Below are 117,500 nucleotides of genomic sequence, written 5' to 3' on the forward strand. Positions count from 1 at the left end.
CAACAACGAGAACAACAAGAACAACGACAACAACAACAAAAAGAAGAACAGAACAAGAACAAGAAGAACAACAAGAACAAGAACAAGAAAAACAAGAAGAACAACAACGAGAAGAACAACAATAACAACAAGAAGAACGAAACAACAACAACAACAACAACAACAACAAGATGAACAACGAGAAGAGCATCAAGAAGAACAAGAACAGGATGAACAACAAGAAATAAACAAGAAAAGCAAGATGAACAACAAGATGAACAACAAGAAATACAAGCAGAAGAACAACAAGAAGAACAACAAGAACAAGATGAACAACAACAAGAACAACAAGAATTACAACAAGAAGAACAACAAGAAGAACAGCAAGAAGAACAAAAGAAAAACAAGAACAACAACAAGAACAACTAGAAAAACAACAAGAACAGGAAGAACAGCAAGAACAACAAAAAGAACAACAACAAGAAATACAAGAAATGCAAGAAATACAACAAGAACAACAAGTACAACAGGAACAAAAACAAAAGCAACAACGAGAACAAGATGAACAACCAGAAGAACAAAAAGAACAACAAAAAGAACAAGAACAACAAGAAATGAAAGAAATACAACAAGAACAAAAACAAAAGCAACAACGAGAACAAGATGAACAACCAGAAGAACAAAAAGAACAACAAAAAGAACAAGAACAACAAGAAATGAAAGAAATACAACAAGAACAAAAACAAAAGCAACAACGAGAACAAGATGAACAACAAGAAGAACAACAAGAACAGCAAAAAGAACAAGAAGAACAAGGAGAAGAAAAGACATGGTGCTTGCTGATGATGCAGCAGTCACGAACCACAAACCAACAGAAGCTCCATGCAGTTACCGATGCAGCGCTTCTCCTACGCTTGCAAAGACTTCGGACTGATCACTGGTGTGGAAAAAAAAAACAACCACCAACCAAACAAAATCCTTGGACAGAGTACAAAAGAACTACTGCTGACCACCACCCATGATGTCTGTGAACTCAATGTTGTCTGTCAGTTCGACGGGTGCAGTAGCCGAGTGGTTAAAGCGGAGGACTTTTCAATCCAAGGGTCCCGGGTTCGAATTTCGGTAACGGCGCGTGGTGGGTGGGTAAAGGGTGGAGACTTTTCCGATCTCCCACGTCAACATATGTGCAGACCTGCTTAGTGCCTGAACCCTCTTCGTGTATATACGGCAAGCAGAAAAACCAAATACGCATGTTAAAGATCCTGTAATCCATGTCAACGTTCGGTGAGTTATGGAAACAAGAACATACCGAGCATGCAGGCCCCCATAAACGGAGTATGGCTGCCTACATGACGGGGTAAAAAAAACCAAAAAAACCAATCAGTCATACTCGTAAAAGCCCACTTGTGTACACAAGAGTGAACGTGGGAGTTGCAGCCCACAAACGCAGAAGAAGAAGAAGACAGGGATACAGAAAAAACTACTGACCACCACCAGTTGATGACTGTGAACTCACTGTTGTCTCTCAGTTCACGCGACTTGGCACCACCAAAACCAGCAACCTCTCCTTCACCATTGAGATGAGGAAGGCAGCCACAGCCCTCGCTCGCAAGCCCCCCCACGTGACTCTGCTGTGAGGGGCAAACTCAACGAACTGACGTTGAAGACAAAGACGGCAGTGTGTCAAACGCCTGCGTCACCAACACACATGTTGGAGTCTCCTGTCGGACCGATGGATGAGTAGGCAGGCAGGCTTATCTGTCGGTGTGCGTCCTCATAATTATGGGAGATTGAAGGGCTAGCTCGTCGTTCCGACATTAGCCTGGTTGCCTGACCAGCACAGGTGACTTTTTTTTTTTTTTTTTTTTTTTTTTAGTGAGGAGGAGTTGTGCAGTCCCTTCCCCACTCTCTCGCCTAACGACTGCAGTATCACTGGACTGATAATAGAACATGTCTGACTGGAGACAGACAAACTCACATTATGAATCATATTAAAGGATTTATGATGTACTGCCATTAATGATTGGAGCCAAGACGATGATGATGGAGTCTCCCGTCGGACCGACGGATGAGTAGGCAGGCAGGCTTATCTGTCGGTGTGTGTCCTCATATGGGAGAAGAGGTCGATTCTTGTCGGACCAGCACAGGTGACCTTTTTTTTTTTTTTTTTTTTTTTTTAGTGAGGAGTTGTGCAGTCCCTTCCCCACTCTCTCGCCTACCGACGCTCACAGTCCCACAGGTGCATATACTGCCACGTGTAGGACGGCCTCGGCAGGTGCAGTTTTTTTTTCTTCGGAGCCCCGTCTCCTAGGAGGACTTCCAGCCAAGGATAAGACTAAGAGCTCCCCCTGCCCTTTTGTGTCACCAACACACTGTTGTGTGGCTGCAGCGAAACAAGGACGACTTATCCCCAGACAAGAGAGAAGATTCGGCGTCTATCACCTGAGAATCAACCCCCGTGTCATGGGCAGGCACATCCTGATAGGGCATGGCTCGATTCGCTCGGCTAATAACAATGATTGACGTTTTTGTTTTGTTTGTTTGTTTGTTGTTGTTTTCCTCAAGGCCTGACTAAGCGCGTTGGGTTACGCTGCTGGTCAGGCATCTTCTTGGCAGATGAGGTGTAGCGTATATGGATTTGTCCGAACGCAGTGACGCCTCCTTGAGCTACTGAAACCGAAACTGAAACTGACGTAGATGCTGTGATGGAATGTCATTTGTTCAATAATGTTACCTGCATTTACTATTACAGGTATTGATTTTGCTCTATTATCATCAATATCATTATCAGTGGTAGTATTCTATTGATTCTTGCTGGTTTGCTTCTGATTAGACAGATGTACCAGATTTTGCTTGGTATGTCATTGTTCCTTGTCTGTCAGATCTAAAAATGAAATGGACTCAAAAGTTTCACTTGTGATGGTTTATATATATATATATATATATATATATATATGCGTGTGTATGTATGCATGTGTGTGTGTGTGTATGTATGTATGTGTATGCATATATATATATATATATATATATATGTTTATATATATACATATATATATATATGTGTGTGTGTGTATGTGTGTGTGTGTGTGTGTGTGTGTGTGTGTGTGTGTGTGGTGTGTGGCTACTATGCCCCGACGATGACCAACCCTGATGACATCAAAGAAGCTTTCTACGAGGAGCTCAGCCGCACCGTTTCAGCGGTAGACAGAAAGGACAGGCTGATCATCCTTGGGGATTTCAATGCCCGCGTCGGCGTGGACTTCTCCTCATGGCCAAAAGTCCTAGGACAGCACGGCACCGGCAAGTGCAACTCCAACGGACTGCTTTTGCTCTCGCTCTGCATGCAGCATGGACTGACCATCACCAACACCCTCTTCCAACAAGCGGACAAGTACAAGAACACATGGATGCACCCCCGCTCCAAGCAATGGCACATGCTGGACTATGTGATTGTCCGGCAGAGGGACAGAGGTGATGTTTCCATTACACGCTGCATGAGAAGAGCAGTCTGTTGGTCGGACCATCGCCTGGTACACAGCAAGATGAACATCAGACTTGCACGCAAGCTCCAACCAGCCAGGCAGAAACCCCCTAGGAAGCTGAATATCCACCGCCTCCCTATCACCAAGGACGTGCTGCAGCAGCAAATCCAAGTAGCTCTCCAAGAAATTCCTGCATCGACTGATGTAGAAGAGGTATGGAGCACCTTTAGAGATGCTGTGTACACAGCAGCAGCTGACACACTCGGCTTTGCACAGAGGAGCCACAAAGACTGGTTTGACGAGAACGACTCTGGAATCTCCAAGCTCCTGAACATACGGCATCAGGATCACATTTATAAAGACTGCCAGAGGAAGGAGAACCAGTTCTTGCAAACCAAGCATCTCGTACAGAAGAGGCTCCGTGAGATGAAGAACACCTGATGGGAGAGAAATTCCGAAGAGCTTCAGTCCGCTGCTGATGCTCACGACATGAAGACCTTCCATGATGGTCTCCGAGCTGTGTATGGGCAGAGAGTCACAGGATCAACCCCTGTGTGAGCCTTGGACCAGACCACCCTCCTGACAGACAAGAAAGACATCCTTGCCCGCTGGGCAGAGCACTTCAACACCCTCATCAACAGGGACTCGTCCGTATCTGACGAGGTAATTGCAGCCCTCCCACAGCTACCAGTCAATGACTCGCCAGCTGCCCCTCTCACCAAGGCCGAGACCCAGAAGGCCCTGAAGCTGACAACGTCAGGAAAAGCCCCAGGAGCGGATGGAATCCAGGCTGACATCTACAAGTATGGAGGCGAGATGCTGACAGACAAGCTGACCGCCCTGTTCCAGTCTATCTGGGAGAGAGGGGAGGTCCCTCAGGATTTCAAGGATGCTTCTATCGTCCACATTTATAAACGGAAGGGAGACAAAACATCCTGCGATAACCACCGTGGAATCTCTGTCCTCTGCATCGCAGGCAAGATCTTCGCCCGCATCATACTGAACAGACTTGTTGACCATGTCTCCAACACAGTCATCCCTGAAGCACAGTGCGGCTTCCGCTCAGGCAGGGGAACATGTGACGTGGTGTTTGCCATACGCCAGATGCAAGAGAAGTGCCGTGAGCAGAACAAGGAGCTCCACATGGTCTTTGTAGACCTGACTAAGGCCTTTGACACGGTGAACCGCTGTGGTCTGTGGAAGATCCTCCTGAAGTTCGGCTGCCCAGAGAGCCTAATCCAGCTGATTGCGTCTTTCCACGATGGCATGCAGTCGAGAGTACAGGAAAATACTGACATGTCGGATCCGTTCCCTGTGGTAAATGAAGTGAAGCAGGGCTTCGTCTTGACACCCACACTTTTCTCCATTCTCTTCTCTGCCGTGTTGATTGACGCCTTCCAAGACTGTGACCGGGGCATCTACATTCAGTTTCGCACAGAGGGCAAACTTTTCAACTTGCGGCGACTCCACGCCAGGTCCAGGGTGTTTGAGGCACTGATGAGAGAGTTCCTCTTCGCTGATGACTGCGCGCTTGTTGCACACACCCATGAGGACATGCAGTTCATTATGGACAGGTTCTCAACCTCCTGCAGGCGCTTTGGACTCACCATCAGCCTCAGCAAGACCGAGTCCATGTACCAACCAGCTAGTTCACAGAACGCCAGTGCCTCCCCCCCCCCCCCCCGACTCCCCCACCTGCAATTAAGATCAATGACACAGAGATCAAGTCAGTCGACAAGTTTTGCTACCTGGGCAGCACCCTATGCAGCAACGGAGCCCTTGATGCAGAAGTGACGCTACGCATCGCCAAGGCCAGCTCCGCCTTTGGCAGACTCAACAACAGGCTGTGGAACAACAAAGGCATCAGGCTCAGCACTAAGATGAAAACCTACAGAGCTGTTGTGATGACCACCTTGTTGTGCTGCTGTGAAACATGGACGACGTATCGCCGTCACATTCAACAACTTGAGCAGTTTCACCAGAGATGCCTACGAAAGATCCTCGGCATAAAGTGGCAAGACAGGGTCTCCAACCTCCAGGTCCTAGAGAGGAGCGGCCTGCCCAGCATCGAAAGCCTGCTGATCCAGTGCCAACTACGCTGGACAGGACACGTTGTCCGCATGACAGACAGCAGGATCCCGAAGATGCTTTTGTATGGCCAGCTGAAGGAAGGTCACCGTGAACTTGGAAGACCCTGCAAGTGCTTCAAGGACACCTTGAAGACAAACCTCAAAGCCTGTGACATAGACATCGCTTCCTGGGAAACTGTTGCCCTTGACCGCTGTCGCTGGAGGATGCTGTGCTCTAGTGGCATAAAGACGTTTGAAAACAAGAGAACGCTGGCCATTAAGGAGAAGCGTGAGCGAAGGAAGCAGGGCTCAACTTCTGGAGACGTTTTCCCATGCAACACCTGTGGGAAGTGCTGCGCATCCAGAATCGGCCTCTTCTCCCATATGAGGACACACACCGACAGATAAGCCTGCCTGCCTACTCATCCGTCGGTCCGACGGGAGACTCCATACTATCATCATTTATGTTGTGTTTCATATAATTTGTATTCTGTTTCTGATTGTTATCTAAATCGTTTATGTTTAATTTTGGTGTAAAATACTATTGCAGTTATATAATATCCTCCATGCCCCAAAAGAGGTCAAAGGATTAAATATTCTTGGGGTGGAGGGGAGGGGAGGGGGCGGGGGGTATCGCAGCCGGCCGCACTTTGATAATAAAACAAATACACACTTGCACACAGAAAAAAAAGAAAAGAAAACCAGCTGCGCTCTGATGACATACTCTCTTCGGGAAAGAGTCAGCCTGAATTTCACACAAACTAATCTGGTGTGACGAAAAGTAACAGAATACTGAACAGCGTACTGAAACACGGCGACTGTGTTAACGGGAGACTGAAGAAGGATACCCCGACGTTCAAATCTCAAATGTCGCACCTTCGGTATAGAGTACGAAGAAGTGGCTTTCGCTCTTAAAAATCCTTTGATTACCCGGAGAAAAACTACAACAAAACAAAACAGCAACAACAACAACAACACCAAAAAAAACCAGAAGAAAGTGATGCTTCAATCCATAAATCTTTTTCTTTTCTTTTTTTTTCTTTTTTTTAAGATCAAAGTTGTTCAGGACTGAGGTCTTGGTGTTGTGAAGGTTTTCACTGTTTGAAGAGGGGGAGGGGGTGATGGAGTCATGAAAATTGCAACTTCAACGCCGTCTCCTGGAAGTTAGTTATCTGCCCTTGACGAGGCAAGCTTGTGGTTGTAGAACGTGGGAGCATCAGTCTCTCTGTCTTTGACGGGTGGAATAGCCGAGTGGTTAAAGCGTAGGACTTTCAATCTGAGGGTCCCGGGGTTCGAATCTCGGTGACGGCGCCTGGTGGGCAAAGAGTAGAGATTTTTCCAATCTCCCAGGTCAAAATAATGTGCAGATCTGCTTAGTGCCTGAACCCCCTTCGTGTGTATACGCACGCAGAAGATCAAATACGCACGTTAAAGATCCTGTAATCCATATCAGCGTTCGTTGGGTTATGGAAAAAAAAGAACATCACTAGCATGCACACCCCTGAAAACGAAGTATGGCTGCCTACATGGCGGGGTAAAAACGGCCATACACGTAAAAGCCCTCTCGTGTACATACGAATGAACGTGGGAGTTGCAGCCCATAAACAAAGAAGAACAAGAAGAAGAACAAGAACAAGGATAGCACCGAACATTCACAATGTTAAGTCTGCTTTTACTATTAGTTACCTTTTAAGTGGTTCCTGTTGTTGTGGTGTTGTCTGCTGGGATTATTGATTCTATGCATGGTTCGCTCTAAGTGACATTTAAAGCATTGTATGTCTTTTTTTTTTTATGTACACATGTTGAATGACTGTGATTTTCGAGTACGGTTCGTGTGTTTACACCACAAATGAATTGCTCTTGTTGAGATAATAGTATTCTGTAAGCTGCTCGAAGAAGTTTTGAGTGTACAATGTACAATGCGATGATTCTTCTTCATGATCTATGAATTTCCATTTGAATCCTTAGCCAGTGGGACAACAGCTTCGTTACCTCTGCTGTCGATCTGACCGGAAATCAACAGGAAATACAGCATGTCTCTCTCTCTCCCCCTCCTCCCTCCTCCTCCGTCTCCTCCTTCTCCTCTTCCTCCTCCTCCTCTTTCTCTCTTTTTCATCTTTATCCTCCTCCTCTTCCTCCTCCTCCTCTTTCTCTTTTTCATCTTTATCCTCCTCCACCTCATCTTTCTCTTTTTCATCTTTATCCTCCTCCTCCTCCTCCTCCTCTTTCTCTTTTTCATCTTTATCCTCCTCCTCCTCCTCCTCCTACTCCTCCTCCTCTTTCTCTTTTTCATCTTTTTCCTCCTCCTCTTCCTCTTTCTCTTTTTCATCTTTTTCCTCTTCCTCCTCCTTCTCTTTTTCATTTTTATCCTCCTCCTCCTCCTTCTCCTCTTTCTCTTCAATCTTTTTCCTCCTTCTCCTCCTCCTCTGGTCATTATATTCTCGGACTTCCTTTCACACACACACATACACACACGCACGCACGCACGTATACACACACACACGCACGAACGCACACACACACACGCACGCACGCACGCACGCACGCACACGCACAGCGGGAAAGAGACAGACAGACATACAAGTAGACAGGCAAACAGACAGACAGAGTCAGAAAGAAACCGAGAGAGACAGAAAAAAGAGACATAATTCAGAAAGATTTAATTTGCAGAGGCCTCTGGTCCTTAACATTTGCCTCGTTTAAAAAATATTGCCACCACAGCTAGTAAAAAAAAAAAAGTAATAATAAAAGATAAAAAAAAAAAAAAAAGTTAAGACATTTGATATAGTTGAAGAATAATGTATGCTAGTTGTGTCCGAATATGACCAGACAAAGACAACTGCTTTTCCGACTATCTGGAACAAGAATTCGATTACAGTGGAAAGTGTCTTGCAAAAGTTACAGCCCCCACTCCAATCAAAAAGGGTATTGTATCATGTTAAAAAAACAACAACAAAAGACCTGAGTTTCTTAACTCTCTCCATACGAACGGCGAAACAGACGACGTTAACAGCGTTTCACCCCAATTACCATCATCAAAATATTGCAAGCGGAAGGCTCTTATACTGAAGAGGTGAATGTTGACAAAGATACCACAATTCTGACGACGGAAGCTAAAGGTTGGGTCATTCAGACACCCACTGGACATCCGAGGGGTCTGTGTAGAGGAGAAGAGAGGACTGGCCGTACTGAGTGAGTTAATAATAATAATAATAATAATGGATACTTATATAGCACACTATCCAGAAATCTGCTCTAGGTGCTTTACAAAAACGCTTTTGATAACATAAAACATTATATCTATGTTACATACACACACCAAAATGTGACCACACACACACACACGCGCGCACGCGCACGCACGCACACACACACACACACACGCACACTGCATACATACATTTTAACATACATGTGTATCTAACAGCTACCCTAACACATACGCACACATAGGCAGGCACAAACTTACATAGACGCACGCACACACAATACACATTCATATACATGCATGTAGTTGTGGACCTGCCACAATTGAACTTATTGCTGAGGGAAAAGGTGAGTTTTGAGACGAGATTTAAAAGATGCGAGGGAATCAGAATGACGGAGGTTATCAGGGAGCTTGTTCCACGTCTTTGGCGATTGAAAAGAAAACGATCTGTGTCCATAGGTCTTACTTCTGACGTGAGGTATCCTGAGAAGTCGAGTATCAGAGGAAGAACGGAGCTGGCGAGACGGGGTATAGATATGGATGAGTTCAGAAAGATATTTGGGGCCAGATCCGTTGACTGCAGAAAAGGTCAGAGTGGATAGCTTATAGTCTATTCGATCAGAAACAGGCAACCAGTGGAGAGACTGAAGGAGAGGAGAAACATGGTCAAATTTAGAAGCTCTGCAAGTTCTTGAGCCTAGTGCTGACCTTCTTGATGATGGCACCTGTCTTTCGGTTTCCAGCTGAGCGTGTCGTTAAAGAGGACGCCGAGGTTTTCGTATGAATCTAAGCACACAGTCTCGGTTTCCCCAATACCAACAAGTCCAGTCTGTCAGGTGCACTATCCTTAAAGTTCGCCATCATGCATCTCCCTTTGTCTTAAGCTGTTTGAGTTAAGACATCCTAAGTTGATTGAATGTTTCTTCTTCTTCTTCTTCTTCTTCTTCTTCTTCTTCTTCTTCTTCTTCTACTACTTCATCATCATCATCATCATCATCTACAGACATATAGGCAGCCATTCTCCGTTTTCGGGGATGTTTGAGCTGTTTGAGTTAAGACATCCTAAGTTGATTGAATGTTTCTTCTTCTTCTTCTACTTCATCATCATCATCATCATCATCATCATATTCTTCTTCTTCTTCTTCTACTACTACTACTACTACTACTACTACTACTACTACTACTTCATCATCATCATCATCATCATCATCATCTTCTTCTTCTTCTTCTTCTTCGTTCGTGGGCTGTAACTCCCACGTTCATTCGTACGTACACGAGTGGGCTTTTATGTGTATGACCGTTTTCACCCCCGACATATAGGCAGCCATTCTCCGTTTTCGGGGATGTTTGAGCTATTTGAGTTTAGATATCCTAAGTTGATTGACTGTTTCTTCTTCTTCTTCTTCTTCTTCTTCTTCTACTACTACTACTACTACTACTTCTTCTTCTTCTTCTTCGTTCGTGGACTGTAACTCCCACGTTCACTCGTATGTACACGAGTGGGCTTTTATGTGTATGACCGTTTTTACCCCCGCTATGTGGGCAGCCATACTCCGTTTTCGGGGATCTTTGAACTATTTGAGTTTAGACATCCTAAGTTGATTAAATGTTACAAAAGTTATACTTTTAACAGCGTACTTCTTATTTTCAGTTTCATTCTGTTTCTGATATAACAACAATAATATTTGTATTTGTATTTCTTTTTATCACAGCAGACTTCTCTGTGTGAAATTCGGGCTGCTCTCTCCAGGGAGAGCGCGTCGCTACACTACAGCCCCACCCATTTTTTTCTTTTTCTTTTTTGTATTTTTTCCTGCGTGCAGTTTTCTTATTTGTTTTTCCTATCGAAGTGGATTTTTCTACAGAATTTTGCCAGGAACAACCCTTTTGTTGCCGTGGGTTCTTTTACGTGCGCTAAGTGCATGCTGCACACGGGACCTCGGTTTATCGTCTCATCCGAATCAGTGACTGTAGCAGAAACAGTGCCCGCAGCAGCTGCAGCAGAATCAGCAGCAACGGTAGTGGTGGTAGTGATGATGGCAGGTTCCGAGTATCACTGAGAAGAAAGTCATTGAGAAAGAATTGGGTGAAAATGTCACATACAAGGCACACTAATACATAAAGAAACCCGGCAGACATACGGATGCATTTGCAGAATATTAAAGCACGGAACAAATGTCCATCATTAGAAAACACCCACACAAAAGAAGCATGAATGGGACTATTCCTATCTCCTTTTTTTCTTTATCACACAATGTGTTCTTTTCTATTTGAATATTTCGCTTTGCTACCATCAATATTACTATCATTATTAGTATGATTAGTATGATTATTTTTATTTATGTTTTTTTGTTGTTGTTGTTGTTGTTTTCTTTTTCGGTCAATGAAGAAAGCCACGTGCAGAGCACAAAGGAAAAAAGTATTTTAAAGGAAAAGAAAAAAAGGGGACCCCCCCCCCCCCCACACACACACACACAAACACACACCGCCCCCGCCCCAACCCTCCCTCCCCCCCCCCCCCCCACCCCCAAAAAAAAAAAAAAAAAAAAAAAAAAACTCACAAAAAACACCAACGGTAACGATAATAACAAATAACTACATGTGATTTATCCGTATTGTCTCAAGAAATGTTTATTCATTTGCTTATTTATTTATGTATTTATTATAGTTTTACTATAGCGCATATTCTTGAAGCTGTATGCATTTTACAACATCATGTCATTGCCAACATTGTTGCATGTTTCCATGACACTTTTCATTTCTCTTTTCCTGTCCATTTGCAGGTAACCCTCTATAACGACCACAGCAGAAAAAAAAAGATGTTGATGAAGGAATGTAAGATTTGTGGAATAGATGGGTGAATGATGGGGAATTAAAAAATTGTTGAAAAAAAAAAAGAGAAGAGAGTTATTGGCGACAAGCACTCTGAGGCCTGTGCAGACCGATTTTTACAGAGCGACTGACACATCCTGGCACACAGACACACAGAACAAGGCTGGAAATCCTCCTTCTGCTCTTACTGTTATTACTGCTATTGCTACGGAGGACGGGATTGTAGCAACAGCGGTAGTGACAGTAACAGTAGTGGTAGTAAAAATAGTACCAGCTTTTCCTGCCATGCTTTAACTCACTCAGTACGGCCAGTCCTCTCTTCTCCTCTACACAGACCCCTCGGATGTCCAGTGGGTGTCTGAATGACCCAACCTTTAGCTTCCGTCGTCAGAATTGTGGTATTCTTTGTCAACATTCACCTCTTCAGTATAAGAGCCTTCCGCTTGCAATATTTTGATGATGGCAACTGGGGTGAAACGCTGTTAACGTCGTCTCTTTCGCCGTTCGTATGGAGAGAGTTAAATCAAAATGTCCATTTTGCTATTAAAAATAATAACAATAAAACAATAATAAATTTTAAAAGCAGAATCAGTTTCGTCTAATGAAATAATTTGTAATTCATTGTCTATCGCTCCACAGATTTTGCCGAGGGTTTTCCGACTTGTACGGGTGCATTTCTCGTAAACGCACGCAGATCAAAACGCACGCTAAGAACCGCACACTTCTATCCGTATCTGACCAGGCAAAACTTCTAGAAGAATGCACGTTTTTAGTCGTGCGCTTACCAACAAAGTAGAAAGACACGGATATCATAATTATAAAGTTCTCGTTGCCTGCTGAACTGAACTGAAATGAGTGGCAATGGTACGTGGTTTTTCATTCGGGAAAATTGCACTGTACTGAGCACAATCGTTTTTCTCCTCCGACTTTGATGGAGTTTGGAAAAGCTGTATGTGATTAACGACGCGACAATTGTGCTCTGTGTGTGTGTGTGTGTGTGTGTGTGTGTGTGTGTGTGTGTGTGTGTGTGTGTGCGTGTGTGTGTGTGTGTGTGCGTGTGTGTGTGTGTGTGTGTGTGTGTGTGTGTGTGGAAATGTGTAAACACACACGTTCACACGCATTGTGATTGTGCTTATACATGTGTGTGCGCGCGCGCGCGAGTGTGTGTGTGTGTGTGTGCGCGCGCGCCCGCGTGTATGTGATTGTGTGACTGCGTGCGTGCGTCCGCGTGTGTGCTTCCATTTGTGTGCGTGTGTGTGTGTGCGTCCATGTGTGTGTGTGTGTGTGTGTGTGTGTGTGTGTGTGTATTTAGCGCTGTCAGTACAGCAATGACTGAGGTTGTTGTTTTTTGTTTTCTTTTAAGGACACAACAATATCAATTGTTCAATTGTGCTTTGCAAACTCCAGGGCGTTTCTGCTTGGGACTCGTCGATAGCACACTGTAGCCGCGGAGATGTGTGCAATTTCTTTTTCTTTGGTTTTCTCTTTAGTGGTGACATTCTGTTTTCTGACAGTTATGTCAATTGTTGTGTAACGAGCAGATAAACTGAGATAAAAACAAAACAAAACAAAAAACAACAACAAAAAACAAAAAAAACTGGTCTGAAAGAAATGTTGGAGAATAAAACAAAACATTTACTCTTAAGAGAGAGAGAAAGAGAGAGAGAGAGAGAGAGAGAGAGAGAGAGAGAGAGAGAGAGAGAGAGAGAGAGAGAGAGAACATAAAAAGCCCCCTGACAATAGCAAGACCGAAAATAAACACATCCCATTCCACCCCACCCAACCCGTCCACCCACCGAAACCCAACCAAATAAACCCACAATGACTAACGAGAACATCACCACGTCCCTAGCACACACCTATTTCACTACCACCATACTTGTAACACGTGCCACAACCGCACTGACCGTGCTACAGACCCCAGGCGACATCAACGACAACAACGACAACGACGACGACGACGACGACGACGCATTCGCCCTCCTAGAGAAAGCGGTCTTCTGTTACGCCAACCCCATCATCTTCTGCATCGGAGTGCCAGCCAACGTGCTGAACTGCATTGTGTTCTTTAGACAGGGCCTCAAGGACCGCATGAACCTCTGCCTCTTCTGCCTGTCCCTGGTGGACCTGCTCTTCATCAGCTTCTTCACGCTGTCGGGCTCCCACTGCCTGGTGGGGCTGGTCTCGGGGCCAGGGATCGCCGCCTGGTGGAAGTGGTCTGTCCACAAGCACGTGATGGGGCTGTACCGGGGCTTCCTGCTCTGCTCCGGCTGCCTGACCATGATCATCTCCGTGGAGCGCTGCGTCTGCGTCTTCCTGCCTCTGAAGGCGGCCTCCCTGATGAGGACCCGCAGCATGGCTTTGCTGATCGGGGGAACCGTGGTGGTCATTCATCTCGTCTGTGCCGTTTTCCCTCTCAAGCTGGACGTGAGACTGGTGACCGATTCCCTGACCAACCTCAGCGAGTATCGGCTTGTGTCTTCAGCGATGTACGCTCGGAACGCAGCGTTGTTCGACGTGATTGAGCACGCTATTGTCATGAACGGCGTCCCTCTGATGTCCGTGGTGGTGGTGGGGGTGTGCACGTGCATCACCATCGTGCAGCTGAAGAGGGTGATCGTGTGGCGGAAGAACGCTTCCAGTGCTGTGTCAAGGGACGCCTCCACCTCCACCGCCACCAGCCAGCAGCTAGCGTTGGTGAAGATGTTGGTCATTGTCTGCTGCATCTTCGTCACCACCTCCTCGCCTTTCGTCCTCCTCTGCATCACCACTCTGGTCAGGCCCGAGTTCTTTCTCAACCGTCGTTTCGCCAGCATGTTCCTGGCCGTCCACGCTCTGCTTCTTGTGCTGGGGATGATCAACTCCTCCATCAACTTCTTTGTCTATCTTCTGCGCTCCTCCAGGTTTCGCCAAGAGCTCTGCGCGGTGACTGGTCTGGGAGAGTGCTTTGGGCAGAAGAAGAAGAAGGGAGTCAGGAATCTGACAGCTGGTTTCGTGACTGGTGATTCCTATGTTGCTGGTGGTGACGTGTCACGCTGAGCTGTGTTCTTCTTTTATCAGAAGGAAAAAAAAAATCCACGAACTTGATATCTTCCTAACCGATATTTCCTTAACGAGTATAGATGTAAACACACACACACACACACACACACACACACACACACACACACACACACACACACACGTTGAGTTGACCACTCGTGTTTGGCATACATTTGTGACATCCTTTACATCTTTGTTTCAGATTCCCTAGAATAAGTTGCAAATATAGATTGTTTTCCACAGATATTCTATTTTACTACCTTTTTTTCCCCACAAGAAAGTTTTATTTTCTTGTCTTGTTTTATTCCTATCCTTTGCTCTATCCTTCATGGTCTGAGTCTTCATGGAGTCTGTGGTAAAAAAAAAAAAAAAGCTTGTCTCTGATGGTCTGTACATCCCATGCATAGCACTCTCCTCTGTGTCTGATGGTCTGTACATCCCATGCATAGCACTCTCCTCTGTGTCTGACGGTCTGTACATCCTATGCATAGCACTGCACTGTGTCTCTGATGGTCTGTACATCCCATGCATAGCACTCTCTACTATGTCTGATGGCGAAACATCTGCTCCTTTTGCTGTCACAAATGGTGTCAAGCAAGGCTGCGTCCTGGCTCCAACGCTGTTCAGCCTCATGTTCTCTGCAATGCTTACTGATGCCTTCAGAGATGGCGATGTTGGAATCGGCCTAAAGTACCGAACAGATGGCAAGCTGTTTAACCTCAGAAGGCTTCAAGCAAAAACGAAGGTCATGACAGACATCATCAGAGACTTTTTGTTTGCTGATGATTGTGCCCTCAACGCTGGATCTGAAGCTGACATGCAACTCAGCGTCGACAAGTTTGCCACTGCCAGCAGGAACTTCGGCCTTACCATCAGCACGAGGAAAACTGAAGTTCTCCATCAGCCAGCCCCAGGGAAACCGTACGTTGAGCCCAACATCACAATCAACGGTCAGAGACTCAGTGCGGTGGAGCGGTTCACATACCTTGGCAGCACACTGTCACGAAATGCGACCATCAACGATGAAGTGAACGTCAGGATTGCTAGAGCAAGCGCAACTTTTGGTGGATTCAATGCAAATGTCTGGAACAGAAGAGGCATTAGTCTTGAGACCAAGCTAAAGGTCTACAGAGCAGTAGTTCTCCCCACACTACTGTACGGCTGCGAAACTTGGACAGTGTACCAACGGCATGCCAAGAAGCTGAACCACTTCCACACAACATGCCTCAGGAAGCTACTGAACATCAAGTGGCAAGACAGGACCCCAGACACAGAGGTGCTTGCAAAAGCTACCCTTCCCAGCATCTTCACCATCCTGATGCAGTCCCAGCTTCGCTGGGCTGGACACGTGGCGCGCATGCCAGACCATCGGCTGCCCAAAAGGCTCTTCTATGGCGAGCTGCAACAAGGGAAGAGATCACACGGAGGTCAGAAGAAGCGCTTCAGAGATACTCTGAAAGTCTCTCTGAAAGCGTTTGATATCAACCCTGACTCCTGGGAGGAATCTGCAGTGGACCGTGACAGATGGCGCGCTGCTGTGCAGAAAGGCGCCAGGTTGTGCGATGCCAACAGGACTGCTGCAGCTGTTGAGAAGAGGCAGGCCAGAAAGTCACGGGCAAACAAGCTCCCTGACAATGATATGCCTGTCTTTGTCTGCCCCAACTGTCAGCGAACATTTCGTGCGCAGATTGGACTATTCAGCCATCTGCGCACTCACAGATAGATTCATGAGCATCCTTCCCCCCACCCCACCACCGCCCTCCCCCCATCCCCCATCTGGATGACAACGATGGTCATCATCGATCTCGATGGACACACCACCACCATGTCTGATGGTCTGTACATCCCATGCATAGCACTCTCCACTGTGTCTAATGGTCTTTTTTTTTCTTTTGTATTTTTTCCTGTGTGCAGTTTTATTTGTTTTTCCTATCGAAGTGGATTTTTCTTCAGAATTTTGCCAGGAACAACCCTTTTGTTGCCGTGGGTTCTTTTACGTGCGCTAAGTGCATGCTGCACACGGGACGTCGATCGGTTTATCGTCTCATCCGAATGACTAGCGCCCAGACCACAACTCAAGGGCTAGTGGAGGACTGTCAAACCATACAAATGCTCAACCGCGTCAACAACAAAACTGTCTCACATCTTACACACACACACACACACACACACACACACACAAGACAAAAAACAAAAAAACAAACAAACAAAAACACCAAGACAAAGTTAACTATGTGTCCACGTGGCCCGGTCTTTAGTCAAACATGCTAACAAACCACTTCACCACAGCGGTTATTCGTTCTTTTTTTTCTTCTTTTTTTCTTTTTTCCAATTCCTTCTTCCTTCCGTCCTTTCGTCTGTTTGTTGTTTTCTTCTTCTTTCTTTCGTGTTCTCTTTTTGTCTGTCAATCTTTTTTTCTTTTCTTTCTTTCTCACTTTCTGGTAGTGAACGGCATGCAGCCTTTAGTATCTCCAGGCATGACCAGCGCTACAGACATCAGACGCAGCATGTATGGATCAGCCCTCACGCCTCAAAGAAACAGACCCGACTTGCTGAGGACAAACAACGAATAATAATTATCAGTGCAGGGCATTAATAATTGTATACAAGCAGTTTCTAGGGTGTTTTGAATTGCATGTGTCTTGGTTCCAATCACTGATGGCTGTACATTGGAAAGAGTGTTTTGATTTGCAAGTGTCTTGGCTACGACGGACCAGGCGAAGGAGGAGGAAACCTTTCCCAACGGCTGTGAAGGCGGAAGAGGATGACCAAAGGGAAGGAGGAGCTCTTATCCTTGGCTGGAAGTCCTCCTAGGACACGGAACTCCGAAGAAAAAACCTGCACCTGCCGAGGCCGTACTACACGTGGCAGTATCTCCACCTGTGGGACTGTGAGCATCGGTAGGCGAGAGAGTGGGGAAGGGACTACACAACTCTTCACTAAAAAAAAAAGAAGAAAAAAAATCACCTGTGCTGGTCAGGCAAGAATCGCCCTATTCTCCGACGGGCGCAATAGCCGAGTGGTTAAAGCGTTGGACTTTCAATCTGAGGGTCCCGGGTTCGAATCTCGGTAACGGCGCCAGGTGGGTAAAGGGTCACAGTGGAGATTTTTACGATCTCCCAGGTCAACATATGTGCAGACCTGCTAGTGCCTGAACCCCCTTCGTGTGTATATGCAAGCAGATCAAATACGCACGTTAAAGATCCTGTAATCCATGTCAGTGTACGGTGGGTTATGGAAACAAGAATATACCCAGCATGCACGCCCCCGAAAGCGGAGTATGGCTGCCTACATGGCGGGGTAAAAACGGTCATACACGTAAAAGCCCACTCGTGTGCATACGAGTGAACGTGGGAGTTGCAGCCCACGAACGCAGAAGAAGAAAGAAGAAGAAGACCTATTCTCCCATATGAGGACACACACCGACAGATAAGCCTGCCTGCCTACTCATCCGTCGGTCCGACGGGAGACTCCATCATCATCGTCTTGGCTCCAATCATTAATGGCGGTACATCATAAATCCTTTAATATGATTCATAATGTCTCCAGTCAGACATGTTCTATTATCAGTCCTATGATACTACAGTAATAACATTAGAGGTGTGTATTCAACAGGAGATAACTAATAGAATATTGCAAAGCTAACTGCGGGAAAGAGGCGACATTCCGCCATATTGGACTGCTCTTCTGGTACAGAAACAACATGATGTTTACACAAACAGTATAGTGAGAACAACAGACGATTGATTTATCACAGTGTGTATACTTTTCACGTTATCTTTTCATATAAGCTTTGTAGAAATGCATGTTTCATCATTATACGGGTGTCAGTTGAATGTCTTTCAAGCCACTTTTTACCATGGATATCCAATGTAAAAATAAGACAAGCTTTCGTTTGTTGTCGTCCCTCTTGTTTGTTTGCTTTTTAATTGGTTCAGTATTATTGCTGGTTAAACGGCTGCAACAGCCGAGTGGTTAAAGCGCTTAACTTTCAATCTAAGGGTCCCTGGTTCGAATCTCGTTTACGTCGCTAGTGTGTGAATAGTGGAGATTTTTTCCGATTTCCCAGATCAACATATGTCCAGACCTGTGAGTGCCTGAACCCCCTTTGTGTATATATGCATGCTGAAGATCAAATACGCATGTTAAAGATCCTGTAATCCATGTCAAGAGTTTGGTGGGTTATGGAAACAAGAACACACCCAGCATGCACCCCTCCCACCCACCCCCGACAACGGAATATGGCTGCCTACATGGAGATTGAATCAACAAAACAGTCGTACACGTCAAAATGTAACAAATCTGTATGTGTATATGTTTGCGTGACTGAATCCTGACTGAATGACAAAAGGAAACGAATGATGAGCGCCGATATGGCAGCCGTCAGTCGGCTCTACCCAGGTAGACAACCTGTTGTGCTAATGACTCAGTGTTTGTAAAGCGCTTAGAGCTTTGTCGCTGACTGAGGATTGATGTTATATAAGTATCCATATAATCACCATCCCATTCAACCCAGAAGAGCTTATAACCATGCCATACGGATGTGGGGGAAAAAAATCACTAAAAAGAACTGTTTTTCCTTAAAAAAATATAAATAAAATAAAATTACGTATGGACACATCCAGAAATACTGCAGAAATAAGGCCCTTTTCCTTGCTGTAGGTAAGAACATGAAAACTATTTCAACGAGTTGAATTTGGATGCAAAAGCAATGGGCAGGCACAGGGGTCAATGAGTTGAACATCTATTCATTAATTAATCTATTGTACTATTCATTCATTTCAATCACACAATTTATTTCGGAAATGTACCATACACTTGTTCACTTTGTTATGTCAGAGTCTCCATTCATATCAATCCCTTTGTCTCAGTGTTTGGCTGTCCCTACCTCTTTCCATCCATTGATCCATCTGATATCAAAGTGAAAAAACCTTCTCTTTTTGAGAAACAAAAGGACAAACCAACAAACAAATATGTGCACACAAAACACACACAGACACACACACAGATGGAGGGAGATCGAAACACACTCACTCTCACACACTTTGTTTCTGGAATTTATGCGTTGTGCACAAGTGACCATTCACAAACAACAGACATGACTACACACACCACACATGCTCTCATATATGCACGCACACACACACATTCTGAGTGGAAGTGCCTGTTTAATCTCAAAATGAAGAAAATCAATGAACAAAATTCAATGCAATACTACAGCTCATTATTCCATTCCACTCCAAAATGATGAGGGGGGAGGGGAAATATCTGAGAGAGAGAATACAACAAAACGAAAATGATTGTTGAATTAAAAGTGACCAGCACATTGCACAGAATATCTATCCACTGGCTGACTATGATGGATGGGTGATGATGGTGGGTGAATCATGAGAGACGATGGTCGAAACTTCCACAGCATGATATTCTAGGAGAGAGACCAGACAACAGAAAACACAAGTTTTGCATAAGACCAGCATTTTACAGCCCGGGGACGACACAATCTTTCTCAACTCAAATGTCAGAAACATGTCACTTCTCTCTGGAAATCACACGGAAAAATCGCAACAGCAGTAACAAAACATGTTGAGAAGTCTTGGTTTATTCACCGTTGTAAAAACAACTCCCTCGCATCCAGTTCATCCCTCCACATCTTCCTCCAGTTTACTAGGATTTGAACTGTGTGATTCATGCTTTGCATGGGATACAAAATTACCTCATGATATATGAAATACCTGCTCTAGAGAAATCAAAACAAAATCTGAAAAACAATTTGTTCCCATGATGACTGTTTAAATCACACGAAAAAGGAGAAAAAAAAATTGTGTTATATAAATATGAAATCAATATCAAAAGTATTTGTCCATATTTCCACAAACAAAATCCAATGGCTATCACAACTGGAGAAACACAATGTCTGACCTTTCCAGACAAAACTTAACCATGCCCATCTGGGCAACTTTCCAGAAAGATGCCAGCAGCCAAAACCTTTTCTCTCATCTTTCTAGCTCCTTCCAGACATCCCCCCATCCACACCATTTTCATTTCTCTTCTTTTAAAATATATTCTAAAATAGTAATTGGTGAACGGACTATTGGGGGGGGAAACTGCCAAAGCTAAAAGCAAACTCTTTCAGGAGAACTAAGCGTACAGCTACACAGAAGGTGAGTCAAGACTAAGGGCCAGAAGATCTGGAAAGGTGAAAATGTGCAGAACGGATCCTGTGTAACTGTGACCAACAATAAGAAATACGACAATGACAGGAGTTCAATGGGAACAGTAAGGGCATTTTCAGTAAGTTCATCCGCATGAAAAAAAGAAAAAAGAAAAAACCCATTTCCTTTTTGCCCCCTTTCCTTTGACAGAATAAACCCCATCAAACCAAACAAGTGACCTGGGCTTTTGTCATGCAAAACAAAAATGTCCATTTTCTTTTCCCTCTTCTCTTGAGACAGAATGTACCCTAATAGCAAAGAATCCACTAGGGGTTTCAACAAGCTAGCTTCAGGTCAGTGTCGAGGCAAAAGCAGTGTACTGTGAGTAATGTTAATATGGGAAGATAGGCCGGACGTTAGTTAACTAGACTTCAGGCCAAAAACAGCTAGGTCTGCAAGCTGTTACAATGCTTTGAAGATTCAGCAAAGCTAAAGAATATAACAATGGCACAGGGAAACGTGAGTGGAATGTTTCTCTATGATGTATGTGTTGGTCAGGATTTCCGTATATGATAAATCTCATTTCCATATGGTAAAACTCAAAATGTTAATGACCCATTAAATGTTCAGTTGACTCGCTTCTTTCCTACAAAGAAATGGTAAAAAAATGAAAATGCAAGCAAATGCTGTCTTCAATTCACCCTGAATTATGTGCTCTTGCTGGTAAGTAATTATAATTCTGAGGATCGCACTGCTTCAATCTGTGTGCTGATATCTGAGCACTGCCAGACAAATCTTATTCTTTTCACTTGCTTTTGAGGAAACATCTTTTCTTTCCACTTTGTTCATATTCAAAATAGTCCTCAGGTAAGTTTCGGTTTTTTTCCCTTCCTTTCTTTCAGCTGGCACTTTCATTTAACTGATTCATTTTTAATTGACCTTATCTAATCGCTTCTTTCCTCCCCCCCCCCCCCCCCCACACCCCCCCGGCCCACCTCACTCCCCTAACCCTCTGATTCAAACCTCTTGTGTACTGTGTTTGGCATGAAGAATTACATGATCTGTTAAACCTAACCAGATAAAAACACTCTAGCCGACACCAAACCTCTTAAATTGCTCCACAATGATATAAATATTCACGTGAATAAACATTTCAACTTTATACCTTCTTTAACTCATCCACTAAACTTAACAAGGTCCTGCAAAAAAAAAAAAGAAAAAAAAAAAAGAAAAAAAAAGAGAACATGTGCAAAGAAGAAAAGAATGTAACAATGACACATGTTGAACTGGAACACATCAGGAATGTACAAAATCATCACAATGTTTGTCTGGATGAAAATTTCCCTCACAGAAAAAAAAGTCATGAATATACATGATGTGAAGAATGCATGCATAAGATAATATATTAAAAAAAAAAAAGTAAAAAAAAAAATTAGCCAACCACAGATTCTATGAGATATGAACTGACTACATCATATGTACAGCAAAAATACACGCAAATATGGAAGAAAATAAGATCTCAAAGAAGATACAAAACGGTTGTTAACAACTCAACAGCTATCGTGAAAGACGAAAGAGGAACAAATCAACCAATCAAAATCATTTATAACCGAGAGGGAGAGGATGCAAGAGCAATGGTAAAATTACTAAGGAAGTCTTCAAGGTTAAATTAAATCACTCCATCAGTAGAGAAGAAAGTCTTTCTAGTTTCCACACCAAAAACGCCTCGATCATTGTATTTTCTCATTGCGTATGCTCTAAATTGAATGATTTCTTGCTTTCCAGTTTCTCGAAACACTGACACAAATTTGAACACAAGCAGTTCCTGTCCCTTCTCTGCTGCTGGTGGTGGTGGTGGTGGTGGTGTGTATGTGTGTGTGTGTGTGTGTGTGTGTGTGTGTGTGTCTATATGTGTGCATGCGTTTCTGTGAGTGTATATGTGAAGTGAACCCAACCATAAAACCATACATACTAATCATCTGAGGAAACGTTAACATATTACTCTTAAACTTAAGACAACAAAAATGAAACATCTATTGCATGACTGACACAATAGATGCTTTGTTCGTGGCTTCACAAGAATGAAGAGGAAAGCAGGAATAACTATGCAGAAATGTGTGTGTGTGTGTGTGTGTGTGTGTGTGTGTGTGTGTGTGTGTGCATGCATGCATGCATGTACACGCGTATGCACGTGCACGTGCATTTACGCAAACGTGCATTTGAGCATGCAAGAGTGAAACCCTGTGTGTGTATGTACGTGTGTCAGCACATGCACATAATATATTCACACAACTTGCTGCACTGGTATTACAGAATCTATTTATGTCCAGAGACACACAAAAAAATGTGCACAACTATACAGGCGTTACAAGCAAAAACAGAAATTCTGACATGCCAGGCAAGCAAAAACTTATCTTTAACATCAAACCCTAAAAAAAATAAATAAATAAAATAAACCACAAAACACAAACACGCACACAAAAACCAAAAAAAAAACCAAAAAAACCCCTGCACTCAGAAACATGCAAATACAAAACAAGACCCATAAAAGAAGAAAGGCAGAGAAAAAAAAAAAGTGCTAGTCTGCAGCTTTCACATCTCGTTGTGTAATGTAACGTTTTCTGCTTGTAGATGATCGTAACTATTGTCAGCAATGTTTTAATGTAACGTTTTCTGCTTGTAGACGATCGTAACTATTGTCAGCAATGTTTTAATGTAACGTTTTCTGCTTGTATCTGATCGTAACTATTGTCAGCAATGTTTTAATGTAACGCTTTCTGCTTGCAGATGATCGTAACTATTGTCAGCAATGTTTTAATGTAACGTTTTCTGCTTGTAGATGATCATAACTATTGTCAGCAATGTTACAGAATGAATTAGAGCATTACGCTGTCCCTTATCGTTCATAACTCCTATGCAGTCTGGAATCAGTGAGTGATTAACTAGTTTTATTCTATGTATCATATATTTCATTCACCAACAGCAGAGCATTTTGGAACTATTTCTGGTCATCAAGACAAGAACAAAGGATAAAAACAAAACACACACAAAAAATATTCTGAAACAAAAGGCAACTACCAAAATGGTCTACAGGTATACAAGAGAGAGACATAAATTGTCAATATATAGACATCGTGCACTTTTGTTATCAATTATTCTATCAGTCATCGATTATTCTGCTATCAAATAACACATCTCCATGTTTTTCATATACAGCAATGTCAAAGTCAGCTCTGACAAGAACTTTCTCTAATTAATTGCTCTACCACCTCATAAAAACAGGTATCTTTCTCACAGTTTAAAACCAAATTTACTGTATCTTAATCTTTAAAAAAAAAAAAAAAATGCCTTACAACACTAGAAACATATGCAAGTTAAAAAAAAAAAAATAATTAACACTCACTCACACATGTAATATATATTCAAACAACAATAACTGCAAAAATAAAGGAAACAAAAGACAAGGTTAAAAAAAAAAGAAAAAAAAAAAGGCTTTCCAGATTTGACAAGTGATGTGGATTTTTCTCACTCCACATATAACGTGATAATCAGCACACCTCCCCACTCCCCCCCCCCCCCCCTTCACCCAACTCCCTCTCACCCTCTTCCCAGCACACACTCACTCTCTCTCTCTCTCTCAAACACACACACACACACACACAATTTGCCATATCTAACATCACCATCAGTACATAATGCCACATAAAAAAATTTAAAAGTTAAAAAAAAGAAGAAAAGGAAAAGAAAAAAAAAAAAAAAACCCTGACTGACTGATTTCAATAACAATGTTACATTGAGCAATCTCAGAATAATCAACTCGCCTGAATCATAGCATCACGTATCTCCATTATATGCAAGTTCAGATTCTAAAACACTGACAAAAAATAGGATGACCTTTTAAACAAGCCGCAAAGTAGAGAACAGACTGGGTTGAACGGAAATGATTTGTTTCCACAAATGCATCATTTTTTAAAGACAGCATTCTAAGCACACAGTAAAGTTGAGTTTATTTTAAAAGAAACAACTTCTGCTCAATTTAATATTAAAAAAACAAAAAAACAAAAAAACAACAAAAAAAAAACAAATAAAATTAAAAATCCCAAAGAAAACTAAGGACCTAAACTATACAGCCTAGAATACTTTTCTCACCAGCGCTGACCCCATAATGGAGGGTTGTTTTTTTTTTTAACAAGTGGAAACCTGGTGATTTAGTAATGTCTAGCTTCCACATGTTTGAAACAAAACTTCAAGGAGACCAGAATTCTTACATTTCAATTGTTTTGGGTTTGTTTGTTGTTGTTGGGTTTTTTTGTTTTTTTTTTCCCTTTCCTCTTCCTTTCACTACGGGCCCAAGCACATCTCCAAGCAGGATGGTATAGTTCTATGAATGATAACAAGGTTTCATATAAATATTCTTTTAATGTCACTGACTAGAAATAGCACAGGTTTTGATCTCCCTTTTCCTGCATATATTTCATGCTCCACGTCATCTCTGTCAATTGTGAATTCTTAAGAAAAATTGTGATGCAGTAAAAAAAAAAAAAAATATATTCAAGGAATCTAACTTTCACAGCAAGCACTCCATGGTCATTTTACAAACGGAGTTACTTCCTCCAACTTTGCATTGTTGGACAGTTCTGATTATTACAAAACTGGTATTTGCGAAACCATGTTGTAGAACCATTGATAAATTTCACAGCTACCATACCAGATATAGGAAGATGTCTGGGTTTACTGTAGGGTTTTTTGTTGTTGTTGTTGTTGTTTGATTTTTCAAGAAGGGCACAACTTTTAAAATTTTTTTTGCTGAATTAAAAATGATACGACTGGACACTTCAAATTGAATCAACATATGGAGTAATACTAAGACGGGTGGTAGCATGTGTGCTCTTTTTTTTTCTTTTTTTTTATAGACCCTTCTGACAGTTTTCTGTCCAGCACACCTGTGGACAGAAGGAAAGAACGGCACGCAAACCACTTGCACTGAATGAAGAAGAACCATATCTGTGTGGAAAACATGTATGTACTAATGTAGGTAGGTAGGAAGGTGGGTAGGTAAGGTAGGTGGTGTTTGGTGGTGGTGGTGATATCAGAACAATGAATGAATGCATGCCACGTCCATGTGAGAGTCCTCTGTGTACTCTTGTGTGTCATAACTGAAAATATCACGTCATTATTACATACATTATACACACACACATACATACATATGTGTGTGTGTGTGTGTGTGTGTGTGTGTGTGTGTGTCCTCTGTGTGCTTTTGTGTGTCATAACTGAAAATACCATGTCATTACATACATACATACATATATGTGTATGTATATATACATAAATATATGTGTATCTGTATGTATGTATATATACACAAATATATGTGTATGTGTGTATGCGTATGTGTGTGTGTGTGTGTGTATATATATATATATATATATATATATATATATATATATACACATATAAAAATTTAATTGATATATATATATATAGGGTCTCCCCATTCAACACAGATCCCAGGAAGGAGAGAAGAACAAAGCACAACAAAAAAACACGTTGTGCACACTGCTCCGGTAGTAGTGGCTGGAGTCACCCCTCGCATAAACCTTCCCCCCGCCCTCACCCACCAAAAAAAACACAAAAAAACCCCCACAAAACACCAACAAACCAACAAACAAACCGTTCCCTTCCGCTCGCAGACCAAGCAACTGTCCCACTTGGCCACCACTGCTCTCACCGAAAGGCTCCACAACCCCCCCCACACACCATCCAAGGGCACTCCTGTGTCCTGTCTCACTGGTTCCGAAGGATCTTGTTGGCCCGCTTGTTGGCAACATCCACCCGGTCGTTGAGCGACACGCCCTACAGAGGTCGGAGGTGGAAGGTTGGGGCAGGCCAGGGAGTGGTGGTGGTGGTGGTGGTGGAGGAGGAAGAGGAGGAGCAAGAGGAGGAGAAGGAGGAAAAGAAAACAGGAAAGAAACAAAAAAGAAAAAAAAAAAAGAAAACAAAAAGAATGATACTACATCAAACTCAAAAACAAAGAAGGCAAGCAACAACATAAACATATAAAAACAACCAACAACATTGTAATCCAGCTAAAAACAACAACAACAAACAAAGAAAAAAAACCCAATAATAATGATAATAAAAATAAACTGACCATTATATAAAAAAAAACAAGTTAACTACTGGATATATAATCAAATATATATATCTCTCTCTCTCTATATATATATACACATATATATTATGAAAAATTTATGAATTGTGTGAATGTGTCACTACAATGGTGTGAAAAAGAAAGAATGTAGTATCCCTTGGTTTAAAAAAAAAAAAAAAATTAAAATTAAAGGAAAATAAAAGAAAAAGGATACGAACTTCTTCAGATGAAGGGGAGAGAATGAATCTTTCTTGGTAAGGTAAAAAAAAGAAAAGCACACACCTTTGGAATCATAATAATCAGGGTCCAGGAGAAGAGATAAAACTTCCGTTACTCAGTACTCTAGACTACTACCATCTACTCCCAATGAAGGAGAAAAACAGACATCACAATCTCTAGAGTCTAAGTGACGAAGAAGAAGAAGAAGAAGGAGAAGAAGAAGAAAATACAGAAAACACTGCCACCCTTTTCACTTCCAATTGCAGACTTTTTTGAGTGATGATGACAGTGAACATTTATCTTTTCATGGAATCAATGCTTAGTTCAAAGCTCACTCATACTTGGTGACATCCGTGAGCAGTGCATTTTCTCACCAGACTTCAGTTTCTTTTGGAAGTATCCTTTATCAGATCTTTCCATACTGAAATATCTTTAAATCCCTACAAGTTCAACCACTTCATTTCCCTAACTGTTCAATCGCTTTATTGACAAAGAATTCAACCAACCATGTTTAGCTAACTCACAGAACTAAAAGTCTGATCACTTAATCAACAAAGAATTCAATCAACCATGTTTAGCAAACTCACAGAACTAAAAGTCTGATCACTTAATCAACAAAGAATTCAATCAACCTAGTTATAGCCAACTCATAGAACTAAAAGTCTCATCATTTAATCAACAAAAAAATTCAATCAACCTAGCTTGCCAAACTCGTAGAACTAAACTAACAACCCAGTAAAAGTAATACCAAATGCCCTTGGGGTTTCTTTTCTTTATTTTCATATTATTAGCCTTGCAAAACAACACAGATCTTACTTTGTATTTGCACAGATGGGAGGGGACAGTGTGGGGGGCAAGGGGGTGGGTGGGTGGGAGGGGGAGAGATAAGATAAAGCACGCTCGCAAAAGCATACAGTTTACTTAGGACCATTCAACACAGATGGTTGCTTAAGAGTAGCTGTAAGGGAGAGAGAGGGCATGTTGGAACTGAGGCATGAGGGGTGCTGGGCTGTGAGGTTATAATGAAACAAAGATTTCCTCATGAGAAATATACCGATACGAATCCCTGTGGAAAACAGCAAATGTGCATGTGTACGCATGTGTATGTTTGCAAACAAGTGTGATTTTTTTTTTTTTTTTTTTTTTTTTTTTTTTAAAATTATAATGAATAATCTGTACATAACAACTTATTTTCTGGGGTGTGGGGGGGCGGGTTAGGTAGTAGGATGCATGTTCCTAGGTGTTACCTACTCTTCACATCTCAATGCTGACATGATCAATCTGAGTTGCAATAAACGTTAACATCTTAAAGTGCTACGACCCCCCCCACCCCACCCCACCCCCCCTCCCTCCCCACCCCCTCCCAAAATTCCATTCCAAGCAAACAAGACAGATAAAACACACACAGCAACCACAAACAACTTTTTTTTTTCTTCTTTTTTTTTTTTTTTTTTAAAGCCAGGCAACATTCATAATGCTTCTGAAGTGCTTTGACACGTGTGTGAGAATTATATCAAAATCAACTGGAACTGCCAATTATTCATATATCAATATCATATACAAACTCACCTTATACTCTCTCAAATTAGTTTTATTCATAAAGCAGCATCAAACCAAATGACAGGAGAGATAAGTTCTTGTTGTGTGTGTGTGTGTGTGTGTGTGTGTGTGTGTGTGTGTGTCTGTGTGTGTGTGTGTGTGTGTGTGTGTGTGTGTGTGTGTGCGCGTGTGTGATTTATGTCAAGACTGAGTAAAGACCACTTTTCTTTTCTCACAGAGAACTGCCAACAAAGACAGAACAAGAAAAGTTCCATGCACTGTCAGTATAAAAAATGGTGTTTTTTTTTTGTTTTTTTTCCAAATCATACTTGATTCTTTCTTTTCCTTTGAAAAGGTGGGTGTGGGAGGATAGGGTGGTGGGAATCAACAGCCTTTGTTACGGCACACCAAACTGCACAACGCAGCTCTGACACCCAACAACAAACCATGATGGTAACACTCTCTCTCTCTCTCTATGCCTCACAACTGTAACTGTCCTCCCCTCAAACCCCCCCACCCCCCACACCCCTCACCTCCTTACCTACCTCTTTCTACACCCTTGTTACTGTCTGTCCCCTTTGTTTTTGCTTTATTCACTTCTGTTTCTTAACTCATCCTACCCCGGCGTACCAGTAAACTCGTACCATGATTACCTCCCCTGTGGATCAGGCACAAGTGTTCTCCTACCAACACACTATTCTAATTTCGATCATTCTTGCTTGGTACTGCTGGCATTCGAAACTGAACCCTTTACAGATTCCGGAAGTATGAAAACGAAACTTGGTTTGACCGATTAAATAAACAATTCTCCATAGATCCTTGCTGCTTTTGTGAACCACCCTGTTTTTTGGGGGTTTTTTTTTGGTTTTTCTTCTGCAGCGTTCTCATGCAGTGCTGGTCCAGGGGAGTTGTAAAGGGTATGTGGTTGTGGGCTAGAATGAGTTAAACACCCGATCTCAAAACAGAAAGGTACAGGAACTGGCTGAGTACATTTAACACCTTCACTCAGCTCTCCCCTCTCCCTCCTTGCCACCTCTTCACCTCTGCTGCCCGGACTCACTCACACGCAGCGAGTCAGCCGGCATTGTCAACACACCTGCTCTCACTCACAGTCCACTCACTGTTAGTGCCGCAGTTGTGATCAGTATTTTTTTTTTTTTTTTTTTTTTTTTTTTAATGCTCCCGCTTCCTCCTGCTAAGAAAACGGGCTGTCCTTTTTCGATTCTACTGAACCTCACTGAGAACTTACCATTTGTTAATTATTTGTTCCCCTGGGCTCATTGTTTATTCATTCTTACTGAGACGAGAGGTTTTGTTGTTTTTTTCTTCTAAGTTTATTATTAGCTCATGACAAGCAATGAAAATGTCTGGTGTGGCCATCTCCATAAAAAAAAAACAAAAAAAAAACAACCCAGGACAGCTGGAGAGAAAACCCTCCTAAATGACACTCTGCTTGCTGCACTGACTGCAAAATATGTGCACACACATACACACACAGAACATTCACACCTGCATGTACTTCCACACTTCAAACAAAAAGAAATGAAATGAGTTAGGGCATCCGAAGAGGTTCCCATTGCTTCTCTCCCGTTATCAATGTCCACCCCGTTTTTTTTCAAACAGAACAGGAAGGAGAAAGGGTGGGACAGGGGAAAAAAGATTTCAAAGAAGATTCTCCCCCTTTCCATTTCATTTTCTGAACAAGGGGTAATAATCTTTCTCAGCAGTTATTCCATCATGGTTTCAAGGTTCTGTCCTTTTTATCTCAATAAAGAAATAATAGTAATAACATCCATAGCAGTAACAATAGCAATAACAATAATAATAATGAAAAAAATGCAACTCAACTTTCTAAGCTTTCTTTGACAGGTTACACAATTCTTATGATCCTCGGCCAAGTGACAGACAATTAATTACGGATGCTGGTCAAATCAGAAAATCAGAGGAAACCAAAAAAAGCATGGAGCAACTGCCAGTCATCGATTCAGCTTTTCAACGTCCTCTACTGCTTATGCGCTGGTACCGAGATACATGTATTATCTGACCTGTCTTTGGCTGACGGGTCGTCAGTCACCGTGTTAATGGCCATGATATGATGGTCATTCAATTAACATTTTCTTTTCCTTTCTTTCTACAGGTTTGTTTAATTTTATTTACTTTGCTTTTTTTTTCTTTTTTTTTTTTCTATTCAAATCCATCCCTCTAGCATTTTATTCTGCAACAACTGCCGGCTGGAAATGCCTGTTGTTTATTTCGAACCACCCTAGCCCGCCGCCTTTGAGTAGGGTTTGGTGGGGAATTTCGATCACGCACTGAGCACGGCTTTGTAAACACACACCACTAATGAAGATTCCTGCTAAAAGCGTGATTAACTTTTGAACACTTCAGCCAAATGTGCACACTCCACAATTATCACTCACTATTACGCTGTGCATATACCATATTTTCTTTTAAATTGTGTGGGCATTTTTTAATACTAGGACTTGTTTCTCAGCGACTTAGATGAATGCTTGGATTAAGATTAACTTGATTTCTTTGAAGAATTTCTAGTTTGAAGGAAAAACTGCCAACCACTTTTCGAAAAGATTGACAACAGAAAGATTTAATCACAAGACTAGTTTAAGACCATGAGAAAAGTGACAGTGCACTTAAGTATGTGTGTGTGTGTGTGTGTGTGTGTGTGTGTGTGTGTGTGTATAAACATTTTCCAATCAAGGAAAGAAGAAGATTGCTCATACTATAAAACCTGCTAGTGTTAATGCCCCTCCCCCCACCCCCCTCCCAAAATCTTGTTTGGCATATGTGTGTGAATGTCACGTCATGTGTGCACTGTAGAAGGGTGTATGTGTACCAGCATGTGTCAGTAGGACACACACACAGAGCGTGTATGAGTAGTTCTGTGTGCATGTACACTTGTGCGTACATCATACAATATGTAACTTGTGCATACATTATCTCATTCCTTCACGTTCATCAAGTAACTTCAAAGCCTGCCTCCAATGAAACCAACTATTCTAAACGATAAAGTCAATCAATGCGATGTTATTTATAATGAGCTTTATACACATGTGACAGGGCTGCATACAAACAATACTGAAAGAACAAATGTGATCAAGAATGAAATTCAAGATGGGTGTATTTCTTAACAAATCCTGTTGCCTAAGCTATCACACAAAGCAATATTCCATTAAAATACAAAGAGAATAAAATTCCATCAATAAACACCTCCATACACATAATCTGCTACACTCTTGTCAATAATTAGGTCACCTGATGCTTATTACCCTTATTGCTAAGATCAAATAAGACGCAGAAATGATGCCCGTAAACAAAAACTGGTATCATTTTAAATATCATTACTACTACTTCTGCTACAACTACTGCTGTCATTAACATCAATATTACCATTATCAAACACAGACAAAAATGTAACTGAAAACAGAATACCTGATCAAAGCTTTACATCAGATTAAAATGCCCTATCCCAATGCTAGATCAGATGAAACAATATGTAAGGTAATAATCAATAGGCAGTCAAAAATAGGTTCAAGAAATTTTTTTAAATTTTAAATATATACATCAAATCGAAAAACAAAGCATGCGCCTATGATGGCCCACTACCAAAATCCACAAAATACTGACAACAAAAGTAAGTACAGAACTGGAGAAATGACCGGCAAAACACATTATCCATGCATGCAAACTTTTTTTCTTCCCAGTTGTGCAACCGACAGAATTTTAACGAAAGAAGAAAAAGAACCAAAAAAAATTTTTTTAAAAAGCACACAACTTGTGAAATCAGTGACTATCGCACAGTAAACAGCGTGACGTCCATCAAGTGCCGAACAAAATGCATAACCAGGCAAGAGAATCGAACCCAACTGCACTACAGGAAACTCCACAGCCGATAACAAACCAACCAACCAGCGCTACAAGAAATAAATTCCTAAATAAAAGACGAGACGTCCGTTGAGAAAAACAAAAGCCAGAACTGTGAAAACAAGGCAACAGAAATAAGAAAAGACATTGAGAGAGAGAGACAAGGACCATTCCTAATGCTAGAGCTAATTTCTATAGTGACCAGGGGGAAAAAAAAGAGAGAGAGAGAGAAAAAAAAAAAACAGTCCATCGACTGAGCGTCTCTTGTGAGCACCAAGAACAGTAACTCACAACCTGCGAGTCTGGGCATCTTACAGAGCCAGTTCGGGCCGAAAATGCATGAACTTTTTTTTTTTTTTTTTTTAAAGTCTTTTTTCCACTCCCCAGCTCCGTCCATTCCACCAATACTAGGGCTTTCCCACGCCGCAAACCTCCCCATCAGGAGATTAATTTGTAAGGAGTTTGTTTGCTCTCTTATTGGCTTCTGTAATGCGCGTTTCGTTTGATAAGCCCTGCAAGGATAGAAGAAGTTTAGAGTGACTCACACAGCATGGGGCACACACAGCAAACATGTATTGTTAAGGTACGCACACAGGATATTACCATACGCACGCAGGATATTACCATGAACTATCAGTGCAACATTCTATGTCAATATGGGGGATATATATATATATCACAGTTGGAGAACCGCTAATGCTACTATGTTTCTGCTGTCAAGGTGACTCATAAAAAAAACATATACTACCTCTCCCCACCCCTTTCCCCAACTAATTCTGAACTCTGTCAGTCAACACAGAAGGTTCACACAAATCTGTTGAACACACACAATCAAACTCTGACTGAATTTTTGCCATGCCCTTTTTTTTTTTTCTTTTTTTTTTTATATAAACCTCTCCTTCTTCCACCTGGCTGATGGCTGAAATATTTTCTTTCTTTCTCCAATGTCCTACATTCAACAAACAATAACATCCACAAGACTTTTCTTTTTTCTTTTTTTTTTTTAAACGAAAAGTACATAAACGCTTTAAATCTTTTATACAGAACACACACACACACACACATGTACAGTTCACGTCATCAGGAAATGTCACAAAGAAAGAACAAAACACATATCCTGAAGTCTTTTCCCCTTCCCCCAAGGGAAAGGATTATGAACACCACATGAAGGGATACGACTCCAGAAATACAGTGGAGAGGGACAAGGAAACAGAACCTCTCTCTCTCTATATATATATATATGTGCATATATGTGTGTGTGTGTGTGTGTGTGTGTGTGTGTGTGTGTGTGCCTACATAAGAGTGCGTGTGCATGTGTGAGAGTGCATGTGCACACAAGTGTGTGTGTGTGTGTGAACACATGTATGTGCATGGGAGAATCTGTGGGTGTGTGTGTGTGTGTGTGTGTGTGTGGTGAAGGTGCTTGGCAGATACAACTGTTATGCAAAAAGGACTCCCAATATACTGCCTCAAGCAGCAAGCAGTGTACGCAATACCATTACAATAAGAAAAAAAAAAAGTAAAGAAAAGAACAGAGTCGGTCTGTGTGTGTGTGTGTGTGTGTGTGTGTGTGTGTGCGTGTGTGTGGGTGAAAGTGCTCAGCAGATAATTTTGTCAAGCAAGAAGGACTACCCATACAACCAGTACCAAGCAGTGTACGCAATACCGTTACAATAAAATAAAGGCAAAAAAAAAGAAGTAAAAAAAAAAAGAAACAGCTGGCCCCTGAGAGCAATAAGTTCAAACTGCTGCCCACTGACTGTTTCAACTCCATGGCACTATGCACATGTTTTACTTTCATACTATCAAACAGAAGAAAGCAAATGAGTGGCAGTTGACTTCTGCCATGGCTGGCATTTCAATGTGCTTTGGTTCAATAGCTCTGGTTAGTACACAAAAACAAAATTGATTTTAAAAGTTGAAAAAAAAAATCAAAGCTTGTCTTTCAGTATTCACATGTCTTTTTTGTAGCTATGAGTCATCTCTTTTTCTTTCTTTTTTTTTAAGAATTCACACTTTCAGACTCAATCAGTCAATACTGCAAAGATTCATATGTGGTCAAAACTGGTCCACTCTTCTGAACCTTTTTGCCTCATATCTTTTTTTTTGAAAATTAGTTAACTGAACCACACCACTCTATGCTTACTCCAAGAAAACGCTCTCCCTGAAATTTTATTAATATCTGAAAGAGACGAGGAAAAAAAAAAACACAAAAAAAGACACACACACACACACAGACACAACCTCCAAAGGAGAGTGAGGAAAAACAACCCTGCTCTCTGAACAAAGAGCGGCTGCCAGAACACCTGAAGTGAGCAACGCAGAGCCAGAGCTGACCATAATAAAGCTTTCCACACTGATACCACCCCTACCCTCCCCGCTCACCCCTCGCCCCCATAAAACCACCCCAGGACGAAAAAAAAAAAAAAAAATCACATTCCTGACACACGGTGACACATGCCAAACAACCCCTCACCCACACCCCAACTTCCCCCCCCACACCCCCCAGCCCTACAACCCGACCAAACGGGAAGCACAGCACCGCTCCTCCCTAAACAGCGCCCAAGGGTGTGTGTGTACTTTACCTTCTGGTTGATGCGGTCGATCTGTCGGTTCTGCGAGACGATCTCGTTGCCCATGTCCACAGCCATGTTGCGCAGGTTGCCGATCATGCCGGACACCTCCCCCAGGTTCTGCTCCATCTCGTCCTCCCGGGCATCGTTCATCACCCTGCCAGGAGGGGTGTGAGGGGTACGGGGGGGGGGGAACAAGATGAGAACTTTCTCATAATCAGTTTCAGTTTCTCAAGGAGACGTCACTGCGTTCGGACAAATCCATATGTTAAATCATATCTGCTAAGGCAGATGCCTAACCAGCAGCAAGCATAACCCACGCACTTAGGCCTCGAGTGCAACTGCATGTATATATATACATACATACATACATATATATATATATATATATATATATATATATATATATATATATATATATATACACATACACACACATATACAAATACAAATTATGTATGTATATATATATATATATATATATATATATATATATACATACACATATATATATAATTGTGTATCTATCAGACTGGATTTCTTCAACAGAATTTTGCCAGAGAACAGCACTCGCACCGCCATGGGTTCTTTTTCAGCACGCCAACCAAGTGTGTGCTGCACACGGGACCTCGGTTTCTCATCTCATCCGAATGACTAGATGCTCAGTTTGATTCCCCAGTCAAACGTGGGAGAAAGGAAGGGCGAGAGAGCAGGATTTGAACCCAGACACTCGCGCACCGTACCGGCAGAGGAGCGTCTATAAAGCACTCTGCCACCTTCCTCCCCGAGGTGGGAAGAAAACCAGAAGGGAACTTTACACAGTCAGACGTTATGCCCCTCATAATCAGCTGTGTTGTGCTGTGCTGCAATGTACTGTGTTGTAATAGCACTGTACTGCACTGCACTGAACTGTGTTGTATTCTATTGCACTGCATAGAACAGAATTGAATTGAATTGCATTGTATTACACTTGTACTGAATTGCATTCATTACTTTTGTCAAAATCAGATTTCTGTAGTGAAATTCACCTTCTACAGTGCAACACACCTAATATAACGAACCATATACATAATAATTTTCTCACTTACTTCCCTACCCTCCCCCCACCCCCACCCCCCATAAAAAATAAAAAAAATAAACAAATCATTCTGACACACGTGTACTCCAAACACCCCTGACCCCAACTTTCCCCCCTACAACGACCAAGTGAGACTGCTTCCTTTTCTCCCTACACCAATGTGTTTGTACTTTCCTTTGTTGTGCGTCATCTCTTCTACGAGACGATTCTTGCCAGACAAGCCATTCCGAATGACTAGATGCTCAGTTTGATTCTCCAGTCAAACGTGGGAGAAAGGAAGGGCGAGAGAGCAGGATTTGAACCCAGACACTCACGCACCGTACCGGCAGAGGAGCGTCTATAAAGCACTCTGCCACCTTCCTCCCCGAGGTGGGAAGAAAACCAGAAGGGAACTTTACACAGTCAGACGTTATGCCCCTCATAATCAGCTGTGTTGTGCTGTGCTGCGATGTACTGTGTTGTAATTGCACTGTACTGTACTGCACTGCATTGAATTGTGTTGTATTCTATTGCACTGCATAGAACAGAACTGGAATTGAATTGCATTGTATTACACTTGTACTGAATTGCATTCATTACTTTTTGTCAAAATAGATTTCTGTGTGTGAAATTCACCTTCTACAGTGCAACCACACTCATATATATATATATATATATTTTTTTTTTTTTTTTTTTTTTTTTTTTCCCCCCTTTTCTTCTTTCTGCAAGTGTACTTGTTTTACAATGAAAGTGGATTTTTTTTTTTTTTTTTTTTTTTTTAACAGAAATTTGACAGAGACAACCCTTTTGTTTCCAAGGGTTCATTCATGTGTGCTAAGACTACTAAGAGCATGCTGCACACAGGACCTCGGTTTACTGTCTCATCAGAATAATAAAATAAAAGGCCTGAGAGCAGAACTGAACTTCAACCCCTCTAACAAAAGCCTACATTTCTTCTTTTCCCCTGCAGCACACACAACATTCTGATACCACAAAAAGCAGAGGAGCAAAGCACAGTGTGCACTGTTTTCATACAATTCAATCAACAATTTTCCACAGCTTTCACAGGGGTGTTCTGTGAATAAAACTTGTAAATGGAAACGATACATTTATCTGACATGAAATTCTCTGTGGAACCCATGGCACCATTCATGTCTTCTGACTGTAATGAAACAATTTATCATCTTATTTATCATCTCATCCGAATGACTAGATGCTCAGTTTGATTCCCCAGTCAAACGTGGGAGAAAGGAAGGGCGAGAGAGCAGGATTTGAACCCAGACACTCGCGCACCGTACCGGCAGAGGAGCGTCTATAAAGCACTCTGCCACCTTCCTCCCCGAGGTGGGAAGAAAACCAGAAGGGAACTTTACACAGTCAGACGTTATGCCCCTCATAATCAACCGTGTTGTGCTGTGCTGTGATGTACTGTGTTGTAACCGCACTGTACTGCACTGCATTGAATTGTGTTGTATTCTATTGCACTGCATAGAACAGAACTGGAATTGAATTGCATTGTATTACACTTGTACTGAATTGCATTCATTACTTTTTGTCAAAATAGATTTCTGTGTGAAATTCGCCTTCTACAGTGCAACCCCACTCATATATATATATATATATATATATATATATATATATATATATATATATATATATATATATATTCTTTTTCCCCTTTTCTTCTTTCTGCAAGTGTACTTGTTTTACAATGAAATTGGATTTTTTTTGGATTTTTTTTTTTTTACAGAAATTTGACAGAGACAACCCTTTTGTTTCCAAGGGTTCATTTATGTGTGCTAAGACTACTAAGAGCATGCTGCACACAGGACCTCGGTTTATTGTCTCATCAGAATAATAAAATAAAAGGCCTGAGAGCAGAACTGAACTTCAACCCCTCTAACAAAAGCCTACATTTCTTCTTTTCCCCTGCAGCACACACAACATTCTGATACCACAAAAAGCAGAGGAGCAAAGCACAGTGTGCACTGTTTTCATACAATTCAATCAACAATTTTCCACAGCTTTCACAGGGGTGTTCTGTGAATAAAACTTGTAAATGGAAACGATACATTTATCTGACATGAAATTCTCTGTGGAACCCATGGCACCATTCATGTCTTCTGACTGTAATGAAACAATTTATCATCTATTCCTTTCAGGCATAAAAAAATTCTGTCTGCTGATTTGTCACTGCTATACAGGTAGTTACTTTCATTCACCATTTCTTTATTTGGGTACAGCAAGAAGAAACTGGGGGGCGGGGGGAGGGGGGGGGGGCAAGGGGGGGCAAGTAGGTGTTATTTTTGTTTTGTATTTTTTGATTTTTTTTTCTATCTACTTTCTCTAGGACAACCAAAAATTATCAGGGAATTTCCAACCTTGCACTGCTAGCAACACCCAGGTCCTTTTTCTTCTTCTGCGTTCACTTGTATGCACAGGAGTGGGCTTTTACGTGTATGACCGTTTTTACCCCGCCATGTAGGCAGCCATACTCCGTTTTCGGGGGTGTGCATGCTGGGTATATTCTTGTTTCCATAACCCACCGAACGCTGACATGGATTACAGGATCTTTAACGTGCGTATTTGATCTTCTGCTTGCATATACACACGAAGGGGATTCAGGCACTAGCAGGTCTGCACATATGTTGACCTGGGAGATCGGAAAAATCTCCACCCTTTACCCACAAGGCGCCGTCACCGTGATTCGAACCCGGGACCCTCAGATTGACAGTCCAACGCTTTAACCCCTAGGCTGCCTGCATGACGAGATAACTCGTCATGGCAAGCATGTATGCTTCGCTGCCTGCATGACGAGATAACTCGTCATCGAAATATTCTGACTTTTCCCTGCTTTGCATTCAGTTCGTTGACAAAAATGCTGGTAGCTTCAGCTTGGGGAATCTTTCTGGATTCTATTCATAGCTAGAAACACCATCTGCGTCATAAGGCAGTCCTTTATTTGAACGTTTTGGTTGGGTTACTGGCCGCAGTCTTTGCCTGGCTCCTCTCCTCGCTCGCTCAACAAAATGTCGGACTGACTCCGTGCTCAAGACATGCGCTCGTGGCGAACTAAATCAACCAAGATTACTTTCTTTAGCTAATGCTCAGAAAGAATTGGAGCACAAATTCGAAGGAGAAGACAGTGGTGAACATTTATAGGACGATTTGATAGAAAATAAAGGGAGCAATCAAGAGAGTGGCCAAGATACAACTATCAGTGAGTGATGCAGGCTGTTCAACTCTAGCAGACGAATTTTTAGCAGGGCACCGTATGAGCTATTTTCTTGGCACTCAGCCAACGCGGTCTGATGAAGTGACGGTGTGAGAGGGGTGAAGAGGAGGGGGGTGGAGACTGAGGGGGCGTGGCCTCACATCCATATTATCACTTGCAGAAGTCACAATGCATCTATTTCTTTTCCAGTTTTTTTATACTGTGGTTGTTCTAGTATGATTTTGTGTGTGCAGATATCCATTTGTCCAGAAAATGATATTTTTGTGCAAATTACCAGACTAATGTTTGTAATGAACAAGTTGAAAATGTGACAAAAAACAAAACACTGATTTCAAAACAACAGCATGTCACTTAAAATGCATAAAATGGGAAAACATCATGTGTTTTGTATTCTTTATTCATTTCCCTTTCAGAAAATATATACTTTTATGGGTCTTTCTCCAATAACAAAGAGCACAGAATTTTTTGTAAATTTATACCCGTTTTTTGTGAAAAAACCCTGGCAAATAGATTTCACTTAAATCTTATTTTCCTGGCAGCGAAAGGGTTAACCACTCGGCTATTGCGCCCGCCAACACCCAGGTCCAACCCACGCCAATGTTTCTCTCCAGAAACAGAATCCCCAAAGCTTGACCCGACCCTTGAAAAGCACTCACCGTGTGACATAGCCACCGGTGACCATGCCGCCGTTGGGATCGCCAACCACCACCCGCGGACCGTTGGTGTTGACCTTGCCGTCATCGTTGGACTTCCAGGTTTTGTTGTAGTCGGCTCCCTTCTCAAAGTTTTTGGACCTGCCATGGAAACATAAGACGAGTCATTGATGCTGCTTTGTTCCAAATGCCGGGAAAAAAACAAAAAAAAAAAAAAACAAGAGAGGCAAGGCCTTCAAGACTCACTTGTGATAAATTAAGTCCCCTAGCATTAATTACAGAGTAATTTCCCTTCTTTACTATCTGCACCAAAACGTTTGCAAAATAAATAAAAATTCCATGCTTTGCAAGCAAAAGAAGTTCCTGTTTGAACAAAAAATGATAATAATGACTCCTCTTGTTGTTGTGTCAGAATAAGAGGTCAAAGTGCCAAGTTTAGAAAATACAAAAAATATAAATATAACAGTAAATGCAGTTTGCATATAATTAGGATTCTTTTTTTTCTTCTTTTTTTTTTGTGCCCATCCCAGAGGTGCAATATTGTTTTAAACAAGATGACTGGAAAGAACTGAATTTTTCCTATTTTTATGCCAGGTTTGGTGTCAACTGACAAAGTATTTGCAGAGAAAATGTCAATGTTAAAGTTTACCACGGACACACAGACACACGGACACACACACACACACACAGACAACCGAACACCGGGTTAAAACATAGACTCACTTTGTTTACACAAGTGAGTCAAAAAACACACCAAACATCAGTGTAACTTGTTTCTACTTATCATATTTGACAAGATGCCAAAAGGTTCATTATTTCAATTGTGATACAAAGAACTGACAGTCAACAGCAGTGTGGTCTCTTTTAAAGGCCAGTATCAGTATCAGTAGCTCAAGGAGGCGTCACTGCGTTCAGTCAAATCCATATACGCTACACCACATCTGCCAAGCAGATGCCTGACCAGCAGCGTAACCCAACGTGCTTAGTCAGACATTGAGAAAAATAAATAAATTTAAAAAAAATATATATATATAAAATAATATAAAATAAAATATAAAAAAAAAATAATAATAATAATAATAAAATAAAAATAACATTTTTTAAAATAATAAAATTAAATTGATTTAAAATAATAATAAAATATATATAATTTTTTTTTTTTTTTTTTTTTTTTTAATAATAATATAAATTAAAGGCCAGTGCCTTACCTTGCTGAAAACAGTCAGAGGACTGAAGTTCACTAAGAACCCCACTTTTGAACAACATGATTCAAGAGTGAATGCGAGCATGCAGGCAAGCAGCATGTCAGTTGACTTGGCAGCTAAACAAGATGAAATAAAAAAATTAAAAAAAAGAGGAGCTATATAAGAAGCACATGTCTTCTCAAGATATTCCAAAACAAACTGATAATACTTGCAACTGCATCAGGCTTGAGCCAGTCCCATTAATACTACTACTACTACTACTACTAGTGGAGTGATAGCCTAGAGGTAACGCGTCCGCCTAGGAAGCGAGAAAATCTGAGCGCACTGGTTCGAATCACGGCTCGGCCGCCGATATTTTGTCCCCCTCCACTAGACCTTGAGTGGTGGTCTGGACGCTAGTCATTCGGATGAGACGATAAACTGCGGTCTCGTGTGCAGCATGCACTTAGCGCACGTAAAAGAACCCACGGCAACAAGAGGGTTGTCCCTGGCAAAATTCTATAGAAAAATCCACTTCGATAGGGAAAACAAATGAAACTGCACGCAGGAAAAAATACAAAAAAATGGGTGGCGCTGTATTATAGTGACGCGCAGCCCGAATTTCACACAGAGGAATCTGCTGTGATAAAAAGAAATACAAATACAAATGCAAATACTACTACTACTACTACTAACAATCCTACCGACCGTTTCCAAGGGAGCACGCAGAGTCCACAGCATTTCTCCAGACCCTCCAGGTTCTTCTCCGCGTCTTTCATGTCCTGGTTGATCTGGTCCATCCCCTCTTCGATGCGGTCCAGTTGTTCTGCACCGGGCATGAACACAAACCACTGTGTCAAAACCAACGATTCAAACTTTTTTTTTCTCTCTCTCTCTCTCTCTTGGAAATGAAGGTAAAATCTGACGTGTTCTGCACACATGGCATGAAAACAAACCCCTAGTAAAAACACTACTCTTTTTTTCTTCTTCTAAATGAAGGTAAAAAAAAAAAAAGAAAAAAAAAAGACATGTTCTGCACAAGATATGTTTCCAAACAACAGGTTAAAAACATGATGCAAATGGATTTTTTTTTTTTTTTATTTTTTTTAGAATTAAGAAAGGTGAAACCAGAGGACTCTGTAGTTTAAAAACTTACATAATGACATAAAACAGACCCTTGTAATCATAACATTACCAGGACTGTACGTTTTTAAAACAAACTGAACTTCAATTTAAAAGAAAAACAACAGAATTTAGTTGGGGGTTTTTTGTTTTTTTTTTTTTTTTAAAGAAAGAAAACAAAAAAAGCAGCATTTAAGTTTAAAGAAAATAAATAAATAAACAAGAATTAAGTCATAAAATAAAAGTACTTCATTTCTATACAAAAATAAAAAGGGCTCTAAAATAAAAATGGAGAACCACCATGACCCAGATTTGTATGCAAAAGAATAACGTAAAAAAAAAATTAATAAATAAAATTTCTTTTAAAAAGTGCTCAAATAATTTTGGTGAAAAGTACTTGTGTTGCGAAACACAAAATCAGACTCTTACATACAGGACTCGTTCTCGTCATTTTCAATCTAAAAATGTCCATACACATTGTAAATAAATAAGTAAGTAAATAAATAAATATTAATTACTTTATTTGCCAACATAGAAACAGTCCTAGACTCCCACTGAACTCTGAACTCGATGAGGACGAGGAGGGAGGGAGAGAATAGGAGAAAGATGGGGAAGGGGGTGGGGGAGGGGAGGTGGGTGGAAAGAGAAGGTTGATGGGTCTCCAAAAAAAAAAAAGAAATCTTGTTGTGTCTCCGTGATTACACAATGTGCTCTGTAAAGAGAAGCTTGTTCTGTTAACAGAATACATTACAAAATAGGACACAACAAATTCTGCCATGATTATGAAGAAGCAAATGTCAACTGGAACAAAAGAAGATGACAATGATGATGATGATGATGATGATGATAATGGTGAAGCATCTCCAAACATCCTGGCCTTAGCTATTCATTTACTATCTTTCAGCTTCATTCCTTTTTTGCTTTTCAAATTTCAATCAGAAAAAAACAAAAAAAAAAAAACCCGGACTTTCACACCCATCCAAAACTTCAGCACTTTTTTTTTTTTTCAATTCAAATCTTACATAACTACTGACACGATTCAAAATATGAAATATCATAACTGAGACCAGGCACATACCCATATGAAACTGTCTGGGAAAGACTTGATTCAAAAAATCTTTCACTGCAAAACCATGAAATCTTACCTTCTCCAAATATTTGCTTGTTCAGTGTTGTTTCAAATAATCCAACAAAATCTGAACTACAAATTAGCCCCCAAACCTACATACATTTATGGAACCCGCAAACAAAGAACAGTTAGATTAATGTACAGGAAAAATTCAATGATCATAGAAAATATCTGTAAGTGAAATGCTATCCTAAATGAAACGTTTCATCGTGTAACATAAATGGATTAAAGACATTTCCAAGTATATATCAGCAACAATGACATGCTTCAAATGCTAAGAATGACAATGCATTACTATTGCCAATATGTTTTTGGTTAACACCCATGCAAAGGCATGTACACTAACACACACGTGTGTGTACAGGCATACGCACACCAGACAAAACTGAGGCAAAAATCCCTAAAGAGAAAACAAATGGAATTATGCAAACGCCTGTTTGTTTTTTGCTGTTCTTAACAATCCACACTCTGCTTTGACAGACATGCACTGCAAAACAAAACAATCAGAAATCAAACACACCTCAAGCACATACAGCCACAAGCAACCTAATGATTTTTTTTACATAAAGCTTGTATTCACTTATCAATATTTTTTCTTATCTTGTTGACATTATTTTGATTAAAAAGAAGCCATCTGTTTAATACACTTTGGGGTGTGTGTGTGTGTGTGTGTGTGTGTGTGTGTGTGTGTGCACGCGCGCGCAAGTCTTTGTGTTTGTTAAGTGTGTGTGCGCGCAAAAAAACATGCATATGTTGCGTGCATGCAAATGTGCATGCATACATGCTTGCATGTGTGGGTGTGTGCATGTGTGTGTCTGTGTCAGTGTGAGAAAGCATGCACCTCTTTTGAGCATTACACAGAGGAGATAATGGAGAGAGGGGCGAGAGGTGAGAGAACAGGAGAGAGAGAGAGAGGGAGGGAGGAAGGGAGAGAGAGAGAGGGAGGGAGAGTGACGGACAGAGTGAGAGAGATTGAGAATACTCAATGGTATGATCTACACACAATGAAACATCCCAAAAAACCTGCTTTATGAGGTCAGTCAGAATCAAACAATAAACCTGTGAAAGAATAATGATGACTACTCTATAAATCCTCCACTAATGAAATCACTCAGTCCATTAAAACATAGATGTGCCAGGATATCTTCTTCTTCTTTGTTCGTTCGTGGGCTGCAACTCCCACGTTCACTCGTATGTACACAAGTGGGCTTTTACGTGTATGACCGTTTTTACCTCGCCATGTAGGCAGCCGTACTCCGCTTTCAGGGGAGTGCATGCTGGGTATGTTCTTGCTTCTATAATCCACCGAACGCTGACATGGTTTACAGGATCTTTAACATGCGTATTTGGTTTTCTGCTTGCGTACACACGCAAAGGGGGTTCAGGCACTAGCAGGTCTGCACATATGTTGACCTGGGAGATCGGAAAAATCTCCACCCCTTTACCCACCAGGCGCCGTCACCGAGATTCAAACCTGGGACCCTCAGATTGAGAGTCCAACGCTTTAACCACTCAGCAATTGCGCCCGTCTGCCAGGATATCAAGTGTTGTTTTTGTTTTCTTGTTTTGTTGTTGTTTGTTTGTTCCTTCAAAAAGGAATCACCTTAGTCACACACACAGACACTCACACACACACACACACATACAAACACACACACGGTGAATGTGTACTTGTAGAGCTATATGAATTTCAAACAAGATTACAATGAAATGTCACAACCAACTTATATTAACATTTAGTACGTTTTCACCTGCGAAGAACAATAATTCATATTTTTTGTTAGTGTTGTACCTGAAGCTACAAGTATGAAGCAATCCTGCAATGCTAATCCTATTTATTTAATTCATTTTATTTATTTATTTATTATTCTTCTTTTTTCTTTTTTTTTTCTGAAGGCCTGACTAAGCGTGTTGGGTTATGCTGCTGGTCAGGCATCTGCTTGGCAGATGAGGTGTAGCCTATATGGATTTGACCAAATGCAGAGATGCCTCCTTGAGCTACTGATACCGATACTTATCCTATTTCCACCTGAAGTCCAATGATCCAAAATCAGTATCAAGCTACTTCCACATTTTTTTTTTTTAAGATACAAAAAAAAAAAAAAAAAAAAAAAAAAAAAAAAATGTACAAGTTCAAACACACACACACACACACACACACATTCCCCTTGCCTCATGGTCCTTCACCCATTATTTCTTAAGAAAACGGCAGAAGACAAAAAACACACAGAGAAAAGTTGTACAAGTAACCACCCGCATTGAGGTATTTTACCTACCGCCCTGTTCATCGAGCATGACGATAGTTTTGATCCCAGCATCCTCAGCCTGCAAGGACCACAGCACCCATCATCGTGACACCCCCTCACCACACAGTCAAACAAAAGCAGTGGGAGGGAAACACACACACACACACATAACATACACACACATGTGCGTCTATAACACATCACTCAAACATTTTGCACTAGAACCACATGTCACGTTGTGCTCAAGAAAACCCAAAATTTACACTCTAGTTATGGTGCATGCAACAAATCTCTATTCCACCTACTAAACAACCATCAAGTACATTGAGAGAAGCTTAACTTTACTCATAACTCTAACTACAAATCAAGTGCATTCAGGGAAACCAGGTGTTTGTACACTACAACCACACCAACCAATTTCTAAACTACAATCGTGAAACAGTTCAGAAATAGTGCAGGGGTGACTGCGTAACATTTTGTGAAGCAGCTTCTTTCTTTTCGTACGTTTCATTAAATGATTCTCTGCCTGAGATTATGCCAGGTATATATATAATTATAGGCATACATCATGACAACGATATTGATATTATTGTTCTTGATCATGCCTTCAAAGCAATCTTTGTTTTCTTTTTATTGAAGTTCCCGTTCTTAATATATTATTACTCTGTCACTCAGATGTCACTGCCAGAAAGAACTTGGGGGGTCTTCCTTCCAAGATATGAAGACACAATGAACCAAACATGTAAAAGAAAACAACAATCACAGCAGACCATTAACTTGACATAAATGATACAGAATACAGTCTATATGGAAAAATATCGATGGTGCATGCTCTTTTAACTTGCATCCAATCAAAATGCCCTTTACCTTGCATCCAATCAATCAAACTTACACAACAAAAATGATTCAGTACAACGTCAGTTACCACCACTTGGAGAGGGAGAGCAGGAGGGCGGTGGGACTCAATACCTTGCTCAAAAACACAAAGAGAGTGAGTGACCTGCTCTTCAAAAAAAAAAAAAAAAAAAAAAAAAAAAAAAACTGATGAATTCCGAATGTCCATCTCACACTGTCTGAACAAGCACATTTTCAAAGAAACAACCTGAAAGCTGCACACAGCTGCAAGGACCCTCCTCATTTCAGCTCTGAACAAGAAAAGAGCCGCACCCATCCTCGCAGCGCCAGATGGTCATGAACCCCCCACCCACACAAGACATCCAAGAGTCAACCCCTTGAACAACGCAGCTTTCACTGACCCATGCACAACTTCACCTTCAGGGCTTTTGCCAACAGCTCATTATTAAACTCAAACTCAACAAAGCTGGACACATCAAGCAGTGCACAGGAACATCATGTCCAAAGAAACCAAGACAAAAATGCTGCTCTCTTCAAAACAAAAATCATCTTTCCAGGTTCCCCGAAACAGCAACGGGAGTGTCTTGCAGCTTAACTACACCAGAACTCTTCACATCTAAGGTTATTTGAAAGTTGTGGGGGCAAAAAGGAGAGAAGTGTGAAGCCTTGAAATTGTACTGTTAACAATTTGTGTCCTAAAAATAAAAAAAAGAAATATTGAATGCCCTGATATACTGAAAAACAAAACAAAAAAAATCATCTGTCCTGAAGCCATCCAACGACACAAATTGCACACTAGTAAAACAAAACAATATATTATATATATATATATATATATATATATATATATAAAACAAGGGGGAGTGGGGAAGAAAAAACATATTGCAGAGACCAAATAGAAGCTCTACATCCCCCAGAAAAAAAAAAAAAAACTCAAACAAATCTAACCTTGCATGTATCAGCTACTAAAGTATCATGACTACAACACTTCAGAACACAAAAAAAGTTCTGGACAGAATGAATAATAATAGTAATAATAATAATGGCATTTATATATTTTCTGTCCAGAGACAGAGAAAGAAAGAATGCAACAAAAACCAAAAATGAACTGTGCCACATAAATGGACTGAGCCAAAACATCCACAGGCAACAGATCAGAACAACAACGCTGAAAGAACTAACAAGCACTGGAGAACAACTCTATCACTCTATGTCAAAATGCACATGTGCGTCATTAACATGACCTCTTCATGCATAACTACGCACAGAATCACAACATAAAAGGGATCCACAACAACAACGACAACAAAAACCAGGATAAAAGGGACGTCACCCTGTGGGGAGCCAGTGCAAACGGAAAGGGAGAGCACAACGAAAGCTGCGCCACCCCCTTCACCCCCCCCCCCCCCCCTCCAGGCCCCAGAAAAACTTACCGCCCTGCTCGTCCAACATGACGAGCGTTTTTATGCCCGCCTCCTTGCTCTGATCGCCATCAAAAAAGAAGCATATCAACGTTTTGTTTCCATTCCAACCCACATCAATGTTAAGTTTTCCAACTCAAAACAGTTCCAAAACACTGTCAATGGAAAGTGGAGTGTCTCCGAGTACGAAGAGATAGAGAACGAGAGAGAGAGGAAGAAAGGGAGAATATTCTGAAGGGCAAACTTCAGCCTCAGTCATCAAATGCCCTACAATTTGTGGTCTGTCAAAAATAGCACCCATTCCAATGGACTAACAAAAACAAATCAATTTACTCTTCAACAGCAAACAAGTCCAGTAACTGTTGCTCTATAATGAAATAAAGACACAACAATGTTGATACAGCATCTATAGGGATTCGTATTCCTGCCCCATGTTGATCAAACATCAGAATTCTGCAGTCAGTACTACTTTCATACCACCTATTTTTCATAATTCTTATCTATATCTGTCATAACTGACCTTCTTTTCTAATAAAAACACACACACACATATATATGTCTTTTTTTTCCCCTTCTTTTTTGTGCTATATGTGTATTTATTCAAAGACTAAGAACTACTTATAAGGCACTCTTTTACCTATAGATACATATGTACTTACATTATATGTATACATAGATGTATAGACACACACACACACACACACACACACACATTCTCAACAAAAAAAAACAACTTTAGTTTAACACCTTTCATTTTCTCAATAAAATGCATCCTGTCAAATATGACCTTCTTTATCAACAAATTTGTCGAAATCAAAACAAGAAAGCGTGAAAAAAATTCAAAATAACTCACAGCCTGGAACACATCAGCACTGTATTCTCCACTTACACTTGATCTGATTAACTATTCTTGAACTACAAATTACAAAGCAGTCAACATCAAGTCACTGGAGTACTCACTTCTTCGCATAATGACAGCATACGCCGTGTGCTTTCCAAGGACTGGAAAAAAACAAAACAGAGAAACTCAGCATGAGCATGAGAAATATAACTTGAAATTCAGCTAGAGTATGTAAATCAACAAAATCAAAAACAAAAATACAGATGATGGTGATGATAACAACAACGACAACATTGAAAACAACAATACAAACAAAAACAACAACATTAATATGATCCAGTCATTACAAGAAAATGTGCTGTCGTTATCGTCGTTAGTAGGGGCCTTGGTAGGTGGTGTCCTAAGTAAGCTGAATCGGGGCAGGAACCACTGAACACCACCGAAGTGACTCAACAACAGTGCAGGGTCTCCTCTGGTGTGTGGCCTCCTGGCGACCTAACATTGATGGTTCCCTGTGGACTGCCGACGCTGGAACTGCGACGGACGAACCCGGGTGTGGCCGTGTATGGGGGAATCTAAATGAGCGGCGTGGGAGTAATGCCACTGAAACGGTGCAGATGATGGGGCAGAAGAAAAAAAAAAAAAAAAAAAAAAAAATTTGATTACAGTGGAGTAAGTGTTTCACCCAAGTTACATCCCCACTCTCTTACTTAGCCAAGTGGGCTTTAGAACAGTCGGCACTGGGGTGGTCCCTAAAGGCCAATTTGCCCCACCCCCCACCCCCCACCCCCCCACCCCCAAGGCTGTAGCACTATGAGCCAATGCATTGCCTCCTAATCTGAATCATAGTCCTTCACAAAAGACTGAGCTGTCAATGAATTCACCCCACTGGAGTGGAGAAACCATTGATCATGCAGATCTGTACAGCACAGATCAAAAGAGCTGAACACTATCAACCATGTCTGTGTAGACAGGTGCACAGCTGTCCATTAAATGACAGCTTGTTACAACGCTGCCAAAAAGGGTGTTCAGAACACAGTGCCTTGAGCAAAGGCACACTGACATCATGAAATGATTATGCAAACTTCTGTTTGTTCCCTCCTCTCTCCTTCCTCCCATCGTCCCTCTCTCCATCCCCCTTCATCCCCCTCCACCTGCAGCTGCTTACAACAACAGCTTGTTTCAACATCTACAGAGAGATGGGGACCCAGTACTTTTGAGTGTGCGTCAGAGGCACGGAGGCAGGCTGCCTTGATGTGAGAATTATATAAGTTGTATTTGTTCCCCCAGGTAAGAGGGTTTTTACAGTGCTTAGCAGCAGGTTTGACACAGGCAATACAGGTATTGTTCTGAGCTAGAGAGACAGACCGATGGAAAGAAAATGGATAGAGAATAACTGGAGAAATAAAAAATGAGGCGCACAGATTCACACACACACACACCACACCACACACACACACACACACACACATAGGGAATAACTGGAGAAATAAAAAATGAGGCGCACAGATTCACACACACACACACACACACACACACACACACAAAGTCGTCTAATATCACTGATAGTGAAAAGACGCTAAACTAAAGAACGAACGCACAGATAGTGTTTGCAGAGACCGACAGTGAGACACAGCCAAACTGATGGATCTTTTACATCAGTCTTTCTTAGTTATAAGCTTATTCTGCATTGATCATATTGAAGGCAAGGCACTAAAAAATGTGAGACAGAGAGAGAGTTCAAAACGATGAATGGTGGGGGAGTGAGAGAAACTCAGAGAAAGAAGGGGGCATGCCAGACAGAGAAAGACCCTTCTTTTGAATGTGTGTGTATCACGGAGGTTGGAGGGACAGAGACAGTGAAGGTGGGTGGGTGGGCGGGTGTGTGTGTGTGGGGGGGGGCGTGTGTGCATGCGCATGCATGTGTGTCCGTGCATGTGCACGCATGTACATGTGTGCACACTCATGCGTGCATATGTGCGACTGACCACATCTGTGCATCTACGCATGTGTGTAAGTGCAAGCCTGCATGCATATGATCTGTAATGTCTGTCTGCCTGTCTGTGTGGGTCTTCATGTCTGTGCACATACCTATACTAAAGCAAAATAAGTAAATAAATAAAATAACAGTTTAAATAGCAGTCTCAGAAGCCAACAGCAAGTAAACAAGTGATGAGGTTAGTAGGTACAGAGATCATCTTCATATCGATTAAGACGACACTGAAGAATGAGTCTGAGGGGGGAGGGGGGGTGGGGGAGGGGGTTTGGGGTGGGGGGGGGGGGGGTGGGGGCGGGGATCCCAACATGCAGTCTCAGCCTGGCTAGTTCCCAACAAGAGAGGATTCATGACCAAACTTTTTTCTCAGAACTGCACAGTGTATATATGTAACAACCCTAGCTGTTACAGGCCAGACTGGCTCAGATCCAAGCATCCTGTTGCATATTTCCTCAATATCACTCAGACTATCCCCTTATGATACAATATTCAATACAGCAGCCTGTCTGCAAGCACCGCTGTATTATGGATCATACTGATAGGTCTGGTCTCTCTGACTGAACACAGGAGCAGGGGAATTGAGGGTTTACTGGAGGAGTGGTGGCTATTACAATGCTTGAATTTACAAACATGCCCACGCACAGAATTTCTCATTAGAATCACATTCTATCATCTATCATCTATATTAACTGCTATTTCATCACTGCACAATGAACAAAGAAAAGAAAAAGGGAAAAGGAAGATGAAAGGAAGAAAAAAAGACAAAGAAGAAAAAAAAGAAAGAAAGAGAGGGATGAGGTCATGTTTCAAACTTCATGGGGAAGAAAAATACAACTTTCTTACTGTTACTGTTAGTAACTTACACACACACACACACACACACACACACAGAGCTTGACAGGATGAGTTCCCTTGATCCAAGGCAACCAATCAGTGCATGTATTGTTTTTGTTTATACAGTGTTTCTATTTTATCAATATTTGGCTAACAATGAAAAGGTCTGCAGTTGTATTTTTCAATGCAATGTTTGTTATTACATGTGCATGAACATGCACACACACCCACGTACATTAATAAACTAATACAAGCAAAAAATATGAACTAAAAAAAAAAAAAAAAAAAATAATCTTAAGTCAGTGTCCATATAATTCATACACAAGTGTGTGTGTGTGTGTGTGTGTGTGTGTGTGTGTGTGTGTGTGTGATAGCAGGAGTGTCTCTCTGTCTGCCTGTCTGTCAGTGTGTAACTGCACACTCTATTTCTTGCTGCAACCATACACCCACATCATTCAGAATCATTGTCCTCCCACTTATTCAACCCAGACACTCAGCAAACCAATAAACAATCACACACACACACACACACACACACACACACACACAGACACACGCACACACACACACACACACACAGACACACACACACACACACACACACACACAGCACAAAGGCAATGGCACCAACTGTTCCACCACAAGTCACAATGTCAATTACTCAATACCACCCCACCAAAAATAACCCGCAGACAATAATACCGCCAGCCAACAGAGTAGCTCAAAGGGCATACGGCTTTCCCTCCCCACAACCCCACCCCACCCCAACACATCATCCAGGGACCCCAGCAGCTAATCTGCTAAGCCAGGAACCAGTCATTGTCAGAGTCCCAAATGTATCATGCCACAAATGGTGATGGGGGGGGAAAAAAACGGGGCTGACCTCACACCTACCCCAATGCCCAGGGGGATGGGGGTGGGATGGCGCTTACTTCCTTTATTTGCGCTGTGCTCAATGTCTGTCATCATCTCCCACCCGCCCCACACCCCCTCCAGAATTTTGGGAGGGTAAAATAACGGGCTGACCTCACACCTACCCCAATGCCCGAGGGGATTGGGGTGGTGGAGTGGCGCTTACTTCATTTGCGCTGTCCTCAATGTCTGTCACATCAGCTCTTCCTGCTCCGGATCCTCCACAGTTTTGGGAGGAGGCTGCAGGTCACTCATGGATCCTGCTGCACTCATTGCTATGTGCGTGTGTGTGCGTGTGTGTGCGTGCACGTGCATGTGCGTGTGTGTGTGAGCTTCTGCATTCACTGTGTGTTCAGCTGTTGCACTCGGGTGTGATCGAGCTTTTGCACTCACTGTGTATAAGTTGTTTGCATTTGGTGTGTGAAAGTGACTGCATTCACTGTGTCAGTTGTATTCAGTGTGTGAAAGTCATTGCACTTATTGTGAGTCAGTTAGTTACTAACATTCACTGTGTCAGATACTGCACTCAGCGTGCGTTAAGTCACTGCACTCATTGTGTGTGTATGTGTGTGTGTGTGTGTATGTGTGTGTGTGTGTGTGTGTGTGTGTGTGTGTGTGTGTTTCTACACTCACTGTCTGCAGCACTCGGTGTAACTTACTGCACTTGCTGTGCATCAGCTGTTGCACTCAGTGGATGTCAGTTGTTACACTCAGTGCAAGTCACTGCATCCTTGAAGACAAACCTCAAAGCCTGTGACACAGACTTCGCTTCCTGGGAAACTGATGCCCCTGACCGCTCTCGCTGGAGGATGCTGTGCTCTAGTGGCATAAAGACGTTTGAAAACAAGAGAACGCTGGCCATTAAGGAGAAGCGTGAGCGAAGGAAGCAGGGCTCGACTTCTGGAGACGTTTTCCCTTGCAACACCTGTGGGAAGTGCTGCGTATCTGGAATAGAATCGGCCTCTTCTCCCATATGAGGACACACACGGACAGATAAGCCTGCCTGCCTACTCATCCGTTGGTCCGACGGGAGACTCCAACAAGTCACAGCATTCATTGTGTCATTTGTGGCTCCCAGTGTGTGTAAACTATTGCACTCATTGTGTGTAAGTCAATGCACTTGTTGTGTGTCCCTTAATGCAATCAGTGAGTGCAGGTTACTGCAATCACTGGGTGTTGTTTGTCACCCATACTGTGTGTCAGAGACTGCACTCATTCAGTCACTGTGTGTGTGTGTGTGTGTGTGTGTGTGTGTGTGTGTTGGGGGGTGGGGGTGGGGGGGGGGGGTGTTACAATGAGTGCGAGTGATAGTTACTATTAATCAAGCCAAGGCTGACACAATGATGTGAGGAACATAAAACGATTGGCCCATACTGTGTGTCAGAGACTGCACTCATTCAGTCATTGTAAGTGTGTGTGTGTGTGTGTGTGTGTGTGTGTGTTACAATGACTGCGAGTGATAGTTCCTACTGATTAAGCCAAGTCTGATACAATGATGTGAGGAACATAGAAGTGATGAAATCAAAATTTCTAAAAGGACATTACTGCTTGCTTGGATACAATGTACTCGAGCCACAGCCAAAAATAGCAACCTATACAGTGAAACATGTACTAATGGTCATCAAAACTCTCTGGTCAGCAATGTCAAGGAAAACACAAACCCTGTGAGAGTGATCACCCAACCAACACCCTCCCACACAACACAAAGCCAGGCAACAGGTGCAGAGATCAGATTCTAAGTCTCTGGCACCATACCACAATCACCACAAATCAGCAAGCAGTGCCACAGAACCTTCCCTTCAAAACACAAGAAAAAGACTTGAAGAAAGAAGCCATCGTTTGACCAGGAAACTGTCCATTCTGATGATTCACACCTCATTTTTGTTGGTGTTGTTGCTGCTTACAGCCAAGCCGACCCACACCAGGGCTGTTCCCTTCCCTCTGTTCAGACTGCCAGGGGAAGCACTCGGGAGGAAAACCACTCACGCTTTGGACAGCCACAGATGGCCCCTGCACCCTGCCAGTGGTTGGGGCTGCGGGGAGGGGGTGGGAGGGGGTGGGGGTAACTGGGGGGAGGGGAGGGGGTGGAATGTGAAAATCAATATGCTTCACCAACAATTTTCACTTTTTTGTCTACTGTAAAAAGATTGTTGAAAAGCTCTCTCACTAGCTTCCAGCTGTCTGTTCCGTGACCTAATTTCTGTTCCCTCCCACTCCGCAATAACACTCATTCTCCCCCCCTTGCCTTACCTCCAATCACCAACCACCTTCACCATTTCAAATAACCCTGGCCTCCCCTAACCCCTCCCCTCTAAAGATTTTTTTCTGCTAACAAGTAAATTACTAAATTAGCTGATACTTCAGAGCAGACAGCCTTTTTCAAGCTGCACTCAGCTGCCGAGAAGAGAAACAAGAGTGCCAGGTTTGTTCTGTGCCTGGCCTCATCACCTACAAAGTTGACCTTCTGCATTGTGAGAGCTGACTCTAAAACAGTTGACTGAAACAAAGCCGGTATTATCAACACCAAATTCTATTTTACTAACCTGCATTCTCCTGCAACCTCAACAGACTCTTAAATAAAAATCCATTACCCCACAAAATAAAACATCCATGCATGAAACAAATGTATGTGTGCATGTGCGTGTGTGTGTGCGTGCATGTAAAAATGTGTGCATACATGTTTGTGTCTGGTTGTGTCTGTCTGTACATGTCTCTGCATTTCAATGGTATGTGATCCCTGCTGTACTCCAAAAATAAAGCAAACTTAATTTAATCAAACAAGCTTTATTATCACCATGCTTATCATTCACATCAAATTCATCTCCTTACAGCTTGTACAGAACGCAAAAAGCACAACATACATCAAGTACCCCTTTCTTAATTCACAGCTGACTTACATAAGTATACAGTTACATCTACAGTCATTACTTATTATCATCTCATTCTCAGCCCCCAAAGGGCTGAATGCCAGCTCACATCACTCACACACACCGCAAGGTCTGACCAAAAGTGGGACTGAAAGCCTGGGATTATGCTGCCATTGATCCCGGAACCTTCCAGCCTCCCTGGCATGGCAGACCACTGGGACCTTTGGGACGATGATCCGCTTTTCATGCAATGCTTAGTAAAGGAGAGCAGCTGACCATGTTCGTTTTCAACCCTGCCCTGGCTACAGAGAGGGGACATGCCAGTGGTGGGAGAAGTCTTTGGTGTACTGACTGTGCTCATACGGGGGTAGTGAATGCACTGTGGAACTCGTATCGTTGGTAGTTTTTGTGAAGCTAAAATACATGTTGGTACTACTACATTTCTACAACTTGTATCATTGGTGGACTGTGGAGCTGTCATAACTGTGAATATGTTACCACTGCTACTGTGGAAATTTGTATCGTTGGTGCCTTTGTGAAGCTAAAATATAACAGTGGATATGTGCTATTACTGCAATCATGGAACTTGTATGGTCAATAGATTATGACACCATAATAGCTGTGGATATCTGCCACTACCAATGCAGCTATGGAACTTGTATCGATGGTCGCTTCTGGTACTGAACTAAGTGTCTGTGTTTATGCACTACAACTGCAGAACTGCCATCATCAGTGCTTCTGCAGCTGAAATAATTGTGACTGTTCAACTACAATCATGGAACCTGAATTGTCGGTGGATTATGAAGCTAAAACAACTGTGGATATGTACCACAAATTATGGACCTTGCATGGATGGTCACTTCTGACACTGTAAGAACTGTGTTAGTATATAAATATATATGCTAAAATTATGGAAGTTGGTTTTTTTTTGTTTTTTTTTTTTTAAAGATAAAATGACTGTCAGCATGTCCTGCTGTAAACTGTGAATCTTGTATCATCAGTGGTTTGTGAAGCAAAGGCAACTGTTGGTATGTACTACAATTTTCTGTATTTTTATCGCTTTAATGGCTAAACTTTTTCTTCTTCTCTACTGAACAATCAATGATATGTTTTATGGGGGGAAGTACGCACTGTCTCTGCATAAGTGTTTGTTGTTTTTTTTACCTAAACATGCCTGCTATGTTCCTCAATAAAAACACCAAATCCACACTTAAAAAAAAAAAAAAAAAAAAAAAAAAAAAAGCAGATCTTAAATTAGAATTTTGTTTCATAGATTTAAGTTTACCATTTAGATCTCAATACAAAGTGCCCAAATTCTACAACATACTCTCCACAAACAGGGCTAGCTGGCTACTGTATACTGTGTGAAAAGTGAGAATGTTTATGTGAGAAAAGCAAGTGTTTAGGTATGTGTGCAAACCAATATTATCAATGCATGTGCAAAGCAGGAGTGTTATTGCAAATTTGTATGCTTGCAAAGCAAGGGTCTTGCTGTATAAAGTGAGAGTGTTAGCACTGTTATTGTTATGTGTCTGTAAGACAAAGATCCCTGGATACAGAATGCCTAGAAAATGATTTCCTGGATGAAACTGGTGCAATACTTTTTGCTGGTCTACAGGATACAAGGTCAGCCATTCCAGAAACCCGATTTGCAGCACTTGTGTGATTATGCATTGGTATGCATCATACTTTGTGTGTGTGTGTGTGTGTGTGTGTGTGTGTGTGTGTGTATTTCCTAATGTCTCCTAGACAAACACAAAGTCTACATGTCCCTTTCCTGAAATCATGAAATAGCATGTATCATATGCATGTGTCACTCTGTGTGTGTGTGTGTGTGTGTGTGTGTGTGTGTGTGTGTGTGTGTGTGTGTAAATTACTGTTACTGATTTTGCTTCTTCTTCTTTTTTTTATTTATTTATTTTTTTTTTAACAATGTTCAGCACTAGGCATGCTTTGTGGCTCTTCAAATGTTACATCCATTGATCAAGACAGACAACTTTGAAAAATACTTAAGTCGGGCCAGAGTCCATTCTGGCTATTCCTTGCATGTTTTAAGATTCCTTTTCATTTTTAATAAGACCATGCACTATGGAATACCCTAAAATTTGTATCTGTACGATTCATGAGAATGACATGTGGGCCTCTCAAAAATACAGATTTCAGTATAAATAATGAAGATTCCCATCTTTGTATAACTCACAAAGCTGTGAAAACAGTAGGACTGTTTTTGAGTGCAAGCACATTTCCAAAAGAAAAAAAGAAAAAAGAAAAAAAACAACCCTCTGATCACTGTATTTGGAGTTTCATGTCAGTCTGACATACATTTTGTTATGTCCATGAGCATGTACTGCACAACAGCACACACAGAAGACTTGCAAACACACAAAAATTGCATATATATACATAAACATACTCTGTATGCAACCATGAGGAGAATTAGAAGACAAAAAAAAAAAAAAAAAAAAGGAATAAGAAGCAAACTTGTCCTTCACCATTTGTGGGCTGTGACCTTTTCTTACCTTTCTGTTCACAGGCAGTCTCTGTGTTTGGGTGTGTGCATGCTGGGAATCCTTGCATTCTAATCACCTACAATACGCCAACACGAATTACAGGACCTTCAGCATGTAAATCTGATACGTGTGTGTGTGTGTGTGTGTGTATGTGCATATATATGTACACACACACACACACACGCTAAAAACATTAACTCACTCAGTACGGCCAGTCCTCTCTTTTCCTCTACACAGACCCCTCAGATGTCCAGTGGGTGTCTCAATGATCCAACCTTTAGCTTCCGTCGTCAGAATTGTGGTATTCTTTGTCAACAATCACCTCTTCAGTGTAAGAGCCTTCCGCTTGTAATATTTTGATGGTGGTAATTGGGGAGAAACGCTGTTAACGTCATCTCTTTTACCGTTCGTATGGAGAGAGTTAGGGTGTGATCAAGTCTGCACATGCTGACCCACCCTCTTCCACCCTTAACCCACCAAGAGCCAATACCAGGAACAAACTCTCAACCCTTCAGTTAAAAGCTCAACACGCTAACTGCTAAGTTACTGCAGCCATCAATAAGCAAACAAATGATGATCAAGAAACAGAGACAGACAGACAGACAGACAGACAGACAGCAAACAATGACCAAGGGACAAAGAGATCATTGTCCTTTCAGAGGGAAAGATGGGCACAGTGTGTGTGTATGTGTGTGTGTGTGTGTGTGTGTGTGTGTGTGTGTGTGTGTGTGTGAGAGAGAGAGAGAGAGAGAGAGAGAGAGAGAGAGAGAGAGAGTCCTGCTTCTGGACTTCTATTGATCAGTGACAGTCTCTCAGCAGAACGAGTTTGAATTTCTGGAGATGAGAAGATCTATCACTTCTGGGTAATGATCATCAAACACAGAGATAAAAACACAAAAAAAGGAAAGGAAAGGGGAAAAAAAAATGTTGGTTCCTTCCTTGTTCATCGTCCAGTCAGTTGCCTTTCCTCATTCAGCAAACAAATTTGATGAACTGACATTGCAGAAACCTTTCAGACCTTAACAAGTTTTGTGAAAAACCGTGATTCTGAATATATACCAGTACAGGTAAAGATGTACAGAGATCCAATGCACTGAAACAACTGTGATTATTTGTCTGATGACGGGTGACCCAAATGCAGAAAATAATGATGCTCTGCCTTTCAACAAGGAAAATGTCTTCTGCTTCTGCTGATTACAAATATCAAGAAAAGCAATATTTTCTCCGGAATAAAAGACCCTGCAAGATGATTTCTTTTGCTGTATAAGGTCAGAGAGGTCCCAAGTGCCTGGCCTTTCAGACAGAAAGATTGACAAGAAGTCGCACAGCAGCGTTCTGGTCATGATCAATAAGCCCTAAAAAATGCAGTGGTTGCAGACAAAAATCCCCCTTCACCAATCCTTCAAGGTGGGTGCACTGACGGTTCGGAGTTGCTAAAGATATCGCTTCTCTGAGTATCCAGATCCACACAGCATGAAAACTGAAGAAAGGCAGAAATGTTTTTTGGGTTTGCTCCTGTGTAACTTGTAGAACTTAGTAAGCAATCTCGTATGCCTTCTTTTACCCCATCCTCCCCCCCCCCCCCCCTCTCTCTCTCTCTCTCTTTCTCTCAGAATACATTCTATGATGTGCTCATGAATATTTGTAGTCTATCTAACTTTCCATTTGTGTGATCAAACTAATTGCTGTGATTTTGTTATTCATTTCTGTTCACCATATCCACTAAAAATGGGCCTGAAAGTGTCATAAGTTCGAATCGCAGACACCTACCACAAACAATGACATTTTTACTGCCTATCTGAATGAGTTGGTTGCCATTCTGGTGGTGACAATGTAGTGTAAGTTAGGTCCCCCCCCCCCCCCACACACACACACATCCCAAGTCCTGGGATGGCTATCACTGTTAGCCACATCACCTGAGGGGTGTGTGTGTGTGTGTGTGTGTATGTGTGTGAGTGTGTGTGAGAGAGAGAGAGAATCACACACACAGACAGCCAGCCACACAGACAGCCACACAGACAGACACCGAATGGATGCTAATTTCAAAACTAATAACTGAATGCAAACAGGTGGCAAGGTTCTATTTCTGCTTATTCACATATTTCAAAAGAATGTGTCTGGATCACTGCCACAGACCAAGGCTATTTTACACAAACAAACTTTCTCTCTTTTTTTTTATATATATATATTATAAATGTTCATAACAATAAGCTGAAAATATTGAAGTTAATTCAGCACACGATTTTTGTCCAAAGGTAAATTAACAGACAACATGAATATGTATCTAAAAAATGGATGAATACAGGTGAGTTCTGAAAGACACAAAGAATAGGTTTGTCCAACCAAGCATATAACTAGGATGAAAATCAATGCATGCATATGCATTCATTCATTAATGTGAATAAGAATGGTACTTAACCAGATCAGTGATCTTCACAACTCTAAGAGTCTAAGAAAAGTGATCAAAAGGAACAATGGCTTTTTTTTTTTCCTGAAAGTTCACTGCTGCTTCACTTTGAAAGCCTTCAATCAGTTCAAATCAAGTCAGACATTCTACTTAGTGCCTTAGATTTGAATTTTAAAATGTGAGACAAAAATAAACAATACACGGACTTTAAAAAAAAATGCTGACATCAAATTAAACTTTAAAAAAAAATATGCTGACATCAACTTAAACTATCACTTGCATGCTGCAAACATTGATTAACTTCAAAGCACAATTTTCATGATCTATGTCCTTAAGCATAGCCCAGGAGCACAACAGCCACCATCTTACACGTTACACACACACCCATATCAATTATTCACACCGCCTTCCCACTCACCTCGTCTGTGACGATGTTAGCCTGCATCTGCAGCTCCTGCAGCTCAGTTCTGTTCTCGTTCTCTGGCATGCCGTTTCCTTTGTTCGCCATGGTCGTTCTTAATGTTTTCTCGTTCTCAGCGACGATGGTTAAGTACCTCTGGTGACAGGGGCTTGTTTCAAGCGGTGAAGGGGTGAGAAACTGGGGATGTCCCTTCGTAACAAGAGCTGTACGGACTTACTTGCACCTGGTGTCTGTAATGATCTGCAGAAAATAACAAAAGCCACACATGCAACTGAAGAATTTTCTCTTCATTTCAATATCAAACATTAATGTTCTCTACTGGTACTGCTGTTTTGCTAAAAAAAAAAAAAAAAAAAAAAAAATTAAAAAAAAATCTTACACTGATGCCAAAAGCTTGCATGCTGATTTTAATAAAGTGGTCAGGTGACACAAACTGACTTACTGAATAAAGTCAAATCATACAAGAGCAATGTGAAAAAAAAAAAAAAAAAAAAAATCTCTTCGACTAAATCTAACACAGGTGTGAAACATGCCAATCACAACATCCAACTCCATGACGCACTCCCCACCAGCTAACTGCTGATCAATGCGGAGAACACAAAAGACAACCCACACACACAAAAAAAAGAAGAAAAAAAAAGGAAAAGAAACAGCCTGTTGTGAAAAACAGCTTGGCGTTACTGGCTGCTTTTTACCCGGATGTCCCGAGGCCAGCGGCCCGAGTATCATGTTGAACTGGAAGTAGTGTGGGATATTTTTAGGCGTGAAAATGAGAATGCAATACTTGTTGTATTGATTTGTCACCATTACGTCAACCACAGTGTGTTGTGTTGAATTGTATTGTATTGTATTGCATTGTATTGTATTGTGCTGTAGTTGTGTTGTGTTGTATTGTATTGTATTGTATTGAGTTTGCATAGTGTGATGCATATTGAATCGAGTTGTGTGGTGTGGTGTGGTGTCATGTGTGGTGTGGTGGAGCAGTGTTGTGTGCACTGCTGCGTTACAAAGCATTGTGTTGTACTACTACCAGTAATAGTCTAATATACTATTGTACCGCATAAGTCTTGTATTTCTAGTGCATTTAACTTTGAAGTGTAGCATAGCAATGTAGCGCAGGGAAGCAGTGTAGTATTGCAGTGTAGTGTAGTGTAGTGTAGTGCAGTGTAGTGCAGTGAAGTGACAGTGACACTCAAGTATAGCGTTATGTGCAGTGCAGAGCGTTGCATAGTGTGATGCATAAGGTTGTGAAGTGTAGTGCGTGAAGTGCAGTCTGATTAAAGTTGTGTACTTATATCCACAATACTTTTTTCCTTCCTTTTTTTTTTTTTTTTTTTTTTAAAGAAGCAAACATTCTTTTTCTTTTTTCTTTTTCCTTCTTTTTTCTCTCTCTTTTCAGCACATGATTCACGTTTATTTATTCTCTTTTGTCTTTTAAAATTCAATTATCGCACAGCATAAAGAACAGCAACACACCTAACAAACTACAGGAAGCAAATGATAACAGAAAAAAAACACACCCAAAAACAACACTGCTGAATTTTTTTTTTTTTTAAACTGGTCTCAGCTTGTGTGCTCAACAAATTTGCAGTGCATTATCCCTACCCTGTCCTGTCTTGCCTTGACCTGCATAAAACATTACAGTAATTGCTCTGCCTGGCATTACAAATATGTATTAAAAAAAATTTAAAAAAAAAAAAAAGAATCTATAATACACATACAATATCAGCATCCACTTCCCGCTCCCTGCACCCCCACCAAATAAAGACTTCTTCTTCTTCTTCTTCTGCGTTCACTCGTATGCACACGAGTGGGCTTTTACGTGTATGACCGTTTTTACCCCGCCATGTAGGCAGCCATACTCAGTTTTCGGGGGTGTGCATGCTGGGTATGTTCTTGTTTCCATAACCCACCGAACGCTGACATGGATTACCGGATCTTTAACGTGCGTATTTGATCTTCTGCTTGCATATACACATGAAGGGGGTTAGGCACTAGCAGGTCTGCACATATGTTGACCTGGGAGATCGGAAAAATCTCCACCCTTTACCCACCAGGCGCCGTCACCGTGATTCGAACCCGGGACCCTCAGATTGACAGTCCAACGCTTTAACCACTCGGCTATTGCGCCCGTCCAAATAAAGACAAAAGGTCAATTAACAAATGGGCACCCATGTAAATGCGACTGCTGCACAACATTAATTGTTGACCACCCTCAAAAACTAACCTAAGAGAATGGAGGGATGGGGCAGGAGGGCCAGAGTTGGAGGCAGTGGAGGAACAGGAGGGGAGATGTGTCCCATCCCGGGATGGGATTGTTAGAGGCACACCCCTTTAGTTTAACAAAGTTTTTTGTGGGTTTTTTTTGTGTTTTTGTTTCTGACAAGAACTTGAAGAAGTCAAGAAACGAGAAACAAACCTTAAAATCTGTCAGAAACAAACCAAGAGCAAAGAAACAAATGTTACTTAAGCTTGCTGTATTCACAGTGATGGTTATTTGCAATGATTTGCAAAAAGAAAACACAAAACATTTAATCCCTTTCCCCTCCATTCATCCCTTTTTTGGGAAATAATCATACGAAAACACGGAAGAAATAGCAATTTTCATACTGTGGGTTTAAAATCTGTAACATTACTGATAACCGCTTGAAACTCCAAGCTTTAAGTTTGTATTATTTCATTTAACCAGGCTTAATGCAGGAAAAATGTATGTCCCTAAACGGGTATAGCAGATCAGAAAGAGTGTCAGTGAGACAGACAGATGGATGGACGGTGAGACACACACAGACCTGTTTTGTTTCATAAGCAACAAGAAAGGACAGGGAATAACCACTGCCCTTACACAAAGTGTACAAGTGCTTCCTTACTGTCATTCTTGTCAGTTTCAGTTCTGTTTATCACATTCACACTGCCACAGTTATATAAAACACTTCCATTTGTAATCATGTATTGGAAGATTCGCTTATCCCTATGAGTAGCATATGTTATAGATGTATTTCCTGCTCACTTTAAAAAAAAAAAAAAATCTTTTTTTACACACTTAGTTACTGAATGTGTCTTCTATTTGGAGTTAGATTTTTTCCTATTTCTTCACTTACCTGTTTGTTCGTTTGCTTATTCATTTATCTATCAATTTATCAATAAAAACTAAAAATGTATATACAGATCAATACATATGACACAATGATATAATACCTTTGTTGCATTCCTTTTCTTTTGCTAACTTAGGCTTCAAAATATCCTCCTGCCCCCTACCATTTTTAGTCTAAAACATTTTTTTTAAAGACTACACTGTGCATATACTAAAGGAACAACAGACCTGGCAATCATTATATCTGTGAATATGTTTAATGCAACAGTATGTTTTGTGTTACTTCGCAAAACATAACTACTGTCCTTCTCAATACGAACAAGAGTGTGGATAAAAAAACAAAACAAAAGCAAACAAAAAAACAAAAAAAAACCCCAAAAAAAGCAGTACTGCCTGTTGTTGTTTTCAGTCTTCTGGGGTTTTTTGGGTTTTTTTTACACCAGGTAGGTGGCAAACCCCTTTAAAGCACAACAATAGCACTGATTAGTCTTTAATACAGAACTCAATGTTGACACTGCTTTTAACAACAGGATTTAATGATTACAAAGTCTTATCACTTGAAAATAACAAGTATCTGACATGCCCATGCATATAATATATGTTTGTATATGATTCATGATCAGATTTAAATAATTCAGCCTATAGTATAACCGGTCACGTACCACTCCAGTCACCAGTATACCCAGTCACCTACCACCCCAGTCACCAGCAGCATATATTATATTATATATCTAGTCACCAGCATAAGCAGTCACCAGCCACCCAACTCACCACTCACCCCAGTCCGAGTCACAACACCACTCACAAACACCCACGTGACTGGCATACCCCAGACACTAGCCATCCAGATCACCATGCATCCCAGATACTAACCACCCCAGTCACAAACCACCCATCATCAGCAACATGAATATACCAGCTCAAAACAGTTTAAAGAACTAAGGATATCACATCCCTCCATCCATAAGCATCAGGCAAATCCCCTGACATAGTAGAAATAGTTGCCTTCAAAGTTAGTATCCTTTTTCTTTCCCCTCAAGTCCACCTGATATCAGACATTTCTCCCATTGCCTTACCTTCTCCTCCTGAACACAGTGTGCAGGTGGCAACATGTGTACCAAATAATATAAAACAGCAATTTTCAGTGTTGGGCTCAACTTCTCTTTTTTTTAACTGCTGATAAAGAATGTTAATTGTGCCTGCACTGAAAGCAAGGAAAACCACTGCACACTCCAAGTCAACTGAACTTTAACATGCCATGATATGAAATAATGTTTTGCCCCATATGATGAATTATACATGACACTAGCACTAAGCCATATTCAGTACATGTGATGAATTATATAACACGAACATAAAACCCCTTACAAAAAGTTATATGATTCCGGCAAAAGCAAGTAATGTGGTTCCTGGACATGTAACTATTTATATGCTGATTACAGATTAGCCAAACCATGTTTTCAGCATCATGAACGATGCCTTCAAATTCCTTCTAACCAACAGATAAAAACAGACAAAAATAGAAACATTCTGTCATGTGTTTTAGATATGCCAAGAGGAACAGTGTGTCATGTGTTCTCTATAGATATGCAAGTTATTGTTTGTTGATCTCTAAGATGGGGATCCAAACTATAGAAGTATATATACTATTAGTAACCCGACATCAAGATTTCATGCCCACACACAGGAATTAGAAAAAAACAACAACAACAAAGCTTCATCAACAAAAACCAAAAGATGAATACAAACCAAACTTATTTTACTGCAAGATGCTCTTAATACTGTGCATTTTTTTACCTATACAACTACACTAAAGCTCATAACAATCCCTTTGATTTTCAGCATAAAAAAACATGGTTTAATAGTTTTATTTCAAATATGATCAGATCACTGAGATTGGTGGCATAATCTGAATACCATTTAATCTATCCTTTCCTGATTCCCCACTTTCTTTTACTAGAATATTTGTCCATAGTCACTTTGATAATAAAATATCCAGGTTCTGTTTAATAAATAAAAAATAGATAAATAAATAACATTGGAAATACATAAATAAAAATAAATAAATAACATTGGAAATACATAAAATCAATATCACATTCATAAACAAAATACATCAAACCAAAACCTGTTTCAAGTCTAATTTTACTAACAGAATCTCTCTCTCTCTCTCTCTCTCTCTCTCTCTCTCTCTATGTATGCTCTCTCCCTCACACACACATACACACACACACACACACACACACACACACAGTTTGAAAAGTAAAACTGCTGTTAACCGCTTCATGTTTATCTTTTGTGTTCAAATCTTTTTTCATTACTTAAATTCTGGCTCATTACCTGAAATCATGCCTGTGGTATGTCAATGAATTCTAAACAAAATACTCATATTTCCCTGTGACTTCTCTTGTTGTATGTAAATGTGAAGCCATGTGTTGATGTAGTCAAAGTTAAATCATATAAACTAATCTTCTAGTACCTGTACTCAGGCATTTCAAAATATTCTGGTTAGGAGGTGAAGTCTAATTTGTGAAAACTATTTTACGTTTTACTGTGGAAAGAAAAGAAAGAGAAAAATAAAGAAAAGAATAAAACAACAATGAAACAAATTTCACACACACACACACACACACACACACACACACACACACACACAGACACACACACACACAAATCATCAACTGCATTCATAGTAAAAAAAATAAAAAAAATTAACCAGACTGAAGCAACAGATCAACACACTTATCGTATAAAAACAAAATAACCAACAAAATTATAAATACCATTGTTAAATGAATTGGTCAACTATGGACAGTGTACCTGTAATGATTGAAACAAAAAGATGTAGAATATTTTAACTGATGTTCAACACAAAAACTTCTGAAAATACACGATTTTCAATGATTTAAATGATAAATCATTAGGGTAAAGCTGAACTAACCAAATATTTATAAATTAATAATGCATGAGCAAGCTGGCTATATCCACATTTATTCCCCTCAACTCTTCTGTGTGACTGGTGGAGTGAACATCCACACCATGTTGTGAACACTGCTTATTCCATCTTGAGGGGAAAATTGTGGATACATGTGTATTGCCAAAAAGCTAAATAAATAAATCAATTCATAAACAAGCAAGTGTTTATAATATTCAATTTATCATTTGGCTTTATGACGAAAAGCATGGGTGTTACAATCAAGACCCTGATGGTAGCTCCCACTGAATCGTATTCGGAATGCTTTAATTAAATTAATGAGAAACGTATTCAAAATAAAACAAAAGGCACACTCCCTAAACAAACTGCTCCATAGGAATTCTGGAATGAAAACCAGACTCTGATTACGGTCAAAAAGCTCTGCTATTTCTACTTGATCTGTTATCAAGGCTACTACTACTAATACTACTACTACTACGAATAATAATAATAAATCATTAAACGTCATTCACAAATCCTGATTCATCCAGGTTGACGTGCCCTTTAACGTTTAAGTGGGCGGGTCTGGCTGGAATCATGAACCAGATTCATTCATCATGTCTTGATTTACGGAGTATGGATAAATCGGGATTATAACAAACGGCACATTGCACAACAAACTGCAATACACACATATTATCATGTTAATGAAAACTGTAAGCCATTCACCACAAATCCGACACCAGCTGAGGTTTTTCATCAAGATTCGAAAGTCCGAGCAAGCTTGATCTTTCACACTTCTGACACAGTGCAGCACCTGCAGTGAATGATAAACAAATGCGTCTGTGATTTGTCAATTTGTAACGTTTCTATAAAAAAATAAAGACCTACGGAGATTCACGAAGATATATCCCACACAAAGATTAATAATTCATCAAATACCACGTAACTGATCAGTAATACACGTAGAAATAAATAAAAATCTTAATCACCAATGTATTGATTCGGCTGCTCTCAGCGGAAGATGACAATCACGTGACGTCATTTGACGGGAGTGAAGTTGGAAGATGAAGATGAAAAATATAGAAAACACTTACAATTTTTGTTCGTAATGTCTATCAACTAGCTGACCTTCGTTAATATCTGCTAAAAATATGTGTTTTATATTCTCGGATTTTATTATCATAATTATGGATGTCTCTTTTCACCACAATTTGCACAAAACGACACCATTCGAGCCAAACAATTCCATTGCATGCCGAACAGCAGGTGCGCCCCATGGCTTTGCGCTGCATGTTTTATCCCACGGACTTACATACGTCCACAGTATACCTATCTCTCTGATCTCATTCATCCTTACATACTCTCACGCCAACTCCGCTCTTCTTCTGAGACCCGCATGCTTAAGATATTGATACTTTAAGAATTTGTTGGTTGTATTTTTGATGATAGTTGTGCCGTACTTTTTATCACGGTGATTGTGTGCTATGACTTGTGTGTGTGCGTGTGCTTGTGTGCATTGTGGGTGTGGATGTGGGTGGGTGGGGGCGGAGGGGGGGTGAATAATTTTTAATGATATGTTTGGTATTCTGTGTCCATTTTTTTTCTTTTTTGATAATATTTATATATATGTTCCATTTGTAAACGCCCAGTATATATATATGGTTTATTTTCAAGATTGGGCGTAAATGCTCATAATGATAATAATGATGATAATGATCAGTAATAATTCACGCTGACCATGACTTATTGCTGGATCACAGTGATGGGGTCACTCAGGCGTACTACTGAGTCTATAATCATAATAATATACATAATGATCTGCTCTCATGAGAAAGAGACATCGCAACTTCGAGAAAGCAAATCAGTGATAAGTAATGCAAGAATACTATATATATATATATATATATATATATATATATATATATAAAACTGAAGAAAAAGAAACTGAAGTAACATTCATTATAATCTTACAAACAGTGCCACACTAGCATTTAATATGGATTTTCAGTTCTGAAAAAAAAAGAGAATAATTTGGAATATATCGTCGTCGTCGTCGGCCTCAGTCCTTCCGTCTCGAGAGACGATGGCTGCACCAGAACTGAATTAAGTTACTGCCGTGCATTGCACTTACTGCCGCTGTAGCTGTGAAGACCGATGCTGGAGTGGCTGAATCTCCATTGCATGTCAGTGGGACAAATATGCGGGGTAGATGCTGCATAAGTGCTTGGTTTACAAAATTTTACTTGCGTGTGGCTCTTTTTCTCCTCAGCGAGTCGATGCGCTGCTTCTTTCTCCTTGTTTCACCCCTCCATCTCTGAATGGCAGATTTCCAGGGTCCATCAGTGATATATATGTATATATATATATATATATATATATATATATATATATATATAGAGAGAGAGAGAGAGAGAGAGAGAGAGATTCGGGGAGTTCATTGATCAAGTCACAGAAAATTTGTTTATTCATTCTAATGTTGGTGTTGGTGATGTATTCCCTGTCATAATCTTGTGCAGCGTGATTCCTTCATTATAGTATCAAGTTATTCTTACTTACTGTAGTGCGCCGGATTAGTGAGAGGATATTTCCAGTGTTTGTTTATATAGTCCAAAAGGAAAGTCTTTTTTTAGTCTTTTTATTTTATTTTTTTTTTTTTTTAAGAGTATGTCTACCGTCTTGTGCTGCGCCTGAGTTTAGTAGGATTCAGTAATGCCGGTTTATGTTGTTCGCATATTGGCGGAGTCGGTTGTACGAGTACTCGTATTTGCTGACTGCGTAATCTAGCTATTGAGGAATGGATGCGTGCTTGAAAGAGAGAGAGAGAGAGAGAGAGAGAGAGAGAGAGAGAGAGACAGACAGACAGACAGACAGAGACAGAGACAGAGAGAGACGGAGAGACAGAGACAGAGAGCAGCTGCTTTTTCGTGTCTCAGTCCAGTAGACCGGCCTACTGCCAAAGCAGCCTAGTTCCAGGGATTCGATCGACCAACATGACTGAATGTATAGCGGCGGTCTTTGGTCACTGGAAAAATAATTCAGTTACTTGAAGGATATAGTGATGCTCACTCGATCAGTTACTGCAGCCTCTGTCATTGGTACGGGAACGTCCAAACACGGAGAGAGGTAGTGTAGGGTTTTTGCATTGGTCGATGTTAGTGAGTGAGTTTTGATAGTTTCAGAATTTGTTGGTTACTGATACAAATTATTTGTTGATTGTGTGCTGTTTATGATTGTATGCTATGACTTGTGTGCATGCGTGTGCGTGTAATTGTGTGTATTGTGGGTGTGGGTGTAGGAGGGGGGTGGAGGTTGGAGGGGGGGGGGGGGGGCGAATATTTTTTGATAATGTTGGTATCTTGTGTTCAATGTTTCCGGTTCAGTTTTTTATATTTACATATTTATGTGTTCTATTTCATTCTTTAGTTTAACGTCTTTTCACTGTAAGTGATATTAGACGAGGGTAGGAAAAAATTCGAGGGGGGGAAGGGAAGAAATTACTGTGTACGCATGCGAGTAAGTGAAAATGTGTGTGCGTGCGTGCGTGTGTGTGTGTGTGTGTGTGTGTGTGTTACATATAGAAAATGGTTGATTTAAGTGGGGGTTTTTTCAGTTAAAGCATAACAATATAACATTTCTAACTAGTGCAAAACTAACAACTATGACAGCGAACCAACTGGACTATTTAACAAGGAGTTGAAAAAGTTATATACATTAGCAATGGACTGTCAACACTGAAGATGATTTCAGTTCAAGGATGTGAGACTTTAACACATCGCAAGTTAGTATATGATCGGCTGTTACGGTGCCGAGCACCACACTTATATGCAAGAAACATTACTGACATATTTGGTCTTGAAACAATTCATTTTCCATCTGCAGATTAGAGAAAATTTTCTATTTGTAAACGTGCAGGTTTTACTTTCAAAGTTAGGCGTAAATGCTCATAATGATAATAATGTCTGGTGCATTCTGTGTGACAGTGGGTTGTATTTTGGTGTATTGCGGTATTACGTTTATCCCCCCCCCCCCCCACCCACCCCGCGCCTTCTTTTCCTCCTCCTCCTCCTTCTTCTCCACCTCCTTCTCCTTCTTCTTTTTCTTCTTCTTCTCCTCCTCCTTCTCCTCCTCCTCCTTCTTCTTCTTCCTCTTCTTCAAGTTTTCCTCCTCCTCCTTCCTCTTCTCCTTCTCCTCCGGCCTTCTTCTCCTCCTCCTCCTTCTTCTTCCTCCTCCTCCTCTCCTTCTGCTCCTCCTTCTTTTTTTTCTGCAAGTGTTTTTTTTAAATTTTTTTATTATTATTATTATTATTATTATTATCAATGTGGGTATTTCTATGGAATTTTGCCCGGCCGGATATTTTTACATGGGTACCTATTCTTCTTCTTCGTTCGTGGGCTGCAACTCCCACGTTCAGTCGTATGTACACGAGTGAGCTTTTTACTGACGGACGTGTGTGACCGTTTTTAACCCGCCATGTAGGCAGCCATACTTCGTTTTCGGGAGGGGGGGATGGCGGGGGGAAGGGGTGGGGGGATGCTGGGTATGTTCTTGTTTCCATAAACCACCGAACGCTGACATGGAGGATTACAGGATCTTTAACGTGCGTATTTTGATCTTCTGAGGAATTCAGGCTTTTTTTAATTTATTTATTTATTTATTTTTAATAACTTCAGGTTTACTAAGTCTGTCTGTGCTGTTTTATTTTAAGAGCTGCTGGCATATGGCAGAAACTGAGCAGCTGAGTCGTACAACTTTGAACTTCAATTCTGGCAGTTCGTCGGCATTAATTAATTATTATTATTATTATTATTGGTAGTAGTAGTGGTGGTGGTGATTGTAGTGGTTGTAGTAGTGGCAGTGGTAGTATCATTGTTGTTCAGGTTATTATCATTAATTACTGTTGTTATCATCATTCTTATTGTATTATAATCATTATTATTATTGTTGTTGTTGTTGCCATTATTTATGTATTTTGATTATTTGATTATTCATCTATGTTATAAACTCTCCTTGATTTACGGGGCTTTTGTTTTGTTATTGTAACCTACTTGTTTATATCTGAAGGTCGTTTTACAAGTTTTTAGTAATTTCTTATAACGAGTGTGAAATGGAGACTGATGGCGGGCGCACAGTGAATATTTGATGCAGCTGAGATTGAGTGCTTTTGAGTGTATGAAAATCAAATCAGCTGAATGGGTTATGTATGTCTATATTTGTACTATGTAGAATTTAACTGTGTGCCACCACACCAAGCATCTCCTTTTAAGGACAATAAATTATCTTGTGATCTTGTCATATTCATGTCGTCCAGGTGTTTCATGATGCTGTTTCAGTGTTATGTATGACATGTCCGGTCTTGGACTTCATAGTTTCTGTGTAGCTAATCGATCGAACAAGTCGGCAATCTCCGATTAACAGCTACAGTTGCATGTTTTGGTGTTCACGTCCTCCATTACTCGGACTTTAGAATTTCTTAAAGCATTGAATTACAATAAAAAAACGCTGTTGTATAAGCTCAGTTTTCAGCAAAAAAAATAAAATAATTAATATAAAAAACGAAAAATAAAAACAATGAAAAACAAAATCAACATATTTTTTTTTTTTTACGTGTCTTTGTGTGCAGGTTGGGCTGTGTGTAAGTTGTTTGCTCCGCCGACGTTGGTTCGATCTGTTTTGGATTGTTTTTGTTGTTTGTTTGTTGTTTTTTACCTAACTTTTGTATGCTGACTGTCACGACCATGGACCATTAATCGTGGATTGATTTCCTGAGGGCATCCTGCGTGGCTTTTTTTTTTTTTTTTTTTTTTTTAATTATTTTAATCGATTCCGGATTTATGGTCCTTCTATCAGAAAAACATCTAGGGTCAACCTGAAGTCTTTGCTTGGTTCGCTAAATAAAAGTGTTAATTATAGCAAAACACATTTAACAGACACACATCACACGACAACACAACACACATTGAATATATTGTAATACTTTCTTAATGTATCACAGTGAGTCTGTTGTCTCCAAAAGTAGAACGATAATACTGTCCCATAGTTTGATTAACATAACTCTGAAAAATTCTTGTAAGTATTCCTAGAATGAGTGTGGGGGGAAGAGTGAAGTACATTGTTTGGTGATTGTTGTTTGTGAGGTGTTGGGGTCATGACGTTTATTGTTTTGACTTGTCAACTTAAACTCTGTGTGCACTCGTTACGCTAGTTATTCTACTTTCTATATATAAATCTTCATTATTTATTTGTAGCTATATGACCACAACTTTAGTCCCGTATACATATTATTGTATGTATTTTTAGTATTACTAATTATATTCACTTTTAAGGCCTCTACGCTTGTATCTGTGCAGGTATTGCTGAAAGCTGTTACGTTGGATTTTTCGCCGTCGTTCATGGCAGAAACTAAAGATTATTTAATGATTAAAATACCCAAATAACAGTTTTATTTAACGCGTTTTTACCTCAAATGGGAACAGATTACACAAAAAAACAGTTACAACAAACTGTCAAAAAAAAGACCACAGAATTTATATGTAGATTTTTTAACGTCATTGATAGATTCAGTTAATCATTGTAACACGTGTTTCCGACCATAACGTGGTTCGAGTCTGTATTATTGATTGGTTTTTTTGCCTTTTTTGGTTTGGTGTCGTTTTTTACCTGAAGCTTATGATATGTGACGCTTCACGACCAAGGGCACATTAAGTCGTGGGAATGATTTGGCCTGCGGGCATAAAAACCTGCTGTGAGCTTTTTTTTTTATTTATTTATTTATTTATTTATTTTTTTAATCGATTTCCGGATTTTTTCACATTTCCAGTCAGTATAAACATCTCAGATTCATATCCTGAAGTCTTATGGCTTGGTTCGACCTATAATAAAGTTGTTTAATCTGTCATACAGAACACATCTTAAACACACACACACACACACACACACACACACACACACACACATATATATATATATATATAATATTTAATTATCTTTCTTTTAAGTGTGTATCACAAGTGAGTCTTGAAGGCATTGCGTCTCTTCTTCATAAGTAGACGAGATACTGCCCAAGTCTATGTTCTCAAGCAATATGATTGTAAAATTCTTGTATGGTTTGTTAGCCTAGAAATGAGTGTGTGGATGAGGGGGGTATAGGAGGTGCAGGGTAATGTGTGTGTGTGTGTGTGTGTGTGTGTGTGTATGTGTGTGTGTATGTGTGTGTTGGGGCTCATGTACGTTTATGTGTATTTGACTGTGCTTTCATATCTGTGAAACTGCATGTTTGGTGCATATCTGTTATGCATATGTGGTGGTATTACTACCTTTTTTATATTATAATTATCATTTATTTATTTATTTATGTACGCTTATAGTTGACTTCGTCAAGTTTTTGCGCCTTATACATATTATTAGTAGTGGTAGTAGGTGGGGTTTTTATGTATTTATCTATTATTTATTCTTTTCTTCTTCTCAAGGCCTGACTAAGTGCGTTGGGTTACGCTGCTGGTCAGGCATCTGCTTGGCAGATGTAGTGTAGCGTATATGGATTTGTCCGAACGCAGTGACGCCTCCTTGAGCTACTGAAACTGTATAGTTTGTTAATAACAGATATCCAGATCCACAGATTTTTTTTTTTTTTTTTTTTTTAAATGCTAGTTAATTTTACCAGTGGGAGACAGACTACAAAAAAAAAAGTTACTGCGAACAGAACTGTGGGCAAAAGAATAATGACACGCAAATTTAATGTCCCAGTGATGGTTCTGGTACGTCAGAATCATTCATTTTAATCAATGACACCACGTGTTTCCGACCATATATCGGTCGAGTCATGTATTCCAACATTATCCTGGAGTCATCTATGTTCGCCACTCTCTTTCTGAAGTATGGCTGTCGTCAGATTTATAACTGGACTGCACCTGCTCCAGAACATCCGCGATGTGACGTGCCATCTGAAAAAAACAACAAACAAGAGAGGCAAGGCCTTCAAGACTCACTTGTGATACACTTAAAAAAAATCCAAGCTTTTTATGTATTGAGTATAATTTCAAAATGTAATGTTTAAGATGAGAAAGATCAGTTTAAAGCAATTCAAGTCCCCTAGCATTAATTACAGAGTAATTTCCCTTCTTTACTATCTGCACCAAAACGTTTGCAAAATAAATAAAACTTCCATGCTTAGCAAAAGAAGTTCCTGTTTGAACAAAAAATGATATTAATGACTGTTCTTGTTGTTGGGTCAGAATATCAGATCAAAGTGCCAAGTTTAGAGAATACAAAAAATATAAATATAACAGTAAATGCAGTTTGCATATAATTAGGCTTCATTTTTTTTGTGTGTGTGTGCCCATCCCAGAGGTGCAATATTGTTTTAAACAAGATGACTGGAAAGAACTGAATTTTTCCTATTTTTATGCCAAATTTGGTGTCAACTGACAAAGTATTTGCAGAGAAAATGTCAATGTTAAAGTTTACCATGGACACACACACACACACACACACACACACACACACACACACACACACACACACACACACACACACAGACAGACAACCGAACACCGAGTTAAAACATAGACTCACTTTGTTTACACAAGTGAGTCAAAAAAACGTAGAGGACATCTCGATTGGATGGGAACTGGATAAGTTCATAAGGAGGGTTTCCTCAGACTGTCAAGCTTAGAGATTAACCAGAAAGCTACATGACTTATGAATGAAATGGACACACACACACACACACACACACACACACACACACACACACACACACACACACACAAAAGGGAGGCAACGAGAGAACGCAAAATTAATATTTTATATTTGCATTTGTATTTCTTTTTATCACAAAAGTTTTCTCTGTGTGAAATTCGAGCTGCTCTCCCAAGGGAGAGCGCGTCGCTACACTACAGCGCCACCTTTTTTTTTCTTCTTTTTTTTCTGCGTGCAGTTTTATTTGTTTTTCCTATCGAAGTGGATTTTTCTACAGAATTTTGCCAGGAACAACCCTTTTGTTGCCGTGGGTTCTTTTACGTGCGCTAAGTACATGCTGCATACGGGACCACGGTTTATCGTCTCATCCGAATGACTAGCGTCCAGACCACCACTCAAGGTCTAGTGGAGGGGGAGAAAACATCGGCGGCTGAGCCGTGATTCGAACCAGCGCGCTCAGATTCTCTCGCTTCCTATGCGGACGCGTTACCTCTAGGCCGTCACTTCACATATGGCCTATCAAACAATCAACATTTTACTCTTGTTAAATGCCATCAACCCCAAACTATTGCTTCTTGTGTTTCCCAACAATTTCCATCTAAGTAAAATGAAATACTAAAGACGGAGAGTGTCTACAGAAGAATAGTTTGTTACATTATGATGGATTCATGCACTTACCATGCCCAATGCTTGATCATACTCTGCGAAAGTGGCTTGGTTGTCACCTATGGAAAAATAGTATGGTCAAAAGTATAGTCATTTCTTTAAACTCAATCCTCTCTCTCTCTCTCTCTCTCTCAACTAGTGATGTGCTAAATGTTGTATAATTTGGATGCCAGAAGAAGGGCAACGTGGGTAACCAGCGTTCGTAAATGTTTATGTAGCAGAGGTTTTGCGTTTGTATGGCTTAATTAATCAAGGGGTTGGATTTTCTTGTTCGCTTTAAACAACGTATGGTTGACTGTAGATGTCATCTACAAAATAGTGAAAGATTTTCTTTGTTCGGATTGTTTAAAGCGAATCATTTAACAGCACCATATTTAGTCATAAATATCAAACGAGCTATTAGATGTTCTTTAACAAGATTTCGTTTTGGTTTATCTGTAAAGACAGATAAAAGATACAAGACCGGCACTGTAAACGATATGGTAGGTCCGTTATGTAGGTCTGCAAAAGAAGATGAAGTACTTTTCGTATTATGTTCTCCTGTATTAGATGACTTGAGACAAAGATATATTCTGTTGAGATACTATAGCAGGTCAAGTAATTTTCGTTTGCAATTACTTCTGACTTCTACAAAATATAACGTTATTATATTGAATCTTGCCATATTTGTTTGCAAGTCATTAAAAAGACGTAGTTACATAATTGGTTAAATAGAACACACTTTTGTTTGTGTAAGCATGTATTAAGATTATATCTTTTTGTAGATTTATTCGGACAAAAATACGTGATCACCCCTACAAATGGGGCCATGGCCTTTTTGAATAAACTCTCGTTTCGTTTCGTTTCGTTTCGTTTCGTCTCTCTCTCTCTCTCTCTCTCTCTCTCTCTCTCTCTCTCTCTCTCTCTCTCCTAAAATTAAAAAAATAAAAAAATAAAAAATACAGGGGCAGTATCAAACTCGGCGTGGATTTTTTAAAATCTTTATCTTTTCGATTTAAAAAAAAAAATTGTGTGTGTGTGTGTGTGTGTGTGTGTGTGTGTGTGTGAAGCCTTCTTGTCGCCGTGCATTATCACTTATACTCCTTCCTCCTCCCTCTCCTCCTCCCTCCCCTCCCCTCCCCAATGCCGTCACACCCTTCCCTCCATCCATCCCATACGCCACTACAATTACGGAGGGGAGGGAGGGGGGGGGGGGCGGAGGGTTTGGGGGGTGGGGGGGGGGGCTGAGTGGGTGGGATGTGAACAGAAGGAAAAAAAAACAACAACCAAACCCACCAAACATTAAAGGTCCATAGTCTTCTACGGCCGGCAACGCGGCATTCCTAACTACTGTGTCTAAGGTTCGGTACAGGCAGGCGAGGCCCAGGCCTCTCCTTCCGCCGTCTTAACCCTTTCACCGCCAATCAATTCAGAGTGCAAACATTCTCTTGTTCTATAAACATAGTAAACATGGTGTTTAAGTACAGTTGGGGGATTCCGCCTCTGTGATGGGTAGAAAATAGGACTTTTCCTAACAGTAGTAGTATTTTTATGTATTTATCTGTTATTCTTATTATTTATTTTATTTTATTTTATTTTATTTTATTTTTTATTATTTTTTTTTAATTTTTGTTTTTTTGGTGTTTTTTTTCTCAAGGCTTGACTAAGCGCGTTGGGTTACGCTGCTGGTCAGGCATCTGCTTGGCAGATGTGGTGTAGCGGATATGGATTTGACCGAACGCAGCGACGCCTCCTTGAGCTACTGATACTGATACTGATACTGATACCACCGAACATTAAGAGCAGTAGGTTCTTGGATAACAGACCCATGATCTGGTCACCCTTTCAGTGACATGGGGTCCTCTCTACCTAGCTGCTGCATAAGTGCGAGTTTGGCAGTGAAGGGGTTAATTAACCTTCCCCCCCAACTGACGGCAGAGATAGTACCGGCCATTCACACGTGGCCGGGTGAAGCGAGGAAAACTGGAGTCCACCTCCTTCCCCAAAGGGCACACAATACACCAGGCCTATACAGAGCCTCGAACCCTGGATCAGTACAAGTCCATCGCCTAACGCGCATCTTCCATAAGAAGAAGAAGGAGGAGAAGAAGAAGAAGAAAATGCAGGCTTATATAGCGTAGTAACCCCATCTCAGATGGGGCTCACCCCGCTTTACAGTCTTGTCAGTTTAACGACTTCTCTTTTACGAAGTCCTTTAAGTAATTTCCTGTAAATGTTGTATTTAGATTTTTTTTTCAAATTTCACCCTCATTTCACCCTCATTTGCCCAGTTTCCCCCAACCCTCCATTCATTCATATCTCCCACCCCTTCTAACCGATAATACTCAAATGTATTGATAAATACTTTAACAAAATTTCTTGACGGGCGCAATAGCCGAGTGGTTAAAGCGTTGGACTGTCAATCTGAAGGTCCTGGGTTCGAATCACGGTGACGGCGCCTGGTGGGTAAAGGGTGGAGATTTTTACGATCTCCCAGGTCAACATATGTGCAGAAGATCAAATACGCACGTTAAAGATCCTGTAATCCATGTCAGCGTTCGGTGGGTTATGGAAACAAGAACATACCCAGCATGCACACCCCCGAAAACGGAGTATGGTTGCCTACATGGCAGGGTAAAAACGGTCATACACGTAAAAGCCCACTCGTGTGCATACGAGTGAACGCAGAAGAAGAAGAAGAACAAAATTTCTTCAATCACCGATATGTATGACGGGACATTAAACAAAATTCCTCCTGACGTAGAATATGTACAAAGTCAACACAGTCTTGCATGACATTGGCTAAAATATATATATATATATATTTACATATAATAGTTATGATGATGATAATAATAGTAATAATAATGGACATTTGATTTTATATAGCGCGTTTCTCCAGAAATACTGCTCAAAGCGCTTTTACATTTCGTTCCCCTCCCACTCCCCCCCCCCCACTCCCCCCGCCTCCCCTATCAATACCGCCTCCCCCGCCCTCCTCCCCCTTCACACACACACACACACATGCAGAAGTACATGTCAGAAAACACTCACGCAACTGAACATTAGAAGCCACCCCACCCACCCACCCATCCACCCACCCATGACGCCCTCCAGAAAACGCATCCCTGCAACACGCACTCTGGCACGTGCACACACACGCACACACACGCACACACACACACACACACAAACACACACACATGAATGTTCGGTGGGATACTCGCTAGCACCCCGCCACAGACCCCCCCCCCTCCCCCACCCCTCCCAACCCCCCACTCCCACACACACATGGCAAACGGCTTTCCCCAGTCTTCTTTCTGTTGTATTCGTACGAGGACTAACCATTTAGATCGAGTTGAGTGAAGAAGTAGAAAGAGTCGCCCCGAGAAATATAGCCATCGCTCCTTCCGGTGTCAGCTCGAGTGTCTTGCATGACAAATATCAGTTTCAAACTGGATTCATCGATGTGTTCAGGCTCGTAGTCGTGCTCATGGTAGTTCTTGTACTCATCGTAGTCGATCCTGTCGTCATCTGATGGTCAAACACACACACACACACACACAACTGGGTTTGATGTTCAACGCTTTTCTTTCATGTGTGTGTATGTATGTGTGTGTGTGTGTGTGTGTGTGTGTGTGTGTGTGTGTGTGTGTGTGTGTGTGTGTGTGTGTGTGTGTGTGTGTGTGTGTGTGTGTGTGTGTGTGTGTGTGTGTGAATTTTTACTGAATTAATTTCTACATTTCAAAGTGACTGTATGCAGTGCTTTTGTGTATACACACGTCTTACATTTTTGATGTTGCTTTCGAATGATAAAAAAAAAAAAAAATCGTGTTGAGTATTTGTCCAAGTATGTTTTGCCACGCGCCTGATGTAATTCATTTTTATGGGATATACCTTACACTTTCAGTCTAAGGGTCCCAGGTTCGAATCTCTGTAACAGTGCCTGGTTGGTAAAGGGTGGAGATTTTTCCGATCTCCCACTTCAACATATGTACGTGCAGACCTGCTTAGTGACTGAACCCCCTTCATGTGTATACGCGAGCAGAAGATCAAACACGCACGTTAAACATCCTGTAATCCATGTCAGCGTTCGGTGGGTTATAGAAACAAGAACATACCCGACATGCACACCTCCGAAAACGGAGTGTGGCTGCCTACATGGCGGGGTAAAAACGGTCATACACGTAAAAGCCCACTCGTGTACATGCGAGTGAACGTGGGACTTGCAGCCCACGAACGAAGAAGAAGGAGAAGTCTTACCTTACCTTAGCTAACCTAACCACCAACCTAACCATACCATAACTTCCTTTAATTAACTTGTTTCACCTTTCGTCCCCCACTCCTCGCCTGATCTCACCTCACCTCACCAGAACCCGAATAACTTCATTATCTCAAAATAAGGGGAATTTAAGTGTGTGATATTTTATCTTACCTCACCTCACCTCACCTCACTTTATCTTTTGTTAGCCTAGGTTAACTTTGATTAGCTCAGCTTAGCTTCGCTTCTCTTCGCTTCGCATAGCATAGCATAGCATAGCATAGCATAGCGTAGCTTAGCTTAGCTTAACTTCCAAAAGAAATAGGCACACATACCACCCGCGTCTGTTTCGCGGAACGTCTCCAATATGTACGAGAAGGTCAGCATAGCATAGCATAGCATAGCATAGCATAGCGTAGCGTAGCGTAGCATAGCATAGCTTAGTTTAGCTTAGCTTAGCTTTCAAAGGACGTAGGTACACATAACATCCGTGTCTGCTTCGCAGAACGTCTCCGAAATGTCCGAGTAGGTCAGCATAGCATAGCATAGCAGAGCAGAGCAGAGCAGAGCATAACTTAGTTTAGCTTAGCTTTCAAAGGAAGTAGGTACACATACCACCCGTGTCTGCTTCGCGGAACGTCTCTGACATGTCCGAGTAGGTCAGCATAGCATAGCATAACATAGCATAGCATAGCATAGCGCACCAAAGCATAGCATAGCACAGAGTAGCTTAGTTTAGCTGAACTTTCAAAGGAAGTAGGTATATGTACCATCAGTGTCTGCTTCGCGGAACGTTTCCGATATGTCCGAGTAGGTCAGCATAGCATAGCATAGCATAGCATAGCGCACCAAAGCATAGCATAGAGTAGCTTAGTTTGGCTTAACTTTCAAAGGAAGTAGGTATATGTACCATCAGTGTCTGCTTCGCGGAACGTTTCCGATATGCCCGAGTAGGTCAGCATAGCATAGCATAGCATAGCGCACTAAAGCATAGCATAGAGTAGCTTAGTTTGGCTTAACTTTCAAAGGAAGTAGGTATATGTACCATCAGTGTTTGCTTCGCGGAACGTTTCCAATATGTCCGAGTAGGTCAACATAGCATAGCATAGCATAGCGCACCAAAACATAGCACAGCATAGCTTAGTTTGTCTTAGTTTTCAAAGGAAGTAGGTACACGTACCATCCGTGTCTGTTCTGCGGAAGGTCTCAGATATGTCTGAGTAGGTCAGGACTCCATCTCCGTTTTGGTCCATTCGCTGGAAGGAGAGGTGTAGCCCTTGTCTCAGCGCTTCGCTGCTCGGGATGGAGGAGGAGGAGTGGTTGTAGTTGGAGTCGTGGTGGTGATGGCTGTGATCGCTGCAACTGTTAGAAAGAAAAAAAAAAAAAAAAAAAAAAAAAAATATATATATATATACAAACAAACAAAAAAACCCAAAAAAGAAACAAACAAAAAAACAGAGTACGCACACACACAAAACCCTTACCAGTGTCATCATGCATTTCGTTGATCAAAAAAAGAATATATATATATATATATATATATATATGTGTGTGTGTGTGTGTGTGTGTGTGTGTGTGTGGAGAAAGAGAGAGAGAGAGAGAGAGAGAGAGAGAGAGAGAGATCTATAGATAGATATCAACAGATAAAAAGATAGATTTTTTTTTTCTAATTCTTAAGCCGATGTCATTTACTTTGAGAACTGATTGGAGAAAGAAAAAAAAAGGAAAATACAAGAAGCAAAGCCTTCAAGACTCACTTGTGCTACGCGAGTATGAGTATGCCAGTGGGATCAAACCATGCATGTTAAATTCTGAAGCAAGCAGACAAATCCAGACTGCTGTGGCACATCTGACGTCATTTGACGTTTTCTTCTTCATGCGATGAATAGATGTGATTGCAGCGGACGTAATAACGCCGTTTAAATCATTTTTTTGTGTGTGTTTTATCATATCTCGATTATTCTTTTATTTCTGCTGTAAAGGAGACGTTGCCATCGTTTCAAGCACACCGCAACAATTGGTAGATCTCTAGATCTGCACGAACCAGTCTACAACCGGCTGGAAAAAACAACCAATTCAATTTTTCTTTTATGTTCAATCCATTTAATTCGGTGTCCTTTTTAGAATATTTATTTGCAGTAAACACGTCGATGGTCTAGTTAGTATCACTGTATGTGTTCCGTCCAGAATTTGTATTCCTTTCCTTTTAATTGTGAACAAGAAAAACGAGGTCATGTCGTCTTCGAACACAACCTGCCTTCCAGTAGGTCTAACTCAGTGGGAAGTGGGTTGTTGTTGTTGTTTTGTTGTTTGTTTTTTTGTTGTTGTTTTTTTTATAGAATTTTCGGATTTTGGAACGAACATTAAACGAAATAAACCGTTAATGTTTCGGAAATACGGCTTAATTCGGGAGACTTACAACCTGTCACGTATTGGTATGACTGTGAAGATTTTTTTTTTCCCATAACCTCTATGTTTAAGCCAAATATGGTATTGACAGACAGAGTATTTCAAGAGAAAATGGCAATGTTAAAGTTTACCAAGGACACACACACACACACACACACACACACACACACACACACACACACACACACACACACACACACACACAAACCGAACACCGGGTTAAAACAAAGACTCACTTTGTTTACACAAGTGAGTCAAAAACAATGTGCTATGCACAACACTGACCAAAAAATTAGAATAGAATAGAATAAATAGCATGGTTATCATAATGCGACATGATATGATAGGAAAGAACAGAAAACATGACAAGTATCACACAGTTCACTGATCATAAATAACGATAAGTTTCATGCAATTCAATTATCATAAAACTTTTAAGTGTCATGAAATGCGATTATCATAAAAATGGCGTGCCGTGCAGAAAGAAAAAAAAGAAAGTAAAAAAAAAAAAAAGCGATAAGTGTTAAACAGTTCACTGAACATGAGAAAAAAGATAAGTGTCAAGCAGTTGTCTGATCATGAAAATTGATAAGTTTCATGCAGTTAATTGATCATAAAAATCTTAAAGCATCATGCAATGTTGAGTATCATAAAAATGGTGTGCTGTGCTGTGCAGTTCACTGATAAAAAAAAAAGAAAAGAAAAGAAAAGAAAGCAATAAGCGATGAACATTTCACTAAACATAAAAAAGATAAATGTATCGCGGTTCACTGATAATAATTATAAAAAAAACACGATAAGTGTCAGTTCGCTTAGCATAAAAAAGATAAATGTCATGCAGTTCACTGATCATAAAAATACACTTTAGGTGTCAGCTCATTAATCATAAAAAGACGATAAGTGTCATGCAGTTCCCTGATCATGAAAATACACTTTAAGTGTCATTTCTTTGATCATAAAAAGGCGATAAGTGTCATGCAGTTCACTGATCATGAAAATTGATAAGTGTCGTGCAGTTCATTGATCATAAAAACTATGTGTCAGCAGTTCATTGATCATAAAAATGATGTGTCATGCAGTTCGTTGACCATAAAAAAATAATGTCATGCGGTTCATTGATCATAAAAATTGATGTGTCATGCGGTTCATTGGTCATAAATACTGATGTGTCATGCAGTTCGTTGATCATAAAAAAATATGTGTGATGCAGTTCATGGATCATAAAAAAAGATAAGTGTCACGAAGTTCGTTGATCATAAAGACTGATGTGTCATACAGTTCATTGATCATAAAAATCGATGCGTCACGCAGTTCACTGATCATAAAAATTGATGTGTCATGCAGTTCGTTGATAATAAAAATTGATGTGTCACGCAGTTCGTTGATCATAAAAATTGATGTGTCATGGAGTTCGTTGATCATAAAAATTGATGTGTCACGCAGTTCACTGATCATAAAAATTGATGTGTCATGCAGTTCACTGATCATAAAAATGATAAGTGTCATGCAGTTCGTTGATCATAAAAATTGATGTGTCATGCAGTTCACTGATCATAAAAATTGATGTGTCATGCAGTTCATTGATCATAAAAAATGAAGTGTCACGCAGTTCGTTGATCATAAAAAAGACGTGTTATGCAGTTCATTGATCATAAAAACGATAAGTGTCATGCAGTTCTTTGATCATAAAAACTGATTTGTCACGCAGTTCATTGATCATAAAACTGATGTGTCATGCAGTTCTTTGTCATAAAAATGATGTGTCATGAAGTTCATTGATAAAAAACAAAAATGATGTGTCATGCAGTTCGTTGATCATAGAAACGATAAGTGTCATGCAGTTCACTGATCATGAAAATTGATAAGTGTCATGCAGTTCATTGATAATAAAAACTTAAGTCATGCAGTTCGTTGATCATAAAAAAACTTATGTGTCATGCAGTTCATTGATCATAAGAAAACGATAAGTGTCATGCAGTTCTCTGATGGTAAAATTGATGTGTCATGCAGTTGATTGATCATAAAAATTGATAAGTGTCATCCAGTTCAATCATCACCAAAAAAAAAAAAAAAATGTGTGTCAAGCACTTCACTGATAATAAAAACCACGATAAGTGTCAGATCACTGGTAATTAAAATCGATGTGTCATGTATTTGTACGTGTATTTGTATTTCTTTTTATCACAACATATTTCTCTGTGTGAAATTCGGGCTGCTCTCCCCAGGGAGAGCGCGTCGCTATACTACAGCGCCACCCATTTTTTTGGTATTTTTTCCTGCGTGCAGTCTTCTTTGTTTTTCCTATCGAAGTAGATTTTTCTTCAGAATTTTGCGCATGCTGCACACGGGACCTCGGTTTATCGTCTCATCCGAATGACTAGCGCCCAGACCACCACTCAAGGTCTAGTGGAGGGGGAAGAAAATATCAGCGGCTGAGCCGTGATTCGAACCAGCGCGCTCAGATTCTCTCGCTTCCTAGGCGGACGCGTTACCTCAAGGGGGGAGGAACAGACAGAAGAGATTTACACAACCTTTATTGTCCATACTTTTTTGCACGTCTGTACTAAAGTATAGATAATAAAGGTTGTGTATTCGAGAACACCCCCCCCCCCTCCACCCCCCCCCCCCCCCCCCCCCCCCCGCCCTCCTGCAACCTCCACCCCCACTCCCTACCCCGCCCCTCTCCCCCCCCCGAAATATTCACTTCATCGCCCATTAAAAAAACACACAAAAAAAACAAAAAACAAAAAAAAACATATTTTTAGGAAAGAAACAGAAGCATGGTTTCATTCAACATGATAACTTACAATGACAACGACACCGTGGAAATCAGTATTGCAAGAGGTAATACCACATGTCTGGCGTTCATTCTGAAAAAAACCAACACCAACAACAACAAACAAAGAGTAGCGGTACAGAACAAAGTCTGAAATTAATTAGATAGAAGCAATGTGGTTGTTTTTGTCCTTTACATAAACCGTGACAATGTTGCTGTTGTTGTTGCTGCTAATGCTGCTGCTGCTGTTTGGGTTCTTTGTTTGTTTGTTTGATTTCTAATCAGCAGCAGTATTCATTCATATCATGCCACCATCATTATGACAAACAAGTGACAACATAGTTTATGATAATGTAAAAAAAAAAAGAAAAAAAAAGCCTTACATCGCTATAGCAAAGCATGACAACTATGATAACACCGTTAACGTATATAATAATAATAATAATGGTACTTAGATAGCGCTGAATCTTGTGCATAGACAAATCTAAGCGCTTTCGCACCAGTCATTCTCACCCACGCATAACTCCAAAACTGAAGAAACTAAAGACAAGGAAGAGGCAGGGAAGGGAGGCTATTTTGGGAAGAGGTGGGTTTTAAGGCCAGACTTGAAAGAGCTGAGTGTGGAGACTTGAAGCGAAAGAGGAAGTTCATTCCAACTGCAAGATCCAGAGACAGAGAAAGAACGGCGGCCAACAGTCGAGAGTTTGAATCTGGGTATGCGTAAATGGAGTGGATCCGAAGCTGATCGTAGTGAGCGAGATGGAGTGTAGAGTTGAAGGCAGCCACAGAGATAGGAAGGGGCTGATTTGTAAATACATTTGTAACATAGAGTGCTGATATTGTACTTTATATCTACAAATGATTGGGATATTCTTTTTCTTCCCTTTTTCATTCTTTTTTTTTCAACACTTTTTATTCAGACAAAGGATTACAGATACAAAATTGATATATTTTGTGCATTAGAAAATATAAGGTAAACACATAATTATGTTCTAAATACTGACAAGCAGAACAATACATATTCAATAGTGTAATTCTAAGGTAGTATTGTATAGCTTAATCTTGTACTCAACATGTATTTCGTGCCCATGTTTCCACACATTTTTTATATTCCATAGTTACGTTAAATGTATACTTGTCTACTACAGGTCTTTTAAGAACATTTCTAATGTTGACTCTCTCCATTAACAAGGTACACAAATTCAAGTCAGTGCTACTTACGCTACCGATTCAGCTAGCACACAGGTAAATAAAAGGTACATTGGAAAAAACCCAGACACTTCTTCGAAAACGGAAGCGCCGGGCCTGTCCTTATACCGATCATTTGACATGTGCACACAGCAGCAAAGACAAAAGAAATGTACAAACACAAATAAGCTTTTATTCAAGACTGGCATAACCTCTTTGATCCTGAACAAGCCACACAGAACACATGGACAATACAGAACAAACACATGGTTGCCTCGGTGGGTTTTCAACTGGAAATGAATAAACAGTTAGGCATGGAGATGAAATGATTAACAAATATGAAAGAGTGGTAACTAACTTTAGCACTGACTAAAAGTTGTGTGCCTTGTTAATGGAAAGAGTTACCAATCTTTAATATTTGTTAATCATTTCATCTCCATGCCTAAATGTTTGTTCATTTCCATTTGTAATGTTGGTTTTACTTTGTTGATTCTACATTAATTTTGTATACATGGAATTTAGCTATCAATAAAATTTATGAGAAACATCCATCTGTTTTCATTTTTCACTCATTAACTGGTGGAAACTTTTTTTGTGTTCTTATGATCTTCGATGTGTGTGTGTGTGTGTGTGTGTGTGTGTGTGTGTGTGTGTGTGTGTGTGTGTGTGTGTGTGCTTACATGCATTTGTGTTAAAAGATGTGTGCATCGGATTGTGGAGAAATGTTATATGAGAATAACAACAGCACTAGATTTATTACTCGTGTTATCGTTATTACAAACATGAGGATCTCAACTAGTAAAACAGTAGGCCTACTGCTGTCGTTAATACAAATCATAAGTAGCTTAAAGCAATGAACTGGAAGCTGCAATAGTGCCATCGCCATGATTAACCCTTTCACCGCCAGTCAATTTAGAGTATATATAAAAAAAAAATTCCGTTGTAGTATAAACACAGAAAAGACAGTGGCTAAGAATAGTTGGGGATTCCCCTGCGATGTATAGAAAATATGGCCTATCCTACCACCGAACATTAAGAGCAGTAGGTTCATGGATAACAGACCAATGAATGGTCACGTCTCGTATTGTAACAACAATGTAGTACATACCCCGGCAACCCACCTCGATGTGTTCGTTGTAAGCACAGACCTGCCTGCTATCCAACTCTCACCGGAAGTGGAACCTGTACGAAGTAACAGCAACTTGAAAAGATCTATCTGTCATCACGCGCTGAAAGTTTCTTCCCATCTGGTTTCATGCTAATGTAGACCAAAGCACGCGCGCGCACACACACACACACACACACACACACACACACACACACACACATATTATTCACAGTTGCCCAAGTAAATGGGACGTTTCGGAATAAATTCAATTCAAAAACACTTTATTAATCCACATGGAAATTAACGCGTGCAATCACAGGCTCGTTGTAGACACCAACATAAAAAATGAACATATGTACCATACAATACACTGAAACAAGTCAGATATAAACTCTCAGTTGCTGACTAAAACAACCCCACACCCGCACACCCCAACACATGTGCACACATTAAGACAATAAAGTATTGCACAACAATGTATACCGATAGAAAACATCCAGCAAATAAAATATAAATATTTAACTCTCACCCTCACCCCCACGCCCCCCCCCCCCTCCCACACACACACATACCTGCAAAGACAAGGTAGTGTACAACAATGTCAAAACATTTTTTTAAAAATCCATGTGTACTTTTTTTTTTTTCTCGGTAAAACGAACTTACAGAGGGCTCCCACATGTGCCCTGAAGATTTTTTGGTGTCATGATACGTTATATATTATATCTATCTATGTATGACGCATTACGCGAATGTCATCCCTCGCCCCCCCCCCCCCAAAAAAAAAAAAAAAGAAAAAAAAGTAGGCCTTAGCAGCAAGTTCAGATATCGCTTCAGTTGTTGGGAGATGTCAGCCGTACTTATCTGAGTGTATTTTGTGCTGACGTCAATGCTGAATGGTCAACTCCTGAAACCTCGAACGCGAACTCATGGATGATAAAAGTCCAGTGTTAAAAAAAAGAAAAAGAAAAAAAAAAAAGAGTTTCATTTATTAACATATTATTTTATTTTATTTTTATCTATTTATTTATTTATTTTTATTTATTATTATATATTTAATTTTATTTTAATTTATTTATTTATAGATTTTTTTGTACCCTTTTAGTTGACTTCATCAAGTTTTTGCGCCTTATATATATATTAGTAGTAGTTCTTTTTTTATGTATTTATCTATTATTTATTTATCTAATTGCTTATTTCTTTTTTCTTTTTTCATTTATTTTATTTTATTTTATATTTTTTATTTATTTATTTTTTAATAATTAATTAATTAATTTATTTATTTTAATTTTGTTTGTTTGTTTGTGGGGTTTTTTGTTGTTTTTTTTCTCAAGGCCTGACTAAGCGCGTTGGGTTACGCTGCTGGTCAGGCATCTGCTTGGCAGATGTGGTGTAGCGTATATGGATTTGTCCGAACGCAGTGACGCCTCCTTGAGCTACTGATACTGATACTAAAGGAAGAGGTGTTTTTTTTGTTTGTTTGTTTGTTTTTTGTTTGTTTGTTTACTTTTTTAATTGTACACGCGACTTGCCGAAGATTACTCCTCGTCAACTATTGAGATCCACCAACTTCCGGAGACACAATCTTTGCACCAATCAGCGAATCGGAAAGACAAGTGACTCTGATTAAAGAGGAGACATCCTTTGTCCAAGTGATTTTGTGTCGTCTGTTTTAAACCATGCTATTGAACTCCAACGATCCGTAGAGCATGCCAAGACAATCCTGCAAGGAGCATTGCGAGGAAGGAGAAGGAGGAGAGAGAGACAGACAGACAGACAGACAGACAGGAATAGAGAGGTGGGAAGACACTGAAGTATCTCAAGATGTAATGTATTATATTATACTGTATTGCATTTATTTTGCAGTCATTATAATTGTAACAGCAGACAACAACCCAAAAAATTTCCCTCCAGAAACAGATGATTTGACTGTCATAAACTCAAACATTCTAATACACGCGGTATGTTTTTTTTTCTCTCCTTTCTTCCTTATGATTATGATTATTATTATTATTATCTTTTTTTTGTGTGTGTGTGTGGTCGTCTCAGATTTCATTGTAATTTATGAGAAGCTTCTGTAATCATGCTTGGAATATAGACACTGGAGTGGCCTCAGTATATAATTATATTTGTGTTCAGGTCAGGTCATTAGATCTGCTACTGGTAACCTGTAATCAAGTACAACCTGTTCAGGGTCGGGTTGTCGGCGACTAAACCCGCACTCCCACCGCTCCCTTCCGGGACTGGTGAGGCGGGTGGCTAGACACCCTTATGGAGATCCATAAAAGGGCGTCGGCTCAGGAGAGCCACCGACGGCCATCTAGCTCCACCGTGCTGTGTGCATGCCACACGCAGTTGGCCCCCGGGGTGTGTCTACACATGCATGCGAAGTCTGGATCCGACAGAATCTGCGGAAGAAACCTATCGGTTCAACGGAGAGGAAGGCGGTTACAGCAACGCACTGTGGAGTGCAGAGAGCAAGATGAGACACCGAAAGGATATCTTGGTCATCCACTGCATCCGTGCTCATCCTCCAGTCGTCTCGACTTAGTCTTGCCACTGGAAATTGGTGGACCCGGACGAGAGAGTGAGGCCGACGTTGCGCAACTCCTCTTCACTTTAAACAAACTCATCGCGCAAGTCGTCAGTCATCCTTAATGATCTTTCATCCTGCATCATTTCATCACCCCCAAGTCCTGTGGCGACAGGCGAGCGACGAAACGATAGGTGTGGGTACACTGGCAGTCGCAGCCGCAGACCTGCACGCAGGCGGCTCAGGCCATGGGGTTCGTTTTTTCCCATCGACAGGAGCAGCGATGGTGCTCGGCAGCCGTTGAGCAGCCCTCTTTAGGAATGCACTGCTCACCCCCCTGGCATGAGGAGGGGCTAGAAAAGGTGCCCTAAAAATTTGCTCTGCTCCATATCACCCTGGGTCGAAACAAAGAGAAAGAAAAAAAAAAACAAGGATCGTTCCTCTCAACCATTGGTGCTTGGAAAACATTGGGGACTCTCCTGGACAGAGATGACGCGGACAGACCCCAAAGGAGAACGACACTAGTTGCATCCGAACTCGCCAGATACAACATCGACATCGCAGCCTTGAGTGAGACTCGACTTGCAGGCGAAGGCGAGCTCTATGAACTGGGATCTGGTTACACCTTCTTCTGGAGTAGACGAGGAAGCGAAGAGCGACGTGAGGCTGGCGTTGGTTTTGCAGTAAAAACAACACTTGTCAGCAAGCTAGCTGGAATCCCAAAGGGAGTCAACGATAGGCTTATGACCATGAAACTCCCACTGTCATCTGGCCAGAAGCACCTCACCATTGTCAGTGCCTACGCCCCAACCATGACCAACCCGGATGAAGTGAAGGCGAAGTTCTACGAGGACCTTCACTCTGTCATTGCTGCTATCTCTAAAGCAGACAAGCTCATCATTCTTGGGGACTTCAATGCTAGAGTTGGCTCTGACTACATCTCCTGGGATGGAGTGATTGGAAAGCACGGCGTGGGCCACTGCAACCCAAATGGATAGCTTTTGCTTCAGACCTGTGCAGAGCACGAACTGCTGATAACCAACACAGTTTTCTGCCTCCCTACCCGTAACAGGACGTCATGGATGCACCCTCGCTCAAAGCATTGGCATCTCATCGATTACGTCATCGTCAGGAAAAGGGATAGGCAAGATGTACGTGTGACAAAGACCATGTGCGGCGCCGAGTGTTGGACAGACCATCGCCTTGTAGTCTCGAAGCTGAATATTCGAATCCAGCCCAAAAGACGCTCCCAAGGCCAGAAGGCTCCAAAACGGCTCAACATCGCTAAGCTGAAAAACATCACCATCAAATAGACCTTTGTGGAGCTGCTGGAAGATCGTCTGGAATCCGCCTCTCTGGACAACCAGAATGTGGAGTCTGACTGGAATACCCTGCGCGAGCTGATCTATAGTACAGCTTCAGAGACCCTGGGACCCATGTCCAGAAAGCACAAAGACTGGTTTGAAGAAAACTGTGATGAAATCAAACAGCTTCTGGATGAGAAAAGCCGTCTGCATTAAGCCTACCTGAGCAACTCAAAGTCCACATCAAAAAAGGATGCGTACAATGCCATCCGCAGGACTGTTCAGCAAAATTTACGTCAGATGCAGGATAAGTGGCTGAATGACAAAGCTGATGAGATCCAGGGATATGCTGACAGGCACGATATGAAGAGGTTCTATGATGCCTTAAAAGAAGTCTACGGCCCCACATCCTCAGGATCATCCCCCCTCCTCAGTGCTTATGGGAATACCTTGATCACCGAGAAGGAGAAAATTCTCGAACGCTGGGCTGAGCATTTCAACAGTGGCACTGTGCTGAGAAGCTCCATCAGCTGTACTCACTCATGTGGAAAGAAGAGACGCTCCCCCAGGATTTCACAGATGCATCTATCATTCACTTGTACAAGCGAAAGGGGAACCGGCAAGCCTGTGATAACCATCGGGGCATTTCCTTGCTCTCCATCGCAGGCAAGATACTTGTCAGGATCCTACTAAACCGCCTCACAGCACACCTTGACCAAGGTCATTTGCCTGAGAGCCAATGTGGATTCCGGAAAGAGCGCGGAACCACCGACATGGTGTTTGCTGCAAGGCAGCTGCAAGAGAAATGTCAAGAGCAAAATGCTGATCCGTTCTCCACCTATGTCGACCTCACTAAGGCCTTCGACACCGTGAGTAGAGAGGGACTGTGGAAGATCATGGCCAAGTACGGATGCCCTCGGAAATTTATTTCCTTGGTCAGCAAATTCCAATGCAGGCTCGAGTCCAGGACAATGGCGAAACATCTTCTCCTTTTCCTGTCACAAATGGTGTCAAGCAAGGCTGCGTCCTGGCTCCAACACTATTCAGCCTCATGTTCTCTGCAATGCTTACTGATGCCTTCAGAGATGGCGATGTTGGAATCGGCCTAAAGTACCGAACAGATGGCAAGCTGTTTAACCTCAGAAGGCTTCAAGCAAAAATGAATGTCGTGACAGACATCATCAGAGACTTTTTGTTTGCTGATGATTGTGCCCTCAACGCTGGATCTGAAGCTGACATGCAACTCAGCGTCGACACGTTTGCCACTGCCAGCAGGAACTTCGGCCTTACCATCAGCACGAGGAAAACTGAAGTTCTCCATCAGCCAGCCCCAGGGAAACCCCACGTTGAGCCCAACATCACAGTCAACGGTCAGAGACTCAGTGCGGTGGAGCGGTTCACATACCTTGGCAGCACACTGTCACGAAATGCGACCATCGACGATGAAGTGAACGTCGGGATTGCAAGAGCAAGCGCAACTTTTTGTAGACTCTGTGCAAATGTCTGGAACAGAAGAGGCATTGGTCTTGAGACCAAGCTAAAGGTCTACAGAGCAGTAGTTCTCCCCACACTACTGTATGCTTGCGAAACTTCCACACCACTTCCACACAACATGCCTCAGGAAGCTACTGAACATCAAGTGGCAAGACAGGACCCCAGACACGGAGGTGCTCGCAAAAGCCACCCTTCCCAGCATATTCACCATCCTGATGCAGTCCCAGCTTCGCTGGGCTGGACACGTGGCGCGCATGCCAGACCATCGGCTGCCCAAAAGGCTCTTCTATGACGAGCTGCAACAAGGGAAGAGATCACACGGAGGTCAGAAGAAGCACTTCAGAGATACTCTGAAAGTCTCTCTGAAAGCGTTTGATATCAACCCTGACTCCTGGGAGGAATCTGCAGTGGACCGTGACAAATGGCGCGCTGCTGTGCACAAAGGCGCCAAGTTGTGCGATGCCAACAAGACTGCTGCAGCTGTTCAGAAGAGGCAGGCCAGAAAGTCACGGGCAAACAAGCTCCCTGACAATGATATGCCTGTCTTTGTCTGCCCTAACTGTCAGCGAACATTTCGTGCGCAGATTGGACTATTCAGCCATCTGCGCATTCACAGATGGATTCATGAGCATCCTTCCCCCCACCCCACCACCACCTTCCCTTCCCCCATCCCCCAGCTGGATGACAATGATAGTCATCGTCGATCTCGATGGACACACACCACCACATATTTGTGTTCTGTAGTTTCTGTAGGATTTATACTTGTCGGTGGATTTCTCTGTTACAAAAGGAACATATTCTACCACGGGCCTATTATTCTACTTCTGGGGCGAAACACGATTCTCTCCTCTCCTGATACCCTTGATTAAAGCGATTTCTTCAAATCATGCGGAAACATCTTTGTAATGAAACTGTTCAGCTGGTGGACATTCTTGTGAGGTTATTCAATAATACTGATACTACTGATGATGATAATGATGATGATGATAATGATAATAGTAATGATAGTAGTAGTGGTAGTAGTAGTAATGATAATAATTTTCATTTCTATAAACGTAATAATAACAAACAACAACAACAACAACAAGCATACAATATTGGCGATACCTTTCGAAGTCATTGGTAAAAAGAATTAGACAGAACCAATGCTTGGCAGATCTCGTGATTAAATGACAGAAAACAAAGTAATGTATACCCATATTTCCCACGTCGAAATGTGACGTCTGTGAATGTGTGGAAGTGTTTTATCACTTTACATGTCTCGCCTAGATCCATTAAAATTCTCGCATCAGGTGATGGGGGAGAGAGTTTGAACCTTAGATTATCATGGACAATAGAAACGTATATGATTTTGTCACTCTCCACACATACACACACATTTACCCCTCCCCCTCCCACAACCCATACCCCCACGATTCCCCCCCACCCACCCACCCCGTCTAATATCACTTCAAGTGGAAAGACGTTAAACTGAAGACAACAACATGGCTTTGTCGTTGATACCAATGAACAGGGAATTTAAAACAAAACTGCTGAAATGATAACGTTTCAAAAACAAAAAAAGGAGGAAAACTGGGCTTTCTTTAAGTTTTAACTCTCTCCATACGAACGGCGAAAGAGACGACGTTAACAGCGTTTCATTCCAATTACCATCATCAAAATATTGCAAACGGAAGGCTCTTATACTGAAGAGGTGAATGTTGACAAAGAATACCACAATTCTGACGACGGAAGCTAAAGGTTGGGTTATTCAGACACCCACTGGACATCCGAGGGGTCTGTGTAGAGGAGAAGAGAGGACTGGCCGTACTGAGTGAGTTAAAGTTAGAAAACCATGTACACACAGTGGAGACGGATTACTGTAATTTTTTATGGCTATATACCATACTCTGTGTTGGTTATGGAACATTGAGTAAAATGAAAACTATTGTTATAGTACATTGCATGAATGATGCTTTGTTTGATAGAATTTATAACAATATCATAAACGAATATATATTACTCAGTTTGACTTGTTTGTACATTTGAAAAAGAGAGGTAGCCCTGCCACAGGCAACTGATAACATATATTCATCTTTTGATAACACTAAATAGAAACTATGGTGCTCCTTGAAGCTTTGTCATCATAAATACATGCCATAAAGTGACATGTGGTATCACTTTCACTTTTTCATTTCTTCTTCTTCTCACTTCTTTTTTCTTATTATCATTATCATTGTTATCATTATTATTATTTGTGTATGGATCTTTCTATTTATTCATGTAAATAGTTGCCTGTCCATTACTTATTTATTTATTCATTGGTTTGTTTATTCATCTTTTACGCACAACACACGATCATTAGATACTTTTTTTTCTGGGGAGGGAAGGGGGGGGAGTAAATTTTCTCACAGTTAAAAAAACCACACACTTGTATCTAAATAAGTTGGTGATTCTTTTTTTTTTTTTTTTTTTTTTTAGATGTTCATTGATGGACTAAATGTTTGCTCTGTGTTTGTTGAATCACACTGATGTTTATGAAATGTCAAAATTGAACTGAAATGTAACCTTGTGTACAAGGGAGAGAGAGAGAGAGAGGGAAAGAAAGATCGTAGATCACTACAACGACCAAACGCATGAAAACTTTTGTATGGCTTGTTAACTTGACCAGGTTCGTACTGACAACGTGGGCAAGTGGACCAGAAACTGGTCAACACAGGCCAAAAAGGGGGGCATGACATAGTAAAATGACGCATTTTGAGATAAACTTTGGCCTGATGTTTTTGACACGGGACGTCAACTCTGAATTCTTATTGGGTGGAATATTCCTGTCAGCACACATTACAACTTAAGTCCGTGAGTAATTCTTTTTGAATCACTTGTGCAAACAAAGTGAGTCTATGTTTTAATCCGGTGTTCGGTTGTCTGTGTGTGTGTGTGGAGGAATTTTTGTTTAATGTCCCGTCACACATATCGGTGATTGAGGACATTTTGTTAAAGTATTTATGAATACATCTGAGTATTATCGGTTAGAAGGGGTGGGAGATGTGGATGAATGGAGGGTTGGGGGAGACTGGGCAAATGAGGGTAAAAATGTGGGTGAAATTTGGAAGAAAAAAAATATACCTCAAAATACAGGAAATTACTTAAAGGACTTCGTAAAGGAGAAGTCGTTAAACTGACAAGCGAAACAACTGATAATAAATGCAAAAAGTCAAAAACATCAACGTTCTCAGTCACTTGTGAAGACACACTTTCGTGTACAAAAGGCTTCATCAAGCTACAGTGAAAAATTATATGCTCAATTGTCAGGTTACTAAAGCATATGCACTTGACATTAGAACAATTGGTCTGTATTGAATTTGATAATAGTCTGAGAGCTAAACTCAGAATTAGTCTGCGAATCGGACCAAAGTCTGAGAGAGTCAACTGACGAGGTTTTAGACTTGAATTCAAGCACCTATAAAAGTCTCTTTCTAGTATATTGCTTATTTCCTTGTATGACGATGGGCAATATACTTTTATACTATCTATATGATTTTTTGCTCCCCTTTTTTCGCTGCCCTGTCTGTTTGGTCGTTATAACGGAATCCAGTGTGGGATGGTATCCAACAAAAGTCAACATTTGTACCCTCCACAAATAGGGAGTGCAATAAATACCTAATTTCAAACAATAAATCTTCTCTTTGATTATTCTCAAAAAGGAGCAAACTTTTTAAGACAGATTGAGAATCAACACAAAATAGGATATTACTTACTATGATTGGTATATCAACAAGATGATTTAAAGCCATAAGGATGGCCACCAATTCAGCGGTAAAAATTAAATGTCCCTTACCTAAATAATATGATTTTTCTGTTTTTAGGTCAGGAATGACAAAAGCAGATCCTGCACTGCTATCATCCAGGACCGAGCCATCAGTGTAAACTTTTAAATGATAATCAAAATTTTCTTCTAATTCAATTCTGACAGATGCTGCTATTATATGTGGAGATTCTCCTTTTGTTGTGTCAGAAGCACATATGTTGACGTTTGCTTTTGTTAACTCCCAGGGAGGGACAGGTGGCACCAGAACACGAGGTGCCATATCATGCAAATCAATGTCTGAAGAATTTAAAATATCTGACACATATGTGCGAATGGTTTGTAGATTTGAATTATTTTGTGCATTTTTTTGGAAAATCAGTATCAGACCTAATATTTAATTCCTCAAAATCCTCCACTGCTGTACATCTCACAATATATTTAGCAGAACTTAATTTTCTGATTTCATCTAGTGGTAGAACACCCGCAAGCTTATAGGCTTCTGAGGTCTTAGTATGCACAGGTACCCCTAAAGCCAGTTTCACAGCTTTACTGTCAATTATTCGCAGCTTCTTTAGAAACGTCGGCGGAGCAGAAAAGAAAATTTCTTGACCGTAGGTCAATCTTGATCTTACGAGAGATGTCGCTAAATGTAAAAGAATTTTGGAGTCTTGTCCCCAAGGAGAGTGACTTACAATTTTTAAGAAATTAAAACTTTTAACTGCTTTAGTCACCATTGAATCAATGTGTTTCTTCCAGTTTAGTTTTGAAGTAAACAGGATCCCCAGCACTGCTATCATCCAGGACCGAGCCATCAGTGTAAACTTTTAAATGATAATCAAAATTTTCTTGAGTACAAGTTTAGCTATGTTCATATTTGGCTTTGATGCAACGGATAACTTGTGTAAGTTCATTCACCACTTAATGGTTAAGCCATGATGGTGCTTCACTTACTCTCTGGTCTGTCAGTTTGCCAGTATTATATCTAAGCCACTGATTATCCATCTTGTTTATTATTCAGGTATTATCTTACATGCTGATATCAGTTGTACTGCTACAGTGTGCTCAATACTCTAAGAGGTGTGTAGTATTCGGTTTAGGTGATTACAAGATAGTGTTTGATTAATATCAGTTATTGGTTAAAACCACCTGATATGTATCAGTCTGTTAATTGTAATTTAATTGTCATGCTCTCTCCTATACGGCTTACTCCAGTATAGTGCAACATGATAAACTGATTCATTTGAGTCACTTTGCACAGTATAAACTTTACCTAATCTATACTGTCAGTGTACTTTCACCAAGTCAGCATCGCTTCAATCACTTTAACTGCACTATTTAAATGTATTAGAAATGTCATTTGACATCAGTGTTTGGTTTTCACACATATGCATTTCCAAGTGGTAGTCTTTCCATGTAATATGTATACATGTGCTTTACTATTCACTTGTGCCGACATGTTGTGCTAGTGACATTTGTTTTTGTCATTCCAGGCACTGTCTTCTCTTTTTATCTTCTCATCATCTTCTCCTGTATGTCTTCTTAGTTTTCTCTACACAGCTATTGTAAATAAAACAATAGAAAAACCCATTTTGTGACTGGCCTCTATATGTTCCTGGCCTGTCCACGGGAATTCTTCTCGACTATCCTTTCATTCAATCATTTAGTTTAGTTCTTTCGTACCATCCGTACCCTATTAGAACCACTCGGTACACGACTACAAAAGCTTTTGTAGCCCTGTACCGAGTGGGTTTAGGGATGGATTGAATTTAAGAATAAAAGAATTGAAACCCTAAACCACTCGGTACACGGCTACACACTGATTCTCAGTACTCAAGATGTGCGTAGTATTCTGTCATGATTACAAGATAGTGTTGGATTAATATCAGTTATTGGTTAAAACCACCTGATATGTATCAGTCTGTTAATTGTAATTTAGTTGCCATGCTCTCTCCTATATGGCTTACTCCAGTATAGTGCTACATGATAAACTGATTCATTTGAGTCACTTTGACACAGTATAAGCTTTACCTAATCTATACTGTCATTGTATTTTCACTAAATCAGCATAGCTTCAATCACTTTAACTGCACTATTTAAATGCATATAATTAGAAATGTCATTTGATGTCAGCATTTGGTTTCATACATATGCATTATGTTGTTGCTTATTCCAAGCCGAGTGATAATCTTTCCATGTAATATGTATACATGTGCTTTACTATTCACTTGTGCTGACATGTGCTTAATAACATCTGTTTACTTGTGTCTGTTCAGGCACCGTCCTCTCCATTATTTCTTCTTCTCAGTTCTTCTCCACATAACTATTGTAAATAAAACAATAGAAAAACCCCATTTGTGACTGGCCTCTATATGTTCCTGGCCTGGGCGTGGGAATTCTTGTCTATCCATTAATGCGGTAAATCATCATTAAGTTAGTTCTTTTGTAACGCCGTCCCCATATATACCACTCGGGTTCATAACACGGCTACATTTTAACAAAATGTTGTTTTCTTTATGTTTTTAGTAACCCTACTGCAAACATCGTAGCTAAGTTTCGTTTGTACCTCTCTGTATCACAGTAACTTCTTTACCTTCATGAAAAAATAAATAAATTCAAGTCCAAATAATCATACATCTTTTATGCGGGTTGTCGTTTTCTTGCTAGCACCTTCATTTTTTTTTTTTTTTTATCTACCTCTTATGAGGTGAGGAGTGGCCTGAGGGGAAGTAACTGTTGTATGAATGCGTTAAAATGTTATGTTCATCATTTCCCCCCCTTTTTTTCTAATATATATATATATATATATATATATATATATATATATATATATATATATGTATGTATGTATGTATATATGTATGTATGTAAATACGTAACCCACATAAGGGGACAACAACTTGTGTACATTTTCTAATTAAATATATAGTAGTGCTATTTTAGGCCCCATTGAGGTCAAGTCTTCCCTCGTTATGAAATTAAATTACCTCCCTTCCCTTAGGGCCATTCAAAGAACACCTTTTTTTTCTTCTTTTTTTTCCCGCAAACGTTCTGTGCTGCCAGCTGATGACTGATGAATGTTCCTTGAATTAATGTTCACCTGATAACTTGCTGGTTTTCTCCCGACGAACTATTATAGTGTGGAGTAATGGCCTAGAGGTAACGCGTCCGCCTCGGAAGCGAGAGAATCTGAGCGCACTAGTTCGAATCACACTGGCAGTCGCCAGTATTTTCTCCCCCTCCACTAGACCTTGAGTGGTGGTCTGGACGTTAGTCATTCGGATGAGACTATAAACCGAAGTCCCGTGTGCAGCATGCGCTTAGCGCACGTGTGTGTGCGTGCGTGCGTGTGTGTGTGTGTGCGTGTGTGTATGTGTGTGTGTGTGTGTGTGTGTGTGTGTGTGTGTGTGTAACATAGATGTAATATATAATGTTTTCTGTTAACAAAGCGTTTTTGTAAAGCACCTAGATCAGATTTCTGGATAGTGTGCTATATAAGTATCCATTATTATTATTATTATTTGGATTATTATCATTACTATTATAATGATGATTGTTAGTATTAATTAGAAATCGACATTTCTGTATATTCGAATGAAAAGGGGGGCGGTTGAGGTGGGGGATGGGGAGGGGAGGGGCGGGGGGGGGGGGGGGGGCAAGGGGGAGGGGACTAAGAAAGGAAGAGAAAGATATATATATATATATATATATATATATAGAGAGAGAGAGAGAGAGAGAGAGAGAGAGAGAGAGAGAGACAGACAGACAGAGAACAGAATGTGGAAAAGATAGAATACAAAATCTAAAATGGAGAGGGTGAGTGTCAGTGATTGGAGAAAGAAAAAAAAACATAATATTGGAAGGGGGTGTGTGTGAGAGGCGGGACGGGGGAAGCGAGATTAGGAAAAAAAAAAAAAAAAAAGTACACAAAAGCAACACGGGAAACAAAGCACTGACGGTACACAAAACATGGTAACTAAGTTTTACATATAAAAGGCTCATCCGTTTACACATTTCCTTTTTTTTTTTTTTTTTTTTTTTTTGTGACAAAAGATTCATCCTGGTTTTTAACATTTTCAAATGACAGTACAGTTACTGGTGCTTTTTGTTCTCTCTCTCTCTCTCTCTCTCTCTCTCTCTCTCTCTCTCTCTCTCTCTCTCTCTTCTTCTTCTTCTTCTTCTTCTTCTTCTTCTCATTTGTTCGACTTCGATGTCGTCGATATTTTCATGTTTTGGGGGGGTGGGTTGATTTCGTCTTTGTTTTAGGTGGCGACCTCTGTGTGTGTGTGTGTGTGTGTGTGTGTGTGTGTGTGTGTGTGTGTGTGTGTGTGTGTGTGTGTGTGTCTGTGTCTGTGTGTGTGTGTGTGTGTGTGTGTGTGTGTGTGTGTGTGTGTGTGTGTGTGTGTGTGTGTGTGTGTGTGTGTGTGTGTGTGTGTGTGTGTGTGTTTCTTGACTTTTTTTGTTTTCAGTGTAGTTATTATTGTTGTTGTTGTTGCTGCGGTCATTGCTGACAGCTATTTGCTGTCATTAACTCTTTATTGTTAATGCCGTAATTTTTTTTATTCTTCTTTTTTTTCACGGGGAAAGGTTAAAAAGTGGTTTCACTGAAACGAGTTCCTTCAAATACCTTCGTTTGCCTTGTGTCTTATCAGCAGATTCTTATCAGGAGATGCGGCTTTTTTTGGCACGCATTTTACTATTCTTGTCCACGCATATTTTCTCGACTAACCAAACGAAGTCATACTTGGAGATGTATGTATGCATGTATGTATGCATGTATGTATGTATGTATGTATGTATGTCTCTCTCTCTCTCTCTCTCTCTCTATATATATATATATATATATATATATATTCCATAAATGATATTGATTACTATGATATAGTTATGGAATGCCAGGTATTGGTTTTGATTATTGCCACGTTTTTTTAGTTGATTGTGTAATTTATTTGTAATTTATTATACAAAATAAAACGGTGGTCGACCCAAGAAAGTCCGGGGAAATAAAAACAAACAAAGCAAAACAACAACAACAACAACAACTACTACTACAACAGAAAGATGTAGCAGTAGTACCAATAGCACCAACAGCATCAACAATGACAGTAATGACACAACCACAATGATAACGTTCACAACAATAACAATACCAATATAACAACGACGGAAACAGTGATGGAATCTCCCGTCGGACCGACAGATGAGTAGGCAGGCAGGCAGGCTTATTGTCGGTGTGTGTCCTCATAATTATGGGAGAAGAGGCCGATTTTGGATGAGCAGCACTTCCCACAGGTGTTGCAAGGGAAAACATCCCCAGAAGTTGAGCCCTGCTTCCTTCGCTCACGCTTCTCCTTAATTGTCAGCGTTCTCTTGTTTTCAAACGTATTATGCCTCTAGAGTACAGCATCCTCCAGCGAGAGCGGTCAAGGGCATCAGTTTCCCAGGAAGCGATGTCTGTGTAACAGGCTTTGAGGTTTGTCTTCAAGGTGTATTTGAAGCGCTTGCAGGGTCTTCCAAGTTCGCGGTGGCCTTCCTTCAGCTGGCCATACAAGAGCATCTTCGGGATCCTGCTGTCTGTCATGCGGGCAACGTGTCCTGTCCAGCGTAGCTGGCACTGGATCAGCAGGCTTTCAAAATCAACAACAGCAACAACAACAACAACACAGAATCCTTACTTGCAACGAGACACACGTCTGCCGGAGTGGTAGTGTCCGTGATTCCTCCTCGTTCTGATAATGCCTTGACCTCAGCTTGGTTTTGGGTCCCCAACACGCTTTTAATCTGATAGTTCTCTGAGCACTGCGAGGCTGGCTGTGCGATATTATCTTTCCATTAACTCTCTCCATACGAACGGCGAAAGAGACGACGTTAACTCTCTCCATACGAACGGCGAAAGAGACGACGTTAACAGCGTTTCACCCCAATTACCATCATCAAAATATTGCAAGCAGAAGGCTCTTATACTGAAGAGGTGAATGTTGACAAAGAATACCACAATTCTGACGACGGAAGCTAAAGGTTGAGTCATTCAGACACCCACTGGACATCCGAGGGGTCTGTGTAGAGGAGAAGAGAGGACTGGCCGTACTGAGTGAGTTAAACTCGACAGTTCACGGCCACCTCTAGCTGTTTTGTCATGCTCTCTGACGACGAAATAATTTTATCTTCTTCTTCTCTCTACCTTTAACTCTCAAAAAAAAAGATTAAAAAAAAAAATTATATATATATATATATATATATATGATGTGTGTGTGAATTAGTAGGAAAAAATGAGAGAGAGAGAGAGAGAGAGAGAGAGAGAGAGAGAGAGAGAGTGTAAATTGTAATGAACCAGGGAAATGTGGGAAGGTGGTACTTGTTCTGTCATAATTGAATGTGTGTGTGTGCCCTACCTCTTCTAACTCCGCATACACTGTTACATACATGCACTAGGTCAACAAAACCACTGGCATGTTAACAAATGTAAACATTAAAAGGGAAGATAGGGTCGGTCCATTGTTATGATACAGATGACAGATCTTTTATTCATTCATTTTTTTTTTTTTTTTTTCATGTATTGGGTTAAGATAGAGGAAGAAGAGAGAGAGAGAGGATGGATGACAGAAAAGCTTCAATATCAAACAAACAACTCACACTAGGGCAACAATAAACCCAGACCGATGTAATCACTTGTCATACATGTTTAGAATGCATACATCAGAACACCAGAACATCAAAAAAACCTGGCAAATGTACACAGACATCGAATATTCTTAAAATGCATGCCTCAAGACACACTGGGGCAATTGCTGCGCCAGACAATAGGGGAAAGAATGAAAGTGATTAGTTAACGTGTGTGGGGGGGGGGGGGGAAGTGGTGCATGAAAGGTAAATATGAGTTTGTGAAAGAAGAAAAAGAAAGATGTGGGGAAAAAAGAGGAGGTTGGAGGCCCCACAAAAAAAAAAAAAAACAAAAAAGTGGGAAAAAAGAGGAGAGGCCCCACTAAAAAAAAAAAAAAAAAAAAAAAAAAAAAAAAGCAAGAGAAGAGAAAGAAGGAGGAGGAGGAGGAGGGGGAAGAGGAGGACGAAGAAGAAGAAGAAGCAGAACAAGAACAAGAAGAGATGTATATTATATGATAGTCAGTCGTGTCTGACCATGGACCATCAGAACAGCGGAGAAGGCAACTGCTGTCCCCAACTATCTGGACTAGAATTTGATTATAGTGGAGTGTGTCTTGCCCAAGTTACACCCGCACTCTCTTGGCCAGGAAGGTTTTAGGGACAGTCGGCTCTGGGGTGATTCACCAAAGACCATCCAGCCCCCAAGGTTGCAGCACTAAGAGCCAGTGCAATTTTTCATAGTCCATTACAAAAGACTAAGCTGTAAATGAATTCCAATTGCAATGCAGATAACATAGATCAAACAGCTCTCACTTTGCTGATGGCCCAACTGTAAGCTTTTGTCATTCTCTTATATAAAGCTGAGCGTTGGGCCGATAAATAATTTAATATTGCATTCAGGGAATGGAGATCCAAAAAGATTAACAAAAATCATTTAAAAAAAAACAACAACAAACAAACAAATAATAATAATAATAATAATGGATACTTATATAGCACACTATCCAGAAATCTGCTCTAGGTGCTTTACAAAAACGCTTTTGTTAACATAAAACATTATATCTATGTTACATACACACCAAAATGTGACTACACACACACACACACACACACACACACACACACACACACGCACGCACGCACGCACGCACACACACACACATTTCACCCACATTTTTACCCTCATTTGCCCAGTTTCTCCCAACCCTCCATTCATCCACATCTCCCACCCCTTCTAACCGATAATACTCAGATGTATTCATAAATACTTTAACAAAATGTCTTCAATCACCGATATGTGTGACGGGACATAAAACAAAATTCCTCCACACACACACACTGCATACATACATTTTAACATAATGTGTATCTAACAGCTACGCTAACACATATGCACACATAGGCAGGCACAAACTTACATAAACACACGCACACACAATACACATTAATATACATGCATATAGTTATGTACAGATACATATGTATACACACATAGTCAAGCACAGCGAACGCAAAGGAAGTGGACCTACCACAATTGAACTTATTGCTGAGGGAAAAGGTGAGTTTTGAGACGAGATTTAAAAGATGCGAGGGAATCAGAATAACGGAGGTTATCTGGGAGCTTGTTCCACGTCTTTGGCGATTGAAAAGAAAACGATCTGTGTCCATAGGTCTTACTTCTGACGTGAGGTATCCTGAGAAGTCGAGTTGATATCAGAGGAAGAACGGAGCTGGCGAGACGGGGTATATAGATATGGAGGAGTTCAGAAAGATACTTGGGGGAGGATCCGTTGACTGCAGAAAAGGTCAGAGTGGATAGCTTATAGTCTATTCAAGAAACAAGAAAGAAACGAACAAACATCACACATCAAACGAAAATCACGATCATTCCATATTAATTATTGTACAAGTCGTAGTAGGAGTTACCCATACACGCCACACCACAGATGGACAGTTAACTCATTTCACGCTTGCTCAACTCCCCCCTCCCCCCGCCCCCTCCTCCCGCTCGCTCGATCAGTGCAAGCGTGTCGGTCGGGTAGTACTGTTAACTCTCTCCATACGAACGGCGAAAGAGACGACGTTAACAGCGTTTCATCCCAATTACCATCATCAACGTATTGCAAGCGGGACGCTCTTATACTGAAGAGGTGAATGTTGACAAAGAATACCACAGTTCTGACGACGGAAGCTAAAGGTTGGGTCATTCAGACACCCACTGGACATCCGAGAGGACTGGCCGTACTGAGTCAGTTAAGCCGAACCAGCAGCAGCTAGCTGGCTACTGAACTGTTGTTGATTGATAATGCATGGTCTTCATGTGGAAAAATCCACACTGCTGGCCAACAGACTGACGAGGTACCCTTGATCGATCAGCTGGCAGCGGACACCCGTGTACCCGACTGGGCACCTGGAATAGATCGATACAAGGTTACGGGTACATGGTACATTTCATTGTCTCTATGAAAAGATAATAATGAAATAGAACAACCATCTACCTGAAGATCTAGTCATCAGCTCCATCCATAATGTAATACGTGTGTGTGTGTGTGTGTGTGTGTGTGTGTGTGTGTGTGTGTGCGCGCGCGCGCGGTGTGTGCATGTGTGAGTATGCACAATTTTTAATATTGATATGCACTTGTATGTATCCTAATTAATTTTCTACTGTATCTGTGTTTGTGTATGATTTTCGATTTATGTTCGTACCTTGTTGCGTACTATTCCCCCCAATATTCCTTGTGACCCCGGTACACTTGGTAATAAAGACATATTCCATTCTATTCTATTCTATTCTATGCTATTCTATTCTAGAATAAAATAAAAAGATGCGGGTAGCCTTGAATCCTTACACACTTTTTTTTTACGGCTCTTTCATATGTATTATGTACATACTCCTAGAGTACCTGAATAGGTTAGAGATGGGCGCGTCAGTGTGGTACTATTCACCACACAATTAGAACAAATACATTCTTTTTTTTTCTCTATCTTTTTCTGTTCAACATCATCACCATGATATTTTCATGTAACAAATTACATATGACACAAGCATGGTAATAATTAGCAAGGGTATTTTTGCCGAAGAAGAAAACAAAGAAAAACAAAACAAAAAAAAAAAAGGGGATTATCACTTATAGTAATTTATGACACCTCAATTCCCAACTGGCTACACTCATTTGACAGTCACAGAGCTACAACAGCCACATTGCTACAAAGTTGATATTATTATGGTGAAGGTGATCTAATAATATTAATCAGAATCCATCTGTTAGCTAATTGTGTCAAGTTATCAGGAAACAACAGTGCAAATACATATTATTTGTTGGGCACTGATTCTTTTCGTTTTTTTTTTTAAAGCATCCAAAAAGAAAAGAAAATGGAGTCAGGGGTTTTCAGTGACCAGGTTTTTTTGTTTTGTTTTTTTTTTTGTTTTTTTTTTGTTTTTTTTGTAATAACAACAGTTAGCAGAGAATTCATTTAGTCTAAAAGTTATACTTGTCATGTGCTTTTCTATTTTGTATCCATAGGTAAGTAGTGTTTTGATAGAATCAAATCAGGCTGACTGTTATCCCGTTTACACTTATAAATGTAGGATTTTGCTACCAGAATAATAGAATCAAATACCACATCAGTTTTGATGTTTCCATCGCATCCAAGCAAAACCAGGTTTTCAGTTATCTCAGACTTGATGTTAATTCACAAGTGTCATTGAACATAGTCTGAATACGTTTCCAAAACACTGCATAACATGCCATATCAAAAACATGATGAATGCTGTCTTTTTTCAGAATAACAAAAATTACGGTTATTGTCATTCGTTATTCCCATTTCTTTAAGGATTACATTTGTTGTCAAATTCTATGGATTATTCTAATATGAGGCCATTTTAAGTTAATATCTTTAATTTGTTTTATTCTAAGGAAACATATTTTCCATTTGATTTCTTGCAGTAATTTTTCTTCCCACTTCCTACAACATTTAGGCTCTGGTCTACTGTCACACATGATGTTGTAATACAGTTGTGCTCCTTTTTTTTTTTTTTAACTCACTTGTGTAAACAAAGTGAGTATGTTTTAACCCGGTGTTCGGTTGTGTGTGTGTGTGTGTGTGTGTGTGTGTCTGTGTGTGTGTCTGTGTGTGTGTGTCTGTGTCTGTGTGTCCGTGGTAAACTTTAACATTGGCATTTTCTCTGCAAATACTTTGTCAGTTGACACCAAATTAGGCATAAAAATATGAAAAATTCAGTTCTTTCCAGTCATCTTGTTTAAAACAATATTGCACCTCTGGGATAGGCACAAAAAAATAAAAAATGAAGCCTAATTATATGCAAACTGCATTTACTGTTATATTTATATTTTTTGTATTCTCTAAACTTGGCACTTTGATCTGATATTCTGACCCAACAACAAGAGCAGTCATTACTATCATTTTTTGTTCAAACAGGAACTTCTTTTGCTGAGCATGGAAGTTTTATTTATTTTGCAAACATTTTGGTGCAGATAGTAAAAAAGTGAAATTACTCTGTAATTAATGCTAGGGGACTTAATTCACTTTAAACTGATCTTTCTCATCTTAAACATTACAGTTTGAAATTATACTCAATACATAAAAAGCTTGGATTTTTGTTAAAAGTGTATCACAAGTGAGTCTTGAAGGCCTTGCCTCTCTTGTTAACAGAATGAAGTGTTTGCAATGCAGAGTATTTCTCCGCTATGATGTTAACATGTATAGGTATGTTACACTTCCGTATGAAGGTGGTTTTCTTTTCTTTCTTTTTTTCTTTTCTTTTTTTTTACTGACATTTTTATTCCAGTAAAGGTCACAAAATCAATTGTTAAATCATTTTTTTTTTGGTCTGAATTCTGTAAAAGATGAAAACTGTTCATTCTCTCCAATAAAGTCGGCAACTTTTTGAAAACCTTTTTCAATCTAGTTTTTGTAAAAGAGAATACTATGACCAATTCTAATTCTTTTCGTTAAAGAGAATGGGTTCAGCAAGCATCTCACTAGGATTCTGTATTTCATTTTGATGACAAAAATTTATTATATGCATTAAGAACTTCTGTCCAAGTTTTTTGTTTTTTGTTTTATATATTCCTAATATCTTTGGTTCATAATTTTCCATATCATTAATAAAAAAAATGATAATTCTGTAATGCTATATTTTTCCATTTATGGTTTGTCTCTTTTATTTTTCAAAGTCATGTTAGTTTTAAAGAATGCAAATATGTTTTCAATTCAGGAAAATTTAAATCACGGTTACTTACATTTTTTGTTACCGTTTTTCTGTTAATTATATCCTATTTACTGTTCCATACAAAAATATAGCAACCTTTTTTGTAAATTATCTATAAAATCACCAGCAGGATTAGGAATCAATAGATTAATTTTGACAGCATAAGTGATTTAAGATCTGTAACTCTGCCAAGTGGTGTTATTTGTCATCTCGTCCATATTTCAAACAGTAATTTTATTTCTGTTAATTTTTCATTGTAATTCATGTTTCCGCAATCTTTCAGATCGTTAGCAAACCAAATACCAAGCGCTTTAAATCTATGGGGATTCCATTCCATGCCTAGGTGTTGCCTGTATCTTGTCTTTGACCTCTTTTGCATCCTAACCACACTACATTTGTTTTTCCAGCATTTATGTGTAATAAATATTTTGCTCCAAAATTCCTTATTACTGATATACACTTTTCAAATGATTTTTTTATCATCTGCTAAAGTAAACTCTGTATCATCTGCATATTGGGATAATTTATGTTTACTATTATCTATTGCAATGCCTTCAGTGTCTTCATTTTCTATAATCATTATTGCAAGAATTTCTACAAACAGAATAAAAAGATGAGGAGAGATTGGGTCACTCTGTCTACACCCTCTTTTGACACAGAACCACGTGGATGCATGTCCATTAGTAATTACAGTAGACTTAATGTCAGTGTAAAAAGTACTGATCCACTTGCTTATGCTTTCCCCCAAACCCAACAGCCTTCAATACCTTGAACATAAAGTTCCAATCTAAAGAGCCGAACACCTTTTCAAAATCTATATTCAACAGCAGGCCAGGTAGGTTCTTACGATTTAGGTACTCTATCAAATCATAAATCAATCAAATATTGTCTCCTATATGCCTCTCAGGAACAAAACCAGTTTGATCATCATTAATCAGATTAGGTAATACAGTCTTTATTCGGTTAGCTATGCATGTTGATCCTATCTTACACGCTGTATTTAAGAGGGACATTGGTCTCCTGTTTCTTATGTCTTCCCTTGCTTTGTCTCCTTTTGGAATACAAATTATAATGCCTTATTTTTGTGTTGGAGTGAGTTCACCTTTTGAATATGCCGTATTTAGAGCACTGACAACGAAGGGTCCTATCTTGCCCCAAAACACTTTGAAAAATTCTGCAGAGAATCCATCTGTTCTTGGACTTTTTGAAATTTTCATATTTTTCAAAGCTTCATTGGCTTCTTCTAGATTTATTTCCCCTTCTAATGTTTTGGCTTCTTCAGTGTTTAATTTTGGCATATTGCTTATAAGGTAAGCTATTTCACAATGTTCAAATGAAACTGGAAAACATTCATAAAAGCAAATTTTCGTCTTCTACCAATTTAGTACAAAATACATGAAACTGAAAATGTTTCCTCTTGACCCCAAAGAGCTATCTTACTAGCAAAATGTACGGTATCTGTTGTCTGAGGCAGTGTCCTGCCCACAGATCAGCGTCAGCGCGGCAGAAGTCAGTCACATGTACTGTACCGCGCTAAACGCTTTCCTCTGGCTATCAACATATCGTGCTTGTGTAACCTTCATATGCTCTGGCCTTGCGACTCTTTGTAAGGCGCTCTCACACGGGCAGAAGCAATAAAACCACACGAATCTTGACATTTCTTCTTCTTCTTCTTCTGCATTCGTGGGCTGCAACTCCCACGTTCACTTGCATGTACACGAGTGGGCTTCTACGTGTATGACCGTTTTTACCCCGCCATGTAGGCAGCCATACTCCGCTTTCGGAGGTGTGCATGCTGGGTATGTTCTTGTTTCCTAACCCACCGAACGCTGACATGGATTACAGGATCTTTAACGTGCGTAGTAGATCTTCTGCATGCGTTTACACACGAAGGGGGTTCAGGCACAAGCAGGTCTGCACATATGTTGACCTGGGAGATCGTAAAAATCTCCACCCTTTAACCACCAGGCGCCGTCACCGTGATTCGAACCCGGGACCCTCAGACTGAAAGTCCAACGCTTTAACCACTCGGCTATTGCGCCCGTCGAATCTTGACATTAAAAATCGAAATCTAATTATGTTCCCGCCCCACTACAGTGGTAAACTTTATATCAGTGTGATCAGTATGAGTTATTCTATTTTATCATAAAAAGCACGATTTTGTTGCTCACATTTTTGACGGGCGCAATAGCCGAGTGGTTAACAAGCGTTGGACTGTCAATCTAAGGGTCCCGGGCTCGAATCACGGTGATGGCGCCTGGTGGGTAAAGGGTGGAGATTTTTACGATCTCCCAGGTCAACATATGTGCAGACCTGCTAGTGCCTGAACCCCCTTCGAGTGTATGTGCAAGCAGAAGATCGAATACGCACGGTAAAGATCCTGTAATCCATGTCAGCGTTCGGTGGGTTATAGAAACAAGAACATACCCAGCATGCACACCCCCGAAAACGGAGTATGGCTGCCTACATGGCGGGGTAAAAACGGTCATACACGTAAAAGCCCACTCGTGTGCATACGAGTGAACGTGGGAGTTGCAGCCCACGAACGCAGAAGAAGAAGAAGAAGTTGCTCACATTTGGACCTGACGCAAATTTTAATCTAGATTCCCTAACGTAGAAGGTTTATAAGTAGATATATATATCTACTATAACGCACACGCCTACGTTAAGCGCATTGTTGTAAGTGATGGGTTTTGTATGGTTGGTTGGTTGGTTGGGTTTTTCTTGTGTGTGTGTGTGTGTGTGTGTGTGTGTGTGTGTGTGTGTGTGTGTGTGTGTGTGTGTGTGCGTGCGTGCGTGCGCGCGTGCAATATGAGTCATTGTTAGTGTTTGGTTTGGATATCTGTGCGGCTGGGGTTGTACATGTCATTTGTATTGTCGTTTTAGCGTTGAATGCACGTTTTTTTACATGTTCTTTGGTTTCGATTTTGTTGTTGTTCTTATTGTTTGTTGCTCTCGTTGTTGTTGTTGTTATTGCTGGGTTTTTTGTTTTGTTTTTTTTCCTACATTATACAGCACAGCTTGGCATGTTTTACATGGAGTGATGGCCTAGAGGTAACGCGTCCGCCTGGGAAGCGAGAGAATCTGAGCGCACTGGTTCGAATCACGGCACAGTCGCCGATATTTTCTCCCCCCCCCCTCCACTAGGCCTTGAGTGGTGGTCTGGACGCTAGTCATTCGGATGAGACGATAAACCGAGGTCCCATGTGCAGCATGCACTTAGCGCACGTAAAACAACCCACGGCAACAAAAGGATTGTCCCTGGCAACATTTTGTAGGAAAATCCACTTCAAATAGAAAACAAATAAAAACACTACATGCGGGGAAAAAAAAAGGGGGGGGGGAGGCGGGGGTGTGGGGGGGGGGGGGGGGAGGGGGGGGGGGCGCGGGGGGGGGGGGGGGGGGGGGGCTCTCAGTGTAGCAACGCGCTCTCCCCGGGGAGAGCAGCCCAAATTTTACAGAGATGTCTGTTGTGAAAAAAATTAGTAATACAATACAATACAATACAATACAAAACCATTACTTACATTTAAATAACAACAACAGCAACATTAGGGGGGTGGGGGTGGGGGGGTGGGGAGGGGGGGCGAGTAGACGGAGGGACGCAGGGGAAAAAAACGACAATAGAGAAAAAAACAACAACAACACAACAACAGCAACAACTCTATTTAAAGATTGTGAATGTATTCAAAGGAAGTATACAGATACGTCCCGTAAGTTTTTGTTCGATCACGTATTTAACTCTGTGAAATGTAGGTAGGAAGGCAGACACGTAGGTAGGTATATGAGTGTGTGTGTGTGTGTGTGTGTGTGTGTGTGTGTGTGTGTGTGTGTGTGTGTCTGTGTGTCTGTGTCTGTATGTCTCTGTGTCTGTGTGCGTGCGTTCCGTGTGTTTGTTTGTTTATGTGTGTGTGTGTGTGTGTGTGTGTGTGTGTGGACTCACACTACAGACAAACAGACAGACAGACCACAGCTAACAAACAGACGTACTCACACTACAGACAGACAGACAGACCGATAAACAGACAGACAGACAGACAGACCATAGCTAAGAAACAGACGCACTCACACTGCACACAGACAGATAAACAGACCGATGGACAGACAGACAGACAGACCGATGGACAAACAGACAGACAGACAGATCACAGCTAACAAACAGACACACTCACACTACAGACAGACAGACAGACAGACAGACAAACCACAGCTAACAAACAGACGCACTCACACTACAGACAGACAGATAAACAGACCGATGGACAGACAGACAGACAGACAGATCACAGCTAACAAACAGACGCACTCACACTACAGACAGACAGACAGACAGACCGATGGACAGACAGACAGACAGACCGATGGACAAACAGACAGACAGACAGATCACAGCTAACAAACAGACACACTCACACTACAGACAGACAGACAGACAGACAGACAAACCACAGCTAACAAACAGACGCACTCACCCACACTCTTTCCAATGACCCACCCACCCACCCACCCACCGACCCCACCCACCTGCACGTCCTGACATCCAGAGCCCTGACCTTCAGGCATTTACCCCCGTTCATGCAGTAGAAGCGCTCTGCAGAGGGGCACGGCTGCACGTGCTGGTAGAATACAGACAGCACCTTCTTCAGCATCGCTGCTCGGACCTTGGCGTGCACCCCAGAGCTCCTCCAGGACTTCCGGTTCCGCCGCCCGGTACCGCCAGGTGGGATTCTTTTGGAACGATGCGGCCCGTAGCGAAGGTTGTTGGCAAGTGTGTGACTGTGTGTGGATGGTTGTGTTTTTGTCGCTGCTCCTCCTGAAAGTGCAAGCGATAGTTGAGATTCAGAAGTTGCTGCTGTTGTTGTTGTTGTTGTTGTTGTTGTTGCTACTGCTGCTGCTGCTGCTGCAGATTCTGACAACTTCCTCCTCCGAGGAAATCGAAATCGCACGCGCTGTCGTAGTCTTGAACTTGAACTTGTTGTGCTTAAGGCCTTATTTAAGGCCTGTCTTGTTCGGAACAGGATACGTTTCGTCTTCTTCGAGTCTTTCGACTGGTTCTCTCTAAGGTCCTTTGTCCGTGGTGGTATGGGCTCGGACATCATCATGTTTTTACGCCGCGTGCATCTGAGACCTGTCTGGTGATGATGATAAGTGTGAGCCTTTCGTATATGTTCAGTTCCTTCGTGTATTGTACTTATTTTATGTTCAGTGACAGGCAGCTTCCTACTCGTGAGCGGGTTTCCTGAGAACTTCGTGACTTTCAATGGAGGGGCTTTGTCTCCTGCCAATCTGACTCGCTGCGAGGTTTTCGACTGTGGTGGAGGACCAGGAGCAGAGACTGTCCATGGTTTCACGTGACCTCTCTTCTGCGTGTTTGCGGTTTGCTCCACACGATGACCAGAAAAGGTTGTTTTTCTTGGCAGTAGGGATTTGAAGATTGTTTTTCTTGGCAGTAGGGATTTGAAGATTGTCTTTCTTGGCAGTGGAGATGTAATAAACGCTCTCCCTTGGATCGTAAGCCGAAACAGTTTGGATCTTATCGTCGACAGGATGTGTGAGCGCGGAAACGAAAAGTATACGTCCTGTGGTCTGTACCAACTGGCTGTAAGTCCACGAAGCTGCAGCAAGACAGCATGAAAAGCAGGCACGTGTGTCCAGAGATGTCTAAGTATGGTCCTCATTTCTTCTGATCTTTTTGTGACAGCAGTGTCTCTCTTCGCACGCACAAGCCTTGATATCTCTTTCTTCATTTCTTGAAGAACAGCGTTGGGTCTTTTCCATTGTAAAAGTCGTGGTGAGCGGAGTACATACTGTCTATGGGAAACCCTCTGCGTTTTGGACTGGTTGGGTTGGTGGTGGTGGTCATACCGTGATCTGTCAGCTTTGTCGTGCACTTTCATACGGGCAGTGTCTCCCGGAGGTTGAAGGTTCGCTTCCCAGCGCCACGGCCCTAACACCAGTGCCCAAGGGATACAGAACTGTGTGTCATTGTCTGTAGTCTGCAGGACCACCCGGACGCTCGTGTTGGACGTTGTTGTCTCTAAGGCTGTGGTATCCGCAAGGCTCCCCGCATGCGCAAGGACACCAACTAAGTGTCTGAGAGAAGGAGGAGGAGGGCCGGGATGAGGAGCTCCCATACGGGCTGGTCTCACGCCCCAGACAGCAGGACCCTGCCTTGTGTGTCCATCGGTGTGGTGTTGCAGTGATGAGGGCGACACGAGGGCCGTGGCCCAAACAGAAGAGACGTGCAGTACCGTCAGCAGAAGACCGCAGAGGAGACCTGATGGGTGCTGACAGCGCCGCCATGCTGGAAGGGGGATCATCCTGCAACAAGCCATGCTGAAAGGGAGATCATCCTGCGACAAGCCATGCTGGAAGGGAGGTCATCCTACAAACCATGCTGAAAGGGAGATCATCCTACAAGCCATGCTGGAAGGGAGATAATCCTACAAGCTATGCTGGAAGGGAGGTCACCCTGTGAAAAGCAATGCTGGAAGGGAGATCATTCTGCAACAAGCAATGCTGGAAGGGAGATCATCCTACAAGCCATGCTGGAAGGGAGATAATCCTGCAACAAGCCATGCTGGAAGGGAGATCATTCTGCAACAAGCCATGCTGGAAGGGAGATCATCCTGTGACAAGCCATGCTGGAAGGGAGATCATCCTACAAGTTATGCTGGAAGGGAGGTCACCCTGTGACAAGCCATGCTGGAAGGGGGATCATCCTGCAACAAGCCATGCTGAAAGGGGGATCACCCTGTGACAAGCCAAGCTAGAAGGGGGATCATCCTACAAGCTATGCTGGAAGGGAGATCATTCTGCGAGAAGCCATGCTGGAAGGGAGATCATCCTGCAACAAGCCATGCTGGAAGGGGGATCATCCTACAAGCCATGCTGGAAGGGAGATCATCCTACAAGCTATGCTGGAAGGGGGATCATCCTACAAGCTATGCTGGAAGGGAGATCATTCTGCGAGAAGCCATGCTGAAAGGGGGATCATCCTACAAGCTATGCTGGAAGGGGGATCATCCTGCGACAAACCATGGTGGAACGGAGGTTATCCTGAGACAAGCCAGCATCAGAACTTCCTCCATCTAGAGTTAATAACTGAATGTGGTACGATAAAAGTTCAGCAATAGATGAAAACCAAAAAAATCACATAAAAAAAAAGTTTACGAGTTCCGTAACTTTTCATCACCACTGCGAAATCTGAAAGACTATAATTATCATAATAATTTCAACACTGTTACCACACTGTATGCCTGTGAGTTCCTCAACTATCCTCCCACCTAAATCACCTGAACATTTCCCAACAGCTGTGAGATATGCGGTCCTTTTCAAATTGTGTGGTGTCTGAGCAATAGCTGTTACATACATCAATGTACCGTGAAGGAATTATATCATCACATCGTGTCGCAAAAAAAAAGAAGAGAGACTAGTCTGTTCTACTCCACCCTTCAGTTGCACAGCCAACAATTACGTATAGATTTTTTGTGAGTCCCCAACTTTCTGTTACATCACTGAGAGCCATCAACATATCTGTTACACACACACACACACACACACACACCGCCGGTTAATGTATCTTACAAATCCGCCTGACTCGTAACATGTCCCATCAATAATGGCATCGGATGTGTACGTGTATATGAGTCATAAAATGATATTGATATCGGTTATTCTATTATTCTGTTGTTATTCATTCATTATGCTGTTATACTATTTTATTATTATCATCATTATTATCATCATCGTCTGTTCTACCTTGCTGTTATTCTATTTATTGTCATCATCATTATTATCATCGTCTGTTCTACCTTGCTGTTATTCTATTTATTGTCATCATTATTATTATCATCGTCTGTTCTATCTTCTTCTTCTTATTATTTATTTATTTATGTATGTACGCTTATATATATATATATATATTTTTTTTTTTCTCAAGGCCTGACTAAGCGCGTTGGGTTACGCTGCTGGTCAGGCATCTGCTTGGCAGATGTGGTGTAGCGTATATGGATTTGTCCGAACGCAGTGACGCCTCCTTGAGCTACTGATACTGATACTGATACTATCTTCTTCTTCTTCTTTTTGCTATTCTTCTTCTTCTTCTTCTTATTATTATTATTATTATTATTATTATCATTATTATTATTCTTGTTGTTAATGTCATTATTATTATCATTATTATTATTCTTGTTGTTATTGTCATTATTATTATCATTATTATTATTCTTGTTGTTATTGTCATTATTATTATCATTATTATCATCATTCCGGAGTAATCACTATGAAATCCGACTGTGTTTCCCCGACAAGTGTGGAGTGATGGCCCAGAGTTAACTCACTCAGTACGGCCAGTCACGGCCTCTCTTCAGTCTCCTCTACACATACCCCTCGGATGTCCAGTGGGTGTCTGAATGACCCAACTTTTAGCTTCCGTCGTCAGAATTGTGGTATTCTTTGTCAACATTCACGTCTTCAGTATAAGAGCCTTCCGCTTGCAATATTTTGATGAGGCCGGTAATTGGGGTGAAACGCTGTTAACGTCGACTCTTTCGCCGTTCGTATGGAAAGAGTTAAAGCGTCCGCCTAGGAAGCGAGAGAATCTGAGCGCGCTGGTTCCAATCACGGCTCAGCCGTCGATATTT

At 40.8% G+C, this 117,500-nt stretch overlaps 3 protein-coding genes across 8 annotated transcripts; 1 reads left to right on the forward strand and 2 right to left on the reverse strand.

Annotated features, from left to right (window-relative positions):
* Window positions 1–13,391: 13,391 nt before the first annotated feature.
* LOC143296183 (uncharacterized) lies at window positions 13,392–14,638 on the forward strand. Its single transcript, XM_076607992.1, has one exon. The coding sequence runs from the start codon at window positions 13,392–13,394 to the stop codon at window positions 14,607–14,609; it is 1,218 nt and encodes a 405-aa protein (XP_076464107.1). The 3' UTR covers window positions 14,610–14,638.
* Window positions 14,639–26,531: 11,893 nt separating this feature from the next.
* LOC143296314 (synaptosomal-associated protein 25-like) lies at window positions 26,532–67,852 on the reverse strand. 6 transcript variants are annotated; one of them, XM_076608177.1, is made up of 10 exons: window positions 67,816–67,848; window positions 67,553–67,640; window positions 66,693–66,729; window positions 60,816–61,058; window positions 48,991–49,032; window positions 45,785–45,833; window positions 41,966–42,083; window positions 40,077–40,214; window positions 35,141–35,285; window positions 26,532–26,620 (listed from the first exon to the last, which is right to left on the reverse strand). In XM_076608177.1, the coding sequence occupies exons 4-10, from the start codon at window positions 60,903–60,905 to the stop codon at window positions 26,552–26,554; spliced, it is 651 nt and encodes a 216-aa protein (XP_076464292.1). In that variant the 5' UTR covers window positions 60,906–61,058; window positions 66,693–66,729; window positions 67,553–67,640; window positions 67,816–67,848; the 3' UTR covers window positions 26,532–26,551. The 6 variants fall into 6 exon arrangements, with proteins under 6 accessions (XP_076464292.1, XP_076464294.1, XP_076464291.1 ...); XM_076608179.1 differs by lacking the exons at window positions 45,785–45,833; window positions 66,693–66,729 and adding an exon at window positions 48,043–48,091 and having other exon boundaries at window positions 67,816–67,850; XM_076608176.1 differs by lacking the exon at window positions 66,693–66,729.
* Window positions 67,853–74,585: 6,733 nt separating this feature from the next.
* Window positions 74,586–102,791, reverse strand: LOC143296515 (uncharacterized). The gene is made up of 7 exons (XM_076608501.1): window positions 102,698–102,791; window positions 87,924–87,984; window positions 85,646–85,708; window positions 81,610–81,791; window positions 79,514–79,702; window positions 76,202–76,248; window positions 74,586–74,766 (listed from the first exon to the last, which is right to left on the reverse strand). The coding sequence occupies exons 3-7, from the start codon at window positions 85,705–85,707 to the stop codon at window positions 74,674–74,676; spliced, it is 573 nt and encodes a 190-aa protein (XP_076464616.1). The 5' UTR covers window position 85,708; window positions 87,924–87,984; window positions 102,698–102,791; the 3' UTR covers window positions 74,586–74,673.
* Window positions 102,792–117,500: the final 14,709 nt, after the last annotated feature.

This window comes from Babylonia areolata, chromosome 21 (assembly GCF_041734735.1).
Source record: "Babylonia areolata isolate BAREFJ2019XMU chromosome 21, ASM4173473v1, whole genome shotgun sequence".
Classification (NCBI taxonomy): Eukaryota; Metazoa; Mollusca; class Gastropoda; order Neogastropoda; family Buccinidae; genus Babylonia; species Babylonia areolata.

What these genes read in the sequence shown, in the direction of transcription:
- LOC143296183 (XM_076607992.1), top strand. Translation starts at nt 13,392, where the DNA reads ATGACTAACGAGAACATCACCACGTCCCTAGCACACACCTATTTCACT.
- LOC143296314 (XM_076608178.1), bottom strand. Translation starts at nt 60,905, where the DNA reads ATGGCGAACAAAGGAAACGGCATGCCAGAGAACGAGAACAGAACTGAG. An exon ending in CATGCTCGATGAACAGGGCG is followed by an intron (nt 42,084 to 45,784) that starts GTAGGTAAAATA and finishes TGCCCGGTGCAG; the next exon opens with AACAACTGGACCGCATCGAA. An exon ending in TGCGTGCTCCCTTGGAAACG is followed by an intron (nt 40,215 to 41,965) that starts GTCGGTAGGATT and finishes TTTCCATGGCAG; the next exon opens with GTCCAAAAACTTTGAGAAGG.
- LOC143296515 (XM_076608501.1), bottom strand. Translation starts at nt 85,707, where the DNA reads ATGAACGCCAGACATGTGGTATTACCTCTTGCAATACTGATTTCCACG. An exon ending in CCGCAGAACAGACACGGATG is followed by an intron (nt 79,703 to 81,609) that starts GTACGTGTACCT and finishes TTTGACCATCAG; the next exon opens with ATGACGACAGGATCGACTAC. An exon ending in ATGATCAAGCATTGGGCATG is followed by an intron (nt 74,767 to 76,201) that starts GTAAGTGCATGA and finishes TGTTTTTTTCAG; the next exon opens with ATGGCACGTCACATCGCGGA.